This window comes from Bubalus kerabau, chromosome 5 (genome assembly GCF_029407905.1).
Source record: "Bubalus kerabau isolate K-KA32 ecotype Philippines breed swamp buffalo chromosome 5, PCC_UOA_SB_1v2, whole genome shotgun sequence".
Lineage (NCBI taxonomy): Eukaryota > Metazoa > Chordata > Mammalia > Artiodactyla > Bovidae > Bubalus > Bubalus kerabau.
The window spans coordinates 79697830-79842008 of NC_073628.1; the positions used below are offsets into that span (position 1 = coordinate 79697830).

The 144179-nt window shown below is 40.9% G+C and overlaps 1 long non-coding RNA gene across 1 annotated transcript; it reads right to left on the bottom strand.

The window, feature by feature from the left end:
* Positions 1-78702: 78702 nt before the first annotated feature.
* LOC129653936 (uncharacterized) lies at positions 78703-104628 on the bottom strand. Its single transcript, XR_008715296.1, has 3 exons — positions 104476-104628; positions 103053-103150; positions 78703-78872 (listed from the first exon to the last, which is right to left on the bottom strand). It is a non-coding gene; the product is annotated as an uncharacterized LOC129653936 (long non-coding RNA).
* Between the last annotated feature and the right edge of the window lie 39551 nt (positions 104629-144179).

A 144179-nucleotide genomic window follows, 5' to 3' on the forward strand; every position in this document is an offset into this window, starting at 1 on the left:
GAAGCCTCAAGTGCCAAGTGTCAGGAGCTCTTCCATTGTCACAGATGAGACAGAAAGCAGCCCCCACGGGATACTCACAAACACAAAAGCTAATGTTGGAGAGGAAGAGATGAGGATACACCAGCATCAGGTCAAAAATTGAGATGCACTGGATGTGGACATTAAATTAAAAACATAGAAAAGAATCAGAGGGATGGAGGGGAGGAAAACAGACATTTTTCCACAGCTGACATGGACATACAAGAGGATTTTTATATAACCGACTGGCCCAGATAGTAAAACAATCATGACAGTCAGGAAATATTTGTGTGTGAAAATTCAAACAGCAGAAACCAGTTTGCCAGAGGCTGGGGGTGGAGGTAAGGTGTCTCTGGAGGGAATAAGTAAGACACTGAGAGGCTTTTAACTAAGAAAAACCAGGACATTATTTTTCTAATGTTCACTGTACATCAGCTTGAGAAAATAAAAATGTCCTGTGGAAACAAGCCAAATGCCCATTAATAGATAATTGGTTTAACAAGATGTGGTGCATTTGTATGTATATAATGGAATATTACTCAGCCATAAAAATGAAATAATGCCGTTGCAGCAACATGGATGGACCTAGAGAATGTCATCCTAAGTGAAGCAAGTCAGAGGAAGACAAGAAACATACGATATCACTTCTTATGGAACCTAAAAAATAATACAAATGAATCTATATACAAAACAGAAACAGACTCTTAGACATTGAAGACAAACTTATGGTTATCCAAGGGGAAAAGAAGAGGGGAGGAATAAATTAGGAGTTTGGGATTAATAGATACAAACTACTATACATAAAATAGATAAGCAACAAGGATTTGCTATACAACACAGGAAACTATATTCAATATCTTATAATAATCTACAAGAGAAAATAATTGGAAATGCATATATATATATATATATATATATATCTGGATCACTTTGCTGTATACCTGAAACTAACACAATATTGTAAATCAACTATACTCAATAAAATATATTTCAAAACGCAGTGCTGTCCTGGGGCAGACAGAAATCCATACTGTGACCAGGTATAACTGGATCGTTTTCTCATATATGTTTTTTTCAAGATGGGGCCTTTGGGGAGATTATTGTGCATATTCTCATTCCTAAGGTTGTCTCTGGCCCTTAAGCTGTGAGTTTCTCTATGTTTGCCATTAGCCACAGCTGATATGCATCCATGTCCTCCTGAAGGACACCTTCTGTCTTCATCAGAGTCTAGAAGGAAAATTGATTTTGTGGTAGACCAAATAATGCCTCCCAAAGATATCCAGATACTGATCTGTGAACCTGTAGATGTTACAGGGCAAAGGGGGCTTTGCAAACATGATTAAGTGAAGCATCTTTAAACGGGGAGATTATCCTGAATTATCTGGGAAACAGAATCACAAATGCCCTGATAAGAAGGAGATAGGGGGAAATTTGACCATAACAGAGGAGAAGGTGATATGATGATGGAAGCAGAGATTAGAGTGATGCAGCCAGAAGCCAAGGCATGCCAACAGCCACTAGAAGCTGAAAGAGACAGGAACCTCCCCTGGAGCCTCCAGAAGGAATCAATTCTGTCCATACTTTGATTTGCCAGGCCCACAAAACCATTCGGGAATTTCAGCTTCTAGAACACTATGAAAATAGATTTCTGTTGTTTCAAGCCACCAAGTTATGAGAATTTGTTGCAAGAGCCCTAGGAAATTTACCCAGAGGCCAAAGCATCCTGTTCCTTCTAGTGCACCCTGCTCCTTCCAGTTTTCTACCAGCCCCACGTGTTCTTCCACAAAGTACTTGGCTGAAGGGTACACCCACCCATAATGCAACAGAGTATGGACTTTGCCTTGCACCTCATGAGAGAAGGCAAGTCTACACACAGTCCTGCAGGCCTTCTCCAGGGAAGTGGTCTCATAAACGCTCCACTCCAGCTTTCCCTTCTTGGGAAAACTGCCCTCTTCTGCCGAGAGAGATTTTGCCCCCTGGCTCCCTCTTGTAAGAATTTTCCTTTGAGACAACCTGGTCTAATCCAGAGTTTACAGCCTGGAGGCCAGTAGCCTTTGTTAAACCTGAGCGCTGCTGGAACACAAGGTTGTGTTTTGGCTTTGTTTGGTCTGGTTTGTGTTTTTTGATTAGTTACCAATATTTAAAGATCCAAATCTCCAACTTCTTTTGAACATTCAGAAGGCGTACATCAACGAGCCTGGATTTCCTTCAGCATCAGCTTGAACTCAGCCCAGCTGCCTCCTTTAGAGCAGGCTTGATACCTCCACTTCCCACTTCTCACAGGCTCCACCATTCCTGCCCATCTCTTCAGTTCTGACTGTTTCTCTCAGTATGCGGGGCCACCTGGAGAGGGAGGAACTTTAGGCACTACATTTTTATTCTGCCTAGGGTCAAGCTTTGTTCTTCGAAAGCCTGGAATCATTGTGCCAAACCTCACCAGCTCTTCTGCTCTTTGCCGTAACCTATGAGGAATCACACGAGACTGGGGAATGACAGACACGGGGAATCACACAAGCTTCCCATTACAGTTTTGGGGTTCCGGTCTCCCGTCTCTGTGTGTAATAGGGAAAGGAAGCAGGGGAAAGTGAAGAGGAATTTTTCTGGTCAATAATCCTGACACGAAAAATAATCCAAGAGACAGGAAGTGAGGGAAAGCACACAGCAGATTTCAAAACCAATGTTTCATCCCAGCTTTAGAAATATCTCTATTCTTTCTCTTGGAAGCCTGGTGTCAAAGGCAATAGAGTCTCCTTCATTCTGGCTATTCAGTGGGGCTTCCAAGGACCCTCAAGGCATTAAAACAAAGGCTGAATGAATTTGAGCAGGGCCTCCAACCACATCTTGTCATTCATGACTTCCTCCATGGGGTTATCTCTGACTCCAGCCTCCATGTTTCAGCAACACTCTGATCCCTGTCCTGAAACGGAGTTGCTTGGATGGTCAGAGCCCAGAGGCCCTAAAGAAATAATCTACTGGTAAAAATTTAATTTCTTGATAGCTCTCTTTCTAAAGTTTTTCTACTTCGATATATTAAAATGTGATACCCTGTTTTTTCAATTTGGATTTCTGTGATGAATAGCAAATTTGAACTTTGAGATAAGCCTTTTCTATTTCTTTTGTAAATCGCATGTTCATAGCCTTGATACATCTTATTATTGTATAGGTTCTCCTAGAGTTGGGAAAGTTCTTTGTAAATTAAAGCACAACATTTTGCTGTATTTAGCAGGACTGATTCCCTTTAAGTTTTATACACTGTTTAAGATTTTTCAAACTATTTCATTGCTTATGTCAAGTCTAGCAAACTTTCCATTTGTGAATTTTCCACAGGACTTAGGCTCAAGTTAATTTTTTGTTGTTTTCCAAAAAAAGATACATATTAATTTATTATTTCTTCTAGACATTTATGATGACATTTGATTCATTAGTCCCATAATTCATCTGAATTCAAAATGAAGAATGGTATTAAGTAAACATGGGGATGACCGAGGATGAGATGGTTGGATGGCATCACTGGCTCAATGGACATGAGTTTGAGTAAACTCTGGGAGTTGGTGATAGACAGGGAGGCCTGGCGTGTTGCAGTCCACGGGGTCACAAAGAGTCAGACACGACTGAGAGAGTGAATTGAACTGAACTGAATTTAAATTCTCCCAAATGCTCATTTCCCAAACATCAACAGTTATTGAAAAGCTATTCTCTCCCCTGCAATTTGTTTCAATAACACAAATACTTATTTTCTACTGTAAACCAGGTACTGTACTAGGAGCTGATCATATAGGTTTGGACAAGGAAGACATGGTCATCAGTCTCACTGAGCTGACAAATACCAAAAAAAACAATTGTAATTATACTGGAAATACTATGAGGACACTGTCAAGAGGAATCTAATTTATTCCGAGGTCAGTGAAGGCATCTTAGCAGCAGTGATATATGGAATGCTTCTTTCCTTGTATTAAGTTTTTACATATACATATAAATCATAAGTGTATAATTTAGAACTATTTGTTATTATTTAGTCACTATGTCATGTCCAACTGCTTTGTGACTCTATGGACTGTATCCCACCAGCCTCCTCTGTCCATGGAATTTCTCAGGCAAGAACACTGGAGTGTGTTGCCATTTCCTACTCCAGGGAATCTTCCTGATGCAGGGATCAAATCTGGGTCTCCTGCATTGGCAGGCAAATTCTTTACCTACTGAGCCATCAAGGAAGCCCTTAGAGCTATACTATTTTAAAAAACCAATTTATCAATTCTTACACTAGTTCTACACTGATATAATAAGATATATATATATATATATGGAGAAGGCAATGGCACCCCACTCCAGTACTCTTGCCTGGCAAATCCCATGGGCAGAGGAGCCTGGTAGGCTACAGTCCATGGGGTGGTGAAGAGTTGGACACAACTGAGCGACTTCCCTTTCACTTTTCACTTTCATGCATTGGAGAAGGAAATGGCAACCCACTCCAGTGTTCTTGCCTGGAGAATCCCAGGGACGGGGGAGCCTGGTGGGCTGCCGTCTATGGGGTCGCACAGAGTCGGACACGACTGAAGCGACTTAGCAGCATATATATATATATTTTTTTAATATATATAAAATATTTATAAATATATATAATATATATACATACATATATATATACATATATACAAATATATATATAATATTATATATATAAATATAATATATTTATAAAAAAAATATATATATATATATAAACATCTGTCACAGCAAGTTCCCCTCACAGGGCTCTTATCTTTCAAAGTATTTTTTGGTTTTGTTGGGATTTATTTTTTAACACTCTTGCCTGAAATTTTTAGATAAGTTTAAAAATCACTTCTGCTGCTGCTGCTAAGTCGCTTCAGTCGTGTCCGACTCTGTGCAACCCCATAGACGGCAGCCCACCAGGCTCCCCTGTCCCTGGGATTCTGCAGGCAAGAACACTGGAGTGGGTTGCCATTTCCTTCCCCAATGCATGAAAGTGAAAAGTGAAAGGGAAGTCGCTCAGTCATGTCTGACTCTTAGCGGCCCCATGGACTGCAGCCTACCAGGCTCCTCCGTCCATGGGATTTTCCAGGCAAGAGTACTGGAGTGGGGTGCCATTGCCTTCTCCCTAAAATCGCTTCACTGGGTTACAAAAGTAATTGCCACATTATTCAGATTAGAATTCTATTAAATATATTCATATATTTGAGAGAAATTCTACACTTTTATAACACTGGTCTGATAGTTCTCTTCATTTATACAAAATTTCATTTCATAATACCTCATAAAGTTTTACAATTATGTTCATATACAGTCATATGATTATGGTTCAGATTTTTCCTGGGTGTTTTTGTTTTGAGTTGCTATTCAAAATAGGAGAAATTATATCAAGATAAAAGGATCCTGAAGAACTCTGTGGAAAATCAGGATATATTCGATACTGGCTTTAAAATACTGGAATAATATAGACAAGTGAAAGATGTCCACATTCCCTGGGAAGGAAATTCTGTATATAGGGAAGAGCATAAGGGTAAAAAAATAGAAATACATTTTTAAAAACCAAAGAGACAGGAAAGCATAGAATACATTTGTGGTAATAAAGTAAAAGCCATCTTAAATCCATCATATTATAAGCCTGAAAGAGAATTGGTTGAACTTTTCATTTTGTAGATGGGAAATATGATGATAAGTGACTTTCCAAGGCCATTCAACCAACCAGTAGTGGAACCCAGAGACAAATCTGAGTGTTCTTAATTGAGTCCATTTTGTTTTCATTTCTTCTTTCATTTTTAAGCTCCAAGGCTTTAAAATTCAAAATCCTGCTCAGATAATTGTACATGTTCTCACTTACATAAAACATTTACTTAGATTTTTATATACAGCTGAGTGGTTCATCCCCCTACACTGAAGTTTGTGCTCTAGATTTTAAAAATCTTCCCAGTTCTCCAAAAGAACCTGGCTTCTACTTTCATCTATAAAGGTAATAGTTGATACAATAAATGTCATCCTCCATTAACAATCAGTAAACCAAAAAAAAGAAGAAAAAATGGCAGTCCAGGACTGCGATTGTTGATGGAAAGGAAACAAATGTAGCCAGTCCTGTAATTATCCTACCCCAACTCACTGCAGAGACAGTTTTCAATCTGTGGTGTCGGGAAGAAAATTCAAACAGAGTCTGGTAACATTGAGTGGTGTAGATAAGATAGGATTTCTGGAGAACCAAAGCAGTAGGAATTAGAAGCACAGAATAATGGGAAAAAAGGAACTGTAGAGAGAGAGATTTGGGGATCTGCAGAGAGGTCTCTTTTAGTATTTAGCTGAGAAACCATCTATGCATATGTGGGTTCAGTTCAGTCAATTCAGTTAAGTCGCTCAGTCGTGACTGACTCTTTGTGACCCCATGGACTGCAACATGCCAGGCCTCCCTGTCCATCACCAATTGCCAGAGTTTACCCAAACATATGTCCATTGAGTCGGTGAGGCCATCCAACCATCTCATCTTCTGTTGTCCCCTTCCCCTCCAGCCTTCAATATTTCCTAGCATCACGGTCTTTTCAAAGGAGTCAGCTCTTCGCATCAGGTGGACAAAGTACTGGAGTTTCAGCTTCAACATCAGTCCTTCCAAATAAATCCCAGGGCTGATCTCCTTTAGGATGGACTGGTTGGATCTCCTTGCAGTCCAAGGGACTCTCAAGAGTCTTCTCCAACACCACACCTCAAAAGCATCAATTCTTCGGTGCTCAGCTTTCTTCACAGTCCAACTCGCACATCCATACATGACCACTGGAAAAACCATAGCCTTGACTAGTCAGACCTTTGTTTGGCAAAGTAGTGTCTCTGCTTTTGAATATGCTATCTAGGTTGGTCATAACTTTCCTCCCAAGGAGCAAGCGTCTTTTAATTTCATGGCTGCAATCACCATCTGCAGTGATTTTGGAACCCAGAAAAATAAAGTCTGATACTGTTTCCACTGTTTCTCCATCTATTTCCCATGAAGTGATGGGACCGGATGCCATTATCTTAGTTTTCTGAATGTTGAGCTTTAAGTCAACTTTTTCACTCTCCTCTTTCACTTTCATCAAGAGACTCTTTAGTTCTTCTTCGCTTTCTGCCATAAGGGTGGTGTTATCTGCATATCTGAGGTTATTGATATTTCTCCCTGCAACCTTGATTCTAGCTTGTGTTTCTTCCAGCCCAGTGTTTCTCATGATGTACTCTGCATGTAAGTCAAATAAGCAGGGTGACAATATATAGCCTCGACATACTCCTTTTCCTATTTGGAACCAGTCTGTTGCTCCATGTCCAGTTCTAACTGTTGCTTCCTGACCTGCATACAGATTTCTCAAGAGGCAGGTCAGGTGGTCTGGTATTCCCATCTCTTTCAAAATTTTCCACAGTTTATTCTGATCCACACAGTCAAAGGCTCTAGCATAGTCAATAAAGCAGAAATAGATGTTTTTCTGGAACTCTCTTGCTTTTTCCATGATCCAGTGGATGTTGGCAATTTGATCTCTGGTACCTTTGCCTTTTCTAAAACCAGCTTGAACATCTGGAAGTTCACAGTTCATATATTGTTGAAGCCTGGCTTGGAGAATTTTGAGCATTACTTTGCTAGCCTGTGAGATGAGTGCAATTGTGTGGTAGTTTGAGCATTCTTTGGCATTGCCTTTCTTTGGGATTGGAAGGAAAACTGACCTTTTCTAGTCCTGTGGCCACTGCTGAGTTTTGCAAATTTGCTGGCATATTGAGTGCAACACTTTCACAGCATCATCTTTGAGGATTTGAAATAGCTCAACTGGAATTCCATCACCTCCACTAGCTTTGTTCGTAGTGATGCTTCCTAAGGCCCACTTGACTTCACAGTCTAGGATATCTGGCTCTAGGTGAGTGATCACACCATCATGATTATCTGGGTCGTGAAGATCTTTTTTGTACAGTTCTTCTGTGTTTTCTTGCCACCTCTTCTTAATATCTTCTGGTTCTGTTAGGTCCATACCATTTGTCTCCTTTATTGAGCCCATCTTTGCATGAAATGTTCCCTTGGTATCTCTCATTTTCTTGAAGAGATCTCTAGTCTTTCCCATTCTATTGTTTTCCTCTATTTCTTTGCACTGATCACTGAGGAAGGCTTTCTTATCTCTCCTTGCTATTCTTTGAACTTTGCATTCAAATGGGTACATCTTTCCTTTTCTCCTTTACTTTTCACTTCTCTTCTTTTCACAGCTATTTATAAGGCCTCCTCAGACAGCCATTTTGCTTTTTTGCATTTCTTTTTCTTGGGGATGGTCTTGATCCCTGTCTCCTGTACAGTGTCACAAACCTCCATCCATAGTTCATCAGGGACTCTATCAGATCTAGTCCCTTAAATCTATTTCTCACTTCCACTGTATAATAATAAGGGATTTGATTTAGGTCAGACCTGAATGGTTTAGTGGTTTTCTCTACTTTCTTCAATTTAAGTCTGAATTTGGCAATAAGGAGTTCATGATCTGAGCCACAGTCAGCTCCCAGTCTTGTTTTTACTGACTGTATAGAGCTTCTCCATCTTTGGCTGCAAAGAATATAATCAATCTGATTTTGGTGTTGACCATCTGGTGATGTCCATGTGTAGAGTCTTCTCTTGTGTTGTTGGAAGATGGTGCTTGCTATGAAGTGCATTCTCTTGGCAAAACTCTATTAGCCTTTGCCCTGCTTCATTTTGTACTCCAAGGCCAAATTTGCCTGTTTCTCCGGGTGTTTCTTGACTTCCTACTTTTGCATTCCAGCCCCCTATAATGAAAAGGACATCGTTTTTGGGTGTTAGTTCTAAAAGGTCTTGTAGGTCTTTATAGAACCTTTCAATCAGCTTCTTCAGCGTTACGGGTCTGGGCATAGACTTGAATTATCGTGATATATAATGGTTCACCTTGGAAAGTCTGAAAGTGCCTTTAGACTTTTTTGTTGACTATCATGGCTATTCCATTTCTTCTAAGGGTCAGGAAAACTGCAGGAAAGTTGCTGTCTGAGACAGGAATTATTCACATTCTAATCAACTAGACTAGAAAGGCTTTGGGATACATAAAATAATGGGTGAGTCTTCAGAAGAATCATGCCTTAATATCAGAGTTAATTAGCCCTAAAGTAAAAAATACTCTAATCCTATTCCGACCAAATTTAAAGGTAAGCCTCAAAAATACCAAAGTGATCTACAAGAAACTTATTGTATGCCAAGAATAAGTCCAGCATTCTATAAGAAACAGAACAAAATAAAGCACAAAGCAATGTAGACTTGCAATGTCATCTAACCAATAATTACTATATATGCAATATACAAGAGAAAAAGCAATCAATAGAAATAGACCTAGAAATAACAGAGATGTTGAAATTAGTGGACAAGAACTTTATAACAGTTATTATAAATATTATAAATGTGTTCAAAATTTAAAGGAAAATATAAGCATAATGAAAATAGATGGAAGATATAAAATAATGAAATGTCTAGATACAGAAAAAAAAATTTTAAAGGAATTTCATGCAAATGGAAACAGCAAAAACAGGGGTAGCAATACTCATATCAGACAAAATAGAATTTAAAACAAAGTCTATAGCAAAAGACAAAAGAAAGGCATTATATAGTGACAAAGGAATCAATAGAAGAAAAGAAAGCAATAAAGCAATCCTATGTAAAGTTGCTTCAAAAATAATAAAATAATGAAATAATACAAATACAAAGCAATAAAAAATCTTATTTAAAGTTATATCAAAAGTAAAATATCTAGGAATAAATTTAACTAAGGAAGTGAAAGACTATAAAACTCTGATAACTATAAAAAAATTTATGAAGTTAATTGGTCATATTTAAAAAAGAACAATATCCCATGTCTTTGGATTAGAAGAATTAATGTTGCAGAAATGGCCATCCTACCCAAATCAATCTACATGTGTAATGCAATTTTATAAAAATATTCCAATCATGTCTCACAGAAGTGGAACAAGTAATTCTAAAATATACAAGGAACCACAAAAAAAAAACAAATTGCCAAAGTAATCTTAAATGTGAAAAAAAACAAAGCTTGAAGCATTACATTCTCGGTCTTCAGACTATGCTATAATGCCGGCATAAAACGCACATAGTTCAGTGGAACATAATATGGACTAGAAGTAAACCCATGCACTTACAGTCGATTAATCCATGAGAAAGCAGGCAAGAACATGCAATGGAGAAAAGACAACCTCTTCAGTAAGTGGTGCTGGGAAACTGGACAGCTATACGTAAAGGAGTGAAATTGGAACATTTTCTCACACCAAACACAAAAAAATAAACTCTAGAGGAGGAGCCAAGATGGCGGAGGAGTAGGACGGGGAGAACACTTTCTCCCCCACAAATTCATCAAAAGAGCATTTAAACGTCGAGTAAATTCCACAAAACAACTTCTGAATGCCGGCAGAGGACATCAGGCACCCAGAAAAGCAGCCCAACTCTTCGAAAGGAGGTAGGAAAAAATATAAAAGACAAAAAAAGAGACAAAAGAGGGAGGGACGGAGTTCCGTCCCGGGAAGGGAGTCTTAAAAAGACAGAAGTTTCCAAACACCAGGAAACCCTCTCACTGCCGAATCTGTGCCGAGCTTTGGAAGCACAGAGGGCAACATAAAAGGGAGGGGAAAAAAAATAAACAATTAAAAATCGCGGATTGTGAGCCCTACGGTAACTCCCCCAGCGGAGAAGCAGCGCAGAGGCCTGCACACGGCATTAGCAAGCGGGGGCTGGGCAGGGAAGTGCGGCGCGGGCTGTGTCCCTTAGAGGAAGAATCGGGCCGAATGTCCTGAGCGCTATCTGAGGGAAATAATTTGGGCTAGCAAACCAGACTGTGGGATATCTACCACGCGAAAAGCCAGCCCTAACCTAAGACACCGCCAGGCCCGCGCACAGAACAAAGGACTGAACAGAGATAGCCGGCTGCAGACCTTCCCCCTCCGGTGACAGGCAGCCAGAGCCAGAAGGGGGCAATCGCAGCCCCAGAGAGACACTATCTATAAAACTGTAAGCAGGCTTCTTTGCTAACTAAAACTTCTTGGGGGTCTGGACGGTCAACATCTGCCTGAGAAGGTGCGCCGGTTTTACACCCAGATAACCGAGTGGCGGGGAGGCGATAAGTCGCAGCATTGGCGCCCGCCAAACACCTCATCACCTGAGCTGCTCGGATCTGGGAAGAGCACAAAACGCAGGCCCAACCGAGTCTGCGCCTCTGAGGACTACCCGAGTGCCTGAACCTGAGCAGCTTGGACCTGGGAGCTCAGCCCAGGGCCGGCCTCTGATTGTTCCCGGCGGAACAACCTAGAGCCCGAGCAGTGTGGGCAGGGAGGCTACACGCGCCGTGAGCGGGGGCAGACCCAGTGTGGCTGAGGCACTGCGAGCGCACGCCAGTGTTATCTGTTTGCAGCATCCCTCCCTCCCTCCCCACAGCGCGGCTGAACAAGTGAGCCTAAATAAAATAAAAAAAATAGTGTCCTCCACCGTCCCCTTTGTGTCAGGGCGGGAACCAGACACTGAAGAGACCAGCAAACAGAAGAAGCTATAACAGAGGGAAACGCCTTGGAAGCTACAGGCCATCGATTAAAACCCTGTGGTTACTACGGATTACATAGGAAGGGGCCTATAGATCTTGAGAAATACAAGTCGGACTAAGGAACTGCCAAAAATGAACTGAACCCACAATACTCACAAAACCAGAGAAAGACCTAGATATATTTTTACTATTTTTACGATCAATCTTTCTTTTTTTTTTTAATTAAAAAAAAATTTTTTTAAGTCCTCTATTGTCCTTTAATTTTCACTTTTATAACTATTGCTTTGCAAAAAAAAAAAAAAAAAAAGACCCTATTTTTTTTTCCATCTTCAGCAAACTTCATATATAAATTTTATAATTTTTTGACCGTGTTTTTTTTTTCTTTTTTCTTTTTCTTCTTTTCTTTAACATTGTATTTTTGAAATTCCAAACTCTACTCTAGATTTTTAATTTTAGCCTTTTGATATATGATATCAATTTTGTACCTATAGTTTTTTTCATAATTTCTGTGACTTTTTTTTCCCTCTGTTTCTTTCTCTTCTTCTTTTATATAACATCGTATATCTGCAATTCCAAACTCTACTCAAGATTTTTAATTTATGCTTTTTGGTATTTGATATCAATTTTGTACCTGTATTTTCTTTATAATTTTTGCGACATTGTTTTTGTTGGTTTGTTTGTTTTCTCTCTTTATTTTTCATCTTCTTCTTTTTTTTTTTTTTTAACGTTGTATTTTTGAAATTCCAAACTCTACTCTAGATTTTTAATTTTTGCTTTTTGGTATTAGTTATCAATTTTGTACCTGTAGTTTCTTTATAATTTTCGCAACCTTGTTTGTTTTTCTTTGTTCGTTTTTTCTCTCTTTCTTCTCCTCCTTCTTTTCATTAACATCGCATTTTTGAAATTCCAAACTCTACTCTAGATTTCTAATTTTTGCTTTTATGTATTTGTTACCAATTTTGTACCTTTAAGAACCCAATCTTCAGGACCCATTTTTTCACTAGTGTACGAGATTACTGGCTTGACTGCTGTCTCTCCCTTTGGACTCTCCATTTTCTCCACCAGGTCACCTGTATCTCCTCCCTAACCCCTCTCTACTCTACCCAACTCTGTAATTTCTGTGTGTTCCAGAGAACACTTAAGGAACTGATTACTGGCTGGATCTGTCTCCCTCCTTTTCATTTCCCCCTTTTATCCTTCTGGCCACCTCTGTCTCCTGCCTCCTTCTTCTGTTCCCTGTATAACTCCGTGAACATCTCTGAGCAGTTCAGTTGTGGAGTGCACATAAGGAAGTGACTACTGGCTAGCCCACTCTCTCCACTATTGATTCCACCTCATCTCATTTGGGTCACCTCTAACTCCCTCCTCCCTCTTCTCTTCTCCATGTAACGCTGTGAACCTCTCTGAGTGACCCTCACAGTAGAGAAACTTTTCATCTTTAACGTAGATGTTTTATCAGTGGTGCTGTATAGAAGGAGAAGTTTTGAAACTACTGTAAAATTAAGACTGATAACTGGAAGTAGGAGGCTTAAGTCCAAACCCTGACTCCAGGGAACTCCTGACTCCAAGGAACATTAATTGACAGGAGCTCATCAAACGCCTCCATACCGACACTGAAACCAAGCACCACACAAGGGCCAACAAGTTCCAGGGAAAGACATAACAAGCAAATTCTCCAGCAACAAAGGAATACAGCCCTGAGCTTCAAGATACAGGCTGCCCAAAGTCACCCCAAAACCATAGACATCTCATAACTCATTACTGGACATTTCATTACACTCCAGAGAGAAGAAATACAGCTCCATCCACCAGAACATTGACACAAGCTTCCCTAACCAGGAAACCTTGACAAGCCACCTGTACAAACCCACACACAGCGAGGAAACGCCACAATAAAGAGAACTCCACAAACTGCCAGAATACAGAAAGGACACCCCAAACTCAGCAATTTAAACAAGATGAAGAGACAGAGGAATACCCAGCAGATAAAGGAACAGGATAAATGCCCACCAAACCAAACAAAAGAGGAAGAGATAGGGAATCTACCTGATAAAGAATTCCGAATAATGATAGTGAAATTGATCCAAAATCTTGAAATTAAAATGGAATCACAGATAAATAGCCTGGAGGCAAGGATTGAGAAGATGCAAGAGAGGTTTAACAAGGACTTAGAAGAAATAAAAAAGAGTCAATATATAATGAATAATGCAATAAGTGAAATTAAAAACACTCTGGAGGCAACAAATGGTAGAATAACAGAGGCAGAAGATAGGATTAGTGAATTAGAAGATAGAATGGTAGAAATAAATGAATCAGAGAGGATAAAAGAAAAACGAATTAAAAGAAATGAGGACAATCTCAGAGACCTCCAGGACAATATTAAACGCTACAACATTCGAATCATAGGGGTCCCAGAAGAAGAAGACAAAAAGAAAGACCATGAGAAAATACTTGAGGAGATAATAGTTGAAAACTTCCCTAAAATGGGGAAGGAAATAATCACCCAAGTCCAAGAAACCCAGAGAGTCCCAAACAGGATAAACCCAAGGCGAAACACCCCAAGACACATAGTAATCAAATTAACAAAGATCAAACACAAAGAACAAATATTAAAAGCAGCAAGGGAAAAACAACAAATAACACACAAGGGAATACCCATAAGGATAACAGCTGATCTTTCAATAGAAACTCTTCAAGCCAGGAGGGAATGGCAAGACATACTTAAAATGATGAAAGAAAATAACCTACAGCCCAGATTATTGTACCCAGCAAAGATCTCATTCAAGTATGAAGGAGAAATCAAAAGCTTTTCAGACAAGCAAAAGCTGAGAGAATTCTGCACCACCAAACCAGCTCTCCAACAAATACCAAAGGATATTCTCTAGACAGGAAACACAAAAATGGTGTATAAATTCGAACCCAAAACAATAAAGTAAATGGCAACGGGGTCATACTTATCAGTAATTACCTTAAACGTAAATGGGTTGAATGCCCCAACCAAAAGACAAAGACTGGCTGAATGGATACAAAAACAAGACCCCTACATATGTTGTCTACAAGAGACCCACCTCAAAACAGGGGACACATACAGACTGAAAGTGAAGGGCTGGAAAAAGATTTTCCATGCAAATAGGGACCAAAAGAAAGCAGGAGTAGCAATACTCATATCAGATAAAATAGACTTTAAAACAAAGACTGTGAAAAGAGACAAAGATGGTCACTACATAATAATCAAAGGATCAATCCAAGAAGAAGATATAACAATTATAAATATATATGCACCCAACACGGGAGCACCGCAGTATGTAAGACAAATGCTAACAAGTATGAAAGAAGAAATTAACAATAACACAATAATAGTGGGAGACTTTAATACCCCACTCACACCTATGGAAAGATCAACTAAACAGAAAATTAACAAGGAAACACAAACTTTAAACGATACAATAGACCAGTTAGACCTAATTAATATCTATAGGACATTTCATCCCCAAACATTGAATTTCACCTTCTTCTCAAGCGCACATGGAACCTTCTCCAGGATAGATCACATCCTGGGCCATAAAGCTAGCCTTGGTAAATTCAAAAAAATAGAAATCATTCCAAGCATCTTTTCTGACCACAATGCAGTAAGATTAGATCTCAATTACAGGAGAAAAACTATTAAAAAATCCAACATATGGAGGCTGAACAACACGTTGCTGAATAACCAACAAATCACAGAAGAAATCAAAAAAGAAATCAAAATTTGCACAGAAACGAATGAAAATGAAAACACAACAACACAAAACCTGTGGGACACGGTAAAAGCAGTCCTAAGGGGAAAGTTCATAGCAATACAGGCACACCTCAAGAAACAAGAAAAAAGTCAAATAAATAACCTAACTCTACACCTAAAGCAACTAGAAAAGGAAGAAATGAAGAACCCCAGGGTTAGTAGAAGGAAAGAAATCTTAAAAATTAGAGCAGAAATAAATGCAAAAGAAACAAAAGAGACCATAGCAAAAATCAACAAAACCAAAAGCTGGTTCTTTGAAAGGATAAATAAAATTGACAAACCATTAGCCAGACTCATCAAGAAACAAAGGGAGAAAAATCAAATCAATAAAATTAGAAATGAAAATGGAGAGATCACAACAGACAACACAGAAATACAAAGGATCATAAGAGACTACTATCAACAATTATATGCCAATAAAATGGACAACAAGGAAGAAATGGACAAATTCTTAGAAAAGTACAACTTTCCAAAACTCAACCAGGAAGAAATAGAAAATCTTAACAGACCCATCACAAGCACGGAAATTGAAACTGTAATCAAAAATCTTCCAGCAAACAAAAGCCCAGGTCCAGACGGCTTCACAGCTGAATTCTACCAAAAATTTAGAGAAGAGCTAACACCTATCCTGCTCAAACTCTTCCAGAAAATTGCAGAGGATGGTAAACTTCCAAGCTCATTCTATGAGGCCACCATCACCCTAATACCAAAACCTGACAAAGATCCCACAAAAAAAGAAAACTACAGGCCAATATCACTGATGAACATAGATGCAAAAATCCTTAACAAAATTCTAGCAATCAGAATCCAACAACACATTAAAAAGATCATACACCATGACCAAGTGGGCTTTATCCCAGGGATGCAAGGATTCTTCAATATCCGCAAATCAATCAATGTAATACACCACATTAACAAATTGAAAAATAAAAACCATATGATTATCTCAATAGATGCAGAGAAAGCCTTTGACAAAATTCAACATCCATTTATGATAAAAACTCTCCAGAAAGCAGGAATAGAAGGAACATACCTCAACATAATAAAAGCTATATATGACAAACCCACAGCAAACATTATCCTCAGTGGTGAAAAATTGAAAGCATTTCCTCTAAAGTCAGGAACAAGACAAGGGTGCCCACTTTCACCATTACTATTCAACATAGTTTTGGAAGTTTTGGCCACAGCAATCAGAACAGAAAAAGAAATAAAAGGAATCCAAATTGGAAAAGAAGAAGTCAAGCTCTCACTGTTTGCAGGTGACATGATCCTCTACATAGAAAACCCTAAAGACTCCACCAGAAAATTACTAGAACTAATCAATGACTATAGTAAAGTTGCAGGATATAAAATCAACACACAGAAATCCCTTGCATTCCTATACACTAATAATGAGAAAACAGAAAGAGAAATTAAGGAACCAATTCCATTCACCATTGCAACGGAAAGAATAAAATACTTAGGAATATATCTACCTAAAGAAACTAAAGACCTATATATAGAAAACTATAAAACACTGGTGAAAGAAATCAAAGAGGACACTAACAGATGGAGAAATATACCATGTTCATGGATTGGAAGAATCAATATAGTGAAAATGAGTATACTACCCAAAGCAATCTATAGATTCAATGCAATCCCTATCAAGCTACCAACAGCATTCTTCACAGAGCTAGAACAAATAATTTCACAATTTGTATGGAAAAACAAAAAACCTCGAATAGCCAAAGCGATCTTGAGAAAGAAGAATGGAACTGGAGGAATCAACCTGCCTGACTTCAGGCTCTACTACAAAGCCACAGTTATCAAGACAGTATGGTACTGGCACAAAGACAGAAATATAGATCAATGGAACAAAATAGAAAGCCCAGAGATAAATCCACGCACATATGGACACCTTATCTTTGACAAAGGAGGCAAGAATATACAATGGATTAAAGACAATCTCTTTAACAAGTGGTGCTGGGAACTCTGGTCAACCACTTGTAACAGAATGAAACTAGAACACTTTCTAACACCATACACAAAAATAAACTCAAAATGGATTAAAGATCTAAACGTAAGACCAGAAACTATAAAACTCCTAGAGGAGAACATAGGCAAAACACTCTCTGACATACATCACAGCAGGATCCTCTATGACCCACCTCCCAGAATATTGGAAATAAAAGCAAAAATAAACAAATGGGACCTAATTAACCTTAAAAGCTTCTGCACATCAAAGGAAACTATTAGCAAGGTGAAAAGACGGCCTTCAGAATGGGAGAAGATAATAGCAAATGAAGCAACTGACAAACAACTAATCTCGAGAATATACAAGCAACTCCTACAGCTCAACTCCAGAAAAATAAATGACCCAATCAAAAAATGGGCCGAAGAACTAAATAGACATTTCTCCAAAGAAGACATACAGATGGCTAACAAACACATGAAAAGATGCTCAACATCACTCATTATCAGAGAAATGCAAATCAAAACCACTATGAGGTACCATTTCACACCAGTCAGAATGGCTGCGATCCAAAAGTCTACAAGTAATAAATGCTGGAGAGGGTGTGGAGAAAAGGGAACCCTCTTACACTGCTGGTGGGAATGCAAACTAGTACAGCCACTATGGAGAACAATGTGGAGATTCCTTAAAAAACTGGAAATAGACCTGCCTTATGATCCAGCAATCCCACTGCTGGGCATACACACTGAGGAAACCAGAAGGGAAAGAGACACGTGTACCCCACTGTTCATCGCAGCACTGTTTATAATAGCCAGGACATGGAAGCAACCTAGATGTCCATCAGCAGATGAATGGATAAGAAAGCTGTGGTACATTTACACAATGGAGTATTATTCAGCCATTAAAAAGAATACATTTGAATTAGTTCTAATGAGGTGGATGAAACTGGAGCCTATTATACAGAGTGAAGTAAGCCAGAAAGAAAAACACCAATACAGTATACTAACGCATATACATGGAATTTAGAAAGATGGTAACAATAACCCTGTGTACGAGACAGCAAAAGAGACACTGATATATAGAACAGTCTTATGGACTCTGTGGGAGAGGGAGAGGGTGGGAAGATTTGGGAGAATGGCATTGAAACATGTAAAATATCATGTATGAAATGAGTTGCCAGTCCAGGTTCGATGCACGATACTGGATGCTTGGGGCTGGTGCACTGGGATGACCCAGAGGGATGGAATGGGGAGGGAGGAGGGAGGAGGGTTCAGGATGGGGAACACATGTATACCTGTGGCGGATTCATTTCGATATTTGGCAAAACTAATACAGTTATGTAAAGTTTAAAAATAAAATAAAATTAAAAAAATAAATAAATTAAAAAAAATAAATAAAAAATAAAAGTAGAACTACAAAAAAAAAAAAAAAAACTCTAAACAGGTTAAAGACCTAAATGTAAGACCAAATACTATAAAACTCCTAGAGAAAACATAGGCAGAACACTCTTGGGCTTAAATTGCAGCAATATTTTACCTTTTAAGGTAAAAAACCATAAAAAAACAATAAAGCAAAGATAAAATGGGATTATTAAATTAAAAGCTTTTGCACAGCAATGGAAACTATCAACAAAGTGGAAAAACAGCCTATTGAATGGGAAAAAGTGCAAATGATATGACCTAAAAGTGTCATATGCAAAATATATAAATTTTATATGCGAGATATATAAATACTTCATATGACTCAATATCAAAAAGACAAACAGCCTAGTTTAAAAAAATGGGCAGAAGACATGAATAGACAATCTTTAAAGAAGATAAATAGTTGGTCAACAAGCACATGAAAAATCCTCAACATTGTGAATCAACAGAGAAATGCAAATCAAAACCACAGTGGTGTATCACCTCATGCCTATCAGGATGGCTGTCATCAAAAAGAGTCTACAAGTATTAAATGTTGGTGAGGATGTGGAGAAAAGTGATCCTTTGTACACTCTCAGTGGAAATGTAAATTGGTGCAGCCACTACGGAAAACAGTATGGCCATTTCTCAAAAAACTAAAAATAGAACTACCACATGATCCAGCAATTCCATAGCTAGGTATGCATCCAAAGAAAATGAAAACTCTAATTCAAAAAGATGCATGTACCCCAATGTTCATAGCAGCATTATTTATAATAATCAAAATATGGATGCAATGTAAGTGTCTGTCGACAAATGAATGGATAAAGATGTTTTATACACACACACACAGACACTATGGGATATTAGCTATAAAAAAATGAAATTCTGCATTTGCAACAGTGTGGATGGACCTAGAGGGTATTACATTAGTGATATACGTCAGATTATGACAAACACTCTACGTTATCACTTGGATGTGGAATCTAAAATATAAAACAAACAAATGTATGTAACAAAACAGACTTATAAATAAATAGTAGATATAAACTACAAACTAGTGGTTACCAGTGGGGAGAAGGAAGCAGGAAGGGGCAAGATAGGGGTCTCCAGTTAAGTACAAACTACTATGTATAAAATACATAAGTAACAAACATATTATGCAGCACAGGTAAATGCAGCTATTATTTTGTGATAGTCTATAAAATATTGAATCACTATGTTGTACACCTAAAACTAATATAATATTGTAATTAAACTGTACTTCAATTTAAAAAAAGAAGCTAACTAAAATGAAGTACATGGAGAAAAAAGACTCAAATCAAATAATCAGAACCACACTAATATATAACAATATCTATAGATCCAATGTATGTGTAATTGGCATCTCAAAGAAAGGGGAGAAAGATTCAAGAAAATTACTTGAAGGAATAGAGGCTATTTGTCAAATTTGATGAAAACTACAATTGTACACATCCAAGAAGTTCAGCAAACCCTAACCCATATAAACATTTTTTTAAAAAAGGCACATCATAATCAAATTGCTGAATGCCAACATTAAAGAGAAAAATCTCAAAAGCAGCCAGAGGAAAAAAAGACAAGTACATACAGAGGAGCAAAATATACCAGCCGTGCGCTGAGCTCAATGGATGGGCCTTTCTTTGTTGCACCTGGACTGACCTTGAGCATCACCCAGAGTGTGCTGACTACTGCATTTCACACATGATTAGATGAGGGCTTATGGATGCTTTTCAAGCATTTTATTCTGGGTTGTATTTTTCCATTAGGATAATAGGATAAGGGTCTCTGCACATCCCAATTACCAAATCTTTAAAAGAATCTGCTGACACATGGAAAGTTTTAACCATCTACTATAAACTAGACCATATAGATACATAGGCTTTTATGAACCATTTTCTTTATTTAAATATTAATCTTGGAACAATATTTACATCTGTCCTCCTGAAGTGTATGTGACTCTGTTGGGAAAGAAAGAGAAATCCTCTGTAAGTTTATAAGTATTGAAATATTAAGTGATTTCTCAACCTCTCTTGTCCATTTGATAAGTAAAGAAGCAGAATCAAGCAGAGAAATAAAAGAGTAGAAAGGCCCACATCTCCTCCCATAATACTTGTTTCTCAGAACCCTCTCAGAGACAGGCTCTCCTGGAAGGTCATAGTCATTCCTTCTCATGCCTCCCATATGCTGCTGCTGCTGCTACGGGAGAAGGCAACGGCACCCCACTCCAGTCCTATGGATGCTTTTCACGTATTTTATTCTGGGTTGCATTTTTCCATTAGGATAATAGGATAAGGGTCTCTGCACATCCCATATGCTCAGTTCAGTCGCTCAGTCTTGTCCAACTATTTGCAACCCCAGGAATCGCACGCAGCACGCCAGGCCTCCCTGTCCATCACCATCTCCCAGAGTCCACTCAGACTCACATCCATCGAGTCAGTGATGCCATCCAGCCATCTCATCCTCTGTCGTCCCTTTGTCCTCTTGCCCCCAATCCCTCCCAGCATCAGTCTTTTCCAATGAGTCAACTCTTTGCATGAGGTGGCCAAAGTACTGGAGTTTCAGCTTTAGCATCATTCATTCCAAGGAAATCCCAGGGCTGATCTCCTTCAGAATGGACCTCTTGGATCTCCTTGCAGTCCATATGCAGTCCCATATGCTACTAGCTCCTAAATACACACACCCCGTGCTGAGGGTCTACCCATGTATGTCCAGTCACCCAATACCAAAGTGTCTCCTCTCCCTGAATTCCCTTTTTTATTGGATGGCATCATCATCAACCCAGATGCCAGGACCAGAAAACTGAGTGTCAAACGTAATGCCTCCTTTTTCCTCAATCCTCACATCTAATAAATTAGCAATTTCCGTCAAATCTACCATCTACATATCACCTAATCCCTCCTCTTCGCCACATTCCCAACTTCTTAATTAGTCTCCCAACTTCTACCTTGTCCTTTCCATGCTTCAACTAGAAAGATGCACTTTTTTTTCCTGCCCAATGTAACCATCGCACTACGGAAATGTTTCTGTACATTTACCTAAGAAGTTAATCTAATCTTTCTCACTTTAATTGTATTTTTATGCAAAACTTTGTAAGACTTAGTAGGAAAAATAGCCAGTCCCTAAACTTCCCCACCATCCTATTCCCTTGATGCCCAATGACAATCACTTTTTATCCTTTTTAGTATTTTGGTGTTTACAAAATACCAAGAGCATATTTATATTACTCTCAACAGCATACAAGTTCTTGATTTTTCAGATTTACATATCATTTATTAAATTCCTACTGTAGAGAATAATAGTTTAACTATCTTCCCAACCACTATCTCCCAAAGCCACACAAACACATACACACACACAAGCTTTCCTTCCTTCATCCTCTGGAATAATTATATTGAAATGCGGGATGGAATTCATAATCAGGCTAATGTGACTAGGACCATGTAAATGTTATTCACAGGGAGCCACGCGGTATACAGCAATTAAATTTCCACTCTTATATAATATTTTTCTCTTGACTTCATAATTGGTTCCATTTTTAGAGCAATGTCAGGCTGAATAATGGCTCTCAAAGATATTAAGCTGCTATTAACAATCATTGAAACCAGGAAGTGTAACACTTTATGGCAATAGAAAATTTGCAGATTTTAATTAAGGATATTGAGATGTGGACATTATTTGAGATTAACCAAGTGGGTAGAAAGAGATTCTACTACAAAAAAAAAAAAAAAATGTAACCTTAGCCAGAGAGATTTGAAGGAGATAGGGTCTGGGAGCAGCAATGCAGTCCTACTTATAAACTAGAAAAGCCAAGGAAATGGATTGTTACTGAATGTTGCAAGTGCTTGTTACTCACTCACTCCCCAATTCCCCACCAGCAGTGTAAATCTGGTCTCAAATCATTCAATCACGTCAGCTTGGGTATCCATTTCATCTTCTTAGAGACTTTGCTCCTGGAGCCCTCCCCTGGAGCTCAGTCCAGACTGCTGCTCTGCACACCTCCTGCAGAGCTGATGGCCTGAGGACTCTCTTCACCACCATCCAAGTGGGTCTGGTCACCCCGACTCCCTGCTTCCTAGATCCTATTTCTCTCTCCCTCGCTTACTCCACTCATCCCCAGAGGAAATAAAACTGAAATCTTGCCTCTCTGAAATGCTGTACTCAAGAGTCACGCTTAATCAGTTTGGACATGATGGAACTTAAAGAAACATTCTTCTTCCTTTTCCTTTCAGCTTTCATTTTTACCCTTGAGAAGTTGAAAGCCATTCTGGTTCTTCATCTTACGTATGTGACCTCTTTTTCTCTAAAGGGGAGGTCTTGGAATCCTCTCTTTGGCCCCAGTGTTCTGAGAGTTCATATTTAACGTGCACCATAATGGGTCTTCTTTGACGCATTGCATTGATCACTCAGGGGCTCTTTCAATCTGAAAACTCATATTCCTCAGTTCTAGGAAATTTTCTTGAATTACTTCTTTGATGTTTTCCCTTAATTTTCTTGTTGTAAAACTGTTAGTCTTAAATTTGGACCTCCACGTCTGGCTCTCTAGTTTTCTTACCTTTATTATTCCATTGCCCATCTTTTTTCTCCTATGCTACTGTCTGAAACATTCCCTCATTTTGTCTTCCAAATGCTTTATTAAGTATTTTATAGTTTATGTAATAACTTCTATTTCAAAGAACTCTTTTTAATTATCTCAGTGTCCTTTTCTCCAGTAAATTTGCCAGTCCTTGTTGTACAAATGAAGTATCATCTCTTACTTCTCTAAGAGTATGCTCTTTAAAAAAAAAAAATGTGTTCTACTTTTCTACACTTTTTCTTTCTTCTGAAGGCTTTGGGGGTTTTTTTCTGTTTAATTTGGACTCTTGCTTGCAGGTCAAGGCTCACATCAAATATATCTGCTGATGGTTTGTCATACTGTCATTTTAAAGAAAGATACACTAAAAACCTGATTAGGAGTTTGTACACAGGTATGTGGCTTATCACCTAGTAGTCTTCACCACGGGCTTCCCTGGTGGCTCAGTGGTAAAGAATCCAATCCAAAGTCTCCAATACAGGAGACACAGGTTCAATCCCTGGCTCAGGAAGAGCCCCTGGAGAAGAAAGTGACAACCTTCTCCAGTATTCTTGCCTGGGAAATTCCATGGACAGAGAAGCCTGGTGGGCTACAATCCATGGGGTCGCAGATAGAGTCAGACATGACTTAGCAACAAACAATGACAACAACAAGGCCTCAGCATAGTGTGTTACAACAGGGGCCAAGCCGTTCCTTTGCAGATCCCTAAATAACGTTATTTGTACTATGTTATTTGTATTGTGCAGATACTTTCCAGAATTAAATTTTTAATTTTCTGCCAGGAGATTGGAATGAGAGATAAGTGAAAACCCAACTGTGACCATTTTGGAAGGCAAGGGATTTAGGGATTTGGAAGACAAGGGGTTTGAAAGGGATTTAGGGTATGGATATCATTGTTCAGAATGCCAAAGAATGGATGCCTTCAAACTGTGGTGCTGGAAAAGACTCCTGAAAGTCCCTTGGCCAGCAAAGAGATCAAACCAGCCAATCTTAAGGAAAATCAACACTGAATATTTACTGGAAGGACTGATGCTGAAGCTGAAGCTCAAGTGTTTTGATCATCTGATGCAAACAGACAACTCATTGGAAAAGTCCCGGATGCTGGGAAACGTCAAGGGCAGAAGGAGAAGAGGATCTCAGAGGATGAGATGGCTGGATGGCATCACTGATGCAATGAACATGAACTTGGGCAAACTCTGGGAGATAGTGAGGGACAGGGAGGCCTGGTGTGCTACGGTCCATGGGGTTGCAAAGAGCTGGACATGATTGGGCAAATGCACAACAGTCATTGTTCAGAACATCAACCTTCAGTTAATTTCCCTATTTTCATTGGAACCCCAAACTTTACATGCCTGGTGTTCCTAAGTACAGAACCCCACTGGCTTAACCTCTTCAGACACCGAGTTTCCATCTTATGCAGAAAGGTCTAGTGATATTCCTAAAAGCATGCACTTACGGCTTTCTCTTACATATTATCTCTCTTCAACGAGTTCTATTGCTCCGTGGGGAAAATTCACCTCACTAAGCATAACCTCCTGATCTGGTTTCTGATCACCTTTTCGTTCTTCTATCTCAGCACATTTTCTCCCTCCCCAGTTCACCAACATCATTCCATGCATCCCTGCTGTATGCGCCAGGTACACGGGGTGTGTTTCAGTTGTCTGCCTGGGCCCTGCTCTTCTAAACCTATAGGCCTTCTCAGTTATTCTACCCTCTTCCTGTGACCAGTATTTTCACCTTTCTTTTACATGACTAACTCCTACTTACCCATTAGGTATCAGCCCATCTGTCACTTCCTATACAGAATTTTCTTTGACTTAGATAAACTGAGTTAGATTACATTATGTGTTTCCTCCAGCATTCTGTTCTTTTGCCTTCATAGACTTTATCATACTATATTATATATTTGATCTTCCATTAGAGAAAAAGAGTTCTTGAAGTGCAGGAACCTAGAATCGATCACAGCACCTGATGCATAGAATTGTTTTAACAAATATTAATTAGATGAAATGATTAAGGAAAAGAAGGATGGAGGATGTGAGGGAGGAAGAAAAAAGGAGGAAGTCCTTTCTTACAGTAAATCTGAAATTTTATAAGGTATGTATGGTTACTTTTCTCTTACTTATAAAACTAACGTATCTATGAAAATAGTAAACTGATGTAAGGCATAATGGTGTGGATGGCCACATCTGTTTCATTTCAAAGCAAACTGGATGTTAACAGTCTAGCTCCCTATCTCAGAAATATATACCAAAAGACACCAGAAATGCTGGGCAAGATGATACACTAGGGAAGCCAAGACCCAGTCCTCTTATTGCTTGAGGGGCAGAGGGGGAAGCCTGTGACTTCTGACAGTGAATGAATGGCATTATAAATAAAAGATGACATACAATTGGATTTTCACAATGGGCCAATTTGGAGAATATAAGGAGAAAGAATTTTCTGTATTGTTCTTAAATACACATTTGGACTTTCCTGTTAAACCTGTTTAGCAGTGAGCCTTTTAAGCAGAAGCTCTTCCATCACCTTCTCTATAACTCCCTTCAGTGCTGAGTACTCAGCACAGCAATTCCTCACTCTGCATCTCCACCTCTCCCTTTCTGAATGTTCAGGAAGAACATAAACCAAACTTTGGAATTTTAATTCATTCTTCTTTCAAGAGGCCCTTGTACCAGCTCTTTGACCCCATACTCACCATCAAAATATACCCTTTTTCATTGGTTATATGTAATAGCTCCTAGGTAACTTACACAATAATCTTCTAGGTGAAAAATTTCCAGTTTAATCAGATGGTCGCAGAGCCTTCTCAGAGATATATTGAAACATTGAGTCTGACCCTGTTTAAACACGGCAGCTGTACTGAGAAGAACCCAGCTGCAAACTAGATGACCTAATAAGGCCTTTTTCATCTGTAGACTCTCTGATTATAGGCGTGTCATTTCTATTCCCATTCCAGAATAGCTTTGTTACTTTCTAAAGACTTTAAAAAAAAATCTCATTTAGTTCTTTATGAGGCCACAAGTACGGAATTTAGAGAAGTTCAGGTTTAGTGGCACACTTGACATACCATGTTTAGAGTCTCCATAGAAACAAACTTCATCACAGTGTCTGAACGTGTAACATTAACAACTAACACTCATGAAGAAAAACCCCTATATGGACACTTGCAGCGCAGCTTTGAAATTCCCATGTGTTCTGAGAGGCTAGTAAGAACTTTACCTTTAAATGGTAGCTTTCACACCAATAGGCCAAAGAATTTACAAATGTTATCCCAGAAGAAAATTTCTCATGTTATTTTAAAACACAAGAGTTTATGTTCAAATGACTTGCCTAGTTACACTCAGAGAAAAGACGAAGGTGGGGAAATAGGATTGGGGGAGGTAATTATAGATCTGGAATTGTCATGGAAGAGGGATTGTGTTTTATCCCTCCAAAGAAGATTTGTCATGTTACATCAAGGGCCACTCTGACTTTGAGTCTGTCTCCTCTAGAGATGCAAGCTAAACTTCAGAAATCCCACTGTTTGATCATTTATACTAAGCTTATCTTTATGTCAGTGTTCCCCAATCAATCATGCTACTTTCCAGTTGTACAGAAATGAGGTACCATATCAAGTTATCCTTAGACCTACTTGGAACGTTTACCTTTGGCTGGCCTCTGGGAACTTGGATTTCAGGAGGGTTTCCACCACCTTAACTTACGAGTGGCCCACTGTGCCTACACTGCTTATACAAATAATATGGTTTGTGATGAACGCCTGCTGTCCTTCTGAAAGTCTGGAATTTTGATATCTGTTGGCAGATAGGCTGATATGATGATCCCGCAATAAAAACCCTGGGCATTGAGGCTCTAAGGTTCTTTCCAACTGGCAGCATTTCGCCTGTGCTGTCATAACTTGTTGCTGGGGAAATTGAGTCCTGAGTGAATCCACTTGAAAGCATGCACTTGGATTTCTCTGGACATCCTCACATACCTTTTCCCATTGCTGATTTTGCTGTCGATCTTTTGAAATAAACCACAGCCATGGGCTTCCCTGGTGGCTCAAATGGTAAAGAATCTCCATGCAATACAGGATACCCAGTTCAATCCCTGGCTTGGGAAGATCCTCTGGAGAAAGGAATGGCTACCCATTCCAGTATTCTTGCCTGGAGAATTTCACGGACAGAGGAGCCTGGCAGGCTATATAGGCCATAGGGTCACAAAGAGTCAGACACTACTTAGCGACTAATACTTGCACTTTTCATGAAAATAACTGTATGGTGAATTCTGTGAAACTTCCAATGAATCCCTGAATCTGGCATGGTCTGGGTGACCCCCAATACAACATTGTAGTCACAGATTTTGCAATTAGAAGTCATTATTATCAATGACATTGTTTTTAACACTGAAGTTGTCTCTTGCTGAAATTACTAAAGTGGGCCCCTCTTTTTTTTAATTATATAGCTGCACTCACTGTCCACAGTGATTTTGGAGTCCCCAAAAATAAAATCTGTTACTGTCATGAAATTAAAAGACATTTGCTCCTTGTAAAGAAAGCTATGACAAACCTAGACAGCATATTAAAAAGCAGAGACTTCACTTTTCTGACAAAGGTCCATATACTCAAAGCTGTGGTTTTTCTAGTAGTCATGTACAAATGCAAGAGTTGGACCATAAAGAAGGCTGAGCACCAAAGAATTGATGGTTTTGAATTGTGGCACTGGAGAAGACTCCTGAGAGTCCCCTTGGACAGCAAGGAGATCATACCAGTCAATCCTAAAGGAAATCAACCCTGAATATTCAGTGGAAGGACTGTTGCTGAATACTCCAATACTGTTGCTCCAATACTTTAGCCATTTGATGCCAAGAGCCAACTTGTTAGAAAATACCCTGATGCTGGGAAAGATGGAAGGCAAAAGGAGAAGGGGACTACAGAGGGAGAAATGGTTATATGGCATCACTGACTCAAAGGACATGAATTTGAGCAAGCTCCAGGAGATTTTGTAGGAGTGAGGACCATGCCACAGTCCATGAGATCACAAAGAATCAGACACAACTTAGCAACTGAACAACAACAATTCTAATGTGCATACTCATTTCTCTTCATTACTCCCAATAGAAATGCACAATTATTCTTTTTCTGATCTTGATGCTATGTATTATTTTCTCTTCTGAATCCTACTTCCAGAAGTCACTTGTAAAGCTAGAAGCTGAATGCATAACTGGCTGGCTTCACTTGCCAGTGGTCCACCAGTACTTCAAACCCATTGTGTGTTACTTTTTTTCTGAGGTACTCTCTGTGTTCTCATGAACTTTGAAAACTTTGTCTTATTCTTTGATTTTAATATAGGATAGTCTGAATTCTATTTGCTTCTTTCATTTTCATGCACAACACTTATTTGTAGCTACCCCTGCCTGGGCTCTCAAAGGCACTTGTTTTTCAAGACAAAGTGCTCCTAGAAGACAAGATGCTATGTTTCTTTGGCAGGAAATTGACAAGGCAAATGTTTCTGCTTGTCATAATAATCTTATTTAATTGGATTTATTAGAAAGCGGAGGGGGAGAAGGCAATGGCACCCCACTCCAGTACTCTTGCCTAGAAAATCCCATGGACAGAGGAGCCTGGTAGGCTACAGTCCATGGGGTCGCTAGAGTCAGACATGACTGAGCGACTTCACTTTCACTTTTCACTTTCATGCATTGGAGAAGGAAATGGTAACCCACTCCAGTGTTCTTGCCTGGAGAATCCCAGGGACGGAGGAGCCTGGTGGGCTGCCGTCTATGGGGTCACACAGAGTCCGACACGACTGAAGTGACTTAGCAGCAGCAGAAAGCGGAGGAAAAGATGGACTTCCTAGGTGGTGCTAGTGGTAAAGAACACACGGGCCAGTGCAAGATGTGAGTTCAATCTCTGGGTCAGGAGATTGAAAAGGAGGAAAAAATATTTGGGGCAAGTTCCAGGGCAAGGTCACCCTCTTGGTACTTGACAAAACCCAGACAACAGTTTAGGAACTGTGATCAGAAGACCTATGACATACTCCACTGGGTTGGAGTCAGCCCCATCGTTAGTGTGGTGCATGATGGATGTATTAGAAACAAGAACCTGGCTTTCCTGAAAGCACATGAAATCACAACGAAGTTTTCAGGAAACTTTGGAAACCAAAGGAGAAACTTTAGAACTAAGAACCTTTTAGACTGACATAAGTCGGTTCAGCCCTTTAAATCTTGCCAGTTAAACTTCAGGACTGCAGCCTCAATGGCAAAGAGAGTAAATACCAAATGAGAGTCAAGCCTCAGGAAATTCTAACCCTTCTGCCTAAATCCCTTAGCTCCAAGTCGGCAGGTTGAGCCTATCCCTTCAATAGCCTCTCATGTCCAAATGCTATTCCCAGTTCTGACACCATGAACGATTGCTACCTATTATCTGGTCACCAGGCTCAAAGTCCAGCCTGACCACTTATTAGCTGACTGATACTGACCAAGTTAATTATGTACTTACGTTGGGCCTTAGTTTTCTCATCTGCAAAATGCACATGATAATAGCATCTTCCTCATAATGTTGTTGTTAGGATTTGATGAGTTCATATATAATTAATGCTTATATCACTGACTGGTACCTTGTAAGCACAGGAATCTGATTATGTTTTATCATTAATATTACCATAGCCACATGAGATCACAGCTTTCTTTTCACGAAAGTTAAATGCGTATTTCCAAAGTTGGCAAAGGGCTGTATGACCCAAACACTCTCTTCGATGGTTGAGTCATTGGAAGAAAAAATATTTGACTTGAATGTTCAAGAAGTTAAAAAAAAAAAAAAAGAATCCAGCCTAAGTTAGAGTGAGAGGGCAGCAACTGTAGCTGGTTTGTGATATGGCTCCATCCTTTACTGAAAGCTAAAAATGGCAGCATTTTTAAAGATTTGACATAACTCTTAAAGCCCAAAACGTTCTGTGAATTTTTTTCCTCAGCTCAGGACAGCCAAGCATGAAAGTTCCTGGAAGCTTCTTTTTAGTTTTATTTTGTCTATACCACCCCCCCTCAGTGCCAGGGAATAAGTCAGCATCCAGTCACTATGACAATCTTGATGCAACACATTAACTCATCCAATTGATTGGTAAGAATCTATCAAGCCCTGCAGATGTTTTCTTGAATCCCAGGATCTCAGTATTTGGTAGCATTTAGACACTTGCTGTTTAGTAGCTAACTCATCTCTGACTCTTTGCAGTCCCATGGACTGTAGCCTACCAGGCTCCTCTGTCCATGGGACTTTTTCAGGCAAGAATATGGGAGTGAATCACCATTTCCTTTTCCAGGGGATCTTCCCAACCCAGGGGTTGAACCTGTGTCACCTGCTTGGCAGGCAGATTCTTTACCACTGCTCCACCCAGGAAGCCCATTTAGAAACAAGGTGTAAAAACCCAAACGACACAACCTCTAAGCATATGCCAAATGGGGCTAAGTTTCCAAGAGGTTGTAAGAAATGGTAAATGCATTTACAAGATTTTGAGAGGATTTCTTCCATATGAAGTGCAAAATGTTTCATCATTTGGTTAGTCATAAGGTTTATTTAAATGCATATTCAGGCACAGCTTACTATTTTAGCTACATGAACTATTCTAGGCTTAAAATATAAATCTCTGAAACCAAACATAGATAATATGAATTTTCTTTTTTAGACTGACAAAAGGCCCACCTTTCATGATTTTGTTTCTTAAAGAAAGCCTTTCCTTGGTTTTGCTTCAAACTTTTATAGTTTGTTGACATAGTGTTAACTCCAACTCAAACTTGGATCAGAATTTGCCAAAATCATTTGCAGATGCGAATCACAATCCTAAGGATTATAAAATTCCAGTGACCCATTGACCACCTTTCTCCAAAGGGATTTTCAGTGAAGTTTTTTGGTAGGCATATTGGGACGATGGGAGATGTGCTCTAAAGTGCATTTTGTCATCTCTTCATTTCCATTAATTTTGCCACAAATTTTATATTCCCCATACCCTAACCAAGGAAAAAGCTTATAAGCCCAGAGACCTAAGAATCAGATGCTGTGCGATATATCTTGTTGGGTATTTTTATGCTGGAGGGTATATATGGGTTTAGACACAGTAATAGATGTTATTCCATCCTGTGTATGTCAGGAAATAAATATGAAGCTATAATAGGCATCACAAAGGAATAAGAATACCCTTACCTTTAAGGTATTTATAGCTTAGTAAGAAATAACAGTAAACAGGACATGCATGTGTGCATATGTATATACACAAACACACCGGAAAGTAACAAAGAAAAAACTTCAGAACATGAACTGGATGGTTAGGGATTAAAATAAGGCAGCTCAATGTCTGTGAAAGGAGGAGAAGATCAGAGAGAAAGAAAAGGAAGTAGCATTTATTGAGTAACTACGCAGTGCAGTAACTATAATTTCACACACATTATCTCCTATAAACCTCACACCAACCCCACACAGTCAGCAATATTTTAGAGGTGAGGAAAATTTTGAACTTAAACCAAAGTCAGTAGACTCCTGAATCCCAGCTTTTACTCAGTATGACCCATTCACTCACCAGGCTATGCCATCAATTTTCTTTTGAATGTTGTCCTCTATATTTTGGAGATTTTCAAATACATGATGTGTGCACACATGATATATACTTTTTACTTACTGTATTATAAAGCAGCTTGAGGGCAAGTGTATTCTCACTCCTTCATGGTGCCTGCTGCTGCTGCTGCTGCTGCTGCTGCTGCTAAGTCGCTTCAGTCGTGTCCGACTCTGTGAGACCCCATAGATGGCAGCCCACCAGGCTCCTCCGTCCCTGGATTCTCCAGGCAAGAACACTGGAGTGGGTTGCCATTTCCTTCTCCAACGCATACATGCATGCTAAGTCGCTTCAGTTCTGTCCAACTCTATGCGACCCTATGGACAGCGGCCCACCAGGCTCCTCTGTCCACAGGATTCTCTAGGCAAGAATATTGGAGTGGGTTGCCATTTCCTTCTCACCTATTATAGCCCAATACTGACCGGCAGAGACAATCTGCAGATGACATAAGGAAAGTAAAATTTTGATCAGTCCACCAGTTGAAACTAACTTTTATCCCTAAAAAGTGGGATACTTTATCATTTAAGTGGTTAAAATTAACTGTCCACTTTAACCAGCATAGGGAATACCTGACTAACTAAATAATGAATAAAATAATAGAAGCAGGGTGGAGCAGAAGTGTCTCCACCTCAGCCCTGCTATGGTCACGTGACTGTTCATGAGCCACTGCTTCTGAATCTCTTGGATTCCACAAAATTCAAAAGTACAGTTTTAGAAACAACTAGATCAGAATGCTTCAGTCCATAACCTCAGTTTTTCAGAGCAATACTCCCACTATTTGGTCTCAACGTAAGAGAATGTTTTTAAAGAATTTAATAACACTAAACTGGGTTCTGATCTCCTAATGAGCAAACATGTGGTCAAGTCAAGAGCTATGCCAGAAGGTTATTCCCAAGGAGGTTCCCTAAGAATCTGGAGAACAGGCTGAAGGTGAAATTTTCAAGTCATTCAGTATCAGTAGGAATATAAAAACTGAACAGATGTTTTCCTTATCAAAATATTAATCTAGAACATTCTATTTCAAGTATAATGAAGCAGAATTGAGGAAGTTAGTTCTGTGATCCATATAATTATTCTGATTTGGGGTTTACTACTGCTTAGAAATCAGAACAGGAGAAGAGAAGGAAATGAGAAATGAGGATGAGCTAGAATCTCAGTCAGCAGAAAGTCTGAAAGCCATCCACTTTACTCACATTCTAAGAAAAATGCTAAGAGCTCAGATTCACAGAAGTGGAAAGTAAGTGCCTCCTTTGGCACATGACTCTGATAAGTGTTGAAAAACCTCCAAAAGTTTGTCCACTAAAGATTCAATATATGTGAAAACAATTAGGATGCCTTTCTGTTCTCCAAATAATTAATATATTTGTTTTCATAGTATAGCCCACAACCTTATCCTTCAGAAACTTAAATTAATTCATCCTGAGATCAGGCACTGAGCTCAACATCATAATACAAAAGGTTACAGAACAAAAATAAAAACAACCAAACAGAAAAATAAATGGGCTAAGGACATGTTGTGTTAAGGATATTGCCTAAAACACAGATGAGAACCAAGGACAATTCATAAATAGGCTCAAAATCATTAGTAATCAGAGAAATAAAATTGAAAGAGAATGATATCCTTCTAGGCCAAACAGACTTCCACACACTTTAAAAGGTGAGTAGGAACAAATTTTCAGCAGAATGTAGGTGTTAATGCCAAGGCCTCAAGAAGGATAAAATTACCTTCACTGAAGATGAAGAAGGATACTGGAGCAGATTTTTGAGAAAAAATCTAGAGTCTTGTTTTTGACATGTTACTTTTGTGATGTCTATTAGATATCCAAATAGAAATTTTAAGTAGGTGACTGGTTATACAAATCTGAAGTTTGGATGAGGAATTTAGGCAGGAAACATAAATTTTACTGTTATGAATATACAGATGACATCTAAATCCACGGACTTGATGAAATTAACAAGCAATAAGAGATTGCCAAGTATAACAAATAACTAAATAAGGTAAAAGACTGAGCCCTGGTATAACTCAATATGAATATGAGTGATGAAAAGAGAACACAGAAAAGGAGACTGGGGAGCATTCAGTGAATACAGAGGTGTGTGATGTTCCTGGAGATGAGGAAGTGTGATTGGCAATGCCAAACGTCACTGAAGTGCAAGCAATAGGAAAGCTGAGAATTGGTTGATGGAAAGAGCAACATAGAGGTTGATATCAAAAACATAATGAAGGGGAACTAGGTGGACATGGAGTAGAGGTACATGGTAGACATTTCACTAGATAATGATAGTAGTTTGTGCTTTTTAAATTTTTATCCCTATGACTGTTATCTGTTCAGATTAAAAACAAACAAGCAAGCAAACACATTTTCTTAGTCCATTAAAGCTACTATAACAAAACATCACAGAGTGAGTGGCAAAAATTTGTCACTCATGGTTCTGGAGGCTAGAAATTCAAGGTTAGGGTGCCAGCATGACTGAATGAGGACTTGCTTCCAGATCATGGACTTCTCATTACATCCTCACGTGGCAGAAGGATCTGGGTCTCTCTTTGGAGCCTCTTTGATAAAGTGCTAATCCCATTTTTGAGGACTCCACTCTCATGATCTAAGCATCTCCCAGAGGCCTCACCTCCTAATACCATCATCTTTGGGGATTAGGATTTCAATATATGAAATTTAGGGGGACACAAACATTCAGACAATAGCATGAATAGAACTTAATTTTTTAAATCGAAGGATAGAGTTAAACAGTAGATTGTGTGTGTGTTAGTTGCTTAGTCGTGTCCAACTCTTTGCAACCCCATAGACCACAGCCCCACCAGGCCCCTCTGTCCATGGGATTCTCCAGGCAAGAACACTGGAGTGAGTTGCCATTTTCTTCTCCAAAAGGAACTATAGAAAGAAAGTGAAGCTGCTCAGTCGTGTCCAACTCTTTGCAACCCCATGAACTATAGCCTACCAGGCTCCCCCATTCTTGGAATTTTCCAGGCAAGAGTACTGGAACAGGTTGCCATTTCCTTCACCAAAACAGCAGATGAGGTATAACTAAAAGGAAGGATCAATGAATATATATCAAAAATTGCCACATTACATACAAAGATGGGAAATATGAAAGAGAGGTTACTGATATGAACACTAAATAAAAGGTTTATCATGCATGTTTCAGTTTCCCAAAAAACGTAGAATAAAAACAATAAGGGGAGGCATTGTTTTAAAATATCATGTCTTCGAATGTATCATAGCTGAGAGACAATATGAATCTACAGATCCAGGAAGCCCAAGATATTCCAAATAGGAAAAAGAAAAACAAATTCATGCAAGACATATGGTAATACAGTTGAAAAACAAATACAAAGAGAAGGTTGATAAAGCAGCCAGAAAGAAGGGATGGATTACCTAACAAAGAAAGACAACGAAAATGACAGTAGACTTCCCCAAATCAATAATAGAATCCAGAAGACAGTTGAATAGTATCTTTAAGGTATTGAGATAAAATAATTGTCAGCATAAACATTTTAAAACAGCAAAACCATGTTCAAGAACGGGAGTGAAATTAAGTCACTTATGAATAAACAATGGCTGAGAGTTTACCATCAAAAATCTTGTCAGAAAGGAACTTATGATGGAGTAATTGCGATAAAGGAAATAATTCCAGAAGGACAGTCAATATAAGAAAAAGAGATCAAAGAAATGAAAATGAGGTTCTGAAGTTTTCCCTAGCTGCGAGGTCATTAAACTTGTCTTCCAAGTATGTGATCCTCAGTTTAAAATCAGGGAATAAAGCAGATTATTTTTTAAAATGTTTGTTTATTTATTTTGGCTGTCGGGTCTTAGTTGCGGCACATGTGACCTTCAATGCATCATGTAGTATCTTTTGTTGCAGCACAAGGACTCTCTAGTTGTGGGGTGCACACTTCGTACTTACAGCAAGCAGGCTCTAGAGTGTGGGGGCTTGGTAGCTGCAGTGCATGAACTTAGCTACCCCCTGGCATGAGGGCTCTTAGTTCCCCAACCAGGGATCAAACCAGTGACCCCTGCATTGCAAGGTGAATTCTTAGCCACTGGACCACCAGGGAAGTCTCTAAAGCAGGTTCTTGACCACAGGTGACTTCAAAGTAGTTGACAGCTCAGCTCCTGAGTCTCAGTGGCAAAAGAGGTGACTGTTAATAAAATGTTGATCACCTATTTGGGGACAAGCTCTCAGTCAGTCATTTCAGGCTTCTCCTGCTGCTGCTTCTTGCTATCTTCCTATTAGAATAATTCATTTGATTTATGGTGTCACCTGACTCAAAACATTTTCCTATTCTCTAATCAATCCAGGGCTTTATTTGAGGAGTCACTGTTGTGGTCACTGAAACTGGGGCTGAATCCTGGCCCCACTGGGTTTATTTTCCTTAAGAACAAAGTTATAAGAACCATTTTCCTATAGAATTTCCCAGATCCGTAGGCTTCTGCTACTGAAACAAAAACAACTCCATTTCTTCTTCTCTTCATTCAATCATTCCCAGTGGATGTTCTGTCATCACGCTCGTGCCAAATTCTGGCTTGAATCTGAAGTGAAATAGTTTATTTTTACACATTTTGTTTGTTCAACTGGTTTAGTGTTTGGAAATAGTCTATGGTCCAGTTTAAAGCCATTATCTTCACACAATAAATGAATAAAACAATAGCTTAGAAATACTTGAAGAGACAAACTGTGCACTGAAAATCCACGCAGCAGTGTAGCATGGACAGAGGCTCATAAGCATAGAGGTTTCCTGGTGGCGTAAATGGTAAAGAATCTGCCTAAAATGCAGGAGACCTGGGTTCAACCCCTGGTTCAGAAAGATCCCCTGGAGAAGGGAATGGCAATCCACTCCAGTATTCTCGCCTGGAGAATCCCATGGACAGAGAAGTCTGGTGGGCTACAGTCATGAGGTCGCAAAGAGTCAGATGCGACTGAGCAACTTAATACTTCCACTTACACACTTTCATAGAATAAGGAAATTCAATACACTCTCCAGAAGGATAGCATGTCACTATACAGAAAAGAAATTTATTTGAAAAGAAACAGCTGAGGGTCTTCCCTAATGGTCCAGTGGCTAAGACTCCATACTCCCAATGCAAGGGGCCCAGGTTCAATCCCCGGTCAGGGAATTTGACCCCAAATGTGTAATTCAAGCTCCCACATGCTGCAATGAAGATCAGAGATCCTGCATGTTGCAACCGGGACCTGGTGCAGCAGAATAAATTTTTTTTTAATAAAAAAAAAAAGAAACAGTTGAGAATTGTGCAACATTGAAAGAAAAAAAAAATGGATGTGTCATTGATGAAATATACCTTGTGCTGAGCCAGTATTGGACACCTATGACACCATGGAGCATCAATTTTCTTGTCTATTTCTCTACTCAGACAAGCCACTTAACAGTAAGAACTCTTATCATATTGATTTCTGCATCACTAGCACCCATGCAGACTTTTGCAGAGCTTAATAAACATGTGCTGCTTACAAAGGCTACAAAATAAAAAGTGTTTACTAAGAAAGTGGGGCTTCCCTGGTGGCTCAGACGGTAAAGAATCTGCCTGCAATGCAGGAGCCCTGGAGAAGGGAACGGCTTTCTGTAGCCAAACTGTAGGGACAGTTTCTGAGACCTGCCGTCCAGCTTCATTTACTCTTCCCATTTATCCTAACAGAATTCTCACTGTGTATAAAATAGAGCATTGACTTTAACCTGAAGCATATGAAACAAGAACAAAGCCTTTCCTCCATTCCTTGGAGTAGAATATGCTGCCTCCAGACCCCTAAAAGGCCCCCAGGGTGTTCTGCTTCCTTTTTTGTAGTAGGAGATATGTAAGGTAATAATTGGGCTTCCTAGGTGGCGCAATGGTAAAGAATCTGCCTGCCAATGCAGGGGGCACAGGAGATGATCCCTGGGCTAGGAAGACCCCCTGGAATAGGAAATGCCATCCCACTCCAATATTCTTGCCTGGAGAATTCCCTGGGCAGAGGTGCCTACAGTCCATGGGGTTGCAAAGAGTCAGACACGACTGAGCGACTAACACTGCTACTATTACTAAGAAAGTACTTACTAAAAACAAAAAAGAAGGGAAAGGAAGTACTTAACATGCATTTGTTGAATGACAGGTATGTGCACTGTGGAGTATGACCATTTTCTTGCACATGTTTGCATGATACCAGCCCCTTCCATCCACAGGATGCTATAGCTGGAGTTGGGATGGGGAAGATAGCTCCATTCTTAAGGGAAGAATTTGTCAAAGGTCTACAACTAGGACAGTTTCTGAGACCTGCCCTCCAGCTTCATTTACTCTTCCCATTTATCCTAACAAGAATTCCGGTTGTGTGTAAAATACAGCATCAACTTTAACCTGAAGCATGTTTTAAAAGAACCAAAATAATGTGCAAGATCTACAGGAGACAACAAGTTATTAAAAAAGAAAAGTAACCAAAAATAGCTACAAAGAATTACGAGCCATTGAACATCAGTGAAATGGAATCATGGCCTTACCCCCTCTCCCCTACCCTCCCCCCAAAAAATACAATCCTGAAAGTGAGAGAGGTCAAACAAAATAGATTTTCTGAAAATGTCTAATCCCTCTGCTATTCCATACAAATATCTAAGTTGTGATGCAAACTGATAACGCTTGGCACTCACAGAGGTTTTCATTTTGGCACTCTCTATACTTTCATGCCTTGGAGAAGGATATGGCAACCCACTCCAGTGTTCTTGTCTGGAGAATCCCAGGGTCGCGGAAGCCTGGTGGGCTGCCCTCTATGGGGTCGCACAGAGTCGGACACGACTGAAGCGAATTAGCAGCAGCAGCAGCAGCATACAGAATCTAAGTAATTAATCCTGACAGCTGTACTCCATGGGATGCTGGTTAAGAGCCAGGGAAGTGTGTGTCCACATGGTTATTGTATAACCTTTGCATATATCCATTTCTTTACTCTACAATTTCTCATCATCCACAACTTAAATTCTCATGGCAGATTTTAGGCAAAGTCCCATTTTCAGCTTGTCCTTCTATGTTCTTTTCAAGATCATGTCTTCCCTCCTACTTAGATGATTCCAGTTTCACTCAGGTCTTTTAAATGCATCCCAGGGTTCTAGCCTAAAAATGAAGAAAGTGTCATGAGCCTAGGGCTCTGCCTGTGTGAGGAGCACATTCCTTCATGTTTGGAGAAAGATGCTATAAGTTCTGCCTTCCAAGAATGTCCCCACAGAATGAGAAAAGAAATAAAACAAAATCAAATACAAAAAAAAAAAAAAAAGGTAATTTCACTATTCCAAAGGAGAGAGAGAAAAAGAAACTTCAAAAGCAAAACTGACATACCTCTCCCATTCCTCTGGTATACTGTTTTTTCTTCACAGAAAAAGCTAGATTCAAACAATAATTTTACTTTATTAGTCAAAGGTTAGACCATCTCTCCATGATTGGGTGTATAAGTCCAGTTTTATATCAGGACCCACTGACATGAAGAAAGAATAAATACACATTGACATCAAAAAGCTATTCCAGTTTTCCTACATCTAATATGTTCTGGCTCTGATGGAAATTGAGCCTGGATTGTGGCCACAGGGCTGACATCTAAACCTAGTCTACGAGATTTGTCACCTGGCTCAGAGAATGGGCTGGGATTAGACTGCTAGATGTGAATCATGCTACTCAGTTCCTGATGAAATACGTGGGTATTCATCAGCACTGAAAGAAGAGCCCCTCCCCGCTAAAAATCGTAAAACACCTTTACAAAACATCTAAGAAAGGATGGTCATATATACCACCCTGGTGTGCAAAGATGAGGGAAAAAGCAACACCTGAAAAACAGCAGAAGTCCCATAAAACTAAAGCACTGATGATCAAATGGTCATAAGCATTCCTGAAAATCATCTGAGTGATTTGAAGTCAAACAAATGTAAGCCTAATAAAATAAAACCATGAGAGCCAAGATTTTTAATTTAAGTGATAATCCAAGGAATAGAACAAGAAAGGGGAAAACTTACATAGTCCATTTTAATTAAACGCTCCAGAAAATCTGATTTTACAACCTCATCCATCCTACAAATATGGTTTCTTGTTAATAATTTAACCTTAACAGTTGCCAACTATGGACTTTAGGAATCACGCTTTAATAATCCATTTACAACAGCTGTAAATTCCTCAAGTAAGATACTGACCACTCAATATGTAAATTAACGACTCTCTGAAGCCCCTTCTAACTTTTCAAACAATGCTATCTTAGCATCCCCTCATCTTAAAAAGACTGGAACTCTCTGAAAACCTCAGGTGACTCTTCTCCAGGACAGGGCCTGCTTAAGGTTTCAGATTTTCTAAAGCCTGTGTGCTCCATCCAGGTTCAGCCCCAGTGGTTCTGACTTGAGTGAGTTCCCACTCCAGGTTCCCCAGTCCTCCAGTTGGCATGGTGATGGGGCAGGGTGGGGTGAGGGGGGTAGATAATCACTGGAAGAGGAGTCAGAGGAAAACTGATGAAGACCCAAGGAAAGCAAGGACTCCCATATAAATTCCTCCAAATGACCGGGCAGTTCAGAGATGTCTCTAACTGGCATCCACATCCATGCAAAATCCAATCTAATAGGACAGAAGTAGTCAATATGCCAGCTACAGGGGAGAAAATGGGGAAGGATTTATGCTTCAGGTGGGAAAAAAGAATTCTGATATAAGTTAGGTGGAATGATACGATCCAAGTCAATAAAATTGAGGCCCACAGTAATGCACAGTCCTACTATAAAACTTGAAAAATGGATAAAGAAGATGTGGAAAATATATACAATGGGATATTATTCAACCATTAAAAAGAATAAAATAATGCCATTTGCAGCAACATTGATAGACCTAGAGATAGTCATATTGAGTGAAGTAAGTCAGATAGAGACAGGGAAATATAAAAATTACAAAAATTACAAATGAACTTATTTACAAAACAGAATCAGACTCACAGACTTAGAAAACAAACTTATGGTTACCAGAGGAGGAGAGTTGGGAGAGGGATGGATTGGAAGTTTGGGATTGACATGTACACACTACTATATTTAAAATGCATAGCCAAAAAGGACCTACTGTATAGCACAGAGAACTCTGCTCGATGTTATGTAATAACCTAAATGGGAAAAGAATTTGAAAAAGAATAGGTGCATGTCTATGTGGTATATCTGAATCACTTCACTGTACACCCGAAACCAACACAACATTGTTAATCACCTATTCAGTTCAGTTCAGTTCAGTCCCTCAGTCTGGTCTGACTTTTTGCAACCCTGTGGACTGCAGCACACCAGGCTTCCCTGTCCATCACCAACTCCCAGAACTTACTCAAACTCATGTCCATCAAGGCAGTGATAATATTCAACCATCTCATCCTCTGTGGTCCCCTTCTCCTGCCTTCAATCTTTCCCAGTATCAGGGTCTTTACAATGAATCAGTTCACATTAGGTGGCCAAAAGATTGGAGTTTCAGCTTCAACATCAGTCCTTCTAATGAATACTCAGACTGATTTCCCTTAGGATGGACTGGTTTGATCTCCTTGCAGTCCAAGGGACTCTCAAGAGTCTTCTCCAACACCACAATTCAAAAGCATCAATTCTTCAGTGCTCAGCTTTCTTTATAGTCCAACTCTCACTTCCATATAAGACTACTGGAAAAACCATAGCTTTGACTAGACGGACCTTTGTCAGAAAAGTAGTCTCTGCTTTTTAATGTTCTGTCTAGGTTGGTCATAGCTTTTCTTCCAAGGAGCAAGTGTCTTTTAATTTTATGGCTGCAGTCACTTTCTACAGTGATTTTGGAGCCCAAGGAAATAGTCTGTCACTGTTTCCATTGTTTCCCCATCTATCTGCCATGAAATGATGGGACCGGATGCCATGATCTTAGTTTTTTTAATGTTGAGTTTTAAGCCAGCTTTTTCACTCTCCACTTTCACTTTCATCAAGGGACTCCTCAGTTCCTCTTCACTTTCTGCCATAAGGGTGGTGTCATCTGCATATCTGAGGTTATTGATATTTCTCCCGGCAATCTTGATTCCAGCTTGTGCTTCATCCAGCCCAGTGTTTTTCATGATGTACTCTGCATATAAGTTAAATAAGCAGGGTGACAATATACAGCCTTGACGTAATCCTTTCCTGATTTGGAACCAGTCCGTTGTTCCACGTCTGGTTCTAACTGTTGCTTCTTGACCTGCATATAGATTTCTCAGGAGGCAGGTAAGGTGGTCTGGTATTCCCATCTCTTGAAGAATTTTCCACAGTTTGTTTTGATCCATACAGTCAAAGGTTTCAGTGTAGTCAATAAAGCAAAAGTAGATGTTTTTCTGAAACTCTCTTGCTTTTTCTATGATCCAACAGATGTTGGCAATTTTATCTCTGCCTTTTGTAAATCCAGCTTTGACTATACTCCAATATAAAACAAAAAGATTTTTCTAAAAGTTAAAGAGAAAGCTTGAAATTATGTATGCTGCATGCAGACCTGGTCTCTTAATCCATTTGTGTGGTACTTCTTGCTCTCACTTTCTGTACCCTCTTCATTCTGGCCTGTTCAGTTCAGTTCAGTTGCTCAGTCGTGTCCAACTCTGGCCTATACATGATCCCTGTGGCAACCTTGAGAGCCATTTTTTAAAGTATCAGAGGTCCTCAGCCTGGATCCCTGAATGACTAAGTGGACCAGAACTCCCATAGCCACTGATGCCTGCTAGACTCTGATATAAAGGAAAAAGAAAATTTTGTTGTATTGAACCACTCAAATATGGTGGAGTTAGTTGTTGTTGTTATAGTAATTATCCTGCCAAGAACATTCACATCTCAGGCTTTGAACCTGATGGGTGTTTTTTTTTTCCGTAAGATATTCATTGGCTCAATCCTTCACTTCATAAAAGTTTATACTCAAATGTCACATCCTTAAAGATGCTGTTCCTAACCTTCCTATCTCTCTAGCCCTTTATGTGTATGTGTCACTCAGTCATGTCCAACTCTTTGCGACCCCGTGGATTGTAGCTGCCAAACTCCTCTGTCCATGGAATTTTTCAGACAAGAGAATACTAGAGCGAGTAGCCATTCCATTCTCCATGGGATCTTCCTGACCCAGGGATTGAACCCGGGTATCCTGCATTGAAGACAGATTTTTTTACCATCTGAGCCACCAAGGAAGCTCTTCTAGGCCTTTATGCTCCTTTATTTTTCTTTATAACATTAATCACTGATCTGGTATTATGTTATAGGTTCATTTATTTCCTGTTTTGCCTCCTCTATGAAGAATTAACCTCTGTTTTGTTCAGTTGTATATCCCTCTTCGAATCTGAAAGAGTGCCTCATGCTCAATAGAGCCTCTGTAAATATTTATTGAATTAGTCAATTAATTAACTATATAAGAGAAGTAAAACAGGTTAAATTATTGTTCCCATTCAATCAGAGAAACTGAGTTGCAAACAGAATGAGTGGCAGCCCAAAGTCCTAAGCAGTGGCCAAAATCAGACTGGCGAACTTACTGGTGAAGTTCCAATTAGTAACAGGACCAATCCCTGGAGATATGTAGAGAAAAAAAAAAAAACACACACAACAGGTAGGTAAGCATTTTTCAGTAATCTTCAAAATTCAAGATGTGATAGTAGGTGACCATAATTCTATCTTTTCATTCACTCTAGCCAATTATACTTTCTTGATGTAAGAAAACTACTCTAAACAAGCTCACTGTTCCAGGGTCCCTCAGTTTCTACTCTAGCAAAACCCAGGCCAATAATATTTCCAACTAAATGAAGACTTCTTACACCTACACTGAATCTTCCTATCTCCTTCCTCCACTCTAAATGCATCCGACTCTCATAACTCCCATAAACTATATCCCAGAAACCAATTAGTAAATAATCTTCTCACAAGTGGGCCAAAATTCTAACCCATACAGAATTCCTACATGCTAGGCTTACAATTTAATATCTGTTTTTCTATCCAATGAAAGTAGTTAATCATTGCTTTCACACACTCAATATTACTGAGAACCTTATTCACAGAACCTCAGTATTACTGAGATTCTTCTGTTTTAAGTGCCAGGGCTGAACTCACGTTTGGGAAAAATCCTGAAGTTGGGAAACACCTATTTTTGAGTCCTTGTTTATCCTCTTCCTCACTGGATAAAATTATGAGAAATTAGAGCTGTGTCTTAACTCCAGGAGATAGTGAAGGAGAGGGAAGCCTCATGTGCTGCAGTTTATGAGTTTCAAAAAACCGGACAGGACTTTGTAACTGAACAACTCCCTCCAATCTGCCTTCCAAGGCAGTATTGTATGTGTTCCCCAAAAGTCTAGTTGTATGAGATTGTCCTTTATAAATAGTTTTATGTTCATATAAATGGGGGAAATCCTGCATGTTATGTACCCTCATCATGGATTTGTTTTGCATAAACATATATTAAAGGATTTCAGAAACACTAGGGTATTGACTTTGTTTAAGGCAGAATTCTCAAAATTATTTGGCTAACAAATTACTTTTTTTCCCCTCAATGCCTGTTAACTTGCCACTGAATTAGTGTTCCTTGAAAGGCTCTAGGTCTTTGTAATCCCAGCTTCCTATATCCTCCCAACCCCCATTGCCACCAAAGCCAAACAATGTTCTTAAAAAATCAATTTACAATTCTAAGTGATTTCCACCACTCATCAAACATCTGCATTTGTATCTCTGGGGCTGCTGCAGTTCTGATCTGGGCTGGTACTGGGGACCGTCCTTGAAGGCACAGTCTCCTCCTGCCCTTCTCCTTGGCATTTGCTCAGCTTCCTTTGGCAAAGTCCAGCAGTCCTTCTCTCTAAAGAGCTATCTGAGTTCTTTCATTTTTATCTCCACGCATCAACTATTCTCCCAGGCACTCTGCTCCAAAATCTAAGTGTTCCCTACCATTTAAACAATTGCCTCATGAACTGTGATTAATCTGAAGAGTCAGGATCAACAAGAGGCCAAGAAGGCTTTCACTGTGGCTCTCCAGTCAACTCCAGTTACTTCTGTAAATGAAGGAAAGCGGTGATTTGGAGAATCCAATCAGTCTCCCTGTGGAACCTCCAGCATGACATTTGGATAAAACAGTGGATCCCCCTTCCCAGCCTTGCAGCCATTCCAGTCTAAGGACCACCGTGGCGTCTAAATAACCTTCAGAGCCACATCCACCTAACCACTTGGGCCAACTTATGTCATAAGAGGAAACTTCAAAGGGAATAAACAACTCCCCAGCATCAGGGCAAATGCAGGCTGACCAAATTTCATAGAAAGTTTCTGGATGTTCTAGGTATAGAAAAGACCTCTGTAGAATTACAAAATAAAACTAGGAAAGGGCTGCTGCACTGAGTTTCACCTTTGGAATAAGTGCCAGCCACCTGCTCCGTTTTCTCTGGGGGATCCCAGCTTGGCAGCACGAACACTAGCCTCCAAGTTTTAGACCCTGGAAGTAGGTACAGCTATGAGGGCATGAGAGCCTCCTAGGAACAGGTCTAATTTTGCTGCTGGTTCTACTTCCAATCATTTTTGAGGGTCAATTTTCATTCTGAATCCCTTTAAGCATTTGTAACACAGCTGCCTGCAGGATGACTGAGTCACATTTTGTTTTTATTTTTTAATTAATTTATTTATTTTCATTGGAGGCTCATTACTTTACAATATTGTGGTGGTTTTTGCCATACATTCACATGAATCATCCATGGGTGTACATGTGTTCCCCATCCTGAACCCCCCTCCCACCTCCCTCTCCATCCCATCCCTCAGGGTCATCCCAGTGCACCAGCCCTGAGCACCCTGTCCCATGCATCAAACCTGGACTGGCAATCTATTTCACATATGATAATATACATGTTTCAATGCTATTCTCTCAGATCATCTCCACTGTCGCCTTCTCCCACAGAGTCCAAAAGTCTGTTCTTTACATCTGTGTCTCTTTTGCTATATCGCATATAGGGTCACTGAGTCACATTTTATGACAGCTTGGGAAATGCTATGGTTTTTCACACTCTTTAGAGCACACAGTCACTCAGGTGGTAAAGAATCTGCCTACAATGCAGGAGACCCTGATTTCATCCCTGGGTTGGGAAGATCCCTTGGAGAAGGGAATGGCTAGCCACTCCACTATTCTTGCCTGCAGTATTCAATGGACAGAGGAGCCTGGCTGGCGCCAGTCCATGGGGTCACAAGGAGTCAGACATGACTGAGTGACTAACACTTTAGGCTGAAGTTAACAGCATAGATTTGAAGCCACTTAGACATGGGGTATAGTCAGGTCACAGGGTTCAGTAGCTTCAGAAAGCCCCTGTGTATAACAAAATGGTACTCAAGAAGGTCACTAGGAAAGAAGCGAGACACCAGTGAAGAAAGCAAAAATAGTAAAGAAGAAGGAGAAGGGTATTTTTCATGTATAATAAAAAAGACAAACTTGTTCAGATTTATGGAAATGGTTAACAAATGAGAAAAAGCATGAAAAAAAAATTACAGGGACTTCCCTGGTGGTCCCAAGGTTATGAATCTTTCTTCCAATGCTAAGGACGTGAGTTTGATCCCCGTTTCAGGAACTAAGATCTCACATGCTGAGAGTCAACTAAGCCCAAGCCTGGGTGCCCCAGCAAAAAAAATAATAATAATAATAATAATTTTAAAAAATAATACAAAATCTGTTTCTTTTCTTATTGCCCCCAGCCTTCTGAAACAAAGGGAGCAAAGGAGTAAGAGAGTTAAGAATCTTTTGAGCATAGTCTATTTATATGAACTTGAATCTTATCATTTATATCTAGCTCGTGCTGCAATTCATGGGGTCGCAAAGAGTCAGACAAAACTGAGCGACTGAACTGAACTGAACTGAACCTCTCTTTAAGAAAATCCAATATTTTAATTGGCCAATAGTATTTGCTTTCTCATAATAAAAATGGATTAAAAAAGTAATTTTCACTTCCACTTTTATCTAAAGTTGAATTTAGAAATTTCCCACTAATCAGTCATACCCATAAACTTTCACTGAAATTGCTTTTATTAAGAATGATTCTTGTGTACAGAAAAGTCTATCAGGCATTCTCCTGCCACCATCAAAGCTAAATATATCAATGAGTGACCTGAACTTCTCAAGGTAATTTTGTCTCCTTGATGCTGACCATACTTCTTCAAATTACCCTTCTGTTCTCTCCCTCTAGACTCTTTTGTCCAGGACAAAGAAAGATAGAAGGGGGACAAACCCAGGAAGTAAGAAATTTCAAACGTACTTAGAACTGCTATCTTACTCAATTTTAAATTAACTAAAGGGAGAGTGAATAGCTATTTTTAGGATATTACTGAGTCTTACTCAAATCTCAAAAACAGAGATTTTGTCTGTTAGTTTTTTAAATGTCATTGCATATGACCTTTGAAAGAGAAAGTCGCTCAGTCATGTTTGACTCTTTGTGACCACATGGACCATACAATACAGTCCATGGAATCCCTCCAGTCCAAAATACCGGGGTGGGTACCCTTTCCCTTCTCCAGGGATCTTCCCAACCCAGGGATCAAACCCAGGTCTCTCGCATTGCAGGCGGATTATTTACCAACTGAACCAAGAGGGAAGCCTGCATGTAACCTTTTGACCTATGTAAAAACATTACAGTGATACACTTGAGAAGTAGCAACTCAAGTTTTCTCCTGATCTGCAAGATGCGCTTTTTTTTTTTCTTCCTTCCCAGAGCAAACACATCTACTGATATTGATATGCTGTCAAAACGTGATTCCTACACAAAATTAGCCTGCGAATAATCTTGCTCCTAACTAGATGCCTCTGAGTACAAACATGAGGATGATTCATCTTTTCATCTTTTTAAACAGAATGTAACTGGCAAAAAAATGGTCTATTACTTTAATTTTGCCTTTGGGTTTGAGGGGGAAAGCAGCAGCTCAGCTATTCCTGAATGAACTACTTATTCTTCAGCACTGAGCCTGAGTGGACCAAGAGGGCGCGTAAACAGTCTGCTTCCTTTAAGGACAGCTGGTTGACTCGCTGATTACAGTCAGCAAATTTTCTAGCTGTGTCAGAGCTTGCTTGCAATGGCTACCAGGGAAGCAAAGATATTCCTTAGGCAGGTGGGACTTCTAAAATCAGCCAGCGGCTCAGGAAAGTCACACATTCAAGTCCTTAGGAGGCCAATCTCATCAGGCAACCTGGATCAGCTTCTTCTCCCTGTTTGTGATGCAGCCACCCACCCGGAAAACAAAATTATTCTTCATTGCCATCGGCATCTTCATCATCACTGTCAGGACCATCCCCCAAAGGAATTAATCAAACTCCTACCTGCAAACGATACAGTACCTGGTGCAGCACAGACACGAGGAAAGCAATCTCTCCTCCCCTGCTCTCCCACTGAGCCTGTACCTGAATCTCATTTACCAGGACCAGAATTAATGGTGCAGGTATGCGCAGGCATGCACTTTTTCTGTAGTCTGTCTACATGAGACACTGCCACTTAGTCATTCCTTTTTGCTCACCACAGCACCCTGCCAGTGATGCATAATTCAAAGGAGGATTCTAAACAAAATTCAAGTGGGACCTAATAAAAAAGTCATCATCCAACATGAAGCCTCAAAGTGATCATTTCTTGCAAAATACTTGGAGACATTTTGATAACTACACATTTACAAAAATTATACAGATCAAAAATATATAAGCCAATCTCTATTATCTTTATTAATGAAAAATATGAAGCAGTTAATTCAAAGCAGAACTTAACACCATGAATATATGCCTTAGGAATGTTATAGGAGTTTTATGCAGTGACTTGATGTGCATTCAGTTCCCACTAAAATGAGTTTGTATTCCCCAAGCAAGGCCACGGAGAAGCGTAACTCAGCATACTCCGGATGACAAGGGAGACTCCACAAGAAATGAACTTACCATGCCTGAGGAACCATAATATGATAAACTGGGAGTGTGTTTGTGTATGTGTGAGTGGGTGCAGAAAGAGAAAAACACAGAGATGAGTAAAACAAAGCCGAGGCATGAGAAGTTCTTTAGACAAAATATACTCCCAGAAGGAAGGAGCAATCACGCCTTCCTCTGACTACCAGAGAGACATCATTTTCATTTCTTATTCTTCCAGGTTCACGACCCCTGGATGGACTTCCTAGAAACCACAGAAATTTTAAGGCAGAAATTTCAGTACATAGCATTCTCTTTCTTTCCCTTAACTCTAACACAGAGCTATTCTCTCAGAACAAACTTCAAGTAGAGAATCCCACTGCATCCAACAAGATTAGGAAGTTGCTGACCTTTCAGTGTCTGGCACATGTAATCCAGGAAAAACATGCTCCTCTCTGACAAAGATTCACTAATGTTTTACTGCTATCTTGAATTTGCCTCCCTGATGGCTCAGCAGTAAAGAACCCACCTGCCAATGAAGGAGACATGGGTTGGATCCCTGGGTTGGGAAGATCCCCTGGAGAAGTAAATGGCAACCCACTCCAGTATTCTTACCTGGGAAATCCCAGTGACAGAGGAGCCTGGCAGGCTACAGTCCATGAGGTCACAAAGAGTTGGACATGACTTAGCGACTAAAACAACAACAGCATCTTGCATTCGCCCTTACAACCACCCTCTCCCCATTCTTCTTCATCTTCTCTAGCCGTCTTATGTCCTGGGGGGTGACTGGTACAAACAGCATCAATAGGCTTTCCGGATCCTGGTTGGGTCCGGCCAATGGAAATACTGGCATGAATGGGAGGGAGGTGGGGGGAGACAGGGTCAGGTGCTCTGGGCTCCCCTCAGAGTCCTGGCTGGTGCCTGAGGTGGAGGCCTGATGCTCTAATCAGGTAGCCTCTGCACCCAACTGTCTGTCTGGGTTCCAGTAACCAGTCTTCTCTTCATCTCCTCAGGCCTCTAGAAACACCCTTCACCCTTCACAAGGGACTATACCAGGGTATAAAAAGCCACAAGGCTTGTTCAAGAGGGGGTCACAAAGAATCGGACATGACTTAGCAACTAAACAACAACAAAGAGGCTACTCTGCAAAGAATACACAACGAGTTCTTGATCAATCACTGACGATAACAACAACAAAAGTGGGTATAATAAAATGTTTCCATCTGCACGGTGTCATTGTGAAATGTAAATAAAGTAATTGACATACAAGACTATAAAAATCGAATATGTCAGGCAAATGTGTGTTTTAAAAAATAATCTTTGAGAAAATAATGGAACCCAAGCAATTTTATCCAAAGATCATTCATCCAAATATTAATTAAGGGCTTGGAAGGGACTCCGAAGCTGTATACAACACAGAGTCTGCCTCTGGATTTTGTGACGTCATTGGGGAAATGAGCTGAATATGCCTTTAGGAATTACTAAAGAGTATTAGCAAGTATGTTTTGGAGTGCTAAGTTGTGTCATTAAAAAATAGTAAGTCCTTTAATGACTGTTGGGGGAGATCACTGAGAAGTGACCACTGGTTATACCCGTGCACTGGACCCAGGCAACTGGCGTCTCCTCACGCCCTCTCCAGTCTTGGAATGTGCCTTCCTCTTGCCTTCCCTGCTCCCAGAAGCTGCACCAAGTGATGTGATAATGTTAACACTATTTGACCTGTGAAGGTGAGTGAACCTAGTTTAGGCTACTATATAAACTTTTAGGATTTTGGCGGGTGGGTGAGAAAATCACTTTTCAGCCACCCAAGACAAGCGTCATAAAGAGGTTCCCTTGCTTATAACCTTGCGGCCCAACAATCTGCAGGAGGCTTCCTCTTTCTTCAGTTTCTCCCTGCCCTCCATGCATGGGGGCCAGTTTCAGATTCACCTGGGAAGCTCCAAGTTTGCTTTAAAATGGCTAGTGTTCAGAGAAGAAAAAGAGCCACGCAGATTCATTGGTATAATGAAAGAAGTCTTTACAGAGAAATTTTCAGTGTGATAATCAGTTCAGTTCAGTCTCTCAGTCACGTCCAACTCTTTGTGACCCCATGGACTGCAGCATGCCAAAACTCCCTGTCCATCACCATCTCCCAGAGCTTGCTCAGACTCATGTCCATAAAGTCGGTGATGCCATCCAATCATCTCATCCTCTGTCATCCCCTTTTCCTCCTGCCATATTTATTTTGAATTTATGTGCCAGGCATAATTTTAAGCTCTCTTTACATATTAATGTAATGAAGTCACAAAGCAACCATGTGAGATAGTTATTACATTTTTTTTTTCATTTGCAGAGAAGGAAACTAAGGTTCATGGATTTTAAGTAACTTTCTCAGTGTATACAATCAAGCAAGTAGAGGAGCTAAAATTCAAACCAGGCAGTCTGAATCCAGAGCCCCTGCTTTGAACTTCTCTGTCCTCTACATCCATGTGAGTCACCTGCTAATGCTCTGCGCCTCCATCAAACAACCTACCATCATGCTGCTTCCTTCTTGGCTCCTTCTTACCCAGCAACTAAGTGAGAAGTAGAAGACATTCTATTCCAGGTCCTCTGCTAACTTGTCATCTTGGGAAATTCACTATTTGCTGTCACAGTTTCCTTATGGATGTTTGAAATAATGTTACTTCCACAGATGAACTTTAACAACTTACAGGCTAATCAGAATTTTTTTAATGTGGTAATAAAAGAGAAAGCCCATAGAAAAATATGAAATACTTAAAAGATGACATTAATGATTATCATTTTTTATTTAACAGTTTTCCATCCAAATCCATGGCTGGAAGGTACATGTCTAACCACAATCTGGGATGATAAGGGGCAGACTGGAAAGAAGGGTTTGCTGACAACCTCTGCTGGAGGAACTACTCTGACCCCCAAGTCTAAAAGCAGATTGGACAGTGTGTGTACAGGTTTGGATTACCCGGGTGGGCTGCATGCATGTGGAACAAAAGAAATGGCTTTGGGAGTAAATCTTGTTTTCTGCTTGTGTTATATTACACAGGACTACTTAATATCTCATTTTCAAATTTTTCTGATTACATATTTCTCTGATGCAAGCAAGACACATGCATGCATGCTAAGTCACTTCAGTTGTGTCTGACTCTTTGCAATCCTATGGACATTATCTGCCAGGCTCCTCTGTCCAGGCAAGAATACTAAAGTTGGTTGCCATGCCCTCCTCCAGGGAATCTTCCCAACCCAGGGATTGAACCTGCATCTCTTAAGTCTGCTGCATTGGCAGGTGGGTTCTTTACCACCAGCACTACCTGGGCAGCCCAAGCAAGACACAGGGTTCCTAAATAAAGGAAGAAATAAGAATAAAGACAAACAGTATTGAGATGTATTTCTTCTTTTTTTTTTTTTTAATGGCCAATGAAAATGTCTCTTACTTTTGTTGATCTTGATTAGTCACTAAGTTGTGTCTGACTCTTTGTGACCCCATGGACTGTAGCCCACCAGGCTCTTCTGTCCATGGGATTTCCTAGGCAAGAATATTGGAGTGGGTTGCTGTATCCTACTCCAGGGGATCTTCCCAACCTAGAGATCAAACCCATGTCTCTTGCATCTCCTGCATTGGCAGGTGGATTCTTCACCACTGAGCCACCAGGGAAGCCCAAGATGTATTTCCTTTTCTTTGAAACTTATGCTTCTATCCTGGCAGTGCATAGAAGCCCAAAGGGGGCATTGAGAAAAAATTTTAAAAGCACTGGCACTCCTTCAGTCAATACTAACTTCACGAAGAACACTTAGTAAACTCAGATGCATGAGTCCACAGTGGAATGACAGAAATCTATCAGAAGACTCTATGGCTACCAAATTCACATGATGATAATGTCACTGACCAATAAGGAGCTACGATTGGCCCTTTACACCAAGTGTGGGAGCCCTGAAATACATAATGTGGAAATAATAGAGCAGGAAGAATCTGTTCTGCATTTGATAACCAGCGAAAGCCAAAAGAATAGAGGTAGCATTTCTTGATGAATTGCGGGGAAATTTTCCTTGGCTAAAAAGAATGCAGGAATAGAACCACAGATGTGACAGAAACACTGACAAAGATTTATGCAGTCATTATTTCATTCATTCATAAATCATTCAGTGATTGTTAAATAACTGACTGCATGTTAAGTGGCCAAACACTGGGCTAAGTGCTATGGATAAAAATGAAGGAAGCATAGTTCCTAATAAGAGTAACTAACAATCTAATGTCAGAAACATATAAGCAGATAAGTATAATGTGATGGGTTTAGAGAGATGGGCGTAAGGCACTATGGAAGCATCCAAGGGGACATGGGGAGGCTGGAGAAAGTCTTCCTGGAGAAATGACACCTAAGCTGAGTCTTCAAGTGTCGGAAGGAGTTGGCCAGAGAAGGGCCCGGAGCCTGCCCACAGAAGCCCTGCCAGAGTAACAACTAAAAATGAGCTGGAGAAGCATCCACTCATTCTCTGCAGGCAACTTTACACAGCTCCTCACTCTCGTGGTGGAAAATTCAGGGCAGGGGAGGTTGAGAAACTGGAGAGGTTGATGGGGACCAGAGCAGAGGAAGCTTTGAAAGATTTCTCAGGACAGAAGCTTATATTTTTTCCCCCATTGGCTAATCGTTCTCAAACTTAAGCATGCTTCAGAATTTCCTAGTAGGTATTTTTTTAAAAAACACTAGTTTCTGGACCTTATCCCCAGAGCTTCTGATTCAGTAGATCTGGGCTGTAGCCTGAGAATTTGCAATGTTTAACAAGCTCCCACGTGATTCTGAAGTTGCTGGCTTTCAGATCAAACACAATGGGCAGTCAAAGGAACACACAAGATTTCAAGCCAAGGGTGATAAGGTGAGGGGAGCCTCTTCAAGCCTTGGGCTTTGGACAGGATTTCTGTGCAGATCAGATGGAGGGGACAAGGTCTTGTGGGAGGGAGGCAGGTTAGGAGGCTGTGGCAGAGCCACAGGGGGAGCAGGAGGTAGACAAACCAACTCATAACTCTATTAGTTGGAGGTTCCAATTGCCAACATCCATTAGATCATTGAAAAAGCAAGAGAGTTTCAGAAAAACATCTACTTCTGCTTTATTGACTATGCCAAAGCCTTTGACTGTGTGGATCACAACAAACTCTGGAAAATTCTGAAAAAGATGGGAATACCAGACCACCTGACCTGCCTCTTGAGAAATCTGTATGCAGGTCAGGAAGCAACAGTTAGAACTGGGCATGGAACAACAGACTGGTTCCAAATTGGAAAAGGAGTACGTCAAGGCTGTATATTGTCACCCTGCTTATTTAACTTATATGCAGAGTACATCATGAGAAATGCTGGGCTGGAAGAAGCACAAGTTGGAATCAAGATTGCCGGGAGAAATATCAATAACCTCAGATATGCAGATGACACCACCCTTATGGCAGAAAGTGAAGAAGAACTAAAGAGTCTCTTGATGAAAGTGAAAGAGGAGAGTGAAAAAGTTGGCTTACAGCTCAACATTCAGAAAACGAAGATCATGGCGTCTGGTCCCATCACTTCATGGAAAATACATGGGGAAACAGTGGAAACAGTGACAGACTTTATTTTGGGGGCTCCAAAATCACTGCAGATGGTGACCGCAGCCATGAAATTAAAAGATGCTTGCTTCTTGGAAGAAAAGTTATGACCAACCTAGACAGCATATTAAAAGCAAAGACATTACTTTGCCAACAAAGGTTTGCCTAGTCAAAGCTACGGTTTTTCCAGTAGTCATGTATGAATGCAAGAGCTGGACTGTAATGAAAGCTGAGCACCAAAGAACTGATGCTTTTGAACTATGGTATTGTAGAAGACTCTTGAGAGTCCCTTGAACTGCAAGGAGATCCAACCAGTCCATCCTAAAGGAAATCAGTCCTGTATATTCATTGGAAGGACTGATGCTGAAGCTGAAACTCCAATATTTTGGCCACCTCATGTGAAAAACTGACTCATTTGAAAAGACCCTGATGCTGGGAAAGATTGAAGGCGGGAGGAGAAGGGGATGACAAAGGATGAGATGGTTGGATGGCATCACTGACTCAATGGACATGAGTTTGAGTAAACTCCGGGAGTTGGTGATGGACAGGGAGGGCTGGTGTGCAGCAGTCCATAGGGTCACAAAGAGTTGGATAAGACTGAGCGACTGAACTGAACTGAACTCCATATTTATTCCTCATACAAAATGATAATAGGCAAATCTATGTATTATGTTTGCAATGACTAGTCCATTTATTTAATTAAGGCACCAACAGTGAGCAACATTAAACAAAAACATATTTGAGAGAGAAAAGCTATACACATTTTCTATCCAAAAATGAGTCCTACTGATTAAACGCATTGAATGGAGAGTAGTTGCCTTACCTTAGGGTCCTTATCCCAGGCTGGCTTGTTTGATGAGACAGTAAGAGAAATCTACTCATTCTCTTCAGAAAGTAAACAAATTTCTTCCCTGAAAGAGGAACGAAAAGCCAGGGCTTTGGAGTTATGAAACAAGGAGTGTGTAGTAGATTCAAGTGGAAATCGGGATGAGGCTGTGATGGAAGTAGGAGTGATGAGCTCAGATACACAGCTCTCCTACTCTGACCTGTACACCTGTCAAACAACCCCTGTGTGTGCTGTGCTTAGACAGTCAGTCATGTCCGACTCTTTGTGACCCCATGGACTGTAGCTCACCAGGCTCCTCTGTTCATGGGGATTCTCTGGGCAAGAATACTGGAGTGGGTTGCCATGCCCTCCTCCAGGGGATCTTCCAAACCCAGGGATCGAAGCCAGGTCTACATCACCATACATTTACTAGTTGCCTTCTCCAAACTGAGTTGATCAGAGTCCCTCTCCTGAAATCCAAAAATTGTGAGTGAGATGCAGAGACTGAAAGATTCTGGAGGAAAGTTTTTTAGAACGAAAGTTCTACTACTGGAGTGGGGAGTAGGGCAGAATCTAGAGGCATCCTGAATCCACCTTTCCCCAGGTCATTCAGAACACCCTCAATTCTATAAGTGACCCCAGTATTACTAGAGAAGGGTTTCATCAACTATCTGTGGAGAAGTACCCATTTGTTTTAAATTTCCAAGCCACCACTCACCAGTGCTTTTGTAATATATGATAAAAATGATTTACTCTAATTCCAGTCTAACCAAGAGAGAAACATCAGACAAGTCTCAGTTAAGGGATGGTATACAAAAGATCCAATTAGAGAGATCAAAACTGTCAAGGTCATCAAAAACAGGAAATTCCCATAAATTATCATAGTCAAGAGAAGCCTAAAGACACAATAATTAAATGTAATGTGGTGTCTTAAATGGGGTCCTGGAACAGAAAAAGGACATCAAGTAAAATCTAAGGAAACCCAAATGACTATGGACTTTAGTTAATAACAATTTATCATTACTGGTTCACTGATTGTGACAAATGTATCATGCCAACATAAGATGTTAGAAAAAATGGAAATTGGATGTAGGGTACATTTTATGTAAACCTAAAACTGGCCTAAAAAATAAGTTTAACTTTTTTTAAAAAAAAATGAAGTACATACTGGAAAAATGAAACAGGAAAAAAAAAAGAACAAAATATAAGCTCAAACTTAATTATTACATTCAGTGGCCACAGTTTTATAACTGTAAGAACAAATAATATCTAGAAAAAAGAAAAGGTAAGGAAAACTGTGTACCTTATCTATAGAAAGCATATGTATAAGTGAATAAGTAATTTTTTCATTCTGCAATTGTAACCAAACAGTTATGTGTGCAAGTGGGAATCCCCATGTGAAATGCTTAAATGCGTGTTTTGAAGGCACATCATATTTTCCAGTATTAAAGTCCTTAACATAGCAAACAAACATGCTTTGTGCTTGTTAACATATCTGCTTTATTAATAGTTTGGATTGATCATAATGGTCTCGCTGGTCAAAATGTATATCTAAATTATTTCTGTGCTTTGTTTTAATAACACTGACAGTACAGAAATCTGTCTCACTGAGGTATGTTGAGAGGAGAGAGATGATTTTTAAAGTAATTTTAGCAAGCTTAGATGATTCATGTCTGATTTTTATTCAAAATGAAGACAGCAATCTTTTTTTCAAAATTCAGGTTTAATCCTTTTGGAAGTAACCACTTCCAAAAACTCACTCTACAAAGTTATAATTTAATCTAAATTATCTCTCAATGAAAGGAATGAATGTCAGTCCATAGATTTTCAATGTAAAGATCTTCTTTTCATGGAAAATACAATGCAAAAATGCTGCCCAAATCCAGAAGGTGTTTGGTGATTTATAGTTTTGAAATATCAATATTGTAACCTTTTGATCATTGTTTTTAAATTATGAAACATGTCATAACCATGTGTAGGAGCTCTGTTCTTCTAAGCATGTACCTTTTGTTCTTGTCCTTTGATCTTATCTGCCATTCAAAATCATGCTACACCTTTTCCTTGCCTAGAAGTATTAGCATCATTATAATACCAAGGATAGCAGACCAATAAGCAAATCCAGCTGTCCAATTTACCCCTTTAACAAGATGAGATCCAACAGAATTCTTATCTTTCAGGAACATTAAGCTTTTGTTCTATAAATAGGTCAAGCATTCTCAGCTTTTCTTCTCCACAATCATTGTGCCTCAATATGCAGTGAAAGTCATTTATAATTCATCTTCCATATTATAATAGTAAAGAAAGAATTATCTAGAACTTAATGCATTACCCTTTATTTACAGTTTTTCTGTCACTCAGCACATTGTTTATTTTGACTGATTTTTTTCATAACAAGACTTTCTTAGTAAAGGAAGCAGTACATTAATTTCCTTCTGGTCCAATCTCCTTGACCTGGGGTATCTACTGCAGAAAGTTTTCTTTTCACCACAACTGTGACATCAGAGTATATTTCCACACAGAACTAACTCTGAAACATACCATTAATTTTATAATCCATCAGTTTTACACATTTTGGAGCCAATTATAACTGTTGACAATGAAGCTGAAAAACATGAATTCTTCAAACTGCCATCATCAAATTGGAGATATATGAAAAAAAATTTCAAGTACAGCAATATATGTGCATAAGTCAAGGTGCAATGAAACATACATTTCTAGCTTATTTATTCTTTAAGTTGGTTTTCTGTATCAATATCCAGCTTAAAAATATACCAAGGGACTTCCCTGGTGGTCCAGTGGCTAAGACTGGGGGCACAGGGTCAATCCCTGGTGGGGCAACTAGATCCCAGGTGCCGCAACCAAGACCCAGTGCTACCAAATGAACAAAACTAAAAATAAATTTCAAAATAAAAAATATAAATCAAGCTACTGTGTCACTGAAAAGTGACACTGAATAACCCATCTCCAAGCAAACAGCTTTAAAACAGTTTCAGAAATAATATGTAGTTTTTAGTGCTAGCAACATGAACTTCCATTTTATACATGAAATAATAAGCATCTATTTCTCCCTTCTTTTTAATTCTACAAATTATCTTTCAAATATTTCCTTTGGTTTTGAATTTACTTCTTTATGTTTGGGGCAAAAAGGCAACTTAAATCTTGATAGTTTTATTGTTTCATCACCTAGTACATCTCTGAAAATTGAAGCCAATAATATATCAAAAGATTAATACATCATGACCAATTGGAGCTTATCCCAGGAAATCAAGGCTGATTTAACACTCTAAAAGCTCAGTGTAAACAAACTAAGAAAAATTATATTATTATCTCAGTATATATATAGAAAAAGTACTTGACAAATTCCAACATTAATTCCATTAATTTCTGATAAATACTCTCAGCAAACTAAGAATAGAAACTTCCACAACTTGATAACAAGAATTTACAAAAAACCTACATCTAACATCATACTTAAAAGACAATAATAACAGAAGTCTTAATAATAAAGACAGGCTTTTGCTTTGTTATCAGCTGAATTCTGTTTCCCTAATTCAAAGTGCCTCAGAATGTGACTATATTTGGAGACAGGGCCTTTACTGGAGTTCATATGAATGGGCCCTAATCCAATGACTGGTGCCTTTATACAGGAAAAGGAGGTTAGGATACAGACACACGGGGAAAACCACTGGGGGGCACAGTGAAAAGGTAGCCATCTATGAACCAAGGAGAAAAGTCTCAAAAAAACCAAAGCTGCCAATACCTTGATCTCAGACTTCTAACTTCTAGAAATATGAGAAATAAGTTTCTGTTGTTCAAATATACTCATTCTGTAATATTTTATTGTAATAGCCCTAGGCAACTACTACACTTCCTACAATCAGAAAAAAAGATAAGAGTGTCTCTTCTCATCACTTCTCTTCACTAGTGTTCTGGATGTATAGCCAGTTCAAGAAAAAGAAATAAAAGCCTAGAATGGGAAGGAAAAAAAAAAACTATCTTTATTTGCAGATGATAAGATCATGTGTGTATAAAATTTTATGGAATCTACAAAAAAGAGAACAGAATTATTATTAAGTTTAGCAAAGCTGCCATGTACAAAATCAACATACAAAGTTCTACTTCATTTCCATACACTAGCAACAAAAATAGAAATTGAAATGAAATTTCAAATCATTACTGTTTACAGTAACTTTAAAAAATGTTAAATACCTAGGGATACATTTGATAAAAAGAAATACAAGACCTGTACACTGAAAATGACAAAACATAGCTAAAGTAAAATAACAAAGACCTAGACATGTAGGAGATTTAGGGATTAGGAAATATATCAATATTGTTAAGATGTCATTTCTCCCAAAATTGACCAAGAGAAACAATGCAACCCCAAAACCAAACAAAAACTAATCAAAGTCCCCTTTTCTATAGAAATTGACACCTTGATTCTGAAATTCATATGGAAATGCAAAGGACCTAGAATAGCCAAAGCAACTTTGAAAATGGAGAACAAAGATAGAGAACCAGCATAACCTACTTTCAATATATATTAGAAAGCTAAATAGGACTTAGCAGACAAGAAAGTGAAAGTGTTAGTGTTAGTCACTCAGTCATGTCTCTTTGCTACCCCATGGACTGTAGCCTGCCAGGCTCCTCTGTCCATGGAATTCACCAGGCTAGAATACTGGAGTGGGTTGCCATTCCCTTCTTCAAGGGATCTTCCCTACCCAGGGATCGAACCTGGGTCTCCCACACTGCAGGCAGATTCTTTACCATCTGAGCGAGGGTGAAGAAAATCCACCCCCTGCCTGTTTTTTACAACCTTCAAGCTATGAACAGTTTTCATATTTTTTTACAGGTTGTTTTTTAAAAATTCTACAGAGGACACATGTGCCCCTACAAAGCCTAAAATATTTACTATCTGAATCATTAGAGAAAAACTTTGTTGCCCCTGCACTACTCGTTATTGCCAAATTCAGACTTAAATTGAAGAAAGTAGGGAAAACCACTAGACCATTCAGGTATGACCTAAGTCAAATCCCTTACGATTATACAGTGGAAGTGAGAAAAAGATTCAAGGGATTAGATCTGATAGAGTGCCTGAAGAACTATGGATGAAGGTTCTGGACAATGTACAGGAAAGCGGGATCAACACCACCCCCAAGGAAAAGAAATGCAAAAAGGCAAAATGGTTGTCTGAGAAGGTCTTACAAATAGCTGTGAAAAGAAGAGAAGTGAAAGGCAAAGGAGAAAAGGAAAGATATACCCATTTGAATGCAGAGTTCCAAAGAATAGCAAGGAGAGGTAAGAAAGCCTTCCTCAGTGATCAATGCAAAGAAAGAGAGGAAAGCAATAGAATGGGAAAGTCTAGAGATCTCTTCAAGAAAATTATAGATACCAAGGGAACATTTCATGCAAAGATGGGCTCAATAAAGGACAGAAATGGTATGGACCTAACAGAAGCAGATGATATTAAGAAGAAGTGGCAAGAATACACAAAAGAACTATACAAAAAAGATCTTCACAACCCAGATAATCACAATGGTGTGATCACCAACCTAGAGCCAGACATCCTGGAATGAGAAGTCAAGTGGCCCTTAGGAAGCATCACTTTGAACTAAGCAAGTGGAGGTGATAGAATTCCAGTTGAGCTATTTCAAATCCTAAAAGATGATGCTGTGATAGTGCTGTACTCAATATGCCAGCAAATTTGGAAAACTCAGCAGTGGCCACAGGATGGGAAAATGTCAGTTTTCATTCCAATCCCAAAGAAAGGCAATGCCAAAGAGTGCTCAAACTACTGCACAATTGCACTCATCTCACATGCTAGTAAAGTAATGCTCAAAATTCTCCAAGCCAGGCTTCAGTAATACATGAACCATGAACTTCCAGATGTTAAGCTGGTTTTAGAAAAGGCAGAGGAACCGGAGACCAAATTGCCAACATCCGCTGGATCATGAAAAAAGCAAGAGAGTTCCAGAAAAACATCTAGTTCTGCTTTATTGACTATGCCAAAGCCTTTGACTGTGTGGATCACAAGAAACTGTGGAAAATTCTGAAAGAGATGGGAATACCAGACCACTTGACCTGCCTCTTGAGAAATCTGTGTGCAGGTCAGGAAGCAACAGTTAGAACTGGACATGGAACAACAGACTGATTCCAAATAGGGAAAGGAGTACGTCAAGGCTGTATATTGTCACCCTGCTTATTTAACTTATATGCAGAGTACATCATGAGAAACGCTGGGCTGGATGAAGCACAGGCTGGAGTCAAGATTGCCGGGAGAAATATCAATAACCTCAGATATGCAGATGACACCATCCTTATGGCAGAAAGTGAAGAAGAACTGAGCTTCTTGATGAAAGTGAAAGAGGAGAGTGAAAAAGTTGGCTTAAAGCTCAACATATAGAACAGTCTTTTGGACTCTGTGGGAGAGGGAGAGGGTGGGATGATTTGAGAGAATGGCATTGAAATATGTATAATGTCATATATGAAACGAGTCGCCAGTCCAGGTTCGATGCAGGATACAGGATGCTTGGGGCTGGTGCACTAGGACGACCCAGAGGGATGGTACAGGGAGGGAGGAGGGAGGAGGGTTCAGGATGGGGAACACGTGTATACCTGTGGCGGATTCATGTTGATATATGGCAAAACCAATACAATATTGTAAAGTTAAAAAATAAAGCAAAAAAAAATTTTTTAAACAAAGAAATATACACAATGTAAAATCAGAAAAAAAAAAAAAAAGAAAACTAAGATCATGGCATCTAGTCCCATCACTTCATGGCAAATAGATGGGGAAACAGTGGAAACAGTGGCAGACTTTATTTTCTGGGGCTCCAAAATCACTGCAGATGGTGATTGCAGCCATGAAATTAAAAGACTCTTGCTTTTTGGAGGAAAAGTTATGACCAACCTAGACACCATATTAAAAAGCAGAGTCATTACTTTGGCAACAAAGGTCCATCTAGTCAAAGCTATGGTTTTTCCAGTAGTCATGTTTGGATGTGAGAGTTGAACTATAAAGAAGGCTGAGCACCAAAGAATTGATGCTTTTGAACTGTGGTGTTGGAGAAGAGTCTTGAGAGTCCCTTGGACTGCAAGGAGATCCAACCAGTCCATTCTAGAGGAGATCAGTCCTGACTATTCACTGGAAGGACTGTTGTTGAAGCTGAAACTCCAATACTTTGGCCACATGATGCTAAAAACTAACTCATTTGAAATGACACTGATGCTGGAAAAGATTGAAGGCAGGAAGAGAAGGGGACAGCAGAGAATGAGATGGTTGGATGGCATCACCAACTCAATGGACACAAGTTTGAGTAAACTCCAGGAGTTGGCAGTGGACCCAGAGGCCTGGAGTGCTGAAATCTATGGGGTCACAAAGAGTCGGACACGACTGAGCAACTGAAGTGAACTGAACTGACACTAACCAAGAATGTGGTGTTGGCATGTAGACAAACGAATAGATCAGTGAAGAAGAGTAGAGATTCAAAAATAAACCCATATATGTGAGGACAACTGATATTTTTTTATCAAGGTGCAAGGCAATTCAATAGACAAACGATAATCTTCTCAACAAGGGTGCTGGAACAATTGGACATCATCGCACAAAAAAAAGTGAACCTTGATCTATATCTTGCATGAAATATAAAAATTGGAATTATAAATATAGAAGTGAAAACTATACAATTCCTAGAATAAAACATAAGAGAAAAAAACCTTTGTGACCTGGATTTACCAAAAATTTTATATATAACACCAAAAGAAAGATCTATAAATTAAAAATTGATAAATTGAATTTTAACTTAAAATTCTGCTCTCAAAAGTCACTGTAAAGAGATTAAAAGACAAGCCCAAAATTGGAAGAAAAAATTACAAATCATACATCTAACAAAAAACTAGGAAGAATACTGAAAATTTAATAATAAGGGAAGAACAATCTAATATTTTTTAATGGGCAAAAGATATAAACAGACTCGTCACTAGATAAAAATATAAAGATGGCCAATAAGGACATGAAAAGATGCTCAACATCATTTGTCATTAAAGAAATTCAAATTAAAACCACAGAAAAATACTAGTACCTACCTATAAGAATGACTGAAAAGTAAAAAGACTGACCATATTAAGCAGCGATGAGGATGTGGAGGAATTGAGATTCTCACACACTGTTGGTAGAAATGGAAAATGAAGAACCTCTTTCAAAAACAGTTTGACAGGGACGTCCCTGGTGGTCCAGTGTCTAAGACTCTCCAATCCCAATGCAGGGGGCCCATGCTCAAGCCCTGGTCAAGAAATTAGATCCCACATGCCACAATTAAAAGCTTGCATGCCACAAATAAAGATTCCATATGCCATGACTAAGATCAGGTGCCGCCAAATAAATAAATATTTTTAAAAGATAATATAAAATAAAAATAATATAAAAACAATTTGACAGTTTCTTCAAATGACATATACCTACCATATGATGAAGCCATTCCACTTCTGCATATTTCCAAAAGAAATGAAAACATGTCCATATAAAGATTCAGTTCAGTTCAGTTCAGTTCAGTCGCTCAGTCATGTCCAACTCTTTGTGACCCCATGAATTGCAGCACACCAGGCCTGCCTGTCCATCACCAATTCCCGGAGTTCACTCAGACTCACCTCCATTGAGTCGGTGATGCCATCCAGCCATCTCATCCTCTGTCGTCCCCTTCTCCTCCTGCCCCCAATCCCTCCCAGCATCAGAGTCTTCTCCAATAAGTCAACCCTTTGCATCAGGTGGCCAAAGTACTGGAGTTTCAGCTTTAACATCATTCCTTCCGAAGAACACCCAGGACTGATCTCCTCTAGAATGGACTGGTTGGATCTCCTTGCAGTCCAAGGGACTCTCAAGAGTCTTCTCCAACACCACAGTTCAAAAGCATCAATTCTTCGGCGCTCAGCTTTCTCCACAGTCCAACATTCACATCCATACATGACTACTGGAAAAACCATAGCCTTGACTAGACGGACCTTTGTTGGCAAAGTAATGTCTCTGCTTTTGAATATGCTCTCTAGGTTCGTCATAACTTTCCTTCCAAGGAGTAAGCGTCTTTTAATTTCATGGCTGCAATCACCATCTGCAGTGATTTTGGAGCCCACAAAAATAAAGTCTGACACTGTTTCCACTGTTTCCCCATCTATTTCCCATGAAGTGATGGGACCAGATGCCATGATCTTTGTTTTCTGAATGTTGAGCTTTAAGCCAACTTTTTCACTCTCCTCTTTCACTTTCATCAAGAGGCTTTTTAGTTCCTTTCTGCCACAAGGGTGGTGTCATCTGCATATATGAGGTTATTGATATTTCTCCTGGAAATCTTGATTCCAGCTTGTGCTTCTTCCAGCCCAGCGTTTCTCATGATGTACTCTGCATATAAGTTGAATAAGCAGGGTGACAATATACAGCCTTGACGTACTCCTTTTCCTCTTTGGAACCAGTCTGTTGTTCCATGTCCAGTTCTAACTGTTGCCTCCTGACCTGCATACAGGTTTCTCAAGAGGCAGGTCAAGTGGTCTGGTATTCCCATCTCTTGAAGAATTTTCCACAGTTTATTGTGATCCACACAGTCAAAGGCTTTGGCATAGTCAAGAAAGCAGAAATAGATGCTTTTCTGGAACTCTCTTGCTTTTTCCATGATCCAGCGGATGTTGGCAATTTGATCTCTGGTTCCTCTGCCTTTTCTAAAACCAGCTTGAACATCTGGAAGTTCACGGTTCACGTATTGCTGAAGCTTGGCTTGGAAAATTTTGAGCATTACTTTACTAGCGTGTGAGATGAGTGCAATTGTGCAGTAGTTTGAGCATTCTTTATAAAGATTTGTACCCAAAAATTCTATCTATAAAATAAATGTCATGGAGATGTAGTGTACAGCACAGTAACTATAGTTAATAATACTGTATTGCATATTTGAAAGATAGTAAGGGAGTGAGTCTTAGAGGTTCACACCACAAGAATAAAAATTTCATTACTATGTATGGTGATAGATGTTAACTAGAGTAACTGTGGTAATCATTTACAATATCAAATTATAGTGTGGTTATATACACAAATATGAAATTATTATGCTATACATATGAAACTAATAACTAACAAAGTACTATATGTCAATTATACCTCGATGACAAAATAGCTTGTAATGAATATTCCTAGCACATTTATTTATTTGTAATAATAAAAACTGGAAGCAAGCCAAGTATACAGATAAGCAAACTGGTATAACCATGCAATGGGATTCCACTCAGCAGTGTAGAAGAACTCATCATTGGACACTGAGCAACATGGATCAATTTCAGAATAATTATGATACGTGAAAGATGCCACACTGAAAAATCAAAAGCGTATACTGCCTGATTCCATTTATGCAAAATTCTAGAGAATCTAAAGCAATATAAAGTGATAGAAAATATATCAGCAGTTGCCTGGGGGTGGGATGGGGGCAGGAGGAAGGAAACACACACCAGAAAACTCCCGAGGGTGGCAGACATGTTCATTATCTTGATGGTGGCGGTCTTTTCCCAAGGGTATTCATATGGCAAAACTTAGCAAATTACACATGAACTGTGAATACGGACTTTTCATTTACATCAATTACCCCTCAATAAAGCTTTTATTTAATAGGGCATATTAAAGTTTTAATTATGCTTTTAAAAAGTAAACTTTTTTAAAATTTAAAGCACACATACACAAACTACCATTTAATTCCTGAGTGTTGTGTACAATGTAAATGTTCACCAAAATACAAGCAGAAAGCAGAGAAAAGTCCAAGTTGGAATATCATTAGTTAGCTAATTTAAATATTTTTGGAAAACTCTAGATACTACATGTACTACATTTCACATCTACCTTAGCCCATCTTGGATAGTCTCTCTACCTTAGGGTACAAGAAACTCCATAGGTTCTAAAGGAAGGAAATTTCTTTAAAAGTGACCCAAGTCCTGTAGGCTCTAAGTGCTAGTAGAAATCAAGTGAAGGTTGATTTCAAACCCTCATCAAAAAGGCTGAGTAGTAACTTCCAGCCCTAATGTTTTAAGCATCTATGACACTCAAAATTTAAGCCACTAAGCTGGACCCAAGCTATGATTAAAATATATGCTAGAAACACTTTCATGCAATTTCAATTGCATTTCAAATTTTACAAAAGGAAAGGAGGAAATAAAAAGAAATAGTAAGATCCAAAGTCAATAGATCATCTGATTTTGCTCCTTACATGTTTTATCACATTCTGTCCTCATCACACTTCTCTATCATTGTAGCTTTAAGGTTATCCCTATGCTTTGCAGATTGTTAGTTCTTCCACAAGTTTTACATCTTTATGGTTCCATGTGTAAAAGGATAACCATCACCTGGTTAAAAAATGCTAGCATTAATTTCAAATCTTTGAAATCTGTCTTCAAAAAACACTCTAGTGCATGTATCAATGATCATTTTATATTCTTCATACATTTTCAAATGCAGAATATATTTCTTTAAAGAAATCAACCATGCCTGATTGGGTCTCTTGGGACCCCATCCTTTTTATTTATCTTTTCTCTTACCTCCTACCTCCTTGAAGGTACTCTTACAGTCTTGAATTCCAAACCTCAGTCTAAAATAGCACTAAATAGAATATCAGGGGAAAATGGGCTATTCAGCCAGAGCAGAAAAGTCTTGCCTAACTTGCAAGATAACTCATGCTCCCTTGGACAACCCAGACAGGCTGCTCTTGATGGTGTGGGATTAACACACCAGATGCCTATTTTTCAACTTTCTGAGGCATGTCTTCCAAGCAGTTTTAGAAGAAAAAATATCTAGGAAGGAGATCAACTTCTAACTTCCCTTCTTGGTGACACTGTGAATACAAATTCCCACCACAGCCCTGTAAACACAGCTGCTTGGCCGTATATATACTTCCTACACACTTTTCATTCTTTCTTGATCTCCCATCCTCTGGGCAGCCTCTAAGTACTTTCATAGCACTTTAGCAATCAGACAAGATAGAAAAAAAGACAACAGTTGCCCCATATCTCAGACTCTGGGGACAACTCCCCTGGTCATTGTACTTGCTCTGGGGCTTCTGTGTTACTTGAGGGATTAAAATAGTGAGTCCCCGAAAGGGAAGCCATGGACTTCCTGCTTCCCTGTGAGATTTCTTTCATTGTCTTGAAAATGAATTCTATAATTAAAGAAGTTGGGGTACTTCATAGAATCCTTTGGTTTTCATGAAAACCTCTCTCTTGGCCTTGTACTAATCCAAAACACCTTCACATTCATTATCACACTTAATTCTCACTGTAGCCCTGGAGCATAAGCTGTGCAGAAGTCACTGTGTCCATTTGATAGGTGAGAAACAGGAGGGTTCTATTGACTTAGAGAACTGGAAAATCCAAGTTCTGACTAAGCCCAACTGAATCCAGGATTCCCAATTACATCCCTTGCATGTCCAAAATCCATCCAGAGAAGGTAAGTATCTTGCCCAAGATCACATAAGTGAGATCAGGATGGGAACAGCAGTCTCCAAAGGCCAAGTCTTAATGCTTTCTCACAGTTTCCTCTGATGAAAAGAGAAAGAAGCCCAGAGTTCCCTGCTCAGGATTAATTTTCCCCTGAACTACACTCCCATAGTCCAGCACAGGTTCATGTCACAGTGCCTTAGAGCTTTCTGCTGATATGTCTTCCTTGCTTGTGACGGCAGATACTATCATATTCACCACTCAGTAGATGTCTTTTAAACATGGAATATAATATATTAATGGTTTTCCTCAATACACAGACTGTCTCACAAGACACATACACACACACACACACACACACGCACGCACACACAGAAAAGACTTAGATGGAACTTCGAAGAGAAGGCCACAGTCTTAACTCTCACCTTTTAATGCTTTATAACCCAAGACACGAGAGAGTGACATGGTTGGGCACAGTGAAACTCCAATAAGATAAACATAAAAAAAGAGGCACTCAAGAGTTGATAAGATGTTGAGTAAACTAAGACTTTTAGCTGTAGTCATTGAGGCAAGGAGTGAGTGAGTGAGTGAGTGAAGTCATTCAGTCGTGTCCGACTCTTTGCGACCGCATGGACTGTAGCCTACCAGGCTCCTCCCTCCATGGGATTCTCCAGGCAAGAGTACTGGAGTGGGTTGCCATTTCCTTCTCCAGGGGATCTTCCCAACCCAGGGATCAAACCCAGGTCTCCCGCACTCCAGGGAGACGCTTTAACCTCTGAGCCACCAGGGAAGCCCAACAGTCATTGAGGTAAGGAGCCCAGTACCAAAAAAATTCTATCAGCTCATAGACCTGGAAAATCTAAGAGGTATACAACTGAAGATATAGCTGAATCCAAGGCTTTCAGTTATATCATTTGGATGTCCAATTCCCATCTCAAACCTAACATATCAAAACCTGAGCTCCTGTTCTCCCTCCAAAATCTTGCTCCTCACGTAAATTCTGCATGTCAGTAAATTGCAGCTCCATCCCTCAAGCATTCAGGCAAAACACTCTAGAGTCATTCTTCATTCATCTCTTTCTCTGACCCCCTCACGTCCAATCCTTCATCATACTGTGGCTCTACCCTGAAAACACATCCCCAGTGCAACCTTCTGGCTGCCTTCTTAGGGTCAACTTTCAATTGAACAGCCAGGGTGATGCTATAGAGCAAGTGAGTCAGATCCCTTTGTTCCTCTTCCCAAAACCCCACAGAAACATCCCTTTTCACTCCACATAAAAGCCAACATCCTCACAATGCCTATGAGGCCCTACAATATATTTTCTCCTCACCTTTGGGACCTCACCTCCCATTCGGCCTCACATTCACTTAGCTCCAACCACACCGGCCTCCTTTCTCTTCTGCAAATACACCTGGCATGCTCTCACCTTGAGGCATTTCACTTTGTCAGAAAGGTATATCAGAAAGATATCCTCTCAACATTCAAAAAACTAAGATCATGGCATCTGATTCCATCACTTCATGGCAAATAGATGGGGAAATAACGGAAACAGTGACAGACTCTATTTTCTTGGGCTCCAAAATCACAGTAGATAGTGACTGCAGCCATGAAATTAAAAGATGCTTGCTCCTTGGAAGAAAACCTATGACAAATCTAGACAGCATACTAAAAAACAGAAACATTACTTTGCTGACAAAGGTCCATATAATCAAAGCTATGGTTATTACAGTAGTCATGTATGAATGTGAAAGTTGGACCATAAAGAAGGCTAAACGCCAAAGAATTGACGCTTTTGACCTGTGGTATTGGAGAAGATGCTTGGACTGCAAGGAGATCAAAACAGTCAATCCTAAAGGAAATCAGTCCTCAATATTCACTAAAAGGACTGATGCCGAAACTCCAATACTTTGGCCACCTGATGTGAAGAACTGACTTATTGGAAAAGACCCTGATGCTGAGAAAGATCGACAAGACTGAGCAACCTCACAACTCTCAAAATTGCAAAAATCTCCACCACAGCCATCCAATAGTCCCTGTTGTCTTTCCTCATTATTTATCTCTACAGCACTTGTATAAAATGCCCTACAGCATACTAATGTGCTCTGCTTATTGTCCACCTGACTCCAGTTAGTTAGTTCAATCGCTCAACTGTGTCTGACTCTTTGCGACCCCAAGGACTACAGCACACCAGGCTTCCCAGTCCACACCAACTCCCAGAGCTTGCTCAAATTCATGTCCGTTGAGTCAGTGATGCCATCGAACTATTTTGTCCTCTGTCATCCCCTTCTCCTCCTGCCTTCAGTCTTTCCCAGCATCGGGTCTTTTCCAATGGGTCAGTTCTTCACATCAGGTGGCCAAAGTATACCCATCTGACTCCCCTAGAATGTAAATTCCTTTCTCCATCGGAGGACGCCAATGTGTCCCATGCAGAAATGATGGACAGTTACCTTGTTGCCCTTCGTCTGCACGGAACTATCTCACCTGAGCCCTAACTCTCACAAAGCTCTGTTCAGCTCTTTTCCAGCGTTCCCTTTTCCATTTGGGGTCAGACTTTGCCCTGGAGCCAGGCAGCACAACAAGACACCATTCTGCCTTCTGTTAGGAAGGCTGAAGACATCATCTTCCTGTGGAGCAGCAGGTGCGCAGAGCTAAACTTCCTTCCTCTCCTCCAGTCAAAATCCAGAAATTGTCAGACCTACCATCTCAACCACGGAGACCCAAGAGTTACATTTGTGTCATCATGAGCCAGAATGGGGGCAGAGGGGTGAAAGGAAATAGCCCCATGACTTCATGTCAGCTTGGGTACAGTTGGAAATAGGGGGCTTCCCCAGTGGTACAGTGGATGGGAATCCTGCCAATGCAGGGGACATGGGTTCAATCCGTTGTCCGGGAAGATTTCACATGCCTCAGAGCAACTAAGCCCATGGCAACTACTGAGCCCGCACTCTAGAGCCTGAGAGCTGAAACTACCGAAGCCCCTACACCTAAAGCCCATGCTATGCAACAGGAGAACCCACCACAAAGAGAAGCCCGAGCACCCCAGCAAAGAGTAGCTCCCACTTGCCGCAACTCAAGTCCACACAAGGCAAGGAAGAACCAGTCCAACCAAAAATAAACACATAAACAATCTTTTTAAAAGGTGGGGCTGGGACCCTCCAGTTGCGAAAAAGATTGCTGATTGGCCAACAATATCCATTTTGCCTTCTTTAATTGCAAAGCTCCAGTGTTTTAGCTGGGCAGCCTGTGTGGTCTGTGAATAAACTCTGGCCGACAGCATGTAAGAAATGAGGTGCGCCACCTACAGGCTGTGCTTCTAAAAGGAAATGTGCGTGTGTGCTTCCCGGACAGATTTTTCCCACCTCTGGTTAGAGGAACAAGAATTAATCATCTGCTCTGGAAGACACCTTCACTGCCCTAGACCACTTCCCTCTGAGCTGTCATAGGAGGGAGAGTCAGTTTCTATGTCTTTTGAACGACTGAACCTTGGGATTCCTTTGTTACAGCAGCCTGTATACTAACACAAGTACACTTAGGGTGTCTTTTTGGCCACAGATACTTTCCAGATCAAAAGAAAATAACTGAGACTTATTGCAAAGAAATAGAGGTCAAATTAAGGTTTCTGAGTTCCAGATCCAATTCTGCTACCAAATGCTGGAATGTCTGACATTATAAATTCTTAGAGCTGCTATTTGTACTAATATGGAGTAATCTAAAGAAAAATTGCTAATATCCTATCAATGGCACCCCACTCCAGTACTCTTGCCTGGAAAATCCCATGGACGGAGCCTGGTAGGCTGCAGTCCATGGGGTCGCTAAGAGTTGGACCCGAGTGAGCACTTTCACTTTTCACTTTCATGCATTGGAGAAGGAAATGGCAATCCACTCCAGTGTTCTTGCCTGGAGAATCCCAGGGATGGGGGAGTCTGGTGGGCTGCTGTCTATGGGGTCGCACAGAGTCGGACACGACTAAAGCGACTTAGCAGCAGCAGCAGCTAATTTTTCAATGTTTATATATACACAAAATTTATAAATATAGAATATTGGTGGAAAAATATCAAAATTGTTTGGAGTGGCTACCTCTGAAGATGGGAGGTAGGGAGTTGGAGTAAAAGGACTTATATTTGGTGCCTTTTGAATGTTACCATTTGTAACTATGCAAAAAGAATAATATTTAAACCTCAAAAAAGTAAACCAATCTAAAATAAATGGCTGGAATGGCTAAAATGTTAATGAAGAGTTAATAAATTAACTCTTCATCCCATATGAATTAATCTCACCCTCTTTAGGTAGCCCACAGTGATGCGGTGAGAGGAAAATACAGCATTTTTTAAGGCCATTGTCGTCAATGGTTGAGAAAGCAAAGTTGCTTTTGGACAAGTCTATCTATAGCTTTCAAAAAAGGGTGCAAGAAAAATCAGAGCTTTCCCCAGTATATTTGTTTGCTTCCAATGGAGGCAAAAGTCAATCAGCAGCAGCCTAGCATCTTGAGATCCCTGCCCTCTCCTCCCCCACATGTCCACATCATCACTTTGTAAAGGTCACCCCACCGCAAAGGGGTTGCCAAGTCAGGGTAGAGACAGCTCAGCCAAGGCCCTCATTACACTGATCCGTGCTGTCTTCCATCCTTCATCAGCACTGAAGTCAATATTTCATCTGGGAGCTAAAATTAAGTCATCACCCCTCCTGAGAGCAACACCACTCCTGAAATAAAAATTTTACAACATTAGGTTGGAGGAGGATCACTTAGCATTTGAAAACACTTCCCCTGTGACCTTGAGCTTTTATCGCTTGGGAGCCAAAATAAAACCTCCGAGGCAAGATGTATGAATAAATAATTAACCATGAAAATAAAATCAGCACTGAAAAAGAAGTGGGTCCTTCCCATTTACAGGCAAAGTTTCTTTTGTGGATGTCACTCTCTCTTCTGTGCTCAGTGCATTTTTAAGGAAAAAAAAAAACTCCAAGATGTGCCAGCCTGACCTAACCATAGGAGCTGTGAAAACACGAGGACAAATTCTCCCTCTTTCATGTATCTTCCTGGATTTTCAGAACACACTCTGGTCACCGAGACCCCAAGGGACAATGCCAACTCTCACTGTCCATTCTTGGCCCCTTCTCCCCACCCTACTCCACCCTTCCCAACAAGAGCAGAGCATGGGGGTGCTCTGCCCAGGGTCTACCAGCTAGCTCATATCCTTCCCAGGTGAGATGCTGGGTTGGGAAAGCAGCAATGATTTCAGTCCTTTAGAGAAGACACTGGGGCTCATACAACCCCCACCTCAGAAGAGAGTTCTCTAAGAACAACTCATCCGGTGGGACAAAATGATGATACTGGGGAGAGATCAACACACTTTTCAGGCAACATAGACAAAATCAAACAAAGAGAGCTCCCTGGGACTTCCTTGGTGGTCCAGTGGTTAAGATTTTGCCTTCCAATGCAGGGGGAGTGGGTTCAATCCCTGGTTGGGGAGCTAAGATCCTACCATGCCTCCTGACCAAAAAAAAAAAAAAAAAAAAACCATAAAGCAGAAGCAATATTGTAACAAATTCAATGAAGACTTTTAAGATGGTCCACATTAAAAGAGAAGGAGAACTCTCTCTCTCTCCTTTAAATGAAAACTCAGCATCCAGAGAAAACCAGCCTGCTGGCCTTGCCTCTGGTCCTCCTGAGAGTGCTCAGGAGGACTGCAACTGCCTTTCACTCACCTGAAGCACTCGCCCCTGCTGCTGCCACACCCTTCCAGCCTGCTCTCACCTGTTCCCACGATTTCCCAGGCATCCCTGGAGTTGCAACAAAAATCTCCCCAGTGCAGGGAGAGGAACGCAAAGAGAAGAGGCCTTGCTGCCCCACAGGAGGGAATAGGAGTGTCGGACCTTCTGGAGAGCACAGAGCCAAGGGACCTCTGAGCATGTCCCAGATCCACAGTCCATGAAGATGTGCAAAATGAAACTGAAAATCTCTGCTTTTTATTTTCACAGCTCCTACTGTTTTTCTTTCGACTGCTCTAATCTGCCTTCCTGCTGATTCATTTGAGTCATGTATCTCTGAAGAAAGATAATGCCTCAAACCATTCTGAAGCCCAACCACCTGCCAAGGGTCAGAAGGAGGCCCTTCCTGGCCTTAAAATTCTCCTTGTGGAAAGGGAGGGAAGAGGGGAGGAAGGGGGCAGGGAGGAGGGCAAGGAGTCCTCAGGAGAGCAGCCTGGCTCTGGGAGGGTCCCTTTCCTCTATTCTACTCAAAACAGAAGCCTACAGGTAGACGAGGAGCCCTGTTTCCAGCAACGAAGACAGCAGAGACACTGTTCCCATTAAATGGAGATGAAACCTCTTACAGCTCCCAAACTTGCTCTCAGAAGTGAAGTTCATTTTAAGACTCGTCCAGCAGTTGTAGGACCCTAAGGCTTCTTTTACCTTCAACACGCCAGGCCTTAATGATTTATGCTAGGCCTTGGGTGGGTTTCCTTCTCCATGCAGTCTCTCACATTGAATTTCCTCCTTGAAGACTCTCTTGAGATAATATTAGCACTTTGTAAACCCAAAGCCTGAAACCAATGGCAGTTTGTCAATTTGTCTAACAAACTACTCACTTCTGTTCCATAGTCCTGGCCAATTTAAACTGCTGGCTATTAATCTTATACTTAAATCACTTTTTTATTCTTGCCATAAATGTTTTTAAGCACCCTTATTGAGGACTAATTGACATACAATAAACTCCCAATGTTTACATGTACAGCTTGGTAAGTTTTAACAAATGTAAAGCATCACTACAAACAAAGCTAGTGGAGGTGATGGAATTCCAGTTGAGCTATTTCAAATCCTAAAAGATGATGCTGTGAAAGTGCTGCACTCAGTATGCCAGCAAATTTGGAAAACTCAGCAGTGGCCACAGGACTGGTCAGGAAAAGGCCACAGGAAAGGTCAGTTTTCATTCCAATCCCAAAGAAAGGCAATGCCAAAGAATGCTCAAACTACTGCACAACTGCACTCATCTCACACGCTAGTAAAGTAATGCTCAAAATTCTCCAAGACAGGCTTCAGCAATACGTGAACCATGAACTTCCAGATGTTCAAGCTGGTTTTAGAAAAGGCAGAGGAACCAGAGATCAAATTGCAACATCCGCTGGATCATCAAAAAAGCAAGAGAGTTCCAGAAAAACATCTAGTTCTGCTTTATTGACTATGCCAAAGCTTTGACTGTGTGGATCACAACAAACTCTGGAAAATTCTGAAAGAGATGGGAATACCAGACCACCTGACCTGCCTCTTGAGAAACCTGTATGCAGGTCAGGAAGCAACAGTTAGAACTGGACATGGAACAACAGACTGGTTCCAAATAGGAAAAGGAGTACGTCAAGGCTATATATTGTCACCCTGCTTATTTAACTTATATGCAGAGTACATCACGAGAAAAGTTGGGCTGGAAGAAGCACAAGCTGGAATCAAGATTGCTGGGAGAAATATCAATAACCTCGGATATGCAGATGACACCACCCTTATGGCAGAAAGTGAAGAGGAACTAAAAAGCCTCTTGATGAAAATCAAAGAGGAGAGTGAAAAAGTTGGCTTAAAGCTCAACATTCAGAAAACGAAGATCATGGCATCTGGTCCCATCACTTCATGGGAAATAGATGGGGAAACAGTGGAAACCGTGTCAGACTTTATTTTTTTGGGCTCCAAAATCACTGCAGATGGTGACTGCAGCCATGAAATTAAAAGACGCTTACTCCTTGGAAGGAAAGTTGTGACCAACCTAGAGAGCATATTCAAAAGCAGAGAGATTACTTTGCCAACAAAGGTCCGTCTAGTCAAGGCTATGGTTTTTCCAGCAGTCATGTATGGATGTGAGAGTTGGACTGTGAAGAAAGCTGAGCATCGAAGAATTGATGCTTTTGAACTGTGGTGTTAGAGAAGACTTTTGAGAGTCCCTTGGACTGCAGGGAGATCCAACCAGTCCCTTTTAAAGGAGATCAGTCCTGGGATTTCTTTGGAAGGAATGATGCTAAAGCTGAAACTCCAGTACTTTGGCCACCTCATGCGAAGAGTTGAGTCATTGGAAAAGACTCTGATGCTGGGAGGAATTGGGGGCAGGAGGAGAAGGGGACAACAGAGGATGAGATGGCTGGATGGCATCACCGACTCGATGGACGTGAATTTGAGTGAACTCCAGGAGTTGGTGATGGACAGGGAGGCCTGGTGTGCTGCAATTCATGGGATCTCAGAGTCGGACACAACTAAGTGACTGAACTGAACTGAAACATCCATAAAACCATCCCTCCAGTCAAAGTAAGAAAATACCCATCACTTTCAGAAGTTTCCCAAGTCCTTCTAAAATCCAGGTGATAGCAAAATAACATTGGTTTTGCCCCAGATCTGACTGTAACCAGCTGTTTGCCCTTGGGCTGCTTTGAAAGCTTTCATTTCCTCACATGTCAAATGAGCAGATTGGTCTAGATGATTTCATCTAGCGAGGACCAAGCCTTCTTCTAATCAAGTCTTGAGAGCAAACATCAAGGGTGAATGGTCACCCATGGGTTTCTTCATTGTTTTTTGTGCCCAAAGAATTCATCTTCCAACTACTTAATATGATGCATGGCATTGTAGTGTTTAAATTCTTGGAACAAAATTCCATCCACACCAGTTGCACTTCTAACAGGACAAGTGTGGTCATCCAGGTCCCCAGCCTCAGAAGGGGCATGCATGTACTTGGAGTTTAATTCTGTCCCCTTGCCATCTTGAAAGCCTTAATAATTTTGTCCTTGAATTTGTAACAGTCCTTGAGTCTGTAACAGTTTTCCTAGTGGCTCAGCAGTAAAGAATCCACCTGCCAATGCAGGAGACTCAAATTCAATCCCTGGATCAGGAAGTTCCCCTTGGAGAAGGAAATGGAAGCCCACCCAGTCTTCTTGCCTATGGACAGATGACCCTGGCAGGCTACAGTCCATGGGGTCACAAAGAGTCAGACACAAGTTAGCGACTGAACAACAAACAAAGCAACAAAGTAAAGTCCATAGGACAGTAGAACAGGGGACTTGAGATTTGTCTCACATGCTTCCTACCAACCAACATTTCCCCACCTTCTCTCCTCTCAGCTGTCTGCTATCTCTGCCCTGGTACCCTGGTCCCTTATTCCTGACCCCATCTCTAAACCACTGTGTACTCCACTGGACTAGAAACAAAGTAACACTGGGGGGAGCCTGCCCTCTGCCTTCATCCTCTGCCCCCAGCAGGGGGAGGATCAGAGAGCAATGTTCACTCCACAGCATCTCAAGACTGAGTCATCCTGGCAGCACCACCGCACATTTGATGGGCAACCTGGGGGACAGGGAGGGGCAAACTCAATCCAGTTACTGAGCACACCCAGGCACAGGTTAGGGCAGCTGGCATGAGGGAAGCGGAGACTGACTTCACCACCCCACTGGGCCTCACATTTTCATTTTGCACTGGGACCCACAGAGCGTCTCCAACATCATATTTTGTGAATATGAATTGCCTGGTATAGTCTAGGAATCAACAGGACAGTCCCTCATCCATGCGATGTCAAGAAGAAAGGCAGAAACTGACATTTCAGAGTGTTAATGACTATTGGGACTTCTCTGATGGTACAATGAATTAAAAAATTGCCTGCCAATTCTGGAGACACGGGTTCAACCACTGGTTTGGGAAGATTCCACATGCTGCTGGCAGTCAAAGCCCATGCACCACAACTCCTGAGCCCGTGAGCTGCAGCTATTGAGCTCATGAGCTCTAGGACCTGAGAGCCACCACTAAGGAGACCCTGTGCCGCAACTACTGAAACCTGAGCTCCCTAGAGCCTGAGAGCCCCAACTATGAAGCCCATGCACCCAGAGCCTGTGTTCCACAAGGGAAGCCACCACAATGAGAAGCCCACTCATCCCAACAAAAAGGAGCCCTACTCACTGCAACTAGAGAAAGCCTGCACACCACAACAGACTCAGCACAGCCAAAAATATTAATAAATAAAAGTTATAACTAAAAACAAAGTAATGACTATTTAATGATCCTCTGCCCCCCTGGTCATCATGTCACCCGGGCACAGGCAGAGACAGATAAAGAGTCTACAGCTGGTTCAAGGGGGGCCACACAAAATGGCATTAGCCAAGCTGGAGCTGAACTGTAGCGGTAGCCAGGTTGAATTATTCTTTCTGGTTGCAGGGGTAGAAGCATCTGAGTAGATGACAGGCCTCCCTGGTCTGTTCATAGGTCAGGGGTCTGCCCAACCTCCTCCAGACACTTCTCCCACCACCTCACTATGGCCCGAAATGGACTTGAATAGAAAATAGCACCCATATAAGTTTGTTAGGGCTGCTGTAGCAAAGGACCATGAACTGGGCTTAGAACAACAGAACTTTACTGCCTCACAGTTCTGGAAGCTGGAAGCCTGAGATCAAAGAGTCAGCAGGTTTGGGTTCCTTCTGCTGTGAAGAAAAATCCAAGCCTCTTCTCCAGGCCTCTTCTCTAGCCTTTGCTGATTTGCAAGGAACCTTTGGTAGTTCTTGGCTTGTAGAGGCATCGCCCTGATCTCTACCTTCAAGTTCATACTACATTTACCCTCTGTATGTCTTTGTGCAAATTTCCTCTTTTATAAGGACAGCCATCTTACTGAATTAGAACCCATCCCACTCCAGTATGACATCATCATTACTAATTACATCTGCAACAACTCTGTTTCCAAATAAGGTCTCATTCTGAGGTACCAAGGGTTAGGATTCTAATATGAATTACAAGGGGAACACCATTCAGCCCATAATATCACCCATGCTTCAGTAGTTACTGCTGGGAGAAGAAGAACACTGGGCAGCTCAGAACTCTCATGAAGGGTAAGCAAGCTTTGATTAGAGGGGAGGGAACAATCTAAGGTCCTTCAGTTCTCAAATGTGGTTGAGGGTTAGGACGGAAGGTTGGAGGGAGAGAGAAAGAAAGAGAATAAAAGGTCATCGCAGAACACAGGCATAAAAGGACATATAAAACAATGATGGAGCCAAAGGACAACTAGCTCCACAAAAGACCTGAGCGCAGTCCTAAGGCTAAAGGAAAGCTACTTTTTAAAAAAGGTGCCTGTCTCCAGTCTGAAACTTCACTCTTGTTTTCCCAATTTGGAAACTTAAACCAACACACCAAACACACATACACACACACACAACTACCATCAAATGACTCATCTTTAACAGTCTACCCTTTGTTATAGCAAAAAACAGTTTCTCCCTCAAAGCTAGCTCTTCCAGCAATGGGTCCTTCATCTCCAACTGTACCCAAGCCTGAACCAGCACTTCTTAATTGTGTTAAGCAAAATCTTGCAGCCTTTGCAGGTCTGGATATCAGGAGCCTGTTAAAAAAGAAGAAAAGAAGTTGAAATTGCTGCACCTTCCTGAAAAACAGTAATTAATTCAATGCTTTTTCAAATCGATTCATGTATTGTAATGCTCATGCAAGATGGCAGATGAGTATTCAAAATCCTATTTAAAGCCCCTGCCTTATCAACAGTCAACCCCAGCACCTGCAGTCTCTTCTGCAATCCTGCTTTCCTAACAACATGCTTATGATGTTAGCTAACGCTTATATAGCAGAGGAAAGGTGTGTGTATGTTCCAATGAATAGGCACTTATTAACGGCCCTAAATGTTCAACAAATTAGAAGACTTGAAAAGTTCATTAACACTTCTGTTCTTAATCCATGGACCTGTTTATTTAATAAATGTAAGCTCATAGTAAGGAGCTATTAGCATTTCACAATTGCTATTTGAGGGTATCTGGCAAAGGGATAAATTAGATGGAGTTTTACTCTTTTTTTGAAACCACGTATGTTGAAAGCCTCTCTCCAAAAGGAAGAAACCAAGCCTTCCCAGGGTGGACTCACATGGTTTTGAATGGCCCAGAACTCCAAAATAACGACTGGAGTAAATAAATACTAAGTACTCCTTGCATCTCCCAAATAGTTTACCACATAGGTACCATCATTATCTACCGTATGGTCTTAAGTCCCAGGTAAGTGGTTGAGTCATTAAGAAACAACAGCTGCCAATAAACAGAGATTCCAGAGAAAAGAGTTATGCTGGGGGATGAGGAGAAGAGAACTTTTTAAAAAGGAAAAATGCAATCCACTTTTCTTTAGAGTGCCAGGTATAGAAGAAGAGAAGGAGAGAGGAAGAGGTGGGAGAGGTCCACTCCTTCCCAGATCAGCATCTATGAGTTGTTCATCTTTTCATAGTTTCCAGTTTGTTCTCCATTTCTGAAACTGCAAATTCATAAATGCTTACGTTTTTATTCTGTGTCCCCTTCTACTTGACGAAGAGATTCTCAGCTCAGATAATTTGGGGAATTAGAAGCTTTTGTACAATAGATGTATAATAAGAGTGACATTCCCAAAGTGATGGTCAGCTCTCATTTGCTGAGTTTCTGGACACTGGTGGACTTCACAGAAATTAGCACTGTCTATATGCACATTCACACAAACTTCATACCCAAGCTCCAAACAAAAGAGGATAGCTTGGTGGGGAAAAAAAACAAGGTAAGCGACCTGTATTTGTCAGCTAAGGCTTCCATAACAAAATACCACAGATTGGGTGGCTTAAACAAAGATATTTCTCACAGTCTAGAGAATGGAAGCCCAAGATCAAAGTGCCAGCAAGGTCAGGTTTTGGCGAGGGCTCTCTGTTTGGCTCACAGACCTCCACCTTCTCATTGTGTCCTCACGTGGAAGAGAGAGAAAGCAATCTTTCTCTTTCTCTTCTTATAAAGCCACTAACTCCATTAGTGGGGCTTCCCAGGTGCTGCTAGTGGTAAAGAACCCACCTGCCAATGCAGCAGACATAAGAGATACGGTTCCATCCCTGGGTCAGGAAGATCCCCTGGAGAAGGAAATGGCAACCTACTCCAATATCCTTGCCTGGAAAATTCCAAGAACAGAGAGCCTGATGGGCTACAGTCCATGGGGTCGCAAAGAGTCAGGCACAGCTAAGCATGCATGCAACCCCATCATTCGGGTCCCACCTTCATGACTTCATCTAACCCCAACCATACCCCAAAGACTCATCTTTAAAAACCATCACATTAGAGGTTCAACATATGAATATTAGGGGGACACATTCTGTCCTCAATCCCCCAAAATTTATGCCCATCTCTCATGCAAAATGTATTCATTCTGCCTCAACAGTCCCAAAAGTCTGATATCATTGCAGCATCAACTCTAAAGTCTCACTTAAATGTCATCTAAATCAGATATGAGTGAGACTCCAGGTACAATTCACCCTGAGATAAGTTCCTCTCCAGTTCTGAATGTGGAAAACAAGACAAGTTCAGTTCAGTTCAGTTTAGTCGCTCAGTCATGTCCGACTCTTTGAGACCCCATGAACCACAGCACGCATCACCAACTCCCGGAGTCCACCCAAACCCATGTCCATTGTGTCAGTGATGCCATCCAATCATCTCATCCTCTGTCGTCCCCTTCTCCTCCTGCCCCCAATCCCTCCCAGCATCAGGGTCTTTTCAAATGAGTCAGCTCTTAGCATCAGGTGGCCAAAGTATTGGAGTTTCAGCTTCAACATCAGTCCTTCCAATGAATACCCAGGACTGATCTCCTTTAGGATGGACTGGTTGGATCTCCTTGCAGTCCAAGGGACTTTCAAGAGTCTTCTCCAACACCACAGTTCAAAAGCATCAATTCTTTGGTGCTCAGCTTTCTTCACAGTCCAACTCTCACATCCATACATGACTGCTGGAAAAACCATAGCCTTGACTAGATGGACCTTTGTTGGCAAAGTAATCTCTCTGCTTTTTAATATGCTCTCTAGGTTAGTCATAACTTTCCTTCCAAGGAGTAAGCATCTTTTAATTTCATGGCTGCAATCACCATCTGCAGTGATTTTGGAGCCCCAAAAATAAAGTCTGACACTGTTTCCACTGTTTCTCCATTTATTTGCCATGAAGTGATGGGACCGGATGCCATGATCTTCGTTTTCTGAATGTTGAGCTTTAAGTCAACTTTTTCACTCTCCTCTTTCACTTTCATCAAGAGGCTTTTTAGTTCCTCTTCACTTTCTGCCATAAGGGTGGTGTCATCTGCATATCCGAGGTTATTGATATTTCTCCCAGCAATCTTGATTCCAGCTTGTGCTTCTTCCAGCCCAACTTTTCTCGTGATGTACTCTGCATATAAGTTAAATAAACAGTGTGACAATATACAGCCTTGACATACTCCTTTTCCTATTTGGAACCAGTCTGTTGTTCCATGTCCAGTTCTAACTGTTGTTTCCTGACCTGTACACAGGTTTCTCAAGAGGCAGGACAGGTGGTCTGGCATTCCCATCTCTTTCAGAATTTTCCAGAGTTTGTTGTGATCCACAAGACAAGTTATGTGCTTCCAAAGCACCTTAGTGGGACAGACATAGGATGCACATCCTCACTCCAAAAGGGAGAAACTGGAAAGAAGGGGTGATGGGTACAAAGCAAGTCCAAAACATAGGAAGGAAAATTCCATGGGTCTGTGGTTGGCAAGCTGGAGCCCTAGGAGAGCTGACAGTGTGGTTTCAGGCTCAGCCTATGTCCAAAGACAGAAGAGTGACAGCTCTAAGACAGGCAGAGAGAGAGAATTCTCTCTCCTCCAGTATTTGTTCTACCCAGGCCTTCAGTGGGTTGCATGAGGCCCACCCACATTGAGGAGGGCAATATGCTTTACTCAGTCTACTAATCTCATCCTGAAACACCCTCACAGACATACCCAGAATAATGGTTAACCAAACACCTAGGCACCATATGATCAAGTGAAGTTGACACATAAAATTAACCATCACAGGACACGGGGAAAATGAAGCCAGCAGTATGTTAGCATGGTTTCTGTCCCTCCTTTCTGTTTCCTCCTGGCTTCTTCCCGCTGACCAAGTGTTGTCTTAACTGAATAAAGTGGGGAGAGGTAGGAGGAACCAGCAAGAAAATGGATAGGATGGATGAAACAGAGAATTTCTCTTATTTTTCCAAAGAGAATGTCTAAATGAGTTTGGGGCCAAAGCACTTTTGGAATAAGAGTTAATTTGAAGTAATCTACCAGTTTATAGAGGGGCATTTTTAATAGTCCTTCTGTATTGGCCTATATCTCTAGTATGATAATGCATCAAATGGGATTGTAATATCTTAGTTGGGATTTGAAAAGAATTAACAAGACCAAGAAGAGATTTTTAAAAAAAGAAAGAAAGAAAAAGAAGGGTGTTAGGGACTTCCCTGGTGGTCCAGTGGCTAAGACTTTGCACTCCCAATGGCGGGGGCCCAGGTTCCATCCTTGATCAGGAAACTAGATCCCATATGCTGCAACTAAGAGTTCGCATGTCACAATTAAAGAACCTGAATGCTGCAACAAAGATTGAAGATCCTGCAATGCCACAACTAAGACCTGGTGGAGCCAAATAAATAAATAAATATTTTTTAAAAAAAAAGAGAGAGAGAGAGAAGCATTTGTAAGCTCCTGCAATGTCCCTGACTTTGTCTCATGCCCAAGAGCTCTTTGAGGCAGGCATTCTTATCCTCATATTACAGATGTGGAAGGGCTTCCGGGTGGCACTAGTGGTAAGGAACCTGCCTGTCAATGCAGGAGACTTAAGAGATGCAGCTTTGAGCCCTGGATCAGGAAGATCCCCTGGAAGAGGAAATGGCAACCCATTGCAGTATTCTTGCCCAGAGAATCCCATGGACAGAGAAACCTGGCGGGCTACAGTCTATAAGGTCACAAAGAGTTGGACACGACTGAAGCAACGTTGCACGCATGCACAGATGTGAACATTGAGGTAGAGACCCATTCTGCTGAGATGGCACAGCGAGGACGGACCAGGGTTAGCTGTCTTTCCTGGTCTGCCGCTCTTCACTACCTCACACTCAGCAGCTGACCTGCTGTTAATTAGCAAAGAATGCCTCCCTCCTTTCTCCCCACTTGCATATCTCTTGAGAACATTTTTCTCTCATTAGTATCAAAACAGACTGGAGTTTTTAGCACCCAAGCTCTGGAATCAATTAAGCATTTTAATCAGAGAGGAGAGTTACAAGAAGCTGTCAGTCGACTCATTCCCAGGCAAATACTCTTGCCTATGGCTCATCACTTCTAATAAGACAATAATAACACTTTTAATCCTGCACTCCACAGTTAGTGAGTCATTCCTAATTACCCACATCTACGAGAGAAATCTCTTTATTAGGCCCTGAGCTAATGTTGTCCTAGAACCCCTTCCATGATGTCACCAATTCTCTTGGACAAGGTCTGTCAAGATGAGAGAAAACAGGGAAATATATATTCATCCCTGTGCAGAGAGCTTGCAGAAGACATCATATTTCACACAGCTGTGATAAAGCCAGGGGCTATTAGTCATAATTAATAGAGTTGAATTAAAGAGAAGTTGAACTTTTTTTTTCAATTTACCTACCAGCAAAGACAAGAACAGAGCACATTCTTCAGTTTTCAGGGAAACAACTGCAGAAAGTTGGGTTATTCTATGTGGTCAGAATTAGCATGCCTTGTCCCTGTTACTGGGGCTTCCTAGGTGGTACTAGTGGTAAAGAACATACCTGCCAACGCAGGAGACATAAGAGACACAGGTTCAATCCCTGGATTGAGAAGATCCCCTGGAGGAGGGCATAGCCACCCAACTCTAGTATTCTTAGCCTGGGAATCCCATGGACAGAGGAGCCTGCCGGGCTGCAGTCCATGGGGTTGCACAGAGTCAAACATGACTGAAGCGACTTAGCATGCACACATGTCCCTGTTACTAGTCCATTCCCATTCTAGAAAAAAGTAGGCTTGTGGCTCTTGTTTCATAGCAACACACTTGATGATTTTTTAATTGAAGCTTAATTGATTTTCAACGTTGTGTTAGTTTCAGATGTACAGAAAAGTGATTCAGTTATACACATACAAATGTGTTTTTCCAGACTCTTTTCCTTTGTACATTATTATGAAATATTGGGCATAGTTCCCTGTGCTATACAACAGGTCCTTTGGTTATCTACTTTATGTATAGTAGTGTATGTTAATCCCAAACTCCTAATTTATTTCTCTCTACCCCCTTCCCACCTTCTTCCTTTAGGAAAATCGATAGTATGTTAAGCAGCTCTCTAATTAATAGATTAATGCAAACAGTAACCATCCTAGCTTGATAAACATCTTCCCCTAGGACATCAAAGGACACGCATGGACACCTACACACTTCATCAGTACATTAAATTGGTCAATTATGTTTTAGTGAAAGGAACTTCTCTCCCTTGCTCCAGTGTTTGGTTAAGAAAGCCACCTGGGGAGAGAAAGGAGCATTCAGTTTTGAATATACAACTGAGCTCTCCATGCAAACGCGGCTACAGAATCAAAGACCCAAGAGAACCATCTCAGTATCACGCCATCTAGCCCCCAATTCTTCAGTAATGAAGCCCTTCCCCTCCAAAACAGTAGTGAACACTGCAAAATTGTTAATAGCAGCTTGGACTGGTTTAAATTTAGCTGTCACTTTCCAGATAGGCTTAATATTGGATGTTAAACCACGAGAATACAAATGCAGCCTGACCACAGAACACAGCAGGCAGTAGCTCGCTGGAGCATCATGCGGAGATTGTGACAAGTCCATGCTGTGTACACCTCCTGCTCTCCATGAATCCTGTGCCATCTGCTCCCTTGCCACTGCCACCATGGCAGGACGTCTCCTAGGCTACTACCCCTGAGCTGAAACTGTGCCCTCTCCCCCGCGATCTGTATCAGACAAGCATTTAGCACTCATTCCTGAATCAGAAGGGACCCATTTAATCCAAAGGGGCAGGCTGTGTCACCCCACCTTGATAGGCTGGGCACGAGTCTGCACTGCTGCGAGACACAGACTTGGACTGTTGTCCAGGAGAGTTTCTGGGCTGTTGTTTCAGAGCCTCACCACATCTAGAAAAGTGTGCCCATCCAGTAAACAGTAGTGCCCCACACCACCAAATGCATAAGCCAACAGTATGAAAACAGATTCTAAGGCCCTCTGCCCTCCCTCTCCCACGAGCGCTCCCTCCTATCTAGCTACACCATGTGATGTATTTTCATTTAGTCAGTACCTGTGCTCTGGCAGCTGCACTGAGTTCTTATATGTAATCCTGACCCTCATCAAGGAGCAGTGAGCCAGGAGAACTGTTAGGGCGAGTTCCTACATTCACAAAGGGATTCAAATTTAGACCTAAGAGGGTACCTCCAAATGAAGTCCTGTATCACTCACAAAGATCCACTGAATGACTGAAGCAAGAAATTTACTATCCAGACTTAACCTCATATCCAGTCACCAGAATGCACCACCCCCAATGCACTATATGTATTGTAACCAAGCTATAATTAAGCTCTGCATAGAAAGAATTCACTTGTGTTTTGTGCTTTATAGCATTAATATGTTCATCGTAAATCTCTAAAAGTGGACTGCAAGAAGGTTCAGTCTTTCTTTTATGTTCCAGAATTCTGGAAACCTTGAATAAATGGAAGGCAAGTGGACTTCTTTCAACTGCTCTAGGAGAGAGAGGAAGAGAGAAGGGCGGAGAAGTGACCAACAGTTCATAGGCTCTGTTGTCCAGCCAGCCCCCAGTTTCTCTCCAGGACTCTACTGAGCTAGGGCTCCCACTTGAGAACTTTTCTCCCTTCCCTGAATAGTGGCCCTTTCCCTGTGCCAAATGTCTTCTGGGGGCTTCTAACAATATGGCACACTAAGCTGATGAAAAACAAACCCAAAAAAAAGCCTCTTTCAAAATCATGCTAAACGCTTGATAAAATATAAAACACATCTTTAAATTCATAATTAATTTTGAAAGAAAGATGTCCCAGGAATAAAGAAAGGATCCAAGCCAGAGAGCCAATGGGGGCTGCACTTCAGGCTTTTTGTTCATATCCTTAAATGAACATCTTTGTATATCAAATTTTCTTAGGTTTCAATCATCCCCTCCCCTGAGTGGGATGAGTCCTTCTAGAGTAGATCCACAGAAGCAATGTTCTTTGTATGCATGTCTCATACCCATGCAGCCTCCTCATATACTCTGGTTACTGGCATTCACTTCCTCTGTGCCCATGCTAAGTTCCTTCAGTCGTGTCCAACTCTTTATGATCCATGGACAGTAGCCCACAAGGCGCCTCTGCCCATGGATTTCTCCAGGCAAGAATACTGGAGTCAGTTGCCTTTCCTTCCTCCAGAGGATCTTCCCAACCCAGGGACTGAACTCGCATCTCAGGCCTCCTGCATTGGCAGGCGGGTTCTTTACCACTAGTGCCATCCACTTCCTTTATTGCCTTGAGATGTTAATATGGTGGTGGTGGTGTAGTTGCTAAGTCGTGTCTGACCCTTGCGACCCCATGGACTGTAGCCCACCAGTCCCCTCTGTCCATGGGATTTCCCAGGAGAGAATACTGGAGTGGGTTGCCTTTTTCTGCTCCAGGAAGTCTTCCCAACCCAGAGATCAAACCTCATCTCCTGCATTGGCAAGTAAATTCTTTACCACTGAGCCACCAGGGAAGTCCCAAATGTTAATATATGGATTGCCAAACCAATAACACACTGTACCACAGCAAAAATGGCTTTTTGTAGGAAGATATTATGGAGAAGGCAATGGGACCCCACTCCAGTACTCTTGCCTGGAGAATCCCAGGGACGGGGGAGCCTGGTGGGCTGCCATCTATGGGGTCACACAGAGTAAGACACGACTGAAGTGACTTAGCAGCAGCAGCAGCAGGTAGATATTAAAATACTGACATGGCCCTTCCCTGGCTACTGGATAAACAGCAATGAGACTGCAGCTCTGGAATCCTCAGACCTGAAACTATCTCATTCTATGGAGACCATATGGATCATCTCTGAGAGAAGACGAGAGACAACGGGAAGTCCACCTACCCGTCTGTATCCTTAGTCTTGGTTGGAATCATTTGTTTGGTCCACTGGTACACCAAAGTAAGAGCCATCTTAAATCAAGTCCTCAAACCCAGACCACCCTTTGTGAGCTGACTAGCTCACCAATCACCTCTACTGCCCACAATAATAGTGCTCCTCCTTATTCTATGTGACAGGCAAATATTGTCATCCACCCAGTATTAATTTCACCTTCTTCGCTAGCACAGCCTCAATCTTGGAACTGCAATGTGGTCAGCCCCAAAACTATGTCTAAGTTAAACATAACAATCCCATTCCCCAGTTTCTGAGCCTCCCTGTGTGTGGCTGCCAGCTCCACTTCTAGCCATTCAGGTGTAAATGAACAAGGATTCATTTCTGAAAAGGCATTGGCATTCTTGATGGAAGAAACAGACACAGCTAACAGCTGCTTTCCTCTTCCTCCCTGCCATGAATGTGATGTCACGCCTGGAAGTACAGCAGACAGTTTAACCAGAGGAAATCAAATCAACCAGGCAGCAAGAACAGAAAGAGATTGGGTCCTTGAGAACCTGACTAAGCTGCTGCTTCCACCCTGACCTGAAAAACTCTAGACTCATTATTTAAGATAGTTAAATGCCCTCATTACTTAAGCCAATGTTGGTTGGGCATTCTGGTCAATGCAGCTGAAAGCATTCCTAATTAATATACCCCTTTTTCCTGCACTGCACTCAGATCCACCATAAATGATTCATGGTACTTCCGCTGGTATGAGTGCCCCTAGAGCATTTATCTCAATAGTGCAATTTCTTGCTTATAGTATCCGCTTCCTTTCTACAATGGAAGCCCTACAAAGCCTGACTTCTTTCCTATTATAATACTGACATCTAGAAAATTATCTGGCATATAGTAGGGGTTCAAAAAATCATTGTTACTAAATAGTGTCAAATTGGAAGGAATATGTCAGTGCCTGAGCTTTGAAAGACACTGGGTGTATTAGCAATGGACTTGTTTGTAGTTGAAAAATGTGCTCTGTGAACATGAGGAAAGTCAACTTTGGTAAGTCAGTGCTGGCAAGAATTAGTGAATGCGATAATGTAAATCCAGCCCCCCAGACATGAAAATGACCCCATTTTCTCCAGCAGTGTGTACACCAAGGAACTCCAGAGTCCTGTGGTAAAGAGGCCCAAACCAACACATTGATCCCCTTTCTGAGGTGGGGGGTGGAGTTGTGTAGACACACACTTGCTGTTACCGGTGTTGCCCTGGAGTATCTCAGCCTTAGTAAGGCAGCCCGCTGTTTTGAACTTCACTTTCCAATGATAACCCACCATGTTTCTGTGGTTCTCAGGGTGCTGTGGGGCCAGCTGCAGGTACCCTGAGGCTGCTGCAGACAGCCAGCAAGGAGCCAGGACCTGTGGGTGCTGACAGCGTGGGCCACTCTCAAACACTGAGGAGGTGCCACCATTTACATCCTCAGAGTACCTGTGGGTTTCTCATCACTGAGATGGCGACTGAAAAGGACTTGGAGACATTCTGATGGTCTCCATCCCCATGCATATATTTTTTTAAGACTTCATCTTGCACACGGGCTTCAGAAGAAGTCATATTCAGCACATGAAACCTTCATTGTAAACATGTGTGTGAATTTCACCTGTAGAACCAACGCCCAAATCAAGAAAGACCATCTGCAGTTTTGATGTTCTTGTTTTTTGGTGGTTTTGTTTGTTTGTTTTAGTTGGGGCATGCAAGATTTTAATTGTGGCCTGTGGGGTCTAGTTCCTGATCAGGGATAAAACCTGTGGCCCCTGCATTGAGACAACAGAGTTCCAACCACTGGACCACTGGGGAAGTCCTCCAAATGTAATTTTGAAGAAATAGTTAGGAGTCACTCTCCCTTCATGACTTGGTCTCACACATTGAGTTCCCTTTGACTTGGCCTCACACACTGAGTTCCCTTTGCAACCTGCCACATACCTCTCATACGTGAGTGAACAAACTTTTCATATAGCTTGAGTCATAAATCATCTATATCCTCTACATTTTTGGCCTCAAAATGATTGCTATCCACCCTCTATGTTACATAAGGCTAGCCTTTTCTTCCCTGGGCATGGCTTCCTATTTTGAGCCTATTAATTCCCACTGATGTCATAGATATTACTTTAGTGACAGCACCCTCAGAACTGTGCAGAATCCATAGAGCACTGGGTCTCTCTTCACAGATGGACATCTTATAGCCTCAAAATGCATAGATCCTTCCAACCCAGTAACTCTTCTGATCGTACTAGAATGCAGATGCTACCATGATGTTCAATGCAAAGAATCTTAAAATATCCAAATAGGAAGAGATCTTAAACCCCTCATGATCTCTATTCTTTCACTGGCATTTGAATTTCCACTCTAATATCCTCAATAACTGAGTAGTTCTCTCTGTTAGAAATCCTATAGCTCCAGGAAAGTTATTAAACTCCAAAGCCATTCTTTATATTTTGAAACAATTGTAGGTACCTGAAAATTCATCCATATTTTAGCCAAACTCTGCCTTCCTATAATGCACAGTAATCTATATGCCACTCTAAAGGCAGAAAACCCATTCTCCCTATCCCTTCTTGGTCCCAAACTGATCATAGATAGTTCCTCATTATGAACTTCTTTTCAAGTTCTCATTTCAGTTAATATTTGCAATATAGTCTTTGATGTAGAGATGTTACTATACACATTTTATAAATGAGAAGATGTAGAATCAGACAAAATGAGTGGTTGCCCTAAAGTCACCAGCTGGCAGGTGACAGACTCTGGACTCAAAGGCAAACCTCCAGATTCCCAATTCGTTGCTCCTTTTGCTGCAGGAGAAGACATGGTTTTGAATCCCCTCATGATCTCCGATGCTCCTCTGTAGACACAAACCTGTAATAAGTCACTTAGTACTGAATCCAGCACATCCAGGGTAAGGCAAGCGCACAGAGGAGTGTGGAATTCTGTGTCTTTTGTTCTGACATGCCGCTTCAGTTCATGCAGCCCAAGTTCAAAGTGCCTTCCCTGGCCACTTCATGTTCTCACTATTTAAATAATGTTTTTGGTTTGTTGTTTTTTTTTATCATTTATGAAATCAGTGTATGTTTATGATAGAAAACAAATACAATCAATAAGGGGAAAAAAAAACAAAGTTCCATTAACCACATAAAACCACTATTAACCATTTTTCTATGCATATATTTGGTAGTAAATAAGATCATACCATAATGTTTGGTAATCTGCTTTCTAAACTCAATTAGCTATCTTTCTCACTACTTAAATATTTTTTCGTGACTTCAACTAAGTAGTTGCATTTTATTTCTTTATATGAATATGCTAGATTTTAACAAGTGCCCCATTCTTGAAGACTCGTTTCAACTTTCTTGCCATTGTTACAATACTAGAGTGAACATCCTTACAGCTAACTATTTCCACACATCTATTGCATCCTTTCCATTGGATTTAAATCTAAAAGTGGCATTGCTGAGCCAAAGAAACTCACATTTTAAGATTTTCTTATGTGAATTGCCAAATATACCTCCAGAAGAGGTATTTATACTTATATTGCAACCAAAGTATACTGTTCAGACATAAAATTTTGTCCAACTCTTTGAGACCCCATGGACTGCAGCACGCCAGGTTTCCCTGTCCTTCACTATCTCCTGGAGTTTGCTCAAACTCATGTCCATTGAGTTGGTGATGCCATCCAACCATCTCATTCTCTGTCGTCCTCTTCTTTTCCTATCTTCAAAGTATACTGGTTGAATCCATTTATATTGCAACCAAAAGTAAAAAAACTGCTATCAATTTATATTGCAAACAAAAGTATAAATGAATCAATTTATATTACAACCAAAAGTATAAAAACTGATAATCACAAACCCTAGCATTGCTGTACACTACCTTTCACTTAATATTTGTCCATTCTATGTGCCAAAGAATTGATGCTTTTGAACTGTGGTGTTGGAGAAGACTCTTGAGAGTCCCTTGGACTGCAAGGAGGTCCAACCAGTCCATTCTGAAGGAGACCAGCCCTGGGATTTCTTTGGAAGGAATGATGCTAAAGCTGAAACTCCAGTACTTTGGCCACCTCATGTGAAGAGTTGACTCATTGGAAAAGACTCTGATGCTGGGAGGGACTGGGGGCAAGAAGAGAAGGGGATGACAGAGGATGAGATGGCTAGATGGCATCACTGACTCAATGGACGTGAGTCTGAGTGAACTCCGGGAGTTGGTGATGGACAGGGAGGCCTGGCGTGCTGCGATTCGTGGGGTCACAAAGAGTTGGACACGACGGAGCGACTGATCTGATCTGATCTGATGGCCAAAAATAGTTTAATTTTATTTTAGTTTAAATTTTTCATTTATTTATTGGCCAAAGTTAATATTCTTTTCCAAGTTACCCATTCATATCTTTTGCCCATATTTTACTGGATACTTGCATTTTTATTCATTGATAAAGTCACTTACACTTCTTTGTTGAGTAATAGAGTTTATCTGCATATTAGCCAAAACCTCCAAAACTTCTTCTATGAATGATGCTATTTAGAAACAACTCTCCTATCTCATATATATTATAGTTCTGGCAGTCATCTATGTTTCATTTACATGTCTCCTTATTAAATTTCATTTTGTCAAATTTCCTACATGGTTGCAAACTGTTAAAAATAATTTTATCCCCATCCTATCATATGTCCCCCCCTATTCTGAGCCATCCATTGGTTTAACCCATTTTTCTACATATTTACTTGAGTGCAGGGTAAAAGGTCATAGGACAGACATGACTCTTTGGGAGACCTGACATCTCCCTGCAAGGAAACATCATTCACCATTTCCTTGAATTATGTCAGAGTTCTCATTCACTTATTACTATGTGTCTGCTCTCAAAGATACAAATAATGAGTCAAAGGATACAATGGCCCCAGATCACAGGTAGCTAACATATTACTGAGATAAGCATGAAGCAAATATTCATACAAACAATCATACAAGTGTAACAGCAAGTCCAGCCATTCACAGATGGGCCTGGTCCAGATGTTTCCTGTGAGTTGAACAAAGGTATTTTAGTTTAATGCTCATTATCTTGGAGGCAGAGTTCCCAGAGATGGTCCATTAGATACACTATAAACTGTAGGCAGCATCCGTTTAGCAACTGTGTGCACACACGCTATGTTGCTTCAGTTGTGTCCGACTCTTTGTGACCCCATGGACTATATAGCCTGCCAGGCTCCTCTGTCCATGGGATTCTCCAGGCAAGAATACTGGAGTGGGGTGCCTTGCCCTCCTCCAGGGGATCTTTCCAACCCAGGGATCAAACCTGTGTCTCCTGAGACTCCTGCATTGCAGGCAGATTCTTTACCACTGAGCCACCAGGGAAGCTCCCTTTAGTTATTAACTTATAGCAAAAACAATAGAATACAAAAGTTAAAGTAAAAGAAATAGATCCAATAGGGAGTCAGATTTGTTCTTCCATATTACACTGACTTGGGGCTTCCCTGGTAGCTCAGGAAGATCTGAGTCAGGAAGATCCCCCAAAGAAGGAAATGGCAAATCACTCCTGTATTCTTGTCTGAGAAACCCCACGGACAGAGGAGCCTGGAGGGCTAGGATCCATGGGATCACAGAAGTCGAACACAGCTTAGCAACTTAACCACTACAACAAAGTATAAGAAAGAGATTCAATGTGGAGTCAGATTTGTTCTTCCCTATTACACTCACACAGATGCAGGCAGCATGGATCTCTTCTCTCCTGAAAATGTTTATTCCTTGCTGGTCTCAAGTTCACTCAGATTTATTTGCAACTTATCCACTGGAGAAGGGATAGGCTACCCACTCCATTATTCTTGGGCTTCCCTTGTGGCTCAGCTGGTAAAGAATCTGCCTGCAATGCAGGAGACCTGGGTTCGATCCCTAGGTTGGGAAGATCCCCTGGAGAATGGAAAAGTTGCCCACTCCAGTATTCCAGCCTGGAGAATTCCATGGACTATATACATGGGGTCACAAAGAGTTGGACACAACTGAGTGACTTCCACTTTCTTTTCAACTTCCTGATGGGTTTTTTAAATGACTAGCGTGTAACTAATCTAGCTTTTTCATGTTGTTAGGATGAGAGCCCACATTCTCTAATAACTGTCTAAATCAAAACTGCAAGCTCTACAGAGCTTTTCCATATACCATGCCTATATTTTAGGCATGTAGATGGTCTCCTGAGAGTCCCTTGGACTGCAAGGAGAACAAACCAGTTGATCCTAAAGGAAATCAGTCCTGAATATTCACTGGAAGGACTGATGCTGAAGCTGAAGCTCCAATACTTTGGCCACCTGATGTGAAAAGCTGACTCACTGGGAAAGACACAGATGCTGGGAAAGATTGAGGACAGGAGAAGAAGGGAGCAACAGAGGACGAGATGGTTGCATGGCATCACTGACTCAATGGACATGAGTCTGAGAAAGCTCCAGGAGATAGTGAAGGACAGGGAAGTCTGGCATGCTGAAGTCCATGGAGTTTGCAAAGAGTCAGACATGCCCTAGCGACTGAACAACAACATTTCAATAAAAGCTATTACATAATGAATTATAGCTATGTTTTTGTTCTTCTCTTTTTTGTAATATTATAATAAAAGTAATCTGACCTAGAGAATCTTGTCTCTAAGAGAAGCCTTCTTTTAAGTTCCCCTTCAATATGAGTGGCAGTGATCAGTCAGTTAATTATGAGTTTCTCCAGTTTTATGCATTTCAGACCATAAATCCCATCTTTAGATTCCTTGTTCCTGACTGTGCTTCTCACCGATGGCTCTGTCCCCCTGTTTCTCTGGCTCCAACTCTCTTCCAGGTCAAGACAAATATAGGACAAGCTTCTGTCTGTCCAAATATTAGACTTTTTAGAGCTGAAAATAAACATGTTAGTAAATGTGGGTCCTAATTCCTACAGTGCTATACTATCTGTCCCATATCAGATCTCATTCCCTAGCACAGAGGAAACTTCTGGGGAAACAAATCTCTAGTCCCATTAAGATTTAACTAAATGCAACTGCATTTTCAGTGCTAAAATTGTGTTGTAATTAGACAAAATTACGAATGGCTCTTTTCGTAGTGAAAGGAAAACGTAAGCGACCCTTTAATTAGGAATTGAGCATCTTTTTCCATTTCGCCTCCAAGAAGTCCTGTCAACACACTTGAAATGCACACTGTTTTGCAGATGGCACCACACTGCGGTTCATTCCTCACGCTCATCACTAAATGTAGCAAAACATTCTTTTGTCTCTACATCAGACACTAACCAAGGATCCAAGGCCTGGGAGAATATAAATATTTTCATTAAAAAAGAATTATAACCTGATTTTCTGCTCCTTCACCCAGATGTTTGCACTGTTGGTATTTTTTATCAACTCCACTGCAGAATGATCTTCAAAGTGCTAAATGCTACTGAGATGCTTTATCTTCTTTTTCCCATAATATTTTTTCTTAAAAAAAAAAATCCAGAGCTGGCAAAATATTAAGTCATATATCTTTATAACTAGCTAAATCCAAGGTGATTATGATATTCTACCATTTCCCTCCCAAGGAGGTAAAGTCAGGTCGTGTGGGTCCATGGCCAAGGAGGGCAAGGTTCAACTTGGGTTTGAGTAGTCAGACTAAGTCCAAGAAAGAAAGAGGTGAAAAAAAGCTAGTGAGGCAGTATAATCATGTCTGAATAAAATGCTAAAGGTTAATCCCTGGTGACTCAGACAGTAAAGAATCCCCCTGCAATGCGGGAGACCTGGGTTCAATCCCTGGGTTGGGAAGATCCCCTGGAGGAGGGCATGGCAACCCACTCCAGAATTCTTGCCTGGAGAATCCCCATGGACAGAGGAGCCTGGCAGTCTATAATCCATGGGGTCACAAAGAGCTGGACACCACTGAGCAACTAAGAACACAGCACAATCCTGGTGAAGCCAAGTCCATTTTCAAGACCAAGGAGAAGTTTGACAAGTCAGGAGCCAGGGACACAGAAGGCTGGAGCAGTTGATTTGGAGCAAGCAAGGGACAAGGCCGTCTGGCCCAGGACATCTATAATGAGAAGAACATGTTCTTATCAGACACTGGACACAGGACACTGGGTTATATAGGGGCTGATTGGAAGATGTGGAGTTCACTAAGGATACCCCACATTTCCAAATTGGAACCTGAAAGATCCTCATATTTCTCCTGGACTGAAAATCCTAGATGTTTCATTGGCCCATTCCAAAAGATGCAATGAAACTGAGGGAAATCTCTACCCTTCTCTCTCAAATGGCAAGGGCCTATGTAAACGAACCTATCTGTTCTCTGGGTTTGTGGCTCACCTCTACCTTCCACCCTCACTGGGCACCTCAATTCTAATAATAGCTTCTTAATTCCCATTTCAATGCACCGAGTGTATCCCATAACTGGACCTTTATATCTAAGTTCTTATAACTAGAGCTCTAACTTACCTTTAGAAGTTTTATTCCTTGGAGACAGTTCCCAATCTTAAACCACAGGGTAAGTTTAAGGCTTAAGTACCTGTGGCTTGAGCTCCTGGGCGCTGTCCCCATCTGCTTGGGTTCAGAGAAATAACCAGTCCAGAGTCCTCACTAAGTTCTTTAACCACTTCCCTTGGATCCTTGGTCTATCATGGCCACAGCCTTCAGGCACCACTGGCTGAAGCCACTGTGCTCAGCCAGCATCCAGCCCTCAAGCTCCCCTGCCATTTGCACTGAGTGAATCAGTTATCAGACCAGTCTGTGATTCACCGTTTCCTTAAGAGGGAAGCAACTGGAACAATGGCTGTTGGGATCAGTTTATTGGAACTTAAGACAGTTTTGAGTGAGCAGCCAAAGAAACAGAGAGCTCTGCAATAAGTGGAGGCTGTGTGACAAGGAGGCCCACTGGCATTCGAGCCAATGGACAGCACAGTGATGGAGTACACAGTGGGTAAATCTGTCACGTGGAGTTTTTGACAAGCCGCATTAGGAGTCATAACACAGAAATCTAAAGTTATGGAGCATGTAGTCTGCAGCAGAGAATTATATACCATTTGGAAAAAACGCCTGGTCTACTATGGCAGTGATGAAGAGTCTGGCCATAAGGCATCAATTGAACATGTCACTGGAGCTGTCCCTCATGAGCTGGTGCTGTCAGATACACAATGATATAAAATCAGGTGGGCACAGAAGTGTCCATGAATGGATGGCCCAAATTCCCATGCCACTCATCTCTGTTACCATGACACTTCTTTCTCAGTATACACTGTTGTGTCTTGGAGGGGAACTTCCCAGGTGGCTCAGTGGTAAACAATCTGCCTGCCAATACCGGAGATGCAGGAGACATAGGTTTGATCCCTGGATTTGGGAGATGCCCTGGAGGAGGAAATGGCAACCCATTCCAGTATTCTTGCCTGGAAAATTCCATGAGTAGAGGAGCCTGGTGGACTGCGGTTTATGGGGTTGCAGAGAGTCAGACACAACTGAGCGTTTGACCACATATGAACTCACGCACACCATGGATTGGAGAGGAGTCGGGTGAGTTCTAGGCAACTTAATAGAGGAGGAAAAGAATATAGGCCTGATCTATGAATAGATCAGCTCAATATTTATATAAGCCAAAAATAGACTGCTGCCCCACTACAGCCTCATGAGTGACCCAGCTTCAAGTGATGTATTTGGTCATGTACTTTGTATGAATATGCATAGACTCCTGGGTTATGGCAAATACCTTGGCTGGTTGGTCAGGCACTTGGAAGATGTGGACTTGAAAGATCAAGAACAAGGAGATTTAAAGAAAAAGCATGTAGAAAACCTTCAAGAATGGATACAAAATATATGAATGTGTGAGATACACATTAATGCCCATAAGAAAGGATCCAATGTAAAAGAACTCTTAATAAAATAAAACTCAAATAAGTAACCTTGAAGACCTAATTGGCTTTATTCAAAGATTTCTGAATCAGACAGCATACTATCTGACAAGAAGAAAGGCATTCCAAGGAGCTGTACAATTTAAGGCATAAAAGTACCACCTCAGCTATCACTCCATAATTTCTGAAAACTTTGTTGATCCCATTTTATTTTGTTCTGAATCTTTGTGGCATTCACAGATTACAACTTCAGATTCAAGTTTTCTAACTTTGTCATTCCCATCATTTCTTTTTCAACATTCCAGTCTTAGGGAGATCATTTGCCTGGTGATTAGCAGCTGCAAACATGGACTTAAGATTTTGAGTGAATATAATAATATTGGGAGATTATTATGATTATTATAAACAGGATAATCCCCAATGTTTAGAATGAACTTTGGAGCCATGGTCCCCAAGACTCAAACCAATCAAAATCAAGTAAGTCAAAGAGAGACCTTTTTAAGCCAAGTGTCTTGTTCAGTGATCTTATGTAACTGAGTTTTACTTTTTCTGTAAGTGTTAATGCAAGTTCAGCAGTGATTTTGACCACAGCATAGACATCTCCTCGTTTAGCTAAAAGATAATCAAAGCCTATTCTATTACCAATAATAAATTTGGCCACAGAGTCTAAGGATTTTTATTGGGTAGCTATTGCTTTTGCAGCAGATTTTGCAACATGTTCAAGAGTTAAGGACAGGTTCCTGATCTTAACCTCATTTGTACCTACCCCTAACAAGGGAAGTAGAGCCTTGCCAAAGAAAAAAAGTGAATCCTGAAGAATAAATACCTCCTGTTAGCTCCCTTCTAACTCAACAATGTATATCCAGGGAATCTAACAAATGAAGTGTCTCAGTTTATTTATAGACAGTTAGGAGCACAGTTAGATAACCCAAAAGGCATTGTCCAGTCATGTGCCAGCCATCGAGGCATTAATAAGCTCAAGGAGAAAATTAATCACTACAAAGATAGATCCTGTAGGGATATAAACCACTGCCACTCAGGTGGCACAGTTAATGGACTAATCTCAGGTATTGTTTGATTTGCCTGTTCAAGCCAGGAATTAGATTTTTTTTTTTTTTCCTACCCTGAAATTACAAAGCAGTTTCAAATTCCAGAGATTGCTTCCTTTGCCATTGGCTTAGGAGACATGGGTCTCCAAGACAATGAGGGGGAAAGAGAGGGCTTCATGTTTAAATTATGAAGTCTTGATTCAGTGTCTCAGGCAGAAGCAGTCAACATCGATGTCAACTACCTTTCTTCCTGCTTAGTTTGACTTGAAGGTTTTGAGCATTGGGACAGGACCAGATGTCAGGCAGAGCCTTTTTGGCTGTCAGATGTATACCCAAGGTTCAAACCCCTGAAATTTGGCTGCCATTGGGTAATGAGGAGGAGCTGGCATAGTCCATTTCAAGGAAATTGAAGAGCAGTCTTTCTCTTGGTGGTTCTAAATCAGAAGGATTTGAGAAAATTGGAAATGTCAACTTGGAGAGTTGTAGTCAGTCATTTGAGGAAACTAGAAGAATTCAGGATCCAGTCCAGTTTGCATATAACAAAACCTCAAAGACAATTAATAGGATTAGAATCTAATATTTACAAGTGTGCAAACATAATTTTTTTTCTCTCTACAGTTACCCCCATTTTTATCAAAGTTCACAGTGAGACCATTTTTTCTTTTTCGCATTAAAATTGGCCTGATTATTTACATTAGTTTAGCAAGAATAGTGATCGACCAGATAAGGTCTTTCAAAGACTGCTTTGATGGAAATTTTTAATCTCAGATTGAATTCTTTAAAGTCTTTCAGGCCAAGATGCCCAGCCAAAGACTCACCACTAGATTTTACCTGTGATTCTATCTCAGTCAAAGCCTTGGAAACACAATGTAGCTAGTGTTTCCAATTGTGTTCTATTATTAGAAGAACAGATTCTTAAAGAACTTATATCAATAACTACTGGAAGGATTAGGTAGGAGAAAAACTAAATATTTTCATCTTTGACTACAAAGGTATAATTTACTATATTGCTGTGCGTCTTGGGTAGCCTAAGAGAAACAATTTTCTCAAATGTGGTAAAGTAGCAATGTTTCAAAAATGAAATCATAAAAAATTACAATTATTCTCCTCTCTTCATTCAGTCCTATGCTATTAATTCTTGTTTACTTTAACTTTTTTTTGCCCCTTCATCCTGGAGATTCTTACCCAGATCAGTTTTATGTATTTAAAGATATCAGAATCCTATAATTATGAAAAGTCCTTTCTTTTTGAAAATGCAGCACTCTTACAGGAACGCTTTTGCAAAAGCTCTCTGTAAATGACAAAGATTTTTAAATGCCCACTGTTGGACCTCATTTGATAAACAAATGTAGTTATTTTTGTGATGCACAACATTTTATGATAACAACTAGAATTATGACAGCATTTAGTTCAGTTGATCAGTCATGTCCGACTCTTTGTGACCCCATGAACCACAGCACGCTAGGCCTCCCTGTCCATCACCAACTCCCAGAGTTTACCCAAACTCATGTCCATGGAGTCAGTGATGTTATCCAACCATCTCATCCTCTGTCATCCCCTTCTCCTCCTGCCTTCAATCTTTCCCAGCATCAGGGTCTTTTCACCTTGCATCAGGTGGCCAAAGTATTGGAGTTTCAGCTTCAACTGCAGTCCTTCCAATGAACACCCAGGACCGATCTCCTTTAAAAGGGACTGGTTGGATCTCCTTGCAGTCCAAGGGACTCTCAAGAGTCTTCTCCAACACCACAGTTCAAAAGCATCAATTCTTCGGCACTCAGCTTTCTTCACAGTCCAACTCTCACATCCATACATGACTACTGGAAAACCCATAGCCTTGACTAGATGGACCTTTGTTGGCAAAGTAATGTCTCTGCTTTTGAATATGCTGCCTAGGTTGGTCATAATTTTCCTTCCAAGGAGTAAGCGTCTTTTAATTTTATGGCTGCAGTCACCATCTGCAGTGATTTTGGAGCCCCAAAAAATAAAGTCAGCCACTGCTTCCACTGTTTCCCCATCTATTTCCCATGAAGTGATGGGACCAGATGCCATGATCTTTGTTTTCTGAATGTTGAGCTTTAAGCCAACTTCTTCACTCTTCTCTTTCACTTTCATCAAGAGGCTCTTTAGTTCTTCTTCACTTTCTGCCATAAGGGTGGTGTCATCTGCATATCTGAGGTGATTGATATTTCTCCCAGCAATCTTGATTTCACTTTGTGCTTCTTCCAGCCCAGCGTTTCTCATGATGTACTCTGCATTACACTGGGATATATCAAACTCTCTGGAAATGCACACAATTTCTGAAATGCTTATAAAATATATGTATGCAAACACAACATAAAGAAGGTTTAGTGTTACTTCTTATCTGACAGTGCTTCCCATGTAATTTATTTTTTTTATTAATTTATTTTTTTAATTGGAGGCTAATTACTTTACAATATTGTAGTGGTTTTTGCCAAACATCAACATGAATCAGTCTCAGGAGCATATGTATTCCCCATCCAGAACCCCCCTCCCACCACCCTCTCCATCCCATCATGTAATTTAACATAACAAATAAGCCTAATTAGTTTAAAGTGTTTTTTATAAGGAGCGAGAACAAATCTGCTGAGATGTTTCAGGGACTCTAAAAATCCAAGTTAGTTCAAGGTCAAAAGACTTCACTGAATACTTGATTTGGGGAAGTTTGCCAAAAGTATCAAAAGGTTTTTAAAAAATACACTTGGTCAAATAAGATCATAGATTACTGTGAATCAATATTTAGTCACCTATTTAACCAAAGTGACAATTAAAGATGGCTCAGGCACACACAGTTACATAGTTGCAAAACAAACAAAAAACAAAACAAACCCTAGATCTTTCAGTAGAGAAGACTGCTTTCTTCAGTTCAGTTCAGTTCAGTCGCTCAGTCGTGTCCAACTCTTTGCAACCCCATGGACTGCAGCACACCAGGCCTCCCCATCCATCCCCAACTCCCAGAGTTTACTCAAACTCATGTCCATTGAGTCAGTGGTGCCATCCAACCATCTCATCCTCTCTGGTCCCCTTCTTCCTGCCTTCAATCTTTCCCAATATCACAGTCTTTTCAAATGAGCCAGTCCTTCACATCAGGTGGCCAACATAGTGGAGTTTCAGCTTCAGCATCAGTTCTTCCAATGAATAATCAGGACTGATTTCCTTTAGAATGGACAGTTTGGATCTCCTTGCAGTCCAAGGGACTCTCAAGAATCTTCTCCAACATCACAGTTCAAAAGCATCAATTCTTCGGCACTCAGCTTTCTTCATAGTTCAACTCTCACGTCCATACACGATTACTGGAAAAACCATAGTCTTGACTAGACGGACCTTTACTGGCAAAGTAATATCTTTGACTGCTCTCTTAAGCAGTCAAAAAAACCTGATAAGGCACAGGAAATTATTTTTTGTAAAATGTGGAATCTTTGCTTTCTAGGTAGCTTACCTAAAAGGGAAAGACACTTTTACCATCTGTTATCAAAATCAAACCAAAAGTCCAATAAATCTTTCTCCTTTTAATAGTAAGAAAACCAAATTTTAGCAGTACCAGTGTACTTTTAATATTAAAACTCACCACTTAATTAAATTCACTTTAATCTTACCCAGTTCTGACCACTAATACAATTCCTTTCTAGAGACTTTTTTTTCCATGGCCTTCTGCAACTTTCTTTTTTACATTTATATTTTGTCCTGTGTTTTTCCTTTTTCTTATTCTGAAATAACCAGCTTCACTTTAGGACAAAATTACTTTCCTCTCTCTCAACAAAATGCATTTCCGTTCTTCATATTCTCTTCTACTGAAAACACACATACCATTTCCTTGCATACACACTTGTTTTCCCCATTACTTCCAGTAGCCCTAATTACATATACTGGAAAACTTGACCCTTAAAAACTCAATTCTCAGGGAAATATTGAAATATTTTATAATATATGAAGTTTATATTAGCATTATATGGCTTGGCAGGTTTGTAAATACTTTTTATAATTTCTAAAAACATGCTTTTTCATAGTAGATGTTTTAGTGTAGCACAAGCTATGTTTACTAACAAATCCAAAAATCTTAAATGTTACAGCAACAAGAAATCTAAAGTAGATAAGCCATGTGTAGCAATTAATGTTTTAGTATTTTATCCTGTAAACCAATGTTCCAGATATTTAGTGAACTTCTATCATTGAACTTAATTAGCAAAACTTTAAGATTTCATGTTATCAAAAAAACTGAGGAAATCATTTGAAAAGTTCACCTAAAAATTTTTAATCTGATTTACATCTATTTGATTTACTTTTTCTTAACAATTATGTTTAGACTACCCCCAACAACTTCATGAGACATTAGACAAAGTCATTGTCCCAGCTATTTTTCTTGCTGACAAATTTTGTGATAACATGAACTCTTTTGACCTTTAGTAAGCCTAAGTAGAATAACTATTATATTCAGTGCTCACAGTTCTAAAGTCATGCTTGTTTTAATTAAACTAACAAACTAGCTTTATTTCTGACTGTTTTCCCAAATCACACAAACTTGGAATTCATTTTAACTAGTTTTTATTATATTTTTGAGAATTTAATTTATATAAGCACTTGATTTTCTTTAAGCCTATTAAATATAGAGCTCTTTTATAAGTTAATCTTGGCAGTAACATTGAGAGATAAAGAAAATGCCACGCATACGCAATGCACATATATATTCACACATAAACATGCTGTCAACTACAAATTAACACTTTTCATCTACCTCTATGAGGATTAAATCATGTGCTGCTGCAACTGCGAACTTCCAACACATCCTGAAAGGAGTTCAGGGTGGACAGCAGAAATGAGGCACTCTGTGCTCTGGAAAAAATTGGCAGAAAAGGTCTTTCAATAGTTGGATATTTTCAGGAGCTGATTTTATTAACCCAATTCCTATATCTCCTCAATCTAGGAAAGCACTAAAATCCTTCATGGTAATGACTGCTCCTCATGACTAGCAGCAAAGTTCACAAGACTAGCAGAACCTTCTGCAAAAAAATATATGCTTGATTGCATGTGCTCCCTCTTCTCCAAAACTGCATACATACTGATCCTCCCCCCTGCCTCTTTGAAGCAGCTTCTCAGAGTATCTGAGGTGCTGTCTCCCAGACTATAGTTCTCATTTTGTCCCAAATAAAACTTGATTCACAACTCTCATGTTGTGCATTATTTTTAAGCCAATAATGCAAACAGAGTCCTTATAGCCTCCATTTTTAATTACTGCCATGAATCAAATATAATAATACAAAACTCACTAGTTATAAAAGTTGCATCTAAGTTACTTTACTGATGGAATAAGTTAAGGTTATCTACTCAGATGGCTAAAGCTTTCACATGATTTTTCACTTGCCAAAGTTTCAAATGACCTTTCTCCTATTTTTTTTCCTTCCAATAAGAATTACCTCCCTGAAGTTTGTACTCTAAAGAGAGGGCCTAGATAACAGTAAACATTTATTTGGGGGAAGAATGCAAATTCCTCCAAGAAGAGCTTTGATTTCCTAAGGCCAGTGTTTTACAAACATTTGAGATAAATGGGGGAGCTTAGGGGATTGGTAATTGGTTGATTTTTAATTGTTTCTAGAGGCTCAATCTAGTCCTGTAAAGACTGAGGCTGCTGCTGCTAAGTCGCTTCAGTCGTGTCCAACTCTGTGCGACCCCATAGACAGCAGCCCACCAGGCTCCCCAGTCCCTGGGATTCTCCAGGCAAGAACACTGGAGTGAGTTGCCATTTCCTTCTCCAATGCATGAGAGTGAAAAGTGAAAGTGAAGTCGCTCAGTCATGTCCGACTCCTAGCGACCCCATGTATTGCAGCCTACCAGGCTCCTCCGTCCATGGGATTTGCCAGGCAAGAGTACTGGAGTGGGTTGCCACTGCCTTCCCCTCCTATAAAGACTAGATTTGTAAAATAAGGGCATCTGTTTTAATTACTCAAAGAATTGGGTTGCCGCCCAAATATAAAAGGACTCCCACACCCATCCACCTATGTTGGAATGTTTTTTCTTTACCCCTAGGTACATTTACCTTAGGAGACAAGTCTAAAATAATTCCCTCAGACTCTGAATATTAGCTTCCAATTTGGCCAAATTTCTTTCTTTCTTTCTTTCTTTGAAACTCTGATTTTTTTAATAGGTGCATTGAGTCTTACTTGCAGCATGTGGTGGCTCACAAGCTTCTCTAGTTGAAGTGCATAGGCTTCTCTCTAGTTGTGATGCACGGGTTTAGTTGCCCCATAGCATGTGATATCTTAGCTCCCTGACCAAGGATCAAGCTCAAGTCCCCTGCATTGGAAGATGGATTCTTAACCACTGGACTACCAAGGAAGTCCCGATTTGGCCAAATTTCTGATCATAGAATTATTAAATGTTTTCAAATAATTGTAAGGTTTCATCCATGAGAAATATTAATAAATATTTCTGGTGGTATTGAACAACACCTGAGATTTAGGAGGCATTCCCAAAGAAAATACAGAAGATATTATCCCACTCCACCCCACCCCACCCCCCCCACCCAGGATCTTAGAGCCACTCCCAAATAGCCAAAAGAAAGAAAAGACTTAGATAGTGACAAATAAGAAGATAACAGTTGTACCTGGAAAGAAATGATCTATGGGTCTGGATTTGGGTGGAAGAAAAACAACATGAAATCTTTTCTTTTTTGTATTAATTTATTTTTTATTGAAGGATAATTGCTTTAAAGAATTTTGCTGTTTTCTGTCAAACCTGAGCATGAATCAGCCATAGATATACATATATCCCCTCCCTTTTGAACTTCCCTCCCATCTGCCTCCCCATCCCACCCCTCTAGGTTGATACAGAGCCCCTGTTTGAGTTTCCTGAGCCATACAGCAAATTCCCTTTCAGTTCAAAACAGGGAAAGGAGTACATCAAGGATATATATTGTCACCCTGCTTATTTAACTTATATGCAGAGTACATCATGCAAAATGCCAGGCTGGATGAAGCACAAACTGGAATCAAGATTGCTGGGAGAAATATCAATAGCCTCAGATATGCAGATGACACTACCATTATGGCAGAAAGTGAAGACGAACTAAAGAACCTCTTGATGAAAGTGAAAGAGGAGAGTGAAAAAGTTGACTTAAAACTCAACATTCAGAAAACTAAGATCATGGCGTCTGGTCCTATCACTTCATGGCAAATAGACAGGGAAACAGTGGAAACAGTAATAGACTTTATTTGGGGCGGGGTGGGGGTGGGGGGCTCCAAAATCACTGCAGATGGTAACTGCAGCCATGAAATTAAAAGACGCTTGCTCACTGGAAGAAAAGTTATGACCAACCTAGACAGCATATTCAAAAGCAGAGACATTACTTTGCCAACAAAGGTCCATCTAGTCAAGGCTATGGTTTTTCCAGTAGTCATATATGGATGTGAGAGTTGGACTATAAAGAAAGCTGAGTGCCGAAGAATTGATGCTTTTGAACTGTGATGTTGGAGAAGACTCTTGAGAGTCCCTTGGACTACAAGGAGATCCAACCAGTCCACCCTAAATGAAATCAGTCCTGAATATTCATTGGAAGTACTGATGCTGAAGCTGAAACTCCAATAGTTTGGCCACCTGATGCTAAGAACTGACTCATTTGAAAAGACCCTGATGCTGGGAAAGATTAAAGGTGGGAGGAAAAGGGGACGACAGAGGATGAGATAGTTGGATGGCATCACTGGCTCAATGGACATGAGTTTGAGTAAACTCCGGGAGTTGGTGATGTACAGGGAGGCCTAGTGTGCTGCAGGCCATGGGGTCGAAAAAAGTAGGACATGACTGAGCGACTGAACTGACTGAATGTAAGTTTCCATGTTACTCTTTCCATACAGGAAACCTTAATTTTCCTCTCTCACCTGGACACTACAGACTGAGTGTACTACTTTGCAACCCCATGGACTGTAGTTGGCCAGGATCCTCTGACCATGGGAATTCTCCAGTGGGGTGGGCTGTCATTTTCTTCCCCAGGGGATCTTTCCAACCCTGCCATAGAACCCAGGTATCCTGCATTGAGGCAGATTCTTACTGTCTGAGTCACCAGAGAAGACCTGTACTACACTGAGTACTCAAATATTAATAAAAGAGGACAGAGAGAAGCAATAGAAGTTATATCAATCTTTATTTTTTTAGTCTTGTTTTTAGGTACCTCTTATGTGTTTAATTTTTCAATAGCCATTTACAATGAATCTTTTAACGAAGTTACTTTGGAATTTTGAAGTCTTTTGGAGGCTTCTGCATTACCAGTTAAAATAGGTATTCCATTTTCTTTGATATGGAAACACCAGCTTTCAAGTGCACTTCTTAAATGACTGTACCTAGTTGGAACACTCCTCATAATGGCCATTGTAATTCTAAGGATGTAATTTCCCCTTAGGGCTGGAAGCATTTTGGGAGAACCAAATGGAGTGCAACCCAGATCGCCTCCTGGATATATTTTGGGACCCTCATCCTGATGCTTACTAAACCAAGTTTCAGAACACAAAATTGTAGGCTATCTTTATTAAGATTTTGATATTCTTTTATAGGTATTTATAACTTCCAGGACCATAGATCTTAAGAAAGTATGCTGGTAGGTGACATGTGAAGTGAAGTGAAAGTCTCTCAATCGTGTCTGACTCTTTGTGACCCCATGGACTATATGGTCCATGGAATTCTCCAGGCCAGAATACTGGAGTGGGTAGCTGTTCCCTTCTCCAGGGGAACTTCCCAACCCAGGGATCAAGCCCAGGTCTCCCGCATTGCAGGCAGATTCTTTACCAACTGAGACACCAGGGGATTCTCCAGGCAAGAATACTGGAGTGGGTTGCCATGCCCTCCTCCAGGGGATCTCCCAACCCAGGGATAGAACCCAGGTCTCCAGCACTGCAGGCAGATTCTTTACCATCTGAGCCACCAGGGAAGCCCCAGTAGGTGACATACCGACATGCCTAACTGTAAAATGTGAGTAACTTAATTCTTTTAGCCAAGCCTTTGGTCCTCTTGGAGCAAACTAGTGCCTAAAATGAATGAGCCACTGGGTTAGGGTTTGTGGGATATTTTACAGTGTATCTCACTGCACAGAAAATTTAAGGTTGGCAGGTGACCTAGTGTCAATCTAGTTCATTCCATGATCAATTTATACTAAACCAGAGTCACTGGATTAGATAGTGAATGCTCTAAGTTCTTAAATGCTTGACCCATGTCCACAAATTTTGGGACTTCCAAGACTCCCATTAATAGGATTTTATTCACACAAGACCTCACACTGGACCCAGTTAAGCTTAAATCAGAACCAATCCAATCTCAGACCCAGTTTGATTTTTAAATTGGACCCAATCTGTTCCCAGACCCAGTTCGGTTTTTAAGTCAGACCTAGTCCTATTCCGCTGGTAAATACCAGCAGTTTCCAGTGTAAAATCTGAACAGTAGGAGAAAGAACTGAACCAGCAAGCCCTAAATAATGGGGATTGCTGACTGATTCCAAACAAGCAGGTAACTGCAGTTCCCAAGCTGGAATCTGGGGATCTAGAGTCAAAGCCAAGGCTGGGGTTTCCAAACAAGTAGGGAACTGTGGAAAGCCAATTAGATCAGGAGCTCAATGCAAAGAGACCAGAGCTCAAGAAATAAAAGGAATCTGCCCACATCACTCTGAAACAGTGAGAAAAGCAGAGAATGCAAAGGGCTCATAGGATACCACACATCTGTTTCTCATTTTCCCCAAATGCTTTCAGAAGTTCACTTCAGATCCCACCATTGCCATTAAATCTGCTTTTAGAAATTCAACTGAGTAAATCTGAAGTTCTCATTGGCTTTATTCAGTGATTTATGAGTCAGGCAATATTCCATCTAGCAAGGAGAAAAGTGCTCCAAGCAGTTGTATAACATGGAAGGTATTTATAGACAGAAAGACGACGGGACAAGAAAGGGTCATTTAGGCAGAAGGAACTATACTCAGTGCTCTGTGATGATCTAAATGGGAAAGAGATCAAAAAAAGAGGGGATAAGTTGCTGCCGTTGTTCAGTTGCTCAGCTGTGTCTGACTCTCTGCGACCCCATGGACTGCAGCACACCAGGCTTCCCTGTCCTTCACTATCTCCCAGAGCTTGCTCAAACTCATGTCCACTGAGTCAATGATGCCATCCAACCATCTCATCCTCTGTTGTCCCCTTCTTCTCCTGCCCCAATCTTTCCCAGCATCAGGGTCTTTTCCCAATGAATCGGCTCTTATCAGGTGGCCAAGGTATTGGAGCTTCAGCATCTGTCCTTCCAATGAATATTCAGGGTTGATTTACTTTAAGATTGACTGGTTTGATCTCCTTGCCTTTCAAGAGACTCTCAAGAGTCTTCTCCAGCACCACAGTTTGAAGGCATCAATTCTTAGGTCCTCAGCTTTCTTTATGGTCCAACTCTCATATCTGTACATGACTACTAGAAAAACCATAGCTTTGAATATACAGACCTTTGTTGGAAAAGTGATGTCTCTGCTTTTTAAAATGCTATCTAAGTTTGTCATAGCTTTTCTTTCAAGGGGCAGGTGTCTTTTAATTTCATGGCTGCAGTCACTGTCCAGTGATTTTGGAACCCAAGAAAATAAAGTCTGTCACTGTTTCCTTTGTTTCCCCATCTATTTGTCATGAAGTGATGGAACCGGATGCCATGACCTTAGTTTTTTGAATGTTGAGTTTCAAGCCAGGTTTTTCATTCTCCTCTTTCACCTTCATCAAGAGGCTGTCTAGTTCCTCTTCCATTTCTGCCATTAGGGTGGTGTCATCTATGTATCTGAGGTCATTGATACTTCTTCCGGCAATCTTGATTCTAGCTTGTGCTTCTAGCCCAGTATTTTCACAGGATGTTCTCTGCATATGTTAAATAAGAGCTGTGTCTGACTCTTTGCAACCCTATAGACTGTAGCCTGCCAGTCTCCTCTGTCCATAGGATTCTCCAAGCAAGAATACTGGTGTGAGTTGTGTATGCCCTTCTCCAGGGTATCTTCCCAACCCATGGGTCAAACCCGCATCTCTGCTACATCTCCTGCATTGGCAGGCAGGTTCTTTACCAGTAGCATCACCTGGGATCTCACTCACATGTACACGTACAGCTGATTCACTTTGCTGTACGGTAGAAACTGACATAACATTGTAGAGCACTAGATTCCAATAAACTTTAAAAAAAATAAAAAACAATTTTAAAAGAGTGGATTATTCCAAGCCTAGAAATAATTATTTCAAGCAAGGAAATAATCTTCCTTAGGAGAAGGAAGGGGAGGACAGATTATCTCTCTAGTGGTAGTCAGGAAATTCCAGACTGATTGGTTTAAAATTCCACTCCTGAGTTAATATTGTAGGTTTTTTAGATTTAAAACCATGTCCCACAGCTTACTATCTGTGTGACCTCAAGCAAATTATTTAACTTCTCTTAAACATAAATTCCCAAATCTATAAAAATCTAGATAATACTATGTATCATTCAGGGGCATTTTGAGGTTTAAATGAAAAAAAAATTGAAAGAGATACACAAAATGACTCATCCAGTAAGTATTATCCAGCCTCTGTCCTCAGACTTCACAGGGTTTTCATAGTTGGAACTTAAATGTAGCAGCCATGGTAGTGAGATGGAATTCCTCTTACCAAGACTGCTGCTGCTGCTGCTAAGTCACTTCAGTCGTGTCTGACTCTGTGCGACCCCATAGACGGCAGCTCACCAGGCTCCCCCGTCCATGGGATTCTCCAGGCAAGAACACTGGAGTGGGTTGCCTTTCCCTTCTCCAATGCATGAAAGTGAAAAGTGAAAGTGAAGTCGCTCAGTCATGTCCGACTCTTAGCGACCCTATGGTCTGCAGCCCACCAGGCTCCTCCGTCCATGGGATTTTCCAGGCAAGAGTACTGCAATGGGGTGCCATTGCCTTCTCTGTTACCAAGACTAATCTAGGTGTTACCATTGCTGAGTATCTCACCTATCAATCACTTTTGATGCTAAGGTCTAGATGTGCCAACTCTCAAGGAGTCCAGCCAACCAATTTTTGGCAAGTCAACTACATTGAACTCCTTCTAAACTGGAAAAGACAGAGCTATGATTCTCAATAGGGTTGACCCAAGGCGCAGGTGTGCGTTTGCCTCTCCTGCCCACAGCACCTCAGTCATTACACTCTCCAGGGGCTCACAGATGATCTGCTTTACCATCATATGATACCAGGTAACAACGCCTCAGCCCAAGAGACTGATAGCAGAAACTTCTTATGTATTTCTTTTAATTCACTGAGGTATAAGAAAGTCATTCTGGCTTATTTGACTTGAACTTTATGCTAACTAGAACAGCATGCCTTATGGTCTGTTTATTATGCATTGTATGCTTTAACCGTTAAAAAAAAACAGTGTATTCACCAGATTGTTTAGAATGTTCATGTTGGGTTGACTCCCGGCCCCACTTTCTGATGCCGACTGCCAGTGCTTCTTGGAAAATGAGGTTCCCTTCCCAGACACCAAGTCGTGCTGACTCACTGTGGATGTGCTAATCTGTCTTCTAAACTCTTAAAGAACTGTACCTCTGTCATGCCTGACGTTTGGTTTTTGTTCTGACGGACCATACAACGGTGGTTCACGTGTCCAAAATGAAGCAAGGAATGTGCCAAAAAGAACAAGGAAAATAAAGAGACATGGAAAGGTATATAAAACACTGATAAATCTGTAAAGAATGTTCTATTTACACCCTCTAGCTCCAAAGAGAGGATCTAGGCAAAAGGCTGTCCATTATCCAAGCTCCATCCCCCATGGCCAGTCCAAACACTTTCCTTCTATTCATAGTTGTAAACCACCAACTGTGATCTTAAGTAATCTGAAAAGGCTGAGAAAAGAAACTATACTGTGTGTCTCCACTTCAGGGAAGGGTTAGCAAGATTTGGGCAATCTGAACTCAGCTGGACCTTTAGCCCTTAAAAAGACATTCCAATGAATGAAATCCCAGCGGCTGCTAGAGGCATTTCCATTCTGTGTGTCTTTGACACAGGCATCAAAGTGACTCCAAGATGAAGTGAACATAGCTGCTATACAAGGTCAAGCACTTCCTCTTTATCTTTGACTTAAAGAGCCCTGTTTGCTATTACTCATGTCAACTTCATATTCTTACTGGCACCCTCTTGACAGCATCAAGATTTCAGACATCCCAAGACAAAGCAGGTAAACATAAAGAAATACAGAGACAACATATTTCAGTTCAGGGCTCTTTGGAACTACCCTGTTACCTGAAAGACCCTCCTAATTTGTGTGACAGCTGGTGAGCCCCCTTACCCAGCACCTAAGAAACATACAATTCTTCTTTTTTGCTCTCTCTCTCATCCCCTGCTCCCCTCTCTCCAGTATTATTGACGGATTTGCACTGACTTATACACATTCTCTCCCTCACCATCCTCTTTGTCACCAAAAGCACATTTGTTTATGATTATTACTTACATGGTGGTGCTAGTAGAAAAGAACCTGCCAGCCAACGCTGGAGACACAAGAGATGCAGATGTGATCCATGGGTTGGGAAGAGTCCCTGGAGCAGGAAATGGCAACCCGCTCCAGTATTCTTGCCTGGAAAAGTCCAGGGACAAGAGACAAAATTCCATGGAGGAGCCTGGCAGGCTACCGTCCGTGGGGCCACAAAAAGTTAGACATGACTGAGCTACTGAGCACACACATACATGCACATACATTTAGACATTTAGGTAACAATAAAATAATAGAATATCTTCCAATCAGCATGTTTACTTACTACTTGTATACTTTTCCAAAACAGAACCAATTTGATTTATTTTACAGATATTTTTGTTAAGTAAGAGGAGACTTCATATGAGACTCATCAGTTACAGTCCTCAAAGTTGATGTCAGAGTAGAAAACTTAAAAGAGACCATTTCTGCTATGAGAAATCTAAATAAAATACCCAAAAGGAAATTGTTCTGAAAAGTACTATTTTGAGTGGGAATTATTAGAAATAAAACACTTTAGAAAATAACCAAAACCATGGGTGCAACTGTGACTTTGGAACCAAAGTGAAGCTGATGACCACATGTGTCATATGGGCTGGGCTGACCCCTTAGCATCCTCAGGTCTGCTCCCCCAGGGACCAAAGCCACTGGCTGACTCAGGCCCCACCTCCTGGTTCTCGTGGCACCCCTCTTCTTCCTGTTCTAAAGTCAGGACATTCTTATCCAGAGGAGGACAGGGTGTAACAGAAAAGATGTGTGGTCTCTGGACAAACAACACAGATATATTGGCCCTTCCTTATCTTCCTTCTGAGCTAGACGTTGCCCTGGAGTGTGTGTATGTGTGTGTGTGAGTCCTGGCTGAAGTTTACCTTCCCCCTTAATGTTTGCTGCCGGCCCCACTTCCAGCCACGGGGATGGAACTACCTTTCCTCTTCTCTAAGAAGAGACCAAATACAAGAATGGACACACAATTCTTTGACTTGATTTTTTGCTGAATTTGCAAGTGATCATCAACCATATAGTATCCAGTTGAAATAGTAAAGTCACCAATGATGAGGGGCAAGAATGGCCCAGATGGAAAATTCCTCTGATTTTTAGCTTGATAAATATAGTGCAAACAGATCAGTTTCTCGGGAGACATCTGAAAGTTGCAAGTCTGAGCTATCCAGATAAATACCCCCAATAGCAGGCAATGCCCCCAGAATATCAAAACTCACTTCCTTTGGTAAGCAGCTTTTCTAGGCCAGAATTCAGGGAGTAAAGGAGCAGGAGCTACCAGTCTAGCCCATGGCTTCCTGGTGGAGAAGAAAAAACTGCAATATTACTGTGGGCACAGACAGGCTTGGAGATCAAAAATAAACGCAGATATGGAGGATTCCTATGATTTTTTTTTACATGAAGGAGAATCACTCTATTTAATTTAATTGAGATTAAACAGGAACTGTAATGCAACTGTTTTTTTTTCATTTTTCTAATAGGCAAACAGCCTTTTCCCTCTTGGTTTTAAAAAGGATGCACTGTGGAGTATTTAAACAATGCAAGGTTTAAAAGAAATGAAAATCACCTGGAGATCCGCCCCCAGTGATGACCCATTCTGTCTTGGTGGGAACATCTTTCCAGACATCTTGTCATTAAATTTTACCCATGCATACCCACCCCCCACACATAGATGTGCTGCTGCTGCTGCTGCTGCTGCTGCTGCTGCTGCTAAGTCGCTTCAGTCGTGTCCAACTCTGTGCGACCCCATAGACAGCAGCCCACCAGGCTCCCCCGTCCCTGGGATTCTCCAGGCAAGAACACTGGAGTGGGTTGCCATTTCCTTCTCCAATGCATGAAAGTGAAAAGTGAGAGTGAAGTTGTTCAGTCGTGTCCGACTCCTAGCGACCCCATGGACTGCAACCTACCAGGCTCCTCCGTCCATGGGATTTTCCAGGCAAGAGTACTGGAGTGGGGTGCCATTGCCTTCTCCAACATAGATGTGCATGCACACACAAAAACACACACACATATGTGTAGACATACATAGACACATACATGCACAAGCACACATACATGCATGCACACATATACACACCTTAAATAACTGGGTACATATTCACAAGCTATCTTACAATCTATTTTATCAGCACCTTGTGTGTGCGTGTAAAATCAAGCACCTTAAATCATAAATATGGACATGCAGTGTCTGCATTTTATTTCTTTATCAATATGTACTACTATTTAGCCAATCCCTGAATACTGGTAAAACTAGTTTTGTTTTTTATATATTTCAAACAGTCTTCTAAAAAATGCCGTCTTTAAACACTTATTCAAATATTTTCTTGGGAAATATCTTGGGAAAATGGGAAAATTCCTATGAAATTGGGACATTTCTTTGGAATTGGGAGGTTAAAGGGTAGCCCAATTTTTTAAAATCTTGGTACATAGTGCCAAAGTGGAGATGAACTGGGACATCAGGAGATCATTGACCTTGAACTTTCCCTCCCAATCTGAGGAAGCTCTATACAAAACCTCTCCTTAGGGTCTGTCCCTACACGGACAACAAAGGCATGCCCAAGTTTCTAGCTGTGTCCCTGCTAGGTTGGAGAGCAGGTCTCACTGGAGAGAAGGCATAAAATTCTCATAAAACTCTCTTGAGCCCCTTCTGCTCCATGGTGAGGATGGACCCTGGCTGGGAGCTCTGCACGTCTCCCTGCACCCAGACAACAGCTCCTGCCAAACTGGACACCCATTACTATGCATGTCCTGTGCTCCAAGTTAGCAGATCTGTGTAAAAACTGAAGGCAAGAATTTGTAGTAAAAGATCTGGACTTTTCCTCGTGCTTTGGGGCAGATCAGTGGGTCTCAACTGGGGAAGGGAGGGGGTGATTTTGCCCCACTCAGGGAAGATTTAGCAATGTCTAAAGATATTTTGGGCTTCCCTGGTGGCTCAAATGGTAAAGAATCTGCCTGCAGTGCAGTAGACCCAGGTTCAATCCCTGGGTCAGGAAGATCCCCTGGAGAAGGGCATGGCTACCCACTCTAGAATTTTGCCTGGAGAATTCCATGGATGGAGGAGACTGACGGGCTATACAGTCCATGGGGTCGCAAAGAGTCGGACACGACTGAGCGACTAACACTTTCAATTTCCGAGACATTTTAGGGTGCCACAGCTGTGGGTGTGTGCTGCTGGCATCTAGTGGATACAGACCAGGGATGCTGTTAAGCATACTACTGTGCCCAGGCCAGCCTCCCACAACAAAGAAGTATCTGACCCAAAATCTCAGTAGTGCTCAGGCTGAGAAACCCTGTGTAGATAATGCATTCTTCTCTACTTTGTGGTTTTAGCTCATTCACTACCCTAAATTTCAGAGGGGAAGAACTGCAAATTTTGAGATATCTTTACCCCTCGTATATATGTATTTTTAAGTAAAAATATTGCTTCTTCATCTAATATTTTAACGCCTTCTCCATTTTCTGGCTTTCCTTGTCCAGAATCCAAGACCCACAAGGTTCTAGAGCCCTAGGGTTCAAACCTGCTCTACCCAAAGTTGGGCCACCCATGAAACCCAAACAGCATTGACATAGACAAGCCTGATTCGATGTTTTCCTTCAATCCTTTTGTTTTAAATTAATTCATATAATTAACAGAACATGTAGACCTGTTCCTTCTTTTCTGCCCATGGAGTGATTTTCATCTCATTCATATTATTTTAATATGCTGTCACTTCAGCACAAATCACTTGATGTGATGATAAGCCCCTTTGGCCTGAAGCGGGGTGGGGAAGCATTTTCCTTGTAAGGGGAGTAGCTCTTCTCTAAACGAGAGAATTCTACATGCTGTCCCATTCTCTCCACCACTCTTTTAGATTTACAAGAGCAAGATGCAAGGCATTCTAAAGCCCTGAGCAGGGTCATTGGACACATCTCATTGGTTAGATGACTACCTGAGAAGAATCCATATTTTATCCAGACTTGGATCCCTGTCAAGCCTTCCTTGGGGCCCATTACACAGTAAGCCCTGAGTTAGTGTTACTGACCAAAAACAGAGTCCCTCAGAGGCAATGAGCCGTGAGTGAAAATTCTGAGGTCGACAGAAATGGTTCCTATGATAACAGAGCCTCTGTAATGATTCCCTGGTGCCCCAGGGTGGTGGTCAGGAACCATTAAAAGGATCTACCATTCATAGAAGGGAACTTAACTGCAGTGGTAAATTGAGTTCACAGCCCACACATGAGTACACACATATATACACCCCCAAACTCCCCACTGTGGAAAAGCAGCCTTGCTTGATTTATTTCCCTGTCACCAAAATTTTTCATCCATAGCAGACAAAAGAAATAGCCAAGTTCTATCCAGGCACAGGACAAGAAATGCCTTTTTTCTCTTTGCCCATCAAGTTAAAAACGATTGCTTGTGGAGCAAAGCTGAGGACTGCAGAACAAAGGCAACAAAATCTAGCTCACGTTGGTGCTCTGGCAAGATACTGAGACTCACTGGAACTGAAGGCTTTGTGCACCTTTGAAGGAGAAACACCGCTTCAGAAATACAGTAGCCACAAAATCGCTTTTAATACAGAGTTGCATGGGGCCTTTAGGACAGAAGAGGTGTGCACCTGTCTCCCCTATAAGACCTGGCCCAGTGTTTTGACACAAGTTCTCAGTAAATTATTATTGGGCGGATCGCTCACATCAGAAAGCCCCATCATCTTGCTGTCATCTAGATCCTGGCTACTTAAAATGCAGTCTTCCAACCCGCAGCAGCATCCAGGAAGCTTGTTAACAATGCAGAATCAGGCTACTCCCCAAAGCCACCTATAGAATCTGAATTTTCACAAGATCCCAGGTGATGCACATGCTTATTACGAGTTTCATAATCAATGCTATGAACAAACTCTCCCGACAAAACATAGAAACTCTGCCCCAGGATGACGGAGAGTGTATCCAGTCAATCAATCAGCCAAATACTGCCTGACAGTCTGCTCTGGGCATGATCCCAATGAGGTGGCCAAAGCAGAATCTGAACACTAGAATACTAACACAACAGAATGAAAGTTTGGCAGTAGTTCCCTGGAAGACATGGGACACACCACAAAGGGACCAATGAGAGAGGAAACTTGGGCTGCAATGAGATTTGTCTCTAAAGGAGCCCTGGGAGTCAGAAATATATTAGTACAGCAATGATTATGCCTTCAGCCTCTGCAGACCTTCCCAAAGCGCTTCCCCTAATAAAGGAGCAGGCAGATCTGAATGAAGATGTTAAATTAGAGATAACATGAAATAAGCTAGCAGTGCATGAGAGTGGAGCGAAAACAGGAGAAAACAGGAGACAGAGGCCTGTCCCTAGCCATGACTTTAGCAACCAGTCTCAGGGCTGCCAGAAGCAGTCTTCATCAACAGTCATGAATGAGTGAATGAGTGGCTTCTGCCACTCTTGTGATTCTGCTCCAGCTGCAGTCCTAATGCCTCCTGGGATTTAGTCTTAAAGTCAAAGAAAGAAACATCCTGAATGAAACAAAAATTCGTTCCCTGGCCTCTAAGTTCAGCAATGGCTGATAGACAGGAGGACAGGCTGAGTGAGACAGCAAGTTACTTCCTTCACCCCGCACCACTCCCACTCCTTGCTCTGGGTCTGGCAGGAGGCTGAATCGGTCCCTGGGGGATATGGCCAAGTGCAGAGACATTTGGGTTTCATAACTAGTTGTGTGGTTACTACTGGCACATCCTTGGTAGAAGCCAGGTGTGCTGCACAAGGAGTTCAGCCCAGTGCTCTGCGATGACCTAGAAGGGTGGGAGGGGGTGAGGGGAAGCTCGAGCGGAAGGGGATATATGTGCGTATGTAGCTGATTCACTTCATTGTACAGCAGAAACTAACACAACTTGTAAAGCAATTACAGTCCAATTTTTTTTTTTTTAAAAAAAGATCCTACAATGGACAAGACAGCCTCCACAACACAGAATTCTCTGACCCGAAATGCTGACACTGCCAAGGATGAGACACTCGGCTCTACAGCAGCAGCCCTGCGGGGGCGCTTCCCACAAGACTGTCTCAGGTGACAGATTCCTGCTGTTCTTCCTCCTATGGGCCTCAACTTTGGGGGTTTCTTTAATCTACTGGCCCCCTGAAGTCAGCACCAACATTCAGTTCAGTTCAGTTCAGTCGCTCAGTCGTGTCCAACTCTGCGACCCCATGAATTGCAGCACGCCGGGCCTCCCTGTCCATCACCAGCTCCCAGAGTTCACCCAAACTCATGTCCATCGAGTCGGTGATGCCATCCAGCCATCTCATCCTCTGTTGTCCCTTTCTTCTCCTGCCCCCAATCCTTCCCACCAACATTACACCCTCCTCAAATATTCTCAGCCACATGAATCTTTTGGTTGCTTCCCAGACCCTTTGTTGAACTCAGCTACTTCATGATACTGTTTATAGAAATAGGTTTGTTTAGCTGACTCACAGGCCAAATGCTGAGATGCCAAGGTTTACAGCAGAGAAAGAGTTTATTCACAGGGCATCCAAGTGAGGAGATGAGAGAAAGAAAAGAAAGAAAGTGAAGTCGCTCAGTCGTGTCCGACTTTTTGAGACCCCATGGACTCTACCAGGCTTCTTCATCCATGGGATTTTCCAGGCAAGAGTAATGGAGTGGGTTGCCATTTCCTTCTTCAGGGTATCTTCCCAACCCAGGTCTCCCACACTGCAGGCAGATGCTTTTACCATCTGAGCCACCAGGGAAACCAAGGGAGGAGATGAGAGAAAAGACTTCAAATCCACTTCCCCAAAGGTAAAGGGTTGGGATATTTAGAGGATAAAGAAGCTAGTGGACTAAGGCATGGGAGAAGATGATTGGAGTTAGGGATATAGTAAAGTCATCGGTGTACTATGAGGGCATATCTGAGTTATCTTCTTCTTCATGGACACATGTTCAAAAACAGAAGTGCTTGGCAATATCTGAGGGTGGAGTTTGGGGCCCGATATGACATCAAAAAGTCACTCATCATCCACCCATGCAGGCCGTTTTAGGGTTGGTGATCCCACCAAGTGTTAGCCAGCTCAAACTGTGACTCTAAGTTAACTTAAGCCTCAGTTTCTATAGTGACCCCTACATCAGAGGCACTGTCTATCAGAGGTGATTAAAAAACCCTGTAATATATTACCTAGGCTATGTGAAGCTTGGAGGGTATGCAGTTAAAGAAGAAAAAAATAATAACTAAAGCAAGCTTAATCAGTAAAGGCAGTTTACAAATGGAAAGGTTTTAACAAGCTGTTCCTTTATCTGTTGTTCTGTAAAGCAGTCTCAGGAATCTCTGCTGGTCACCAGCCTGTGTTAACCCTGTGGGGGACAGTTTGAATACATCTGCTTCAGCATGCATGTTCTTTGGCCAAGCAGCCTTTGGGGCCTTAAACTGTCACTAGCCCCCTCATGCAAGCTCATGCCTGCCGGGAGCCGGCATATTGCATATTGAGTGAGGATCTGTAATAGCTCAACTGGAATTCTATCACTGCCTGGAGCCAGCGTGAGGCACTCCGCCCATGACAAAGGTCATGAGGAAGAAGGCTCGGCATACGCAAAGGCGGGATCGAGCCTCAGGAGTCCCCCTGGAAATTCTCGAGCATCTACCCCCAAAACCAGAGTCTGCCTACTTTCTGCTTTGTGCTTTCACCTACACCTCTGACTTTACGGGGGGCTGTCTCCCACTACCTCTCTCTGAAAAAAGAGTTAGCTTACAGCTCCAGTTAATAATTCCTGGGTGTGACAGTGTTTAACCTACAAACTCCTTTGGAAATCCTCTAGCCTGCCTGAATAGGTTTGTCTGGCCACATGTGATTGCTCACAGCCTCCCAACTGTGAGAGGCACGAGATGCTTTAAACCTTCTAAAAACAGGTTCCTTAGAAAAGTTAGAAAATTATTAGTATAAGTATAATGGGCTGATTAGAAATCATATTGGTGAAGGGTTTTTCATTTGTTGAGCCAATGTTTACTGCTAAGTCTCCACATCCCCTTTCCCTTATACACATTAATGAATATATAGAAGAAATAAGTATTAACCTTTGATATTAATCACGTTAGACCTTAGGCTAAGTAAATTCTTTCCTTAACTAAAACCCACTACACCCTCACCCTATAGGAATGTAACTTTATTTGGGTGGCGTCTGTTTTAAGAATAATCACCCCTGGAGAAATAAGTGTCCTGGTTGACTGACCGCTGTCACAAGGAGAGGGTCGTAAATTGTCAGCAGGCCCCCCGGCCAGAAGATGATGTAACACCCCTAAGACCTCTGTCTGTATACATTTGTATGAAGCACCTGACTTTGATAAAAGTCAGGACTGCTGACCCCGCGTGACTTTTGCATAACACCTCAGTGTATAAAAGTAGACCATGGAAAATAAAGAATTGGGATCAGTTTCTCGAAATACTGGTCTCCCCATGTCTCTCTCTCTCTCTCTCACTCTGGTTGAGTCTCCATCTGGAGCGCGGAACCCACCATGCTTACTAATTATGCCTGGGCTTCTAAGATCCGACCGGGGAGGCCTCAGTGTCTCCTCTCCTTCGGGAGAACGGAAGGACGCCTGCGGCCTACGTAAGTGGTGCAAGCTTCTTGTCTTGAAGTTTTATTGGTCCCCCGCGTAAACCAAGCTACTCAGCCTCTTTTCTCCACTGAATTTTCCTACTGAGCTATCCTTATTCCATTACTCTTTATATCCTTAATTAACGTTTAATTAAGCAGTTGTTCCCCGACCCTCGCCTAGCCGTCTCTCCTTTGAATACCCTGGATCAGCTGGGGCTGGACCCCGGCACATGCCCTAGAGAGCAGCCACAGAGTCACAAGCAAATGTAAGTTCTGATGATTTCCCAACCGCCTGTGAAGTCAAAATGCCATGTGCCATATCCATAAGCAAAGGACGTTGCAGCCATCAAGCCATCATATTACAGCTGACCCTCTACCCGGAGGGAACTCAGAATAGAGGCAGGATTTGCCCCCGCCCATGGCACCCCACTCCGGTACTCCTGCATGGAAAATCCCATGGATGGAGGAACCTAGTAGGCTGCAGTCCATGGGGTCACTAAGAGTCGGACACGACTGAGTGACTTCACTTTCACTTTTCACTTTTCACTTTCATGCATTGGATAAGGAAACGGCAACCCACTCCAGTGTTCTTGCCTGGAGAATCCCTGGGATGGAGGAGCTTGGTGGGCTGCCGTCTATGGGGTTGCACAGAGTCGGACACCACTGAAGTGACTTAGCAGCATCTATTAATAGCAGTCAACCACGGCAGCCACCTCCCGATGGTGCTCCCAGAGGAGACTCAGGATGAGAAAATGCAGGATCCTACCCACTCCATAGCTGACATGCATATCAAAGGGAAGATTTCAATGAGCCCAGAATTTGTATCCTTTGTAGAAAAAACTTTGTAGAAAAGTGCTCATCTTCTTCCCTTGAGATGTCTGGTCTTCTTTAATTAGCAGTAATCTTTTGATGTTCCAACTGCCTGGTCTCTGTTGCAAAGATTCCTATATCTCCTGGCTTCCAACCCAGCCCCCTTGTCTCTTTGGAGCAGCCTCAGAATCTCTCAGCATCTCTGAGATGCTGTGTCCTGGGCTTAAATTCTCAGTTTTGTCCACTGAATAAAGCATAGCTCTGAACTTTCAAGTTGTGCATTTTTTTCCATCAACAAGCCTTGTGACCCACAGTTTCTCCTCCTCAGGGCCTTCCCCTTGTGGGACCCTTAGATAAGACACCCACCTCCCACACAAAACCTGCAACATGCCAGCTCTTTTGGTTTGAATTGACCGATTCAGCCTTACTGAATCCACTGGGAACCCCAAAGCACTCTACCCATAGACCCTAATAAAGGCATGTGGCCCAGGGCCAGCCTGTCTCTCTGACTGTACCCTGCCTTGCCCTCCCTATGGCTCCTTAAGGCTTGTTTGAAGTACCTCCTCTAGGACCTGTGAGTAACAACCCTCTCTGTTTCAATTCTTTTGTGATCTTTTGTCGAACAGTGACTCACAGTTAACATCCCAAATGCTAATTTTTTTTACTTTATTTTTTTAACTTTTTATTTTATATCGGAGTATAGTTGATTAACAACGCTGTGTTAATTTCAGGTGTGCCGCGAAGTGATTCAGTTGTACATATACATGTATCTGAAGTGAAGTGAAAGGTGCTTAGTCGTGTCCAACTCGGCAACCTCAAGAACTGCAGTCTCCCAGGCTCTTCTGTCCATGGGGATTCTCTAAGCAAGAATCCTAGAGTATGTAGCCATTCCCTTCTCCAGGGGATCTTCCTGACCCAGGGATCAAACCTGGGTCTCCCACATTATAGGCAGATTCTTTGCCATCTGAGCCACCAGGGAAACCCTGATGCATCTATTCTCTTTCAAATTTGTTTCCCATTTAGGTTGCTACATAAGCAGAGTTCCCTGTTCTATATAGCACTGGTCCTTGTTGGTTATCCATTTTAAATATAGTTGTGTGTACATGTCCATCCCAAACTTCCTAACTCTCCCTTCCCCTCACCCTTCCCCTCTGGTAACCACAAGTTCATTCTCTCAGTCTGTAAGTCTGTTTCTGTTAACAAATGCTAATTTAACAAAGTCATAATATCCCAGCTGGTACAAAGAAAGCTCAGTAATGAGAAAAATAATACCAAGATTTGTCCTGGGGCAGTAATTCTTAATTGATGATTCAGTCAAACTCTAGGAAAAGAGTGAATAAAGTCTGGAAGCAGGTGGGGCAGCCTTGGAGAATCCAGCCCCAACATAGGAGAGGGCAGCGCAGGCTTAGTGGGATAGAAGTGCCCTTCCCAACCTCAGTAAAGCAGATTCACCTTGATGAACTAATAATGAACTCCTGAGATCAAAGTGGTGGCCTCTTCCACTTGCATAAGCACTTTTCAAGGATGCCAGAGGGGCCCTAATAATGTCCTTACATAGTTGTATATGTTTGTTAAATTCTCAAAACTGAGATATTTTAAGTGCAATGGGTTAAGAATACAGCCTCTTTCCACACAAACCTGCTTACCAACGCAGGAGTCACAGATGATACGGGTTCGATTCCCGGGTCAGAAAGATCCCCTGGAGGAGGAAATGGCAACCCACTCCAGTATTCTTGCCTGGGAAACACCATGGACAGAGGAGCCTGGAGGGCTACAGGCCATGGGGTCACAAAGAGTCAGACACAACTAAGCAACTGAGTACTCATGCACTCTTTCCACACCAACTTTCCCTCCATCACAACCCACTCCAGTATTCTTACCTGGAGAATTCCCATGGACAGAGGAACCTGGTCGGCTACAGTCCACAGGGTCTCAAAGAGTCAGTCACGACTGAGTGACTGAGCACAGCACAGCTAGGTGGCATTAGAGGAGACAGCTAAACCAAAGCTGAATTGGTAATACATGTAATTTGGGTTTAGTGGGATGTATTTATGTTATTCACCATCATTTTGAGATATGCTAAAGTTATTGCTAGCCATCCATGTGTAAAAATGACTTTTAGGAGTAATTATATCATCCCCTGGAAGAATTCACTGAGCATTGTGACACAGAGGGGTGGGTCCAGAAGCCATATATTGTGGTAGGAGCCTGTCCAACAACGGTGCAGACACAGTGGAGGAGAAACAAGTCTTGAAAGGCACACAGACAGAAGCTAGTCTGGAAAATTCTTCCAATCGTCAAATGGGTAAAGTGTTAAAGATGTTTATTCTCTTCATCCTCTGATCAAAATATATTCAATATTCTGATCAAGAATATATTCAATACTTTGGAGTACAAAATTATAAATGTACCATAGATTTTTTTTTCCCTTCTTTTTGGAGAAGGAGAACATCAGGTTTGATTTCTGATTGTACTAGTCCATTCAGCCCCTTTGTGAGAACACAAATTACACAAATGTGTGTGTAGTAGCCTTGAAGATAAGGGTTACAAATATGAATCCAGAGCCTACTGAAACTGACCAGAACTCTGCTCCCCCCAAAACCCACCTATGTCTCTTGACTCTTGTTTGTAGAAGGTCAAGTCTCCCAGGTCTCCCTGAATCACAAAAGAACAACCTCAAGCAGTTAGTGATTAGGACAATAGAGTTACAGAACCTTTCAGTGTCTATGACACATTTCTGAGTTGTTTTATAGATATTGTAACTGTTTCCAGAAGGAAAAAGCTGACTGCATGATGACCAGACTGTAGCCATGACATAAATTGCTCCTTCTTGAATAGTACTGAATCTGTGGCTAGCACAATTGCAAGAATTTGGCTTTAAGAAAATGGGATTAACACTACTGCTCATAATAATCTGTATCTTTGGGGCATCAAAGTAATTATAGCTTACTTCTGCCCAGGCAACTAAAATTATTGGTAAAGAGATGCTACAGACCCACAGGTTGACATCTTCTATTCTAAGACTATGGTGCCCTATGTCAGCATGAAAAAGTTGCAGAAGACAAACCTTCCCATATAATCCCAAAGAAATGGAATGATATCTGGAAGTGAGGATTTCTAAACAGCTCTTTGCAGGAAAGTGCTCTCTGTAGGAAGCCCCTTGTGTCTTGTCACTCTAGCAAAACTATATTATAGTTTACCTTCAGCCCAAGCTCACCTTTCAAATCTTTTGCTCAAAGTCTTATCTAATATATTGATTTTTTCCCTAGATCAAAGAAGTATTAATAGAAATGAAGAATAAGAAATTAACAGATGACCAGAACTTTTCCCCAGTTTCCCTTTCAGTAATCTCATGAGCAAACTGTGTGAATGAGATAACATCTAAAGAAACATCAGAGACTTCCTTTTTGGTACAGGGGTTAAGATTCTCTGCTTCCACGGGTAGGGCTGCAGGTTCGATTCCTAATCAGGTAAATAAGATCCCACATGCCTTGTGGTGAGGCCAAAATGCTATTTACAAAGAAGATGAAGAAAGGAAGGAAAGAAGGGAAGGAAAGTTACAAGGAATTGACAAGTCCGCATGCAATGGGAAATGACAACAAATAGGACCCCCCCCCACACCCCATCTCAATGATTGACTGAAAGTACTTCCCCTTTTTCTCTTTAAGAACTTTCATGACCAAGGAGAATCTTCAGAGCTTGTTCCGGGACACGAGACCGGTCGCCTTATCCCCAGGTTGCCCGCCTCCTAAATAAAGCAACCTTTCTCTTTCTACCAGGACTTGTCTCTCTTTCCTAGCAGCAAGCAGCCAAATCTGAGCTCAGTAATACTAGCAGTGCATGGACTATCAAAGATGCACAACACAGTTAATGAGTGGATGAATGAATGGATGGATGACTGAATGATGGCCTAGCATGGTTAGAGAGTCTTCCTGAAACAGGTAAGAAGTCAACAAAACGTAAGACAACTCTGGAAAGGAGCCCAGAGTGAGTGAGGTGGAGTAAGGAAGCCAGCTGTCTGAAGAGAACTAGCCCTCCACAGGAACAATGGGAGGTTTTGCTGGGTAGGAGGGTATGGTCAGACACTGGAAGTCCTTGGGAGCCAGAGGGGTTTGACTTTGAAGTGTAAATAACAGGAAGCCATTATAGATTTCAGAGCAGGGTAGTGGTATGATGACGGGTGTTTTCCAGAAATTATCCTGACAGTGGAACCCAAAAGAGATGTGACTGGGATCAATAAGATGGGAGGAAGCACCGTGGTAATGCAAGTACACAAAATGGGCCTGAATTAGGGTTCTGGGAATGGGAAGAAAAGGTAAATCTTAAAGGGAAGACTCATGGGGCTTCCCTGGAGGTCCAGAGGTTAGGACTTCGCCTTCTAGTGCAAGGGTTCGGGCTCATCCCTGGTCAGGGAGCTAGGATCCAAAAGAACAAATAATGAAACCAAAGCAATGTTGCAATGAATTTTAAAAGACTTTAAAAATGATCCACATCAATAAAGTCTTTTTTTTTTTTAAGAGAGAAGACTCATAGTACGAACAATCTCAAATTAATATTAAAATCTCTACAGTGTTATAAACTATTTCTTGGAATTAGCCATGGACATACAGATAACTATTAATAATGTCATGGCTTTAAGTTCTCAGATCAGCAGCTTGACACCGTAGACTCTATGATTGTGCAATATGGCCAAGAAAAAGCTCTCAAGACATCTTGGTAAAGAAAATCTCCATGAAGCTATCTTCGTCTGCATTCATAGTCAGTTGCCGCTACTGTCGTTCCCTGCAGCTGCTCCACAGCATGTGACATCCTGAATGAGCCTCCACCAGAAATCCAGTGGGTGTTGATGCCCATTTTAGGGGCTGCTGTCTGGCAGCGGAAATGCACATTCTCCGTGGGGGTGGTGGGTGGGTTCCGGAACCCTCATTCACATGAGTCCACCCGGACCTCTCCAAAGGAACTTCAGGATAATTAATTAAATCAGTGCCTTTCAGTCCTCTTGATTACACATTGAGCCATCCTCCTTTGGAAGCATCATCCCAGTCAGTGGGGAACTGTACAGTTTTCCTCTTTCTCCAGGTCTTCAGGCAGGAGAAACCAAGTCCAAACAGAGAGCAAAGGGACCATTCATAACTTTTGACAATATAGGCAGGAAATTGCTGTGCCTAAATGAATTTGCATTATTTATCCTTCATCCTTACTCTGCTATTTTATGCTGCTGGATCTACTTCTTACCCAGAAAGTTAGAAGTTTGGCAATGTCCCCTATGAGCAGTATCCAGGGTCAATTTGTGCTTTGACTCACCACGGTCCTCTTCCTTTTTTTTTTTCTGCCATATCATTTGGCATATGGGATCTTAGTTCCCCAGCCAGGGATTGAACCCATGCCCCCTGACTTGGGAGCTCAGAGTCTTAACCACTGGACCACCAAGGAAATCCCAGGATCTTCTTCTTGAAGGCCCATGAGATCTGTCAGGCCAAGACTTAAGCTGGGGAGGTGAGTCACAGGTCTCCTCTTGAGAGCTGAATTTTTATCTATTTCACTGGCCCAAGTTGGTTGAACCCTGTTATCCAGAATACTATGCTTCCTCTTCCTTCAGAAGAAGGAAGAGGTTCAGAAGAAACCCTTCCCTTAGCACTTAACCCACAAGCCCATTTGAATCAGATTAAGCTTTTAGATCCCAGAGAAGGCAATGACAACCCACTCCAGTACTCTTGCCTGGAAAATCCCATGGACAGAGGAGCTGGTAGGCTGTGGTCCATGGGGTCATGAAGAGTCGGACACGACTGAGCAACTTCACTTTCACTTTTCACTTTCATGCATTGGAGAAGGAAATGGCAACCCACTCCAGTGTTCCTGCCTGAAGGATCCCAGGGACGGGGGAGGCTGGTGGGCTGCCGTCTACGGGGTCGCACAGAGTCGGACACGACTGAAGCGACACAGCAGCAGCAGCACCAGCAGCAAGCTTTTAGATATTGATAAATGACTACAGAATTGTGGCTAAAAACCTGGCAAGAAGATGTTTAAAGAATGCAAAATCCAATGAGAATGGAAAATTTGACAACCTAGGTGAGGAAGTATAAAATTCAAGGAACTACTCTAATCATCCAGACAAACGACTAGAGACCACCTAATTGGGGGTGAGAAGAGTTCAAGAGTTCCTCCTATCCAACACAGGCAATAAAGCTTTGAAAGAGAGGATAAAATTTGGATAAAGATGAAACTTGAGAGCACTTGGGTACTTTCGTGCTTAGCAGACAATCTGCAACCAAAAGGAAGGAGTCCACAGATTTTTCTGTGACTGAGTTGGATTTTATAAAAAATAAGTATTCCATTCACATCTGTGGAGAATTATGTCCATTTCATGGTCCTGCCCTCACCTACTTGATAGATAAGATTAATCTTCTCCCTTTATCAGATCAGTTCAGTTCAGTTCAGTTCAGTCGCTCAGTCGTGTCCAGCTCTTTGCGACCCGATGAATTGCAGCACGCCAGGCCTCCCTGTCCATCACCAACTCCTGGAGTTCACTCAGACTCACGTCCATCGAGTCAGTGATGCCATCCAGCCATCTCATCCTCTGTCGTCCCCTTCTCCTCCTGCCCCCAATCCCTCCCAGCATCAGAGTCTTTTATCAGATATATGATTTTAAAACCATAGGAAAACATAAAAATAGACAAAGATGGTGAAGTATATAAACTCTGTTTTAATACTGTTTGTCAAATTTAGGAATGTTTTGTATAAGCATAAAGATAGTCATATTTTTTCTTATTGAAACAATGCCATTTCAAATTTAATTTACTTGTGATAAAAACTTTAGTCTTCTCCCCATTCCTGGAACAGAACTCCTAAAATCCTTGGAATTTCCCAAGTGAAGAAAGTTATAAAGGTGCCTTTTATTATGTTAATCAGGTAATTCTTGGAAAGCCCGAGATAACTAAGTATGGGGACCAATTGCTAGGAGAACCAACCTTGTAATTAAAGTGTTGGAACTTTCAGCCCTTCCAGACCTCTAAGGAGGGGAGAAGGGATGGAAATTAAATTCAATAGCCAATGGCCTACAAAATGAAGCCTCCATAAAAAACCCTGAACTACAGGATTCAGAGAGCTTCTGAGTTGGGGAATAAATGGAGATGGTGAGAGACTGGTGCTCTTGGGGAGGACATGGATGCTCCCTGCCCTTCTCCATACCTTGTCCTACACATGTCTTCCATCAGGTTATTCCTGAGTTATAACCTTTTATGATAAACCAGTACATCATCTAGTAGCTAAATGTTTTTCTGGGTTGTGTAAGCCATGGGCTTCCCTGATGGCTCAGGGGTAAAAATCCACCTGCCAATACAGGAGCAGCAGGAGATGCAAGTTCAATCCCTGGGTCAGGAAGATCCCCTGAGAAGGAGTGGCAAGCCACTCCAATGGACACAGGAGCCTGATGGACTACAGTCCCTTGGATAACAAAGTATAGGACTTAACTGAGCACGCAGGCATGTAAGCCATCCTAGCAAAGTCATTGAACCCAAGGAAGGGGTGGTGGAAACCTAAAACTTACAGCTGGTAGATCAGAAGCACAGGTGACAGCCTGGACTTGTGATTGGTACCTAAAGCTGGGAGAAGGCAGTCTTGTGGGGCTGAGCCCTTAACTCGTGGGGTTTGATGCTGTCTCCAGAGAGTTTCAGAACTCAATTAAATTGTATGACATTCACTCAGTATCTACTGAGAATTAGAGACTTGATTGGTGGTACTGAAAAAGCATACACACACACCAAACTTGCGCTCTTCATGTTAAAGGTGTAAGGAAGTATCTCTGCAAACAATTTGAATGTTTAACAAAACTCAATTTATGACACTTATAAACTTGAATTATTTAACTTACAAAAGCTGTTCTGAAGTTAGAGAGAACTTGTTTTCTAGATGTGTGAATTTGCTTTTTCAAGCACTGGATGTGTTTAAGAGAATCAGATAAATTGCATTTTAATGTACATGAAGATACTTAAAAGATGTAAGTTAATTAGCTTTGTAAATGGGGTTAATTGTTTAGAGAAAATCAGACCATTAAACTTATTAACTTATTAAATATTACTAATGTACATAAAAAGGTAATTATTCTTGCATAAGTAGTTTATAAATTTATAGGTAGAATAACAAGTGTTGTAAGTTGAATTTAAATCCTTAAGAAAAATAGGTTTCTTTTTATTTTGTGACTTTAAATAAACTGTGTTAATTTTAAAACCACTTAACTTTGCTACACACACACATACACACACACACACACACTCCCTGGGCAATGTTAAAAGAACAACTTTGAAAACTTTGGAAAACACATGTCAATGCTTTCATGGAGTCCACCAACTCTCATCTCATCAAGAAGTGTCCCACATGTGGCCTAGCTTCTTCCCCTGCTAGGCCACCAGACTTTCAGGTTGGGTAAGAATAATTCCTTTTGAAAAGCAAGTATGTCCAACATTGAACACTTATTGTTCTGTATCTGGATCTTTATGGGCAAGGGAAAGAAACAGATTTTCCAAAGTTAAGGACTAGACTAGTTTATGTGGGATTGAAACATTTAGCACACCCTTTTAAATAAATAAGATAAAAATTTCAAGAATGCAAAATCATTTTTAACCCATTCCTACTTTCTAAACAGTTTAAATATTTATGAGAAGCAAAATCTATGTGTAGGGCATCTAATGGAGTTGGAGACTTAAATATCTTTCTTGTTTTCTCCATAAACTGGGAAAGTGTTGCTTTTCTATTAGAAATGCTCTGCCTATCAGTCTATATGAAAAAATGCCTTTCAGTTATTAAAATAAAGCACTTTGTGAAGAGCTAGATTTCTGTCTTTGAGGTCACTGACATCATGATTAAATGGAATAGTGTTCTGAGTTTTCACATCCCTCTAGAACTTAAGTCTAGAATTTCAGAAATGTTAACTGTTGTTTTCATGTGTGTCTTTTCCTTATTATTTGTAGACAATATTTGCTGTTTCTCCTGGGTCTAATGTATAGTAATAGTAAAATTAAAAAAATAAGTATGTTTCTTTAGGGGCAATGTTGGTGCCCTCTGTCCGACTTGACCATAAACCCCAGAAGTGAGAAGCCATATCTGTTTTGCTCATCTTTGTATATCCCCATAATTATCTCTCCAGCATGAGACCTCATATTAAGAAGTCAGTTAAATATTAAATGAATGAGTGTTGGTGGGTGTGCAGGCTGCCTGCCCCTTCCCCAGACTATGTCTAGACAGAAGCTTTTGTGTCTTTCCCTCCTTGTTTCACTCTCCAGAATCTGAACTCCTTCAACTTTAGACTACTCACTTGATGTGACCCTCCATGGATCTAGATACATCCTAGCTCCAGTCTTACCTGGCTTGAGATCTCCTGTCTGACAATGAGGTTCTCCCACAAACGTACGGACACCAAGCGATGAAACACCAAAGAAGGAAGGGGGCAGTGGGGTGAACTGGGAGATTGGAATTGACATATATATATACTATTGATAATACGTATAAAAGAGATAACTAATGAGAACCTACTCTATAGCTCAGGAAATTCTACTCAATGCACTGTGGTGACCTAAATGGGACAGAAATCCAAAAAAAAGAGGGGATGTCAGACACGACTGAAGCAACTTAGCACATATGTATACATTTGGTCTTCCCTGGTGATTCAGATGGTAAAGAATCCACCTGCAATGTGGGAGACCTGGGTTCAATCCCTGGGTCAGGAAGATTCCCTGGAGGAGGGCATGGCAACCCACTACAGTATTCTTGCCTGGAGAATCCCATGGACAGAGGAGCCTGGTGGGCTACGGTCCGTAGGGTCTCAAAGAGTCAGGCACAACTGAAGTGACTTAGCACACCCGCACATATGTATATGTATAACTGATTCACTTTACAGTACAATAGAAACTAACACAACATTATAAAGCAATTGTACTCCAATAAAAATTAATTTAAAAAAAAGAAAAACTAATGTTTCACAATGATAATACATAAGAAATGATAATATTGGGGCTATACTGACAAATATATTATTGAAACTTTTTTTTTATTAAGTTCTCCCACTGTTGGTCCCATTTCCATGGCTTGCTCTCCAGCTGTAGTCCTGAGCTCTCATCCTATCTCCATGATATATCAATAAAGGAACTGACATTTCCTATCTAATGTTCTCTCTTTTGCTTTCTATCTCTTTCTACTTCCCATTGCTCAACATTTTAGGATCAAGGAAAAAGAGGAGAAATATTAGGAGAGAGTTAAGTCAAAGATGATTGAATCTCATGTCTCTCTTTTTATGCAATGAAAACAAAGGGACTATAGATACCATTTATCCTTAAAGAAAAGAAATTTCTTTCTGTATACCCCTGGCTCCCTCCATGATGCCATTTTATTTTGTGAGAATTAAGAAAGTAAATGCAAATTTCAGCATTGTATTTACCAAAAAAATGCCACATATCTAACAGTGCTTCAAATTGTCAGCCTCATTCAGTGGACCATATAATTGTAAATTTTAAATTTCTCTAAAATCTACTACATATAAAAGGATATATGCTGGTTTGGATATTTTCTATGGTTACTATGGATTTTTAAATGATAATATGAATTAAAAGTCAAATTTAGAAATTTTAATAGTTTTGGGATTTCATTTCTAGTAAAATGAATAGAAAACTTTCATGAAACACATAAAAAATGCAAATGGTTTATGGTGGTTGAAACAGAGTGATAGCTTCCCTGATGAGATGGGATCATTGTTTGATTCATTTTGTTACCAAAAGGACCGATCTCTTCAAGACCCATTTGGGGCTTTGATGTAAACTCTCACTCAGTCGTGTCCAACTCTTTGCAACCCCATAGAGCCCACCAGGCTCTTCTGTCCCTGGGGTTTTCCAGGCAAGAATACTGGAGTGGGATGTCATTTCCTTCTCCAGGGGATCTTCCCAGACCAGGGATCAAACCTGTGTCTCCTGCTTTGGCAGAAGAATTCTTCACCACTGTGCCACCTGGGAATCCCATACGTGTCTAAAACCCTGGAAGGTGGCCCACCAATCCACATCATCCCCTCTATTTTAAATCTTCGGACTTTTTCAGATTTTCAAGAAAACACTTGGGTTACCTCAAACAAAAAGGTGTTTTGCTAAAGGTAATAAATGGCATGTGGAAAAAAAAAAAAAACAGACTTCATGGAAAATTGTTCAGGACAGAAGAGTACTGCTTATGTCCCAAAAATAACGCCAACATCTATCTCACCTCTCCTATGGGCTTCTTTCCCTTTCATTCTTTTCTTTCTGTTAACTCCCCCTTTCTCTGGTCTCCATCATGTTCCCTCAATTTTCCTCCCTTAAGTTCATTCACCGCCCTCTCTGTGCTCTCTTACCATATGCTGCCACTCTGTGGATCATCTGTTTCTCACATAAAAATAGCCATAAAAGACCCATTCGGGGTCTCTTAGTCATTGTCTAATACAAAGCAAGCTCAGTGGAAGAACTCTCCCGATGACAGTCACCAGGTGACCCTTGAGTCGGGAACCAATCCACAAAGTCCAGGGACAGGACGTGTGGTACAAATCATTTGCAATGACTTTTCTCCAAGGAGGGTAATGAGCATGACCGCCATTCCAAACATCTGAGCCAGTACACTTGTGTCTTACAGACATACGGTTCCAATTTATTTTTATGGCAACAAAATTAAACCTAAAGAAGGATGACATATTATTAAATTACAAGCATTTTTCCACATGTAACCTGGTACTAGAGACTTATGGAAAATATAATAAGCCAGCTTCTCCATCTCATTGAAGACACTGATAGATGTCAAGCAGGACAGAGCATGAAGACAGTGTCCTCTAGCACCCCGCATTAGTGACCAGCCTGGTCACAAGTCAATATTCTTGCAGTGCAGCACAGGGTTTCAACCAGTAATGACTTCAGTTAGCTTTATTATTCTATTTCTTCAACTTAGACATGAAAAGAACCTTGTCAAAAGCCTAGCGGGCACTAGGCTATCTTGTGGGTTTGGAAAGTCAGGCTTTTCTGTTTTTTTTCCAGTAATCTGTAAAGCATGTCATTATTGACTAAATTTTAGGCTCTGAAAGTGCATTTTATTACAATTATTGTTATTACCCAATCTGTTACATTACTCAGCCTGAGCAATTTCTTGCTGGGATCAGTTCAGAGTGAGACTAATGCTCAAGATACTGTTTCCCCTTTCCATTCACAGGCTATTCAGCAGAAAATTGAATTAAAGCAAGCATCAATGCCTGGTCTATCAGTTTAGTGATCCCATCCCAAAATGAAGCGAGGTTAGCATGACATGTATTCAATGAATCAGTGTCAGCTTTTATAGTCATCACTGGTTCCTCAAGGAATTCAAACCATCTGTCCAATGTATAACTACAACATTTGCAAGGCTATTAGACTTAGCAGTTTGCTATTTCCAACCTCCAACTTGTCCCATTCTTGAGAAGAGCCTTTTATTAATTGAGTTATATTCCATCTCTAAACTTTAGTTTCCATGAAGGAAAGTCAATAGCATACAAAGGAAAGTCAATGTACACAAAGTCTCTACTACCAATACCAAAACAAACCTGCAAACCAAAAAGCTCACAAAAAGTAGGAGTGGGAGAAATACCATCCAGAAAGGCCCAAATATAAAGGACATTTTTGCTAATCAATGTTTCGTCATTCCCCATATGCATAATACAAATGGCTTCAGCCTAAGAAGCAACCCACTGACAGGAGCTGAAGGCCAAGATCCTTCAGGGTCCTTGCCTATGACCCTCATGCTGGACTCCAGTTCCCTGGAGATTTCAACTTCCTATTCTCTTCCTGAGAACTTTCTGCAGAGAGTTCCACCCCACACAAACTGCTGGGCCTCTTGGCTTCTGATTAGTCATGTGATCAATGAGTATTCATTGAGCATAGGCTGTTGGTCAGGAGTTGACTTAAATACTAGGGATGGAAGAAAAGTGAAGACCAACCTAGACAGCATATTAAAAAGCAGAGAATTACTTTGCCAACAAAAGTCCAACCAGTCAAAGCTATGGTTTTACTGGTAATCGTGTATGGATATGAGAGTTGGACTATAAAGAAAGCTGAGCACCAAAGAATTGATGCTTTTGAACTGTGGTATTGAAGAAGACTCTTGAGAGTCCCTTGAACTGCAAGGAGATCCAACCAGTCCATCCTAAAGGAAAACAGTCCTGAATATTCATTGGAAGGACTGATGCTGAAGCTGAAACTCCAATACTTTGGCCACCTCATGTGAAAAACTGACTCATTTGAAAAGACCCTGATGCTGGGAAAGATTGAAGGTGGGAGGAGAAGGGGATGACAAAGGATGAGATGGTCGGATGGCATCACCAACTCGATGGACATGAGTTTGAGTAAACTCCAAGAGCTGGTGATGTACAGGGAAGACTGGTGTGCCGCAGTCCATGGAGTCACAAAGAGTCAGAGATGACTGAACAATTGAACTGAACTGAACTAGGGATAAAGCCATGAATGAGATAGACAAAGGCCTTGCCCTCTTGGAATTTACATTCTAGAGCTTTTGTTCTGTGGAGCGTATATCATGCCATATCGATTCACATTGCTATGCCTCTGCTCATACTATTCCAGCTGCTTGAAATCCTATTCCTTATCATTTCCATTTAACTAATTTAAAACATCTTCAAAGCCCAGTTCAACTCATACTTTCTCCATGATTATTTCCGGATTGCCCTGATGAAGTACTTCTTTAACCTCCAACCAAACACAACCTTGTACCTAGTATTTAGTTCCTAATGCCTTACTTATTATTCATACATGTTTGTGCATATATCCTATCTCTTTAACTATACTGAAGCCCTTTGAAAACATGAAATGTATCTTGTGTTTTTGTCTTTTTTTAAGCCTGAAAAGAGAGTCCTAAGTGAAGAGAGTACATCATAAGTGGTGGTATTTAATGAGAATAAGAGTAAATTGAATAGTATTTTTCCTTTAATCTGGAACAAAGAGCAAAGAAGTCAAGGATATCTTGGGAAGTAGCATTTTGAGATTTTTATAAAAGAAAACTACCAACAGTCTGTTTTACTGATTTGGTCTAAAATACAGTTTAACGGCCTATTGTGAGATATTGTTGCAATCACTGTCTTTAAAATGTCCTCTTTTCAGCACTCAAAGAAAACCGCTCACTGATGCTTGTTTAAGCTTAATTTTCAGGTGAACAGTCTATGAATAGAGGAGAAAAAACCTTTGGCTTTCATTACATTTACACTGAATTGGTCAAGGAACCATTCAGCAGGTATAATACAGCAGATTGTATAGTAATAACAATAGCAATATTAAAACTTTTTGCACAGGATAAAACCCAAGAATTAACACAAGACATGCTTTGTAGACAAGAGAAAAACAAAAGGCCAAGCTTTTTCCAAACTCAGTTCTGCTATGTGATCAAGCAAGATTTTCCTAGTGGACAATGCCCTACTGTGTAAGCATTATTGCTATTTCAGCTGAGATTTTTCAGAGAGTCTAGAACACCTGAGAATTTCAGAAAAGCACAAAGGAGCAATAAACATTTGTATTTGAATACTGCCCTAAAATTTAAACAGTGTTTTCCATACACATTATCTCACTTAGTTCTTTCAAAAGCCCAGAGAAGTTATTTTCAGTTCAGTTCAGTCACAATCATGTCCGACTCTTTGCTTCGCCATGGACTGCAGCACGTCAGGCTTCCCTGTACATCACTAACTCCCAGAGCTTGCTCAAACTCATGTCCACTGAGTCGGTGATGCCATCCAACCATCTCATCCTCTAGTGTCCCCTTTTCCTCCTGCCTTCAATCTTCCCCAATATCAGGGTCTTTTCCAATGAGTCAGTTCTCCACATCAGGTGGCCAAAGTATTGGAGCTTCAGCTTAAGCATCAGTCCTTCCAATGAATATTCAGGACTGATCTCATTTAGGATGGACTGGTTGGATCTCCTTGCAGTCCAAGGGGCTCTCAAGAGTCTTCAGCACCACAATTCAAAAGCATCAATTCTTCGGTGCTCAGCTTTCTTTATAGTCCAACTTTCACATCCATACATGACTACTGGAAAAACCATAGTTTTGACTAGACAGGCCTTTGTCAGCAAGGTGATGTCTCTGCTATTTTTTTATTTTACACACTTTTAAAAATCATTTTACACCATTTTAAAAGTTTTTTATACCCTTTAAAAAATTTTAAGGGTGTTAAGTTATTTTACACCCTTTTAAAAATTTAGGATAGGGAAACTGAAGCTCGAGTATTAAAACCATTATAAAGATTAGTTATATCAGATGACATTCCCATCAGTGAAAGCTACTACCTCCAAAAGAGATCTCTTTCAAACTTGGGAGTTCTCCATATCAACATAATGAGAAGCTGTAAAATCAGATTTGCCCTATGAAAGAAATATTTGTGCTCAGTGCCCAAGCATAATCAATCCAACAGTCTATCCCAGTGGGATGTTTGCCTCATCCTCCCATATACACCCACAAAGCATCTTCTATGTTCTTGCCTCTAGTCTTTTTCTCTCTGTTTAAAGTAAAATAAAAGCAGTTCTTCTTCTGGCAAAGTGGTTCAACTTGCTTGAACCAACTCTCTCATTGACAACAACTAGAAAACTTGGACAAGATACTTTGAAATATCTGTTTGAACACACCTAACAGCTACAAAGTCACTGAGGACTTGTGAATTCAATATCCTGGAGAGAAGGGAAGCTCAGAGAAATGAATCTAACCTTTGGTGTTTCAGTCCTTGTGAAGGCATTTATCGATTCAAAAGCAGCAACTGAGAATATAAAAACTTTAAAAGTTTTCATAATTTTCTCAAGAATAGGATTGGGAAAATTGGAGTTTTGAGCCATAAAAAAGATGGGTACCCAGAAAATATTTCAGGTTTTAGAATGTGAGAAAGAAGGACTGCACAAAGGAATGAAGCATGAATAGACACAAGAACTGAAGCCCAGCTTCATGACTTAGCAATTAAACAATAAAATAAATTATTTTTATAATACTCACTCCAGTATTTCTGCCTGGGAAATCCCAGAAAGAGAGGAGCCTGGCGGGCTACAGTCAAAGGGGTTGCAATGAGTCAGACATGACTTAGTGACTAAAAACAACCAGTTTATAATAGTGAAAATATAGAAAGCCACGTCCTTAAAATAGAAAGCTATCCATAAAGGAACCCACCTAAGTTCCTGCCCTGGCTATACCCCTTCTCCCCCAGGGGGTCTGACATGAAGCTGATCTTACAGTGCTCAGCACTGAGCCTTACACACACATTGCCTTGATTTTTATATCTTAAAACTCTCAGCTAAAATACAGTGGTAGGGCACATCAGAGCCTTCTTTTGTTCTCTTCCACTCTCCCTAGCAGAGAAATTCATCCAAGCCAATTTGATGGCCTATATTTCATGGCATATAACTTTAAATCAGTGCAGTATTGGGATACATACATACAACTCATTAGCTGATAAAACTTGTTGAAAAGAAAGCATCACGTCATCTGAACCAAAAAGTAGACTACTAAGCCCAATTGTCCCTGATGTCTCCATCAGTTCCTGGCATAAGCCAAGATACTTCAGGCACAAATTCATTTTCCTGACCCTCTAAGTAATGGTTGTGCATTGCTATTGCAAAATCTAGCTTTAGGAGGAATCTTAAACTTTTATGCATTTTAAAACTTTTATCTTAGTTAAAGCCTGGGGTTTGAGAACATGAGGTATGTAACCACAAAAAAGTTCACTCCTTATTGGCTGGAAACCTACTGAAAAAAAAATCCTTTTTTTTTTTTTTTTTTTTTTTCAGAGACTTCCATGGAAAAGGCAGAATTAATCTGTTGCAACCATATATGTTTTTGTTTCTTCATGAGTCATTTCATTTAATCATTCCACAAATAACTCTCAATTGTGAATATCGTTGAAGACACTGTGCCAGGTAGTGATACAAAGAAAACAAAAGAAATTTCTCCTGTGCTTAATGAGCTCAGAGCCTGGAACAGAGAGCAGATAAGTCAATGTCTTCTCAAGTCAGTGGGGTTCAGGCTATAATGGAAATCAGCAGAGTATAAAGGGACTCCCAAGAGAGGAACTGGATCAGTCTTCTATTGCAGTGTATTAAATCACCACAATTGTGGTTCACAATCACATACGTTATTATTTCACAGTTTCCATGGGTCAGGAATTTGTCACAAAAACATAATTCTTCTGTTCAGAGGCCCGCAAGACTCCTCTCTAAGTATCAGCCAGGGTTTTCCTTTCTGGAACTCAGCTCTTCTTCGAAGCTCGTGTGAATGTTAGCAGAATTCAGTTCCTTGTGTAGAACTGAGGTCCCCTTTCCTTCTGGCTGTCAGCCAGGGGCCACTCTCAGCCCCATGAGGTTCCCCTAGATCCCTGCCACATGGCCCTGACACAGATCATCTCATAAAGTGGTGGCTTACTTCTTCCAACAGAGCAGGAGAATCTTTCTAAATCCTAGACCCTCTTTTAAGGGCTCACCTAATTAGGTCAAGCTCACCTGGGATAATCTCCCTTTTGATTAACTCAGAGTCAACTGATTAAGCACCTTAATTATGTCAGCAAAATCATTTCACCTATGACAAGTAAGAAAACCTTATCATGGGAATGATAGCCCATCATATCTACAGGCTCTGCACCATCAAAGAGAGGAAATTCTAGGAGACAGCAGTCTATATAGAGGGTGGGAAACATCAGGGACCTCCTTAAAATTCTGCCTCTGATAGACACCTCACCTCACATGGTAGCTGAAGGAGATGGCATCAGAGCAAGTGTTGAATGGGAGTACAAAAGCTGCAGAGGGAGAAAGACCTATTTAAAAGTTACTAGCAAGGGCAAAGTCACCAAATGAGAAATACGGTAAACTTGAGCAAAATGGTCAATTTTAATATGTTTCTGTGTTGTGACTAATAGATGAGATATGATTCCACAGAAGAACAGATGTCAAAAAATGAGCTCATCTTTGGATATACTGAATTGTCTTTGGAGCTTCCAGAAGAAATTACCAAAGGACTATAGAGATATGAGTCTATAGCTCAGAAGGAGAGATTAGAACAAAAAGAAGAGACCCAGGGCTCTCAGTACAGACTTGGTAATCAAGCCCTTAGTGATAGATGGGATTCATCAGTACCAGTATATAGAGAAAAAACACACAGACAAGAACCTTAAAACACTATGCAGAGATACACAAAGAACAAGACTGTGAGGAAGATAGGGAAGTGTGTTATCTCAAAAACAAAGAAGCAAGAGGGTCTCAAGGAGGTGGGACCCAGTGTCAACTGCTGCCCAGATGCTAAGATAAAGACCAAAAAGTCATCTATTTATTAACCGTGAGACCCTTGGCTATATTGGGGATAGCTGTTTAAATTGGAAGTAAGGAGAAAATAAGATTGCAGTGATTGAAGAGTGACTGAGCCACAGGAAATGGTGTTAGCATAGACCATTCTTTCAAGAAGCCTCATACAAAGGGAAGGAGAGAAATGGGGCAAGGAAGGATGGAATTTGGCTAAGATGACAGTTGAGCAAGGCTTCAGAAGCTGCTATAATGCTGTCTTAGGTGTCAGACTACAGTAACATGTTACAGCTGGACAGACTATAGACATCTTCTAGCACAACTACTAATACTGGATGTCAGCTAAAATCCCTTGCTCTAGAAAATACTCTTGGATCCCTGAGGCCAGATCTGGATCTTTCTTTGACATACTTTTACTCTGAATACCAGCCCTATCTTTCCTCTAGAGCGTTTATCACAGTGGTAATTGTACATACAGTTGAATGGCTTTATGATTGTACAGGTTTCCTCTACTAGTTATGAGTTCCAAGAATGTATAGACCATGTTTGGTTTGCTCACCAAGTTGTCCCTGCTGCTGCTGCTGCTGCTGCGTTGCATCAGTCATGCCCGACTCTGTGCGACCCCATAGACGACAGCCCACCAGGCTCCCCTACTGCTGCTGCTGCTGCTGCTAAGTCGATTCAGTCATGTCCGACTCTGTGCGACCCCGTAGACGGCAGCCCACTAGGCTCCCCCATCCCTGGGATTCTCAAGGCAAGAACACTGGAGTGGGTTGCCATTTCCTTCTCCAATGCATGAAAGTGAAAAGTGCAAGTGAAGTCGTTCAGTCGTGTCCGACTCTTAGCGACCCCATGTACTGCAGCCCACCAGGCTCCTCCATCCATGGGATTTTCCAGGCAAGAGTACTGGAGTGGGGTGCCATTGCCTTCTCTGCCAGGCTCCCCTAGACCCATTCAATAAAGCTGTAATGAGTACATAACTTGAATCCTTTTATTTGACAGGTGAAAAAAGTGAAGCTCAGAGTGGTTAAGTTACCTCTCCTGATTACACTGCTATTAAAAACAAGTTGAAATGAACCTGTGTGTGTGCTTTCTGCTCTTTTTTAAAGAATGACCACTTCCTACTCAGAGTGCTGTTAAATTTCCTCTGAGTCAGCATTAACCACACATTAAACACACTCCTCCAGCATCAGGAGCTCAGGGACACTACTTTCTAACTTCTTCACACACACAGCATGCTCTAATTCCACAACCCCCTCTTTTTAAATTACCATTTATCATGTATTCATTCTGTGCTAAGGACAAAGGCGCTAAGGACCTTATGTCCACTTTCTCAGATATTGATTTTCATAACAATTCTTTAAGTTTGTTGATATTATACAAGATACAAATATAGTTCTGACGATAACTGGATAGTTAGTATCAGATCTGAATTAAACTGTGGATACCCAGTTGGTGTCAGAGAATTCACTGATTGATACAAGGGAAAAAACACACTTGAAAAAAATTTAAGATCTTCTATGAAAGAAATAAGGTGAATAGCCTTGAAATAGAAAGCCAACAGTGTCTGCTATATTACCAATTGGTTCGTCCTCCAGGTTTCCACTGCCTACCAACCCAGGAAATACAAACTGCCAGTACATTTTCAAAAACTGAAATACTGAAGGAAGGGTAGGTTATAAAATCTTCATCATTAGAGGGACTAAAATTCTCTTCTGGATTTTATTTATTCAGAGGCTGAATCTTGACCAAGAAAACATGGTTACTATACCTAAAACTAGGGCTTCCCAGGTAGCTCAATGGTCAAGAACCCACCTGCCAATGCAGGAGACTCAGGTTTGATCCCTAGGTAGGAAAGGAGGAGGGCATGGCAACCCACTCCACTATTCTTGCCTGGAGAATCCCATGGACAGAGGAGCCTGGTGGGCTACAGTCTATTGGATGGCAGAGTCAGACATGACAGAAGTGACTTAGCACGCATGTAACACATACCAAAAACTACCAGCAAATATCACTTGGGTGATTTCCTATTAAGAGTTACACTGTGTTTTCACCAGCAGCAAAGATTTTGTCGTGTCACTGTGAAAAGTTATTCATTGAAACTATACGATGCCTTTATGAATTCATCATGCTGCTACAGGGCTTTAATTTACTGTTCCAGCGATTAGACACATTTAAATGAATTATCCATTTTTTTAACCTAGGCATATTTACTAGGAAAATTCAGGAAATCCCATGCTCATAAAGAGAAAATCCCATCTCTTACCATGTCATTCAGGCCCAGCATATTGCCATGCCCAAGATTTACTTAACCAAGCCTCCTTCATAAACTCCTTGTCCCCAAGGTCATTGGTATGCTGCCCTGAAGCACTTGACTCTGCCCTCTTCAGCACACTCAATGGCGAGCACTCACCCAGCACTCATTCTACCAGATGCTCTGAATGCTTTACATGAACCTACCTCATTTAATCCTCACACCAACCTCCAGAAGTAGATGCTATTTTTGTCCCAATTTGCCAATGAAAAACCTGAATGCTAAAGGGCAACTTGTTCAAGGTCACACAATAATATAAAGAAAGTTTTTTTAATCAGGATTCAAAATCAGAGGCATGGGACCCCATAGAGTATGTTGCATCATAATGGCATGCTGTGTGAATACTAATTTCTTCCTGTTTCATAGTGCTGACTTGAGTGGTCGATTTATCATCCATCACAGAAGATGAGCAAGCTCGGCTGAGATTTTTAAGTCTGTAGTTAGACCTGAGAGACATGATTCAGCTTGCAAAGCCTCTGAATCTGTGTGATGTTGAATGTGACAGTGTGGTAGAATTCTACTGTACTTTAGAATTATGGGAATTATACACATAACATATTCATAAAACCTCAAGGAAAAGAGGAAATTTAGTGGTGATCTGTAATTTCTGCCTCCAAAGTAGCAAATATATGTGCAGTAATCCTCATTAATGATCAGTCTGTGTAAATATGTTTAGTAACTATGAGCACCTCCAATAAAGACTGATCTACTGTTAGACAGCACTAGTTATAACCCACTTCATTGCACCCACTTCCCACCACTGGTTTGGTTTGGAGTTAGTTAACCAGAACTGAACTGGGAAATCCCAGAACAAGTCCTTCCTTCCAGCTGTTCAGGTCTAAGTATTTTATCTCCATTCCAAACAACCACAGACAGAATCACGTCTTTATAACTGCATTGACTTCACCCGTCTCAAGCAATTAGAAGCAACAGCTGCTCCACAGACTCTTACAGTGTCTCTGCACAGGGAAAAGGACCACCCCCATCTCCCTGATCCCTCCTATAATCGTGGTTAACAGGCAATCATTTCACCTTCAGTTGAACCCCTCATTCCTCACATGAACTATTCCAAAGTATTTTTAGTAGCCTTAGGTTTCCAAATGCTTTTTGCCTCCCTCATGCCCTGAAAAAGAAAGATGGTTCCTCGGCTTCTCCCTTTTTCCATCTCAAAATGCCTCTATGACTTCATTCATCCTTCCTTCCCTCTACAGAAGGAAGTGCCTTTCTCCATCCTAACCCAATCGTTGACTTATGTCCGTAGTCCCATTTCCTCCAACTTTATCCAGAACCTGGTTTCATCAACTATCTTCTTTCTGGGATCTTCAGTCTTTTTCCCCCACCCCATTTTCCCTTTGCCTAAAATATGCAGCCACCATTCTAAAACAAGGAGGTCATGGAGATCAAACCAGTCCATCCTAAAGGAAATCAATCTGAACATTCATTGGAAGGATTGATGCTGAAGCTGAAATGCCAATACTTTGGCCACCTGAGGTGAAGAGCTGACTCACTGGAAAAGATCCTAATGCTGGGAAAGATTGAAAGCAGGAGAAGGGGAAGACTGATGAGATGAGAGGATGAGATGGATGGATGGCATCACTGATATGAGTTTGAGCAAGTTCTGGGAGATGGTGAAGGATAGGGAAGACTGGTATGCTACAGTCCATGGGGTCACAAAGAGTTGGACATGACTGAGTGATTGAACAACAACAACAATCCTAAAACAAACAGAGAGAACCTTTTCTTTATTCTGTAACCCCCTTGAGAACTTCAACTCTATCTAGCCCCCTTCACTCTTGAACCTAAAAGGTAAGCCCATCCCAAGTTTCCACATTCTTCTTCTTCCCTGTGTCCCTCAGTGAATGCATCAACTCAGAACTCCAAATCTCAACTGTACAGGTAATTAACAACTCCATGAATCTTGTCCAAACTATTCTTCCAAGATCTATTTCTATATTTTTCTGCCACTAGTACTTCTCCACATGGATACACCATCAACATAATAAACTCCTACAACTCTAAAGCCAAATTCATGACACGACTGCCAAACCTTCCACAAGGATCAGAAACTTGAAGAAATGGAACTTGAAACATTAAAGGTAATCAAAGCCTTTTGTTTTTGAGATGAGAAGTGTGAAGTCCAGAACGGTTGAATCTGTGAGTTCTCTTTGTCTCTTACTTCTGCTAAGGGAGTTCCTGTCAACTAAATAATGGTTCCCCTCCATCCTTTTTCTCTGGGCATTGGCTCAGGCCACCATCATGATTTTCTTGATCTGTAGCAATAGCTTCAGATTTTGTCTCCCACCTATGGTGTTTGCCCCTCATCCCTTCTTACCCTGAGACAATGCTAATTTCAATCAACACTTTTGATCTGTGTGTGTGTGTGTGTCTGTTTGTACAGACATACCTCTGAGATATTGCAGATTCAATTCCAGATAACTGC